Source organism: Aotus nancymaae, unplaced genomic scaffold (genome assembly GCF_030222135.1).
Source record: "Aotus nancymaae isolate 86718 unplaced genomic scaffold, 86718_ANA_hifiasm-v0.15.2.pri h1tg000004l, whole genome shotgun sequence".
Lineage (NCBI taxonomy): Eukaryota > Metazoa > Chordata > Mammalia > Primates > Aotidae > Aotus > Aotus nancymaae.
The window spans coordinates 68750265-68894443 of record NW_026988415.1 but is presented as its reverse complement, the minus strand read 5'-3'; the positions used below and the strand labels follow the sequence as shown (position 1 = coordinate 68894443).

Genomic DNA, 144179 nt, shown 5'->3' with positions numbered 1-144179 from the left:
ATGGGGTATTGCCATGTTGCTCAGGCTGGCCCATTGCTTGTTTTTGTCAGCTTTGTCAAAGATCAAATAGTTGCAGCTATGTAGCCTCATTTCTGGGTTCTCTGTTCTGTCCCATTAGTCTATGTGTCTGTTTTTGTACCAGTACCATGCTGCTTTGCTTACTGTAGCCCTGTATTATAGCTTAAATTTACGTAGCATGATGCCTCCACCTTAGTTCTTTTTGCTTAGGATTACCTTGGCTATTTGGGCTCTTTTTTGGTTCCATATGAAATTTTTCTCTTTTTTTTTTTTTTTTTTTTGAGATGGAGTTTCACTCTTTTCACCCAGGCTATAGTGCAATGGTGCGATCTCAGTTCATTGCAACCTCCACCTCCCGGGTTCAAGCGATTCTCCTGCCTCAGCCTCCCAAGTTGCTGGAATTAAAGGTGCCTGCCACCACATCCAACTAATTTTTGTATTTTAGTAGAGATGGGGTTTCACCATGTTGGCCAGGCTGGTCTCCAACTCCTGACCTCAGGTGATCCACCCACCTCAGCCTTGCAAAGTGCTAGGGTTACAAGTGTGAGCCACTGTGCTTAGCCCATATGAACTTAAAAATAATTTTTCTAGTACTGCGATGAATGTCATTGGTAGTTTAATAGGAATAGCATTGAATCTATAAATTACTTTGGGCAGTATGGCCATTTTAGTGATATTGATTCTTCCTATCCATGAACAAGGAATGTTTTTCCATTTGTTTATATCATCTGTGATTTCTTTGAGCAGTGTTCTGTCATTCTCCTTGTAGAGATGTTTTACCTCCCTGATTAGCTGTATTCCTAGGTATTTTATTCTTTTTGTGGCAATTGTGAATGGGACTGCATTCCTGACTTGGCTCTTGGCTTGATTGTTGTTGGTATATAGGAGTGATGGTGATTTTTGTACATTGATTTTGTATCCTAAGACTTTGCTGAAGTTGTTAATCAGTGTAAGAAGCTTTGGGGCCAAGACTATGGGATTTTTCTAGATATAGAATCATGTTATCTGCAAACAGGGATAGTTTGACTTCATCTCTTCCTATTTGGGCACCCTTTATTTCTTTCTCTGGCCTGATTGCCCTGGCCAGGACTTCTAATACTATGTTGAATAGGAGTGGTGAGAGAGAGCATCCTTATCTTGTGCAAGTTTTCAAGGGGAATGCTTCCAGCTTTTGTCCTTTCACTGTGATCTTGGCTGTTGGTCTGTCACAGATGACTCTTATTTTGAGGTATGTTACTTCAATACCTAGTTTGTTCAGAGTTATTAACATGAAGCAATGCTGAATTTTATCAAAAGCTTTTTCTGTTCTGTATCTATTGGATCGATTGAAATAATCATGTGGTTTTTGTCTTTAGTTCTATTTATGCAGTGAATCACATTGATTGAGATAGAGTCTCACTTTGTCACCCAGGCTGGAGTGCAATGGCGTGATCTCACTCACTGCAACCTTTGCCTCCCAGGTTCAAGCAATTCTCATGCCTCAGCCTCCTGAGTAGCTGGAATTACAGATGCCTGCCACCATACTTGGCTAATTTTTTGTATTTTCAGTAGAGATGGGGTTTCACCATGTTGGCCAGGCTGGTCTCGAACTCCTGATTTCAGGTGATCTGCCCACTTTGGCCTCCCAAAGAATGTTGTCTGCCTCGATGAATGTTCCATGTGAGCTTGAGAAGAATATGTATCCTGCTGTTGTTGGATGAAGTAGTCTATAGATGTCAATTAGATCTATTTGATGGTGCTCTTGGTTCAACTATGTCCTTATTGATTTTTGGCCTACTGGATCAGTCTATTACTGATAGAGGGATGTTAAAGTATATAACTATAATAGTAGATTCATCTATTTCACCTTGCAATTCCATCAGTTTTTGCCTCAAATATTTTGACACTCTATTGTTAGGCACATACACATAAATACTGTTATTTCTTCTTGGAGAATTGACCCCTTTATCATTCTGTAATGCCTCTCATTATTCCTGATAATGACCCTTCCTTTGAAATTGGCTGTGTCTGAAATTAATATAGATATTCCAGATTTCTTTTTGCTAATTTTAGCATGACATATATTTCTCTATCCCTTTACTTTTAATTTGCCTGTCTTTATGTTTGAAGTAGATTTCTTGTAGACAACATATAGTTGTGTATTGTTTTTCTTTGTCCACTCTAAGTCTCATTGTTGTGATGATATTTGTTTATGTATTTATTTATTTAAGACATGGGGTCTTGTTATGTTGCCCAAGCTACAGTGCATTGGCTGTTTACAGGTGTAATTCCAGTACTGATCAGCATAGTTTTGACCTCCTCCATTTCCAACCTGGGTTGGTTTATCCCTCCTTAGGCCATCTGGTGGTTCCCTACTCCTGGGAGGTCACCATATTGATAGCAAACTTAGTACAGAAACTTAATCACTGAGCATACTATAACTCAGAACTCCTGGACTTAAGGGATCCTCCTGCCTTAGCCTCCCATGTAGCTGAGACTATAGGCACTTGCTACTATACCTAGCTGTTGCAATGATTAAAGTGACTGTTACTATAGCTGGATTAATATTTATGATATTTGTTACTATTTTTAGTTTGTTACCCTTGTTCTTTGTTTCTATTTTTGTCTTCCAGTCTTTTTCTGCCTTTGTTTTAATTGAGCATTTTATATTATTAAATTTTTGCTCCTTTCTTAGCATATCAATTATATTTCTTTTAAAAAAAATTTTAATGGTTACCCTAGAGTTTACAATATACATATCTACATCCTTTATAGTTGTCCCATAGTCCTTAGGTATTCTGTTCTGTGTTGTTTTTCATTATTTTTTTCTCTTTGTTTTTCAGTTTGGGAAATTGCTATTACCATATCCTCAAGCTTACTGACTCCTCAGTCATGTCCAGTCTACTACTGAGCCCATCAAATGCATTATTCACTTCAAATGCATTATTCAAATGCATTATTCAAAAAATATTACAGTATTTTTTGTTCTAGCATTCCTTTTTTATTCTTTCCTAGATTTTAATCTCTGGTTACATTACTCATCTGTATTTGCATGTTTACTTTTTCCATTAGACCCCTTAGCATATTAATCATAGTTATTTAAAATTTTCATATCTGAGTCTGGTTCTGATACTTGCTCTGTATCTAAACTATGGGGATTTTTGCCTTTTAATATGACATAATTTTTTATTGAAAGCTGGAGATGATGTACTCTGTAAAAATAATTGTATGTAAATAGCCCTTGAGTGATGTGGTGGTAAGATGTGGGGAGAGGTGTATCATTCTATGTACCTATGATTAGATCTCAAGTCTTTTAGTGAAATTCTCCTTCTGGACTATGACCTTCCCGAATGCTTCTTAGGTTTTTTCTCCCCTCTACAGGTCAGAAAGGCCAAAGGGTTATGGTGTTAGGTATTTCTTTCTTCCCAGGCCAGTCAGTCTCTTAAAAAATTTTAGTAGGTTGTATTCTGGTAAAATATTTTCTCTTGAAGGCAGGACTTGTTATGAAGAACGGAATACTCTGAGTATATTTCAAAATGGCTATTTTTATCCTTCCCCTGTAGGAATCAGAAGGGGCTTTTTCTTCAGTTTTAACTGAGACTCTGGTAAGGCTCCTTGAGGTAAGACTAGTGAAAGTGTAGGGTCCCCCTAAGCTGAGGTCTCAATGTGGACAAGTTTGAGAATTAAAAATTCTCCCTGAATTTTCTCATCGAACCTCCAGCAATTCACCAACTAAAGTTTGACTTTTCCTACCCATGGGTGCTGGTTCACATGAAGGTTTCAGTGTGAGGGTTTCTGCTCCAGAAAATTGTAATCTTCTGTATCTGCCACTCTTTCCAATTTGGGGGTGGCATTTTGCCCCATAACCTCAATTCTCTGAGGAACCTAAGAAGAATTGTTGGTTTTTAGCTTCTTCTACTTTTTAATACTTATTAAGACAAGAGTGACAACATCTAAGCTCTTTACAGGCTAGGCTGGAAACTGGAAATCATTTTTTTTCTTGCCTCGGCCTCCCGAGTAGCTGGGATTACAGGTGTGTGCCACTATGCCTGGCTAATTTTTTTGTATTTTTACTAGAGAAGGGGTTTCTCCATGTTGGCCAAGCCGATCTCAAACTCCTGGCCTCAAGTGATCTGCCTGCTTTGGCTTCCCAAAGTGCTGGGATTACAAGAGTGAGCCACCACACCCAGCCTTTTGTTCATTTTTAAAGTATAGTTTTGCTGGATATAGAATTCCTGTTTGATTTTTTTTTTCTTTCAGCACTTTAAATATGTTATGTAATTGCCTTCTGGCCTCTGTGATCTCTGACGAAAAACTGGCTTATGGAAAATCCCTTTTATGTGTTGACTCACTTTGTTTTGTTTGTGTGTTTTCAAGATTCCGTCTTGGCCTTTGGCTTTTGACAATTTTATTATGTCTGTGTGGATTTTTTTGAGTTTATCCTTCTTGGACTTCTTGAGCTTCTTGGATGTGTTGACTCATGTCTTTCCTCAAATTTGGGAAGATCGTGGTCATTATTTCTTCAGATATTTCTCTACCCCTTTCTTGCTCTCTTCTCTTCCTGGGACTCTCTTCTTGGGGTATATATGTTAGTACGGTTAATGGTATCTGACATGTCCCTAAGCTCTTTACAGGCTAGACTGGAAACTGGAAGTCATTTTTTTCTTTCTTCTTCTTTTTTTTTCTTGAGACAAGGTCTCACTCTGTGGCCTAGACCGAAGTTCAGTGGCACAATCTCAGCTCACTGCAACCTCCACCTGCGAGGATCAAACAATTCTCATATCTCAGCCTCCCAAGTAGCTAGGATTACAGGTTTTTTTCTTTCTTCATTCTTTTTTTTCTACTCTCCAGATTAGATAATCTCAATTGACCTAACAAGTTAATTGATTTTTCAGCCTGTTCAAATCTCATATTGAACCTCTCCAGTGAATCTTTCATTATAGTGATTGTATTTTTTTTTTTTTTTTGAGACAGAGTCTCACTCTGACACCCAGGCTACAGCGTATTGGTGCAATCACAGCTCACTGCAACCTCCACCCCAAGTGATTTTCATGTCTCAGTCTTCCAAGTAGCTGGGATCACAGGCGTGTGCCACCACACCCAGCAAATTTTTGTATTTTTAGGAGAGATGGAGTTTCCTGATGTTGGCCAGGCTTGTCTCGAACTCCTGGCCTCAAGAAATCCACCCACCTCCGCCTCCCAAAGTGCTGGGATTACAAGCATTAGCCACTGTGCTCAGCCTGTTTTTGTTTTTTTTTTGAGATAGGGTCTCACCTTGTTACCCAGGCTGGAGTGCAGTGGCATGATCATGGCTCACTGCAGCTTCAACCTACCAGGTTCAGGTAATTCTCCAACCTCAGCCTCCTGGGTAGCTGGGACTACAGGTATGTGCCACCATGCCTGGGTAATTTTTTGTAATTTTTGTAGAGAAAGGGTTTTGCCATGTTGCCCAGGCTGCTCTCGAACTCCTGGGCTCAAGCAATCTGCCTGCCTCAGCCTCCCAAAGTGCTGGAATTATAGGTGTGAGCCACCATGCCTGGCCAATTTGTATTTTTTTAGATTCAAAATTTCTATTTGGTTTCTTTTTATAATTTCTCTCTCTTTTCGTCAATGGTCTCTATTTGTTGAGAAATCATTCTCCTGATTTCCTTCAGTTCTTTGTCTATGGTTTCCTTGATCTCTTTGAGCATATTAAGAATGTAGGTCTAAAGTCTTAGAGTATTTAAAAATAAAAAACACAAAATCATATGGCTATATCCATTCCCACACTTATATTTCAAACATAGTACTGCCACTTACATGTAAAATACTATATTATAATCAAATTGCATCAGTCACATACATGTATATCCCATAAACTTCAACTACACTAGGGTATAAGATGATGACTAAAGAAAGAAAATATCATTACAAAGTGGCATTTGCTTAGGGAGACTGAGGCCATAAAAATGGGACTGTGCTAAAGTTTCTACCATGACATTATGCATGATCAAAAGGAAAAGCTACCTTGCATTTTGTGAGGCATTGGTGAGTGAGGTTCTCTGTCTTCAAGATCCAGTGGAACATACTAATTTCAGCATTGAGTGTGTAGATTTCCAGCATTTTTAGTATTATAGAAGTTGAACTGTGTAATAGGTTGGATTTGGGTTAATTTCTATTTTATTTGTTTTATAAACTTAAAATATGTCAAAGTTCATGCAATCCTATAAAATTTTGTATATACATGCAACAGAAGGAAGAAATGTTACTCTTTTAGATTTTACCTTCAGGGTTTTAAAAAATATAAATGAAATAGGTTATTATGGTTAAAGTAAAAAAAAAATAAAGTCTTTGTCTAGTGAGTCCAATGCCTATGCTTCTTCATGGACATTTTCTATTAATTTCTCTTTTGTTTCTTTGCATGCTTCATCATTTTCTGTTGAAAACTGGACATTTGGGGTATTATGAAGTGACAACTCTGGAAACTAAATTCTTATCCCTCCCCAAAGTTTGTCTCTGTTAGCTATTGTGGGCTGTTATTATATGCTTATTTAGTGACTTTCCCAAACTACTTTAGTATTTTTTGTTGTTTGTGACCACTGAGGTCTTTGTTCTATTAGTCTAGTGTTCGCCTGGTGTTTTGACAGAGTTCCCTTAAATGCCTAGAGCAAGAAATGAAAAAAACAAGAAAGAAAGAAAAATAATCCTATTCAACAAATGGTTCTGGGATAATTGCCAAGCCACATGTAGAAGAATGAAACTGGATCCTCATCTCTCACCTTATACACAAATCAACTCAAGGTGGATCAAAGACTTAAATCTAAGACCTAAAACCATAAAAATTCTAGAAGATAACATCGGAAAAACTCTTCTAGACATTGGCTTAGGCATAGAATTCATGACCAAGGACCCAATAGTAAATGTAACAAAAACAAAGATAAATAAATAGGACCTAATTAAACTAAAAAGCTTCTGCACAGCAAAAAAACTAATCAGCAGAGTAAACAGATAACCCATAGAGTAGGAGAAAATATTCACAAACTGCATCCAGCTAAGAATTAACATCTAGAATCTACAAGGAACTCAAATCAGCAAGAAAAAAATGAATAGCCCCATCAAAAAATGGGCAAAGGACATGAATAGACAATTCTCAAAAGAAGATATGGAAATGGCCAGCAAACATATGAAAAATGCTCAACATCTCTATCAGAGAAATGCAAATTAAAACCACAATGTGATACCACCTTACTCCTGCAAGAATGGCCGTAATTTAAAAATTTTTTTTTAAAAAACGGATATTGGTGTGGATGTGGTGAAAAGGGAACCCTTTAGCAATGCTGGTGGGAATGTAAACTAGTACAACCACTAAGGAAAACAGTATAGAGATTCCTTAAAGAACTAAAAGCAGAACTACCATTAGATCCAGCAAACCCTTACTGGGTATCCACCCAGAGGAAAATAAGTCATTATATGGAAAAGACACTTGCACACACATGTTTATAGCAGCACAATTTGCAGTTGCAAAAATATGAAACCAACCTAAATGCCTATCAATCATCAAGTTGATAAAGATATATATACACCATGGAATTCTACTCAGCTATAAAAAGAAATGAAATAATGGCATTTGCAGCAACATGAATGGAGTTGGAGACCATTTTAAGTGAAGTAACTCAGGAACGGAAAACCAAATATTGTATGTTCTCCCTAAACTATGAGGATGCAAAGGCATAAGAATGATATAATGGACCGGGCATGGTGGCTCACGCCTGTAATCCCAGCACTTTGGGAGGTCAAGGTGGGTGGATCATGAGATCAGGAGATCAAGACCATTGGCTAACACAGTGAAACCCCATCTCTATTAAAAATACAAAAAATTAGCTGGGTTTGGTGGCACATGCCTGTAATCCTAACTACTTGGAAGGCTGAGGCAGGAGAATCACTTGAACCTGGGAGGTAGAGGCTGCAGTGAGCTGAGATCACGCCACTGCACTCTAGCCTGGGCAACAGAGTCAGACTCTGCCCCCACCCCCCAAAGAAGATGATATAATGGACTTTGGGGACTTGGGGAATGGTGGAAGAGGGGTGAGGGATAAAAGACTACACACATTGTGCACAGTGTACACTGCTTAGGTGATGGTTAACCAAAATCTCAGAAATCACCACTAAAGAACTTCTCCATGTAACCAAAAACTACCTATTGCCCCAAAACTATTGAAATAAAAAATTTAAGAAAATAAAAACAAGAAAGCAAAGAGTACTATCCCAATGTCCGCAAATTGGCCCTAACTCTGCCTCAGCTTTCCCTTCCTACATATGTGGAGCCTAAAAGCCTGCCTGAGGTGAAAGCTTAGATTCTTCTCAGGCCTTTTCAAGCATGTGTCCTCCCCTGGGAATGCATGTGGCTTTATGGATTCCCTGGTATACATAGGAGCTTTTTAAAATCCTTCTTCCCATACATATCTCCTGTCCCAATCTCTTCTTTCCCAGGCTTCTAGGCCTGTCTATCATTTGTCCCAAGTGTTATCCCTCACCCCAGGCTGCTGCAGCAAATACCTGTGCCTTTAAATACTTTCAGTAACAGCCTCCTGGAAGCCACTGGAGCCCTACAAACACTCTGAGTCAGATGAAACAAAGGAAAACCTGTCCGCCAGTTTTTGAGGGAGCCTTTAGGCAAGTGGAGGCCCATACCACAATTCTTTGAGAGTAAGGTTCATATTGCTCCCTTGGGCACTAGCAACTTGCACCAAGAGTGCCATCTACTGTCCTCACAGCCACTGCTGATCTGGGGTATGGGGGATGATAAGTGGGTGATTTGAAATGCCACAACACTCTCTTACCAAAAAACAACATCTTTCTTCACCAAGTGTTCCCCTTGTTTTAAGTTTTTGACTAGATTCCAGCATCCTCCAAAAGCTGAGTCTGACAGTTTTTCTAGCTCATTAGTTTCTTTTTAGGAGGAATGTAGACCTGGAGTTTCCAACTTTATTATTTTTGGTGGCTGATGTACCCTAATCATGAAAACACTTTGCTAGCCAAAACAAAGAGTTATAAGTGCTACATGCAGCCTGAAACAGCTTCAGAATTTCCAGACAGGCAGTTTTTAAGAGTGGCGGCGGGTACTGGTTGGAAGAAGGGACTAAGGAACAGTTTTTCAAGATGTGTTTGCAAAAGCGCATTACATAAATCTGAGAAAACACCAAATGTCAATATCATGGATATGTGAGTACTAATGTAAATTAAGAGGAGGTGTTAAAACCTTCTCAGGCCCCTCTTGGAGCTGTTGAACTAGCAAGTGGTTCTTTGTTTGGAAAGCTGCTTCTGAGACTACAGGTTAGGATGGGCAATGAACCTGGTGAGCCACCAATAGTCCCTTCTTGAGAGGACTTGGGAGTTAAGCAAGCTGATCTGAATTTGGGGTTATGCCCAGGATTTATTGAGCCTTTTTCTATCATTCTGCTTTTGAGTTGAAGAGGGAATATAGCCTGGTCAGGTATATAATATAGCCTGGCCAGAACTATAAAGGGTTTTTAGGTTCATCCTCTTCTCTCCCCACCCACAAACTCCCAGTCTCTGAGGCTGTTTGAGAAAAACCATGCTCTGGAACTGACTGCCCTAAATGGATACCAATCTAGACCCAAAGGGACACGCTATCCACAGCCCTTGATGTCTTTGGCCACTAGGGGGCAACTAGATTCTGGAGACCATTACCCCTACACACACCCTTAAGACTAACTTTGAATGGCAGCTTCCTAATTTCTCCCCATAACTTTGCCTGGAGCCTGAAGTAGATTGCAGGAAAGTGGGCAGCTTTCCAAATCACTTGCATTAGAGTCATCAAGTTACCCCTCAGGCCAGAAGAACACCCAACACTTCCTGTGGTGATTTAGAGTCAGAATGTCAGCAGTGGGTGGACCTTCAGGATTACTTGGGCCAAGGTTTTGGGGTTTCTGTTTCAGGGGATTTTTTTATGTGTGTGACGAGGCTCGCTGTATCACGCAGGCTGGAGTGCAGTGGCACAATCTCGGTTCACTGCAGCCTCGACCTCCTGGGCTCATGCAATCCTCCTGCCTCGGCATCCCAAAGTGCTGGGGTTTATAGGCCTGAGCCACCACTCCTGGCTGCGAATGTTTTTTTAGCCACAGATTTCTTTCTTCAAATTAAAAGTGCATGGTGGCCCCCCGCTTGTAATCCCAGCTACTTGGGAGGCTGAGATGGGAGGATTGCTTGAACCGCTGAGATTGCACCACTGCACTCCAGCCTGGATGACAGAGTGAGACTGTCTCAAAAAAAAAAGAAAAAAAAAGTGCAACTCGTGGCATTGGGAGGCCCTGGGCTTAACCCTGCTCTGAAGGGATGCTTCAGAATTCTAGAACAGTGTTGCCTAACTTTCAGTTCTACCCAGAGCTCCCATATGATTTTTATATTTATATCGCCCAGCCAGCGTGTTATAGGGGTCAAGGGAAAACTTCCCCTTTGCCCTCTGAAGGCTCGCTGAAAAATCAACTCAGAAAAGGTAGGTTAATAGGAGGAAAGGCATATGATTTACTAATGCGTAAAAACAGAGCATCACAGAGTGATTGCCCAACTCCTGATTGGGGTGCAGAAGCTAATATACCATCTTGAGGTTGCAGAAAGAATGGGACCCAGAGAATGGCCAAAACAGGTAATGGTGGTAGATCAGTTTATAATGGCAGAACAGGTTATAGGAAGGAGACCACTTTTGCCTGTCTAGCAAAAGTGGTCTCATTATGTAGATGAAACCTCACATGTTGCAACCTTCAGAGAGAATAGATGGCAAATGTTTCTTTCAGATCTTTAAGGTGTCAGACTCTCATGTTTCCTAGATATGGACAAGGGAAGGCCTGGCTGCATCAATGCAGATTCTCTACAAGTGCAAATCTCCCCAGCAAAAGACAGCATTGCAGTGCTACTTCTGTTTGGTGGCCCCCTGATAGCCATCTCAAAATGTGTCAAATAAATATATTTTGGGGTAAAATATTTTTATTTCCTTCAGTGCTCAAATTTAATATGTTTCTTTAAATTGACTCACTTTTTCTTAAATTCAGCCTCATTCAATGTAACGGCACAGACTTAATGTTTTAGGTATATTTTTTCTAATTCATATTAAAAATATATCCACAGCTATTGTAATTTAAAATGTGCTTCTGGCAACCTAAAGTTGTCTCATGTCCTTGTGTCACACTTTGAGAAATGATATTCTATGGTACCAAAGAGCACAGCTGGAAAAGTACTCAATCTAGTTCACTTTATTTTCAGGTGAAGACACCAAGAGACCCAGAAAAAGTAAGGGACTCACTCAAGGTCACTCAGTCAATTACAGTGGCAGTGCTGGGACTTAAATCCAAGTCTACTGACTCCTAGCGCTTTAATCTTTTCACTGTATTAAATTGCAAGGGACTTAGGAAGCTCCTTCACCACCCAGACTACTATGGGAAGGAAGGAAAGAAGAAAGGAAGGGAGGGGAGGGAGAAAAGAACTATTTGCTTAGTGAATTGGGGCTGGTACAGAAGCTGTAGCTTAGGAGGGCCAAGGTAAGATATGGAGTAGAATCATCTCCCATGTCTCTTTGGGCCAAAGTACTTATAAGGGCCTATCTTTCAAAGCCTGGGCTCATTTGCTCATACACTCAACATGAACTTATTAGAGCACCCATCATGTGCCTGGTCACACAGAAAGGAGCTCACAATACAGTGGGTAAAACAGCTCAGCAAATAGCTGATTAGTTTGTAGTGGAAGAGGGAAGGAGAGTATGCACAAGCCCTGCCCTACACAAGCTAAGCAGCCCTAGTCCAAAGGCTCGATTTTCTCTTCTGTCAAGCGTGGGGACTGATAGGTGTTAAATACCCTTCAGAGTCTGGGGTTGGCAACCCACTGCCAGCCAAAGGCCATGGCCATGAAGTCCTTTGTTTTATTATTATTTTTTTAACCACTGACAATTGTCACCAATGCCCCCATCCTTTCCCCTGGTCCATCATCTCATATGCAAACATAGAACCAACCCACCCTCCAAAGGGGAATAGACAAATTGAATATGGCCAGAAACTTAACCCCAACAGTACTGAGCTCTGTGCTGTGGTTCCTCCCAACCTCCTCTTCTGTCCAGAGTTGTTTATGAAGCACTTCAAATAGAAAGTGTTAGAAATAGGTCTGTAACCACTTAGTGTTGATTGTTTTTTTTTTTTTTTTTGAGACAGTCTCACTCTGTTACCCAGGCTGGAGAGCAGTGGTGCGATCTTGGCTCATTGCAACCTCCACCTCCCGAGTTCAAGCGATTCTCTTGCCTCAGCCTCCCAAATAGCTGGGATTACAGGGGTGCACCACCATGCCTGGCTTATTTTTGTATTTTTAGTAGAGACAGGGTTTCACCATGTTGGCCAGTTTGGTCTCAAACTCTTGACTTCAAGTGATCTGCCTGCCTTGGCATCTCAAAGTGCTGGGATTATAGGCCCAGCTAGTATTGTCTGATTCTGGTAGCTCTATTTGACTTCCCCTAGTTGAGTGAGAAACAGGAGACCCATTCCCAACCCCTTCATACATATGCTTCCCCAGATATATGGACACAGCAATTTTGTTGTTGGTTGGTTGCTTCTAGTAGGGCCCTGAGGGCTATTTTTACCATCACCTCTGACCCACACCCACAAAACAAAAATCCAGAAACCACCAAAATTAAACCTTCTAATGCAGAGAAGGTGGAAATATTGTTTCTTTTCCAAGTACCCGCTGGATTTGACCCCTCCTAGCCTGGGAAGTGTTCATGCTGAGGGAGTTTTACTGATTGAGATAACAGGTTTGTCATTGCTCTCATGGCAAAACTGGTACTCATGAGGCAATGAGCGGGGGAAGAGGCAGACTAGCCACAGCCAGCACAAGATTAATCTTCAACTGTCCCTACCTCTCCCTTTAACATCCTTCTACCAGTTTGTACTTTTCTCCCTTGTTCCTTCCCACTCCATCCCCATCCATGGGGCCCTCAAGTATCTTCTACCCTAGCCAACCTGAAAAATTCATTTGTGGTAGAAAATGTTCTGGATGGAGATAACAAAACCTGGGTTCAAGTATTAGCTTTTCCACCTACTAGCGAAGTAATGTGGAACAAAATAATCTCACTTCTCTGAGCCTCAATTTCCCCTCTGCAAAATAGGCATGGTAATCTCTGACCTGCTCACCTCAGAAAATTGCTATACGGATCAAAAGGATACTGGATATGAAGTTGCTTTCTGAAGAGCCAATCACAATGCACATGTGAAAGATGGAATGAGTCACCCCTATTTGAAGAGTGGTATTTTGAAAGAGAATAACTTGAGGAAGAAGCCACTAATGCAGCACTTTAAACACAGGGTAAGAATGATAGATGGTGGAGGCTTGGGCCACTTTGTCAACTTTCTTATTCACTTGATAAACTAATTGTTAAACATCTACTATGTGTTAGGCACTCTTATAGATACTGGGGATAACAATCCCTGCCCCCATGGAGCTGACATTCTAAGAGCATGGCAGGGACCTAAGAAAAACAGTCTCTGTCCCTCCAGCCTAGAAAAGACTCTAATGTCTGGTTCAGAGCCTCAGGGCTATGGAAGAGCTTTCAGTGATTTGATTTATTCCTTTCTGCACGAATCTGTTTTAGCATTAATTTGACAATATCAACCATTTGCTGAGGCCCTCTGCGGATCCAAACTAATGTATGGCATGTATTCAACAACAAGCATTTCATTCAACAAATGTTTATTGAGAACCTACTATGTGCTTATCACTCTGTAAATGTGGGGATAATGAATGGAAAAGGTATATAGAATTAAACAAGCTCGAGTTTCAGCCCTTAAAGAGCTCCCATCCTAGAAAGAAATAATTACAAGGAGATTGGTCCCATGACACAAAGCTGGGGTTGTTTTAACAAATATTCTGGGTGAAAATAGATGCCTAGTAAGTGAAACATTATAATTTAGTGAAAAGTGCTTATGTGAGCTCTGGGGAGACACTTACGTGGCCTAGGATATGGAGAAAGTTTCAATGACAAGGTGACATTTGTGTGAGACCTCGGAAGTGACTAGATTTTTAGTTAGTAAAAAGGGAGATGAATCACCTACCAGAATGGTAAAAAAGTAAAGTATGACAATTCCAAGAGGATAACTAAATGTTTGATAAATATATGAAAAGGTACTCAACTTTTTAATCACGGAAATGGAATTAAAACCACACTGTCATTTGCTACCAGGATAGATAAAATGAAAAGCACAATACCAAGTATTACTGAGGATGTGGAGCAACTACTAATGGGGATGCATATTGAACTAATCACTTTAGAAAACTGTCAACATGTACTAAAATGCAGATAGACATGCCTTATGACTTAGTTGTTCTCCTAAATATACATGCAACAGAAACGCATACATATATACAACAAAAGATGTGTTTATAGCTGCACCATAGTCAAACACTGGAAACAACCCAAAGGTCCACATCCATGTAGTATATTCCTTCAATGAAAATATGCAGCAATCAAAATGTATGAACTATTGCTAGACACAACATGGATGACTCTCATAAACTTAATATTGAGGGAAAGAAGCCAGACACAAAAGATTACACAATGTATGATTCCATTTATATAAAGCATAAAAATTGATACAACTAATCTATGCTATTAGTATAGGGATGGTGGCTACTGTTGCAACAGAAGAGGTTGTAACTGTAAGTAGGCAGGAATGTGGCTTCTAGGATGCTGATAATGCTACATTTCTTGAAGTGTTTGCAGGGATATAGGGATTGATTAAATGGAAGTGTCCCATTTGTGAAAATTGAGCTTACATATCCATTTTTCTACATGAAAGAGCTAGCAACGAAAAGGTAAGAAACCAAAACAATCAAATGGGGACATGTAAGTCTTTTCAGCAAATGGTACAAGAATAACAGGCTATCCATATGAACAAAATGAATCTCAACTCTTACCTTAAATCATATAGGAAAATTAATTTGAGATGGATCATAAGCCCAAATATAAAAGCCCAGACATAAAATCTGAAGTCATAAAGCTTTGAGAGGAAAACATAGGAGCATATGACTTGGGACTAGGCAGATAGCTTTTTTAAAAAATTTATTTTATGTTTAATACAGACAGAGTCTTGCTATGTTGCACGGGCTGGTCTCAAACTCCTGGGCTCAGGTGATTTATCTTTTTATCTTCCTTCCTTCCTTCCTTCCTTCCTTCCTTCCTTCCTCCTTCCTTCCTTCCTTTCTTCTTTCCTCCCTCCCTCCCTCCCTCCCTCCCTCCCTTCTTTCCTTCCTTCCTTCCTTCCTTCCTGAGTTTTGCTCTTGTTGCCCAGGTTGGAGTGCAATGGCACGATCTTGGCTCACTGCAACCTCCACCTCCCAGGTTCAAGCAATTCTCCTGCCTCAGCCTCCCAAGTAGCTGGGATTATAGGCATGCGCTACCCCTCCCAGCTAAGTTTGTGTTTTTAGTAGAGATGGGGTTTCTCCATGTTGGTCAGGCTGGTCTTGAACTCCTGACCTCAGGTGATCCACCCACCTCAGCCTCCCAAAGTGCTGGGATTACAGGCGTGAGCCACCGTGCCCAGCCAGCAGTTTCTTATACAGTTAAGCATACACTTTAACCTATGACCTAACAGTTCCAGTTTTGGGTATTTACCCAAAAGAAATGAAAAGACTTGTATATAAATGTTCTTAGGAGCTTTATTTGTAAGAGGCCCAAACTAGAAACAACCCAAACGTCCATCAAGTGGTGAAAAGATAAACAGATAAACAAATACAATAGAATTGTATTCAGTACAACAAAGATGAATCTCAAAAACATTATGCTGTGAAGGACCCCAGACTCAAAATGCTACCTACCTACTGTGTGATTCCATTTATACGGCACACACACAACTAATCAACGGTGGTTCTCTCTGTAGGATGAGGTGGGGTGAATTTGACTGAGAAAGGCCATGAGGGAAGTTTCTGAGGATGATGGTAATGTTTAATATCTTGACAGGGGTTTGGGTTATACAGCAAATGTCAAAATTCAGCAAATATTCCCTTAAGATTTTATGTTTCAGGCTGAGTGCAGGGGCTCACGCCTGTAATCCCAGCACTTTGGGAGGCCGAGGCAGGCAGATCACCTGAGGTCGGGAGTTCGAGACCAGCCTGGCCAACATGGCGAAACCCCATCTCTACTGAAAATACAAAAATTAGCCCGGTGTGGTGGCAGGCACCTGTAATCCCAGCTACTCAGGAGGCTGAGGCAGAAGAATTGCTTGAACCGGGGAGGTTGAGGTTGCAGTGAGCCAAGATCGCGCCACTGCACTCCAGCCTGGGCGACAGAGCAAAACTCTGCCTCAAAAAAAAAAAAACTGTATCTTATTATATGTAAATTTTAGCTCAAAAGAAAACAGCTGCAAAAAATGAAACTCTAGTTAATAATATGCATACATAAGTATTGGGGGAGGGATGTGTGCTGATATCTTTAACTTTGAAATGTATAAAAAATAAGTGGCTGGATCAATGGCAAAGTTGGATAGATGGACAGATATGTGATAAAGCAAATACAGGAATTTTTCTTTTTGAGACGAAGTCTTGCTCTGTTGCCTAGGCTGGAGTGCAATGACACAATCTCGGCTCACTGCAGCCTCCACCTCTTGGTTGAAGCAATTCTCCTGCCTCAGCCACCTGAGTAGCTGGGATTACAGGCATGCGCCACCATGCCCAGCTAATTTTTGTATTTTTAGTAGAGGAAGGGTTTCGCCATGTTGGCCAGGCAGATCTCAAACACCTGACCTCAGGTGATCTGCTTACCTCGGCCTCCCACAGTGCTGGGATTATAGGTGTGAGCCCCCCAGCCCAGCCAGGAAATTGTTAATGGTAGAAACCAGTGGTGAGTATATGAGTTATCACTGTAAAATTCTTTTAATTTGTTGCGGGGGCAGAGGGAGCAGTTAAGAAAATGAAGACCAAGAGCACTTGGAGACAGTGATGTGGGAGAGAACTCTGTGAGACTTGGGCTTAGATCTCATTGTGGGAGGTAGTCTAGGAACCAATTGGAGAGTTTAACAGTGTCAGGATAGTTAGGGGCCCAAGATAGCACACTCAAGAATTTGGACTTTACCCTTTCAGCAGTAAAGAATCATTTCATATTTTTAAGCTGTGTATGACATAATAGCAGGTAGTATGGCATGGAGGAATGTAGGTGGGTGAGTTGGTTAATATTTCTAGGTTTCAACAAAATGCACTCTTCTTCCTTTGTTCACCTCTTCCATCCAAAAAGAGGCCCTGGAAAAACTAAGTTTAATTAGGCACAGAAGGAACTTTGTAGCACAGAAGGAACTTTGTAAATATATACTGAAGGAGAAAAATAAACTGCCTCCTCCTTGTCCTTCCCCTCCATCTAACTCTCTTGCCCCTGCCCCTTGCACCCTTGCCCCTGATCCATTTGAATGATTTTTCTTGCCCTTTAACTGGCTTTCCTCATCTGCAGGATCAGCAAGTTGAACTTGAAACATGGCCCTTGGGACAGAGCATACTAGTTACTCTACTCCAACTCAGCTACTGATACCTGATTCTAGGTTTAAGGCCCAGCAATGTTTTATTCTTCTAGCTGTTGCTCTCTAGAAACTTACTGTGCAAGAGTCTTGGGGTTCCTAAGGCCCTAGGTCTGTGACTGTTTTAGAGCCAGAGAAGTCACCCTTAAACGGGTGGGCCAGGCAATGTCTGAGAATGCAGGCACACAAAATACATATACTACTAACATATACTACTAGCCTTTCCTTGGCTATCCTGAGCCTCACCGTGCCCCACCCCCAGGTGTCCCCTCATCTTTCCCTCCTATGGCCTCTAGCAGTTAGTGTCTACCAATGACCTGGTACCAGGGGATTTATCTTTCTGGATGTATATAATGACTGATTTTTTTATTTAGACTGTGACTTCTTAGAGGGCCAAATGAGAGGGAACTAAGCAAAAGGGTACTGTAAGGCTAGGACACTTCCCAAATTGAATTTAAAAACATCCTGCTAAATGCAATACCCCAAAGCCTTTACTAAAAGAAACCTCTCCAGATGATGAGGAACTCCAGATTTTATTATGTCTCTGGCACTTCACTTTCCCCAGGAAGTTTCTCACTGGTTATTCTCCTTTAAAAGCCTGGTCCAGGCATGGGCATAGAACCTCATGCTCCTTAGAACAGATAAGACTAAGCTGGAAAGCTCATCAAGACATTAGTAAAGAGAAGGCAATAACAGAAGGAAAATGAACACCAATAGCATTACAGAGCTAGATAATCTGGCTTCAAAAATAAGGCCTGCTGGATTGGAAGACTCAACATTGTTAAAATGTCAGTTGTCCCAAATTTAATCTACAGATTCAACATAATCCCTCTCCTCCCGAAATCCCAGTAAGTTCATTCTAAAATTTATATCAAAAGACAAAGGAACTAGAATAACCAAACAATTATTTTAAAAAGTTAACAAAGTCTGAGGAGTCACATTATGGAATCTTAACACTAACTATAAAGCTACAGTATTCAAGACGGTGTGGTATTGGTAGAGGGATAGACATATATATCAGTGGAACAGAATACAGAGCCCATAAATAGATACATACAAATATAATTAATGATATTTGAGAAAAATGTAAAGGCAGTTTGATAGATAAAGAACAGGCTCTATAATAAATGGTGCTGGACAATTGGATGTCCATAAGCAAAAAAAAAGAAAAAAATGAAAATTGAATCTCAACCTAAACCTTCACACCTTATCCAAGAAGTAACTCAAAATTGTTCGTAGAATGAAATATAAAATAGAAAACTTCTAGAAACTTTGTTTTCTATAGGGCAAAATCTGCACGATCTTTGGTTTGGTGATGAGTATTTAGATATTTTATCAAACAGCATAATCCATAAGGGAAAAAATGATGTTAGGCTTTATATGAATTAAAAACCTTTGCTCTGCAAAAGACAATGTAAGAGAATGCAAAGACCAGTCATTGCCTGGGGAAACTACTTGTATATCAAATATCTAATAAAGGATATATATCTGGAATATATAGAGAACACTTGAAATTCAATAATATGAAAACAAACAATCCAGATTAAAAAGCAGGCAAAAGATCTGAACAGACTTCACCAAAAAAGATATATGGATGGAAAATAAGCACATGAAAGATGGTCAACACAATTCACCGTAGGGAAATGTAATTAAATTGAATTACAACCACAATAAGATACTACTACATACCTGTTAGAATGACATCCCCCACCAGAGTGGTTACATTTGTTACATTCAGACCTACATTGGCACACCATTATGACCCAAAGCCCATAGTTTACTCTTGGTGTTGTACGTTCTATGAGTCTTGACAAATACATAACATGTACCCACCATTGTAGTATCATACAGAATAGTTTCACTGTCCTAAAAGTCCTCTATTCTGCCTATTAATCCCTCCATTCTCCTAATCCCTGGCAGCCAGTAGTCTTTTTACTGTCTTCATAGTTTTGCCTTTTCCAGGATGTCATACAGTTAAAATCATACAGTATGTAATCTTTTTAGATTGGCTTCTTTCACTTAGTCATATGCATTTAAATTTACTATTGACTCTTCAAAAGTGTCAAGGTGACAAAAGACAAGGAAAGACCAATAAACTGTCAGGCAACTAAGAAGATATGATAATAAAATACAATGTGGCATTCTGGATTGGATCCTGGAATGGAAAGAAGACATTACTGGAAAAACTGGAGAAATTTGAATAAAGTCTCTAGCATAATTAATGGTATGTATTTTACCAATGTTAACTTCTTACTTTTGATAAATGTATCATGGTTATGTAAAATGTTGACACAGAGGAAGTTGGGTGAAGGACGTATGGGAACTCTCATACTATCTTTGAAACTCTCTGTAAATATAAAATCATGGCAAAATAAAAAGATAAAAATGGTTTTGATTATAAAAAAAAGTAAGGCCTGCTATGTGGGGCTAGCAAGTCCTTGTGTATAATAGTTTTCCAATACATATTTGTTAAATAAATAAATACTATCCACAGTGGAAATCACACATTTCCTGCCCTCAGGGAGCTTAAGTTCTAGTGGGGAGACATGTCAAATAGGTCATTTTAATATAATTTTATGAGTGCTGTAATAGACAAGTATAATGATTAAAATCACAGACTCTGAAGACAGACTGCTATAGTGTGAATCATAGGTCCTTGGCCAAATTATTTAACTTTTTTCCAAGTCAATTCCCTCATTTATAAAATGATATCCCTAGCTCATATTTATGTCTGTATGTTATATCACCTTCCACAACGATTTCAGGTAATTACAAGGAAAAGCATAGATCATTTAGAAGTCACATTAAGTAAGTCCCTTTCTCTCTTTAGGCTTCAGTTTTTCCATCTGTAAAAGGAGGAGTTTGCACTTTGTAGAAGGTCCCTTCCAGCTCTGATGCACTACTTTAGATTTTGGAATTGGACCAATGCCAAAGAACATACCAGGTTTCCTTTTCTCTTTTCAATGAAACAATCTTCAAACTATTTTGTTGCTAACATTTATTGGGGACCTACTATATGATGCGTGCAGTACTAGGTGCTTTCCATACTTTATTTCTAATCCTCACAACAAACTTAAAAGATAGGCCTAATCTCTATCGTTTACCAATGAAGAAACCAGGGCTTTGTTACATCAAGTAGCTATGTCTATTTATTTATCTATATATTGAGCACCTTCTCTGTATACGACATCATGTTAAATGCTAAGGATACAAAAACAAATAATGCTGACTCTATGCCCAAGGTCAGTCTATCAGAAGAGATTGAGATGTAATAAGTGCAAAGCCCATCTTAATACTGCATCATAACTATGTACCCAAGACACCTCTGTTCCAGTCCTACTAGGGTTCCACTTTTCAGAATGCGGAAATTCTTAGCACAGTATTTAGCACATAGTTGGCTTTCAATAAATGTCTCAAGTGAATTTTTAAATGAATTAATAAAAGGCTAAAATAAAACTCATTAAATTTTTCCCTTGTATAGGCTCAAGAAGCCAATACATTTCACACTTTCTCTCACTTCAAACTTTGCTGTTCTATACTACCCTCAGAGGGTTAAGTATTTTCTATCTCTTTCCTTTCCATAATGCTCCTGCTGCTTCCGTCATCTTTCCCCCTCTATGCCGGCTCTAATAATAGACAAACTATTAAGCTGACTGCTTCCTTGGCATTCAAGAAGCAGGCTCCATGCACATAGCCAATTGATTTGTTTTTAATGCACCTATTATTATGAATAGCCTTCTGGCTCAAGCTGAAAATCAGGCTTTGTCCAGTATCCTTTACCCTCCATGCTTCCACTTTGGCCATCTAAAGGTGTCGACATTCAAATCCATTTCCCAGTAATGTGGGTTCCTATCAGTACTGTTCCTGATTATGGGTAACAAAATCAAACTCTTCTCCGTCTTTGGACTTCTTTTGCCACTATCAGAGCACCCTGGCTCCTTCTCACAATCCATCCCACTTGGCTCTTCAATCCAAGGTGATGCTGTGTATCAGAACTCTTAAGTTACCCTCATAAATAAAGAAAAGGTATAAAGGATAGAAAGATTATGTACTCACCTTCTTGAGAATGTTCTCAATACATAATCCAGTCCCAAGTAGTTAGAATAATTTAGGCACAGGGCAAGGAGTGATGTGAATTATCTAGTAAATTCCATTCCAGCCGGAAAATCCTGTTGGAGAGTAGAAGAGGCCCAGAGCAAAGGTGTGCCTTTTGCCCAAAACAGAGAACTTCAGGGATAGAAAAGACTTTCAGAGGTCATTTGGTCCATGGATCCCAAGCACTAATCTGCATACCCATGACAGTCTATGACATCTTCATCAGTGTGCTGATACACATGAGAAAAATTGTTATCACCTTACATATCTTGAGAAAGCCTTTTCTGAGTAAAAGGCTGTTCTTTCCACACTTGATATGATAGTGAAGAAACATATCCTTATGTAACAAAAAGTTGGGATTATGTTGGTCTCCAAAGTTTCCGGAGAAACTTTAGAAAAATTTTACTGGTCTTTCAGATTGAAATTTTGGGGAAGTATTGTTTTGGTCTCGTGGTTTTTAAACCTGGTAGTTCATTCATATTACTAGAAGCCTTGTCCACACTATGTATTCCTGGGTTTCACCTCAAGATATTCAGATTCAGGAAGGGTGGAGTGGGACCTAGAAGTCAGTGCTTGTAGAAAAGTCTCTAGGGGATTCTTATGTGCAACCAGGTTAGGGAACCATTGCTCTGCTTCACCCCCTAAAGTGAATAATCAAAGCCATAAGTAATTGGAATGATTCCATTGTACACTCATTTCTGTTAGAGACAGAAGGAAAGCACATTCTCTAACTTGCAATATGAACCAGAGACATCTGCTAGGGTTTTTCCGAGGTCCACAATCAAACAAGTAAAATAGTGTAAAGGGTTACAGGAGCCACACCTTACTTACTTGTTGTGAGCATGAGCCAAGCTGATGAATCTACACATAGTAGTAGTATTTTCTAAAGATTTGTTGCTATTGATGATGTTCATTGATCAAGTATGATTTAGAGATTTATAGAGGAAATTTCATGCATCTTAAGACAGTAGCCCTATTTCTACAACTTTACTCTCAACCTTGTCTCATCTTTTATATACTTCTATCTCAAAATGTCTTCACCCAATTTAGTAGAGTCACACTGAATAGTTTCTACTACAATGTAAGCTCCATGAGGAAAAGGCCCATTGGATGTCCCCAGTCCCTAATATAGTGAATGGTACATAATAGTTGATTGATAACTATTTGGGAAGTGAATGGTCGAGTGGTATGAGAAAGGCAAGTGACATGCTTCCTCAGTTCAAGACTAACTCTGCCATTTGTTTTGTTTAACCTACTCTGGAGAGTCAAGAAAGGTATAGAATCTCAAATGGAAGATAGTTAAGAGAATGGTTGATAAAGGCTGAGAGACCAGCAGGTGGCCGTAAGTCATAGAATGGTGGCTAACCAGTGTGTTTGTAGCATGGCATGAAAGGGAGAAAAGGGTGGGAAGAAAATGACAGAGTAATGCTAGAGTGGTTGAATATGAGCCCCTCAGAAACAGGCACCAGGTCTTTTATGTTTATGTTTGGTATACAGTACAGAGCCTAGTACATAGAGGTTTTTAGTAAATGATGAATGAACGAATGAATGAACAAATGAAGCTGGTCCCAAACCACAAAGGACTTTTCATGCCTTGCTGAGGAATTTAAACTTGACAGTCAAATGGAGAATCATTGAAGATTTGTAAAGTATCGGAGTATCGTGATTAAAATCGTATTTTGGAGCTATAATTGACAGGGTTGTTTGGGGGCCAGGAGGGAAGACACAGGAAGCCACAGGAACTTCAGACCTGATTCAGCTCCTAATTCCCAATCTCCATTAACACTACTATCATCCTTTCCCTTACTCAGGTAGGAAATGTCAGCTTCTTCCCTTTCCTCCATTACCCAAATCTGTTCTATCAACTCTACCATAACAATGATTTTTTTTTTTTTTTGAGATGGAGTCTCATTCTGTCTCCCAGGCTGGAGTGCAGTGGCATGATCTCAGCTCACTGAAACTTCTGCCATCCGGGTTCAAGCAATTCTCCTGCCTCAGCCTCCCAAGTAGCTGGGATTACAGGCCCCTGCTACTGTGCCTGGCTAATTTTTGTAGTTTTTAGTAGCGACAGGGTTTCACCATGTTGGCCAGGCTGGTCTTGAACCCCTGACCTTGTGATCCACCGGCCTTGACCTCCCAAAGTGCTGGTATTATAGGAGTGAGCCACCACGCCCGGCCTACCATAACAATGATTGACATAGATATCCCTTTGTCTCCATCCCCATAGTCAGTGCCCTATTTCAGATGATCAACTTTTTTTTTCTTTCTTTCTTTGAGATGGAGTCTCACTCTGTGTAGTGGCTTGATCTTGGCTCACTGCAACCTCTCCCTCTCGGGTTTAAGCCATTCTCCTGCCTCAGCCTCCACCATACCTGGCTAATTTTTATATTTTTAGTAGGGATGGGGTTTCACCATATTGGCCAGGCTGGTCTTGAGCTCCTGAACTTAAGTGATCTGCCCACCTCGGCCTCCCAAAATGTTGAGATTACAGGCATGAGCAACCACGCCCAGCACAGATCATCAACATTTTTTTACTTAGTATGTCTGTTTGTTTCCCTACATCTTATCTTTCCATGCCATCATCTAAATTAGCAGTCACCAACCGTTTTGTCATCAGGGACTGATTTCGTGGAAGATAATTTTTTACATGGGACAGGGGTTGAGGGGGATGGTTTCAGGATGAAACTGTTCCACCTCAGATCATCAAGCATTACTTAGATTTTCATAAGCAATGTGCAACCTAGATCCTTTGCATGCACAATTCACAATAGGGTTTGCGTTCCTATAAGAATCTAATGCTGCAGTGGATCTGACAGGACGCAGTCCTCAGGTGGTAATACTCGCTCACCTGCTGCTCACCTCCTGCTGTGTGGCCTGGTTCCTAACAGGCCACGGACCTGGTATTGGTCTGTAGCCCGGGGGTTGGGGACCCCGATCTAAACTGTCACCACAGTGTTCTTTCTAAGATGCAGTTCTGATGTTACTCTCCTACTCAAAAATCTTCAGTGTTATATTGTATTATATATCTTGTATTGTATATAAATCTTGCATTATATATCCAAAATAAAGCCTTTACCTCTCAGCATGGCATTTAATAACTCTGTAAAGTAGTTTGCAGATAAATTGAGGCTCAGAAAGGGAAAACAAATTTCTTAGGATCATACAGGCAGGCATGCAGTGGTAGAACCAAGGTTAAAACCCTGGTCTCCTGATGCCAATGATTTAGCCACTATAAAGTATCTTCTAAAGAGGAGAGCAATGGTAGGTACAGCATATGTTGCTAGAAATGGTGAAATGACAGTTACATAATTCTGTCTTCTGGGTGGGGCACATACTTTCAAACTCACACAAATGAGCAAAGATCTCTGTTCTACCTTTTACTAGCTGTAGACTTAAATAGCTTAACCTCTTGGAGCCTCTGTTTCCTCATTTATAAAATAGGGACAAACAATCCCAATTTTTTTTTTTTTTTTTGAGATGGCGTCTCACTCTGTCACCTAGGCTTGAGTGCAATGGCACAATCTTGGCTCATTGCAACCTCTGCTTCAGGGGTTCAAGTGATTCTCCTGCCTCAGCCTCCTGAGTAGCTGGGATTACAGGTGCATGCCACCATGCCCAGCTAATTTTTGTAATTTTAGTAGAGATGGGGTTTCACCATGTTGGTCAGGCTGGTCTTGAGCTCCTGACCTTGTGATCCGCCTACCTTGGCCTCCCAAAGTGCTAGGATTACAGGCATCAGCCACCACGCCCAGCCAATATCATCCCAATCCTATAGTAATGTTATGAAGATTATATAAGATCTCATATATAAAGGGCCTAGCACAGTGCTAGATTCACAGGAGATTCTCAGTGAGGATCATCACCGACCCGTACTCCCATTCCAGTGAGCTAAAACCAGTTTAAACAATGAGGGAAGTAGAATTCAAGACAGTAGGAATCTAGATGGGTGCAAGATTTCAGGGTCTATTCCTAGTTCTGGGGTTGGAAATAACTATTTTTAGGGTCTCAATCAGGTTCCCTTCAAGTGGATTCCAAACTATTGCTCTCCTGGGACAACAGTTGGTCGTATGTATGGTGAGAACCCTGACTAAAAAGCAAACCTTAAGCCCCAGTGCCCATAGTGTCCATGACTTGTCACTCCTCATAGCTTAAGCATTATGGATTTTTATTAAAATGCAAATGTTTCCTAGGAGAGGAAGATGGCATACATACAAACTTTTTGGCCTGATTAGCCTTCATTTCCCTCTTTCTGTGAGTAGAGTCTATCTATGGCTCTGTGCTTTGAGCTCAAGGCATGCTCTGATGTAGGGACCACCCTCCCCAACCCTTGGCCTTTTAAAATCCTACTCAACATTCCAGGTCTTGCCAGCATGGTGGCTCCCAACACTTTGGGAGGCCGAGGAGGGTGGATCACTTGAGGTCAGGAGTTTGAGACCAGTCTAGCCAACGTGGTGAAACCCTATCTCTACTAAAAATACAAACATTAGGCTGGGTGTGGTGGCTCACGCCTGTAATCCCAGCACTTTGGAAGGCCGCGGGGGTGGGGGTGGATCACCTGAGGTCGGGAGTTCGACACCAGCCTGATCAATATGGAGAAACCCTGTCTCTACTAAAAATACAAAAATTAGCTGGGCATGGTGGCGCATGCCTGTAATCCTAGCTACTCCGAAGCCTGAGGCAGGAGAATTGCTTGAACCCGGGGGCAGAGGTTGTGGTGAGCCAAGATAGTGCCATTGCACTCCAGCCTGGGCAACAAGAGCAAAACTCCGTCTCAAAAAAAAAAAAAAAAATTAGAGGGCGTGGTGGTGCACGACTGTAATCCCAGCTACTCAGGAGGCTGAGGCAGGAGAATCGCTTGAACCCAGGAGAGGTTGCAGTAAGCCGAGATGGCACCACTGCACTCAGGCCTGGGCAACAGAGTGAGACTCTGTCTCAAAAAGAAAAAAAAATTCCAGGCCCATCTTGAATACCACCTTCTCCAGAAACCCACTGTGATAGTTTAGCCAGATCTTGCCTTCCCTCCTCTGTCTCCACCCAGGGAGCCTCAAATCCTAGGCTCCTTTGATGAAACACAGGGAACATGAGGCTTCGTTATATGGAGACCTGCTTTGAACTCTAGCTCGTCCTTGACTTGGCCTACGATCTTACGCTAATAAATGCCTTGACCTCGTTGAGCCTCAGTTTTCGTGCAAAAAAAGCAGGCAATAATAAACCTTAGGGCAATAAGCGACGTGCTCTATTGGAGCAATGCCTGCTGACTGGCGAGGCCCTGTCATTTGCGAATTTGGCTGATTCCTCTCAAATTGCACCGCAAGCCCCTCAGGACGTCTGCATCCTTCCACCCAGCTCCGCCAGCCCTGAGGTGCTTAATGACTGTGTTTGCAGGCATCTAGCGCAGCCACGCAGCCCGGAGCTGCATCTACTCTGGCCATGCAGTCTTTTACTTATCAGGGGGGTTAATGAGATGCAGGTTAGAAAGGTCTTGGCACTCGTTCGCCCGCTCGTGGAAGCCGAGTAGCTTGGAAACGACATCACGACTTCACGATTAGTACATTAGACGCGCAGACCCTTAGCGGAGGCACAGCTTCCCGGTATCGCCAAGCGGGCCCTGAGGGCCGAGGCTGGGCACCCCTGAGCACCCCTGCTGAGAGCTCGGCCTCCCGAAAGACAGATTGCCCCACCTTTCCTTCTCCTTGACCCGGAGCGCTTCCTGGGGAACAAAGTCTCCCTTAACCTCAGCGGGGCTGGGGCCCCCAGTCTGGGACATACATGTCTGGACTCCCATGTCCGCATGCCCGAGGTGGGCGGAAGGGGGCGGTGGGTGCTGGGAAGGCATCAGTCCGATTGCAGCTCCGCTGAGTCTCGAGCACCTGAAAAGCCGCGGCCGAGACCGGAGAGATCAGCCCAGCCGAGATAGCGGGGCGGGGCAGCCCAAGCCCAAACTGGCGGCTGGACCCGGCTCCAACTCGTCCCTCTCCAGTCCGGGACAGAGAGCCGGGAGGAGCTTGAACTGAGCTCGGGCTCCCGACTGGGCCTGGGCCCGGCTCCCACTGGTGTCACTGCACCTCCCTCCCTTCCTGGCCCGGCCCCCTGGCCCAGACTCGGCCCTGGCCCGGCCCAGACCCGGCCCTCTGCGGCTCCTCTGGGCTCCAGGTTGGCGCAAACAAAGCCCTGATTGACTGCCCGGAGGGGCGGGCCTCGCTGCCTGGCCGCCTCCTCCCCTCCCCGGCCGCCAGGGATTTGCCGGGAAGGGCGGGGGCGGAGGAGACTCCCGGGGGTGCCCAGGACCGAGGGGGGCCAAGTCCTCGGGCTCGAGAAGACTGTGTCCACCCGCTGTCCGAGGCCCAGGCTGTCCCCTCAGGTCGTCCTCCTCAAGTTCAAGGGGGGACATGTGAGCTCCTAAGGGCAGGGTGGGGTTCCTCGCGGGCCAGATCTCGTCCTAGGGTCCCGGGAGCCACCTCAGTTGCAGGCTGCTTGTGAGGAAGGAGGGAATGGGAGCAGAGAACAGGAGGGCTCTTTCCGAGGCTCGGAGTTGATCAATGTCGGTTCTAGAGCCTGCGGGGAAGAGAGGGCGGGAGAACAGGATAGTTTGTGCTCTCTTTTTTCCATTGTAACTTTCCCTCTAACGGGCATCCGGACAAGAACAGGGTTCAGTAGTTTGGAAAGGGAGTTGGGGGAGGCAGTGACGGCTGGAGTAGGTAGGCGAGTAAAAGGAGGAGGAAGGGCTGGGGAGAAGAGCGAGGCTGTAGCGGCTGCCAGTTGAGGGAGGAAGAGGTGGGGGTGTGGAGGAGGGGGAGGAGAGAGAGATGACATGGGGAGAGGAGGAGGGGGGGTAGACGTGGGCGGAGGAGGAGAGGGCTCGAGGGACCGTCTGTCGCGGGACGGGCTGGCCAGCTGGGACGCGGAGCCTGGAGGAGGAGGCAGCGGCAGCAGCAGCAGCTGCAGCAGCAGAAACAAGTACCAGTCACACAGCGGCTCCTCCGGCCCAAGCAGCCACAGTCCCCGGGCCGCGATGGCGCTGCAAAGCCGGGCGGGTGAGGAAGCAAAGGGGCCCTGGCAGGAGGCAGACCAGGAACGGCAGGAGCCGGTGGGTAGCCCAGAGCCGGAGCCTGAGCCGGAGCCTGAGCCCGTGCCGGTGCCCCCGCCCGATCCCCAGCCGGAGCCCCAGCCCTTACCCGACCCCGCACCCCTGCCGGAGCTGGAGTTTGAGTCCGAGCGGGTGCACGAACCCGAGCCCACGCCTGCAGTAGAGACCCGCGGCACCGCGCGCGGTTTCCAGCCTCCCGAAGGTGGCTTCGGCTGGGTGGTGGTGTTCGCTGCCACCTGGTGCAACGGCTCCATCTTCGGCATCCATAACTCTGTCGGGATCCTCTACTCCATGCTGCTAGAGGAGGAAAAAGAAAAAAATCGCCAAGTGGAGTTCCAAGCAGGTGAGTGGCCCCTCACGCCTCACCTGGCATTTTGGGCAAGGGTGTCCGCTCCCGCTGCCACCGACCCCATACCTCCCCGTTCGAGGCTCCCCTCCAACGGGCGGCTCCGACTCCTCCCCTTGCTCCTTGCCCCCTTTTCATGGCTCTGCTAGGGTGCGGGTTGCGGGGCTCTGGGCAGCCTTGACTGGGGAGACTAGGTGCAAGGCGTCCTGGGGGTAAGAACTGGGACATTCATTGATCTTCGGCAAGCAGTGGACGTTTTTGCCCTTCGACAAATCCAGATACACCTTTCGGGTTTAAGGTATTTTGCCCGTGTGTGCTGGGGAAAAATATTTGCAGGACTTTTTTTTTTTTTTTTTTGGAGGTGGGGAAAGTCCTGAGGAGAGGAGAGGAGAGAGTTGAGAGGCGGGGCGGGCTCTGAGAGAAGCACGGTACCGGGAATCCCCGCAGCAGCCCCGGTTCCTTAGGGGGAGCGAAGGTGTTTTCTGTCAAAAACATTTTAGGAATACTGGCGACTATCAGTGAAGAGTCAAACACATTGCAGGCGTTTGTGTCTGCAGGAGAGAAAGGGAGGGAGGGAGTTGAGTCGGGGTTTGAGAGCCTCTCTGGCTGCCGCCGTTACGGCCCAGCCGGGCCGGGCAGTCCTCCGCCGCCCCGCGGGAGGGAACGGATCTCCGTGCCCTGTGAGCCAAGCCCCAAAGCGGGCAGGGAGGCGGTCTCCGCAGTCTCCTGCCAGAGAGGCATGAGGCGGTTGGCAGGCTGGGCCCTGCTGCTCACTCCGCACCGCCCCCAACCTCAGCCCTGCCTTCCCCGGCACCCCGCGCGTCTCCGCAACTGGTGGGGTGCCTCGTTTGGCCTACAGCCTGAATGCCGGCCCCGCCACTCTCGCTTTCGCTTGGGGTTTAATTGATCTCAGACAGGGTTGGGGGGCATAGCCGTCGCTCTCCATGCCAGTGGTCGAAAGACCCCAGGCGTGTGCGCTCTTTGCATTGAGGTCGCCTGTGAGCTGGGAGAAGTCAGAGAAACCATCTCGCTTTTCCAGCAAAGCCACTGGCGAAATCCCTCAGCAGTTCTGGTGAGGGGACTCTGACGAAGACGGGGAAAAGAGGGGGCGGGATTGGGATGCGCCCTCTCTGGCAAGGCTTGCTCCCTCTCGTGGCTCCTCAGATCAGCTCCACTCTTGCCACCAGCCCCAAGTTCACAACTCAGAATATGTGGCTTTTTGTAGTGTTGCCCTGGGACTGAGGGGTTCCATCCTCTCACCAACCCCGACATATTTCTGCTGCCATTTGAGAGGACCTGGGAATTATTAAGTGAACATAGAAACCTTGAATTCTATGTTCACCTGTGGATTTCCTGGGCCCTCTCCCACCCGTTTCAACCGAGGACTTGTGGTTTTAGTTTGCAGCTTTGCTGGGCTTCCCTGGCAGAACGGGCTTTGGGGGATCTTGGTGCCTCAGACCTTGTGATGCATTGGCACAGCAGCAATGTGCAGGCCCCATTGAAGATAGTTCAAGTGTGCGTCAGTGGCTGTCAAAGGAAGTCTCTCGACTACCCAGGCCCACTGTGATGCTGGAGTGGAGGGGTCCCAGGACTGTGCAGAGCAATTTCTAGGGGGAAGGTGGCTGCCACACTCACCCCTGGGACCACCTTTTTCCCTGCTTTGATGCGGTTCAGGGGCTTTTGGGAAGGCAGGCAGTGTAGGGCCTCATGCTGTTGCCTAGGTTACCTCCAAGGGCACCTGCTAAGCATTGCCCTGTGGTTGAAGGCAGGCTGTTGGCCTTCAGGATCAGTGAGTGGCAAAGTCTGAGTGAAACTTGATGAGAAACAGTAGAGGCTAGGCTGAAGCTAGGCCCTGGCATTTATGTGGTGTGAGGAGGCCTAGAGCTGTGATCTTAAGAGTGTATAATAAAACTTGGAAAAACCACTATTTTACCAGGAAGAGGCTCACTGCTGGGGAACAGACTTCAAAGTAGGTGATCATAGTGGACTCAGGGGGAGGGCTGGCTGGGACTTTCCGGTCAAGACCTCACAGTGCAGCTAGAGGGTGGGGGGTGGCGGTGGGGGTGCAGTGGGCTATGCAGAGGTGTGGCTAGTGTATACTCTGACACAGACCAGGTCCACTGAGGGGCTGAGGTCACTAGTTTAAATTATAGTGAGTATAGGTCAGGAAGAAACAGAAAGGAATTTGGTATGTCCCTAGGGTCTCAGAATACTTTGGCTTGGGTTCTTGCTGTGGTGTATCTTGAACTCAGTGATGTTATTTTTGGTACTAGAGGCTCTCAGGGACACCTCAGTTTTTATTTTGGAAAAGTCAGTAACACCCTAACACATTCTGGAGCTCCTAGAAAATCTCATCCTCAGTACTACCTTTCTTAAGCCCTTCAGCTTTCCCAAGCAACCATTCAGATCCTAAGATTCTGAATGTGTCTTTGCCTGCAGACAATTTTTGCCATTTACTCAAAATTTCCCAGCCACCTGTGCCACAGCCCTGGTGTCTCAAAAGGATAGAAGAAGCTAATAGAAGTCTGCTATCATTTTTATCAGCCAGTATTTGTCCAATAGCCATTCTGGGAGACACAGAACATACACCCTCACACTCAAGGAATTGGGCGCATTGTCCAATTTTATTAATGTCTGACATGACTTCCATCTCTAAAAGTCTATGAATTTAGTCTTTAGAGGAACCTCGCAACCCAAATTCTCTTTGACTAGGCCTAATATCTTCACAGACCTAAAGCTGTGTTGATTGGCTTCATGGGTGGAAGGTTCTGCAGATGATTGGGACTGTTGTGAGGAAGCCCTGAAGAAAGGTAGTTTTTTATACTTTATTTTAAGAGATGGGATCTTGCCCTGTTGCCCAGACTGGAGTACAGTTGCAGTCATATTTCACTACACCCTCAAACTCCTGGGTCCAAGCGATCCTCCCACCTCAGCCTCTCAAGTAGCCAGAACTACAGGCATGTGCCACTACACCCAGCTACTTTTATTTGTCACTTTTTTTAAAAAACTGACTCTTGCTATGTTGCCCAGGCTGGTCTCAAACTCCTGGTCTCCAGCAATCCTAGTGCCTCAGCCTCCCAAGTAGCTGAGAAGAAAGGTAGTTTTGATGTTTGAGGGACAGCTCCACATCAGAGTAACTCTGGGTATGGAAAAAGCCACAGGAGTTAGAAGGGAAATGGGATTCAGGCCTGGCTAGAGCATGCAATGTTCAGTTTTTGTGGACCCTTTGATGTATACAGTTCTGTGGTGTCACCAGCTGTATATCTTGTCCCCTCTCTTCACCTGTTTTGAAGGAAAGCCAACTTTCCCTCTGTCCTGGACTTGGGTGGCTTGGCAGGCAAAAGGTTCCTGAGAGGGAGGCAAGTGATTGAAGTCCGGTTTAGTGAAAAAGGAAAAAGATCATGAGGGACATGAGCCTGTATTTCTCGCCAAGATTATGGGAAATTTGGGAGTTCCCCAACCCAGAGCAAACAGCAGACAGGCAATTCTGTGGTAAGTAGAGGCTCAGCATAGCTTCCTGCGGTGGTAGGGGAGCCTTCTGGAAAAAAAAAGGGGAAAGAGAAGCAAGATGGCATTGGTCGTAGGCCCTAGCTCACTACTGGGACCCTAAGTGAATTGGAGCTGTAATAGGGTTAGGGTTGGGAGTTCAGAGGACAAGGCAGAACAAGCCAGAGTTGTTAACATTGGCTCTATACTTAAGTGTTTTTAAAAGTACTCCAGAGTAAAACTTGACTGCCAGTCCAGCACTGAGCCATAAAATATGAAAGGCATTTTTTATTGGGCAATTTATAAGCATGGCCCTTGTAAGCTTCCAAGCGGGGGTCAAAGGCTGAGGCTCTCATCACCGGAGAAAGGGACAATGGTCAGGAAAGTTCAGTACTAGGCACAAGATAGTTCAGGTCGATGGTCCACTCTGATGGAAACAGAATTTTCTAGGTATGAGGAAGAATGATACACTCTGCCTTTGGGTGAACCAAGAGTCCCAAGGATGGATGGGGCCAGGCAGGGTAGGCTGTCTTTCTTCTTCCCACCTTAGGGGTTATCATTGCTTAGTTCAGTGCCTCACTGGACTATAACACTAAATTTCTGACTTTGGGAGCAAAGTATATTTTGAGCAAATCTGCCAATCTCTTGACTTCAGCTGAAGGCTCTTGACTACTGTCCAGCAGAGCTAAATCAGGTTGGCTTAGCGCCTGCTGTGGCACTTCAAGCCACAGAGCCATTGGCCAGGCATCTCTTAGGTCATTCCCCTGCCTCCTTCTCAACCAAACTGGATCTTGAACTATAACCATGCCTCCAAATGCCCCAACCTCTTATTCTCATACCGAAAGGGATGAGAATAAGAAGTTGGGGCATTTGTAGGCCAAGAGGAAGAATGGTTGTTTGAGCTGGGGTAGCTGGTTGACGCTGGATGCCTCGCTTACTGTCTAGTGGCCTCAAATGCTCATTCTAAGTCTAAAAAGCAAGACCTAGGGCCAAATCTGGACACTACAAAGCTGGCAGTCTCAGTGATACCAGCTAGGCAGTAGCTAGGAGTTAGACAACATGTGCTCCTAACTTGTTTTGTGACTTTGAACAGGCACTTCACCTCTCTATATCTCAGTTCATCTATCTATAAAATGAGAGGGTTTAACTAAATGAACTTTCTAGCCCTACCATTCTATCCTTCTAGAATTATGTGGTATCTTATTCTTTACTATTAATATGTCATACATTTTGACTCATTTCAGCAAATAAAAGTTTGTTAAGCTGCCTTAATGGCAGTGAGAATGGGTTGGAGAAGATTGGGAAAGCTAGGAAAAGCCATATGGACATGATTTGCCCACGTCATTTGTATTTAAAGACTATGGGGCTGCCCATGGTATAGATTTGTTTAAAAACGACCCACTCCTTTTTACTCAGTATTTAAGGGCAACCTTTCATGTGGAGCTGCTTCTTCCAGAGTGTCCTGGTTGGTATAGAGCTGGGTCTCCAAGATAACGCCCTTGATTTGACCTGATGCAGGCAAGCAGGGTGGGTCTGGATGCTGCTTTTTGCTAGCATTTGAACCTGCTCCTCAAAAGTATTAAACTATAAACATTTCCTCAAGCCTCAGTTTGGACCCCTCTTCTGAAATTTAATTTCCCACAGCACACTCTTATTTCTCAGAAATGCATACTCATTGTGACCTTGGTTTGCTGTTACTTCCAGCTAGTAAAGAAACCGATTCTTAAATGAGGTTCCCTTCAGAGGTCTTCAAATAGAGCATTTTGATAGCTGGCTCAGGGCTGCTGCCTGGATCCTGTTGTGGTGGGGTTGGAGAGCGTTGCTACTGTGATCCTGGAGAAGGCCCCATTAGATTTCCACAATCCCTGGTCAACTTCAGCATCAGGGCTTAGTTGAGAGTGGGCCTACAGAAGTAGCAGACACAGAGCTCTCTTTCCTTTTCCTTGGATGTCATCGGCAGTATTGCTTCCAGCCCATGACGAGTAAAGAAGCAGCTGGACGGTCAACATTTGTAGAAGTACATAAAGGATGCCATCTCAACCTTTTGAGCAGACCAGTTTCCCAGGAAGATGCACTGCTTTTCCTACCAGCCTCATTTTATGGTTTTGTTGCATTTTGAAAAGAAAAAAACTATTTATTCTTTTCAGATTGTGTGAGCGATGCAGTGGGATCTCCTGTCTTGAAAAAACTTGTCTCACCTAAGATTGAATGAATGAACCCTCGAGGAAAGGCTTTGTTCTACACACATACGCACGCGTGCATGCGCACACACACAGACACACACACACACCCATGCCCTACACCCTAAGTCATAGCTATGAATATTCCATCTGAAAGAAGTCATTTCCCATCTGTTTATGGAATTAGAATTAGGCATACCAGAGGCTTCTGTAAAAATTATGCTGTACTAGTGCAAAGGAACCAGACTAAGAAACTTGCTAGGTGAGGGTAATGGAAAGAGTACAACCAGCCTGAGTTGTACCTCCTGAGCTGGACCCACTTGCAACTCCCCAACAGTCGGGCTGAGAAACTTTATTGCAAGTTTCTTTCTGCCTTAATCCTCCTGTATCTCTCCTAGTATTCAGAGATTACTGGGAAGAGGGTTTAGGAGACCCTGGCTCTCTCTGGCTTTAGGGATGACAGAATACTAAGCCTAGGGAGATTTCATCAACTGCCTGAAGTTGGGTGCTATGGTAGATAATGTGAAATCATTGACACCTCCTTGTAGGTTGGAAATGTGGCCTGTTTGGGTGGCTTGAGGAAACGCAGCCTCTTCACCCTGAGAGTCTCACCCTCTTTTATCCTCTACTTCGCTCTGGTTTGTAGCATTGGTGGGAGAAGAAGGGATGAAATTGTCTGTCCCAATCACATATTTTCTCAGCTTCTCCTATTTTCACAGTGCATTTTTATCATGTTTGCTGTATGTGCCACCCCCTTTTTTCCCAGTATTGTTCTCTCTTTTCTTTTTCTTCCTATTGCTCAGTTAGAGGAACAATTGGGGTTTGGAATGTTGTATAGTCCCAACTCCTGCCAGAGTCACAGGCCCACTCTTGCATACCCTACAGAGGCCTCCCTTCCCCTTTTCCCCTTTCTTTCCTCTCTTAGTTTCCACTTTCTGGGTGAAGGGTGACTTTTGATGGAGCACTCAAGAGTGTGGAAGCCATCACCTCTAGATTTTTGCATTAAGATAGCTGCTATGACACCCTTTTTTGTCACTTCCACACCTCTTTCCACGGCCCTAGTACCCCAGCTCAGGAGATAGTATTGTAGAAAGTCTCACTCAATAATATTCAACAAATGTCCTGGTCACTGGTTTTCCTTTCTTTTCAAATCCTGACTGTCATTGTCCCCCACCTCTTGAGCCAGCTGAACTTCCAGAGATTTTATATTGGTTTTTGGTAGCTTCAGCATTTCTGATTCATTCTATTTTGAGCCCCCGACATTTATTTTCTTGCCAAAACTCCTGCACAATTGGTTGTAGAGGGATCAGAGAAGGGAGAAGACAGACATTTAAGTCTGAACTAGAGTCAAAAGTGCCTGTAAGGAAGATTGCTCCAGCCCAGGAGGTTGAGGCTACAACGAGCCATGATCACACCAATGCACTCCATCCTGGGTGACAGAGCAAGACCGTCTCAAAAACAAAAAGAGAGAAAAAGAAAAATATAAGCTGGGCCCAGTGGCTCAAGCCTGTATTCCCAGCATTTTGGGAGGCTGAGGCAGGAGGATCACTTGACCCCAGGAGTTTGAGACGAACCTGGGCAACATCGGGAGATCCCATCTCTACAAAAAAAATTTTTTTAAATTAGCACTTGGCAAGAGCTCACAAACCTCCCTACAAGTCAAGGACTGAGTTTTTTTTAGTAGGAGCTACTAGGGCTTGGGGGAGATGGTGGGGTGGAGTTAGGGTGTTATTTCCTCCTGAGGGTCACTCACAGAGAGACCTGTTCTCCTGCAGGTAATGAAGAATAAGGAAAGGGATATTTAGAGTCAGGGCCAGAGGACATACAGCATAGAAGGAGCCTTGCTCCTTTGTATTCAGCTCCGGAGTGGGCCAGTTTCCTTGTGTTCTAAACAGGATAGCCCCAGAGAACAGAGGCCACAGGATTGTGACATTCACAAAGAAGGATTGCAAAAGCAGTTTTGATTAAGCATCTCAATGGCCACTAAGGGAGCTTTCATCTTTCATTAAGACCAGCTGGTAGGCAAATCAGAACAAAAATGTTTTGCTTTTTTGTTGTAAACAACAAAATAAAACCCTAAACCCTTCTTTAAGACTAAGATTTCAAATATGCTAGGACTCACCATATTGATTTTCAGTAATTTAAATGCCTTCTGAGATGGAAGGCATTTTAGAGATCACTTAATCTTACTCCCTCTGTTTCCCATCTTAAAGGTGGAAAACTGAGATCTGGAAAGATGTGACTTTAATTAGCATTGTGGGCAGATGCTTGTAGTGGAGGTTGATTTGTCACAGGACTCAGGAATGGGTATAAGAGGTGGGCTGCTGTCACACAAGGTGTTCCCCAACTCAATCACTGCCATTCTTCTCCTGTTTCTCTCTTCCTTAACTTTTCAAAGTCAATCCCCAGGCACTACTTTGTGGAAAGAGATGGAGACAAAATTCAAAAGATATGATGGTGAAAAGTCTGTTTCCCACTCCTGTCTCCTAGCCACCCTGTTTCCCTCCCTAAAGGCCACCAGTGTTATCTGGTGTGTCCTTTCAGAAATTTTCTGTATATGTACAAGCAGTTCTGTGTGTGTGTACGTGTGTGTGAGTGTGTGTGTGTGTGTATACCCTCCCCTTAACACTTTTAACTTTTATTATAGATTAAGAAGCACACAGGCCAGGTGCCCTGGCTCACACCTGTAATCCCAGCACTTTGAAACACCAAAGTGGGTGGATCACTTGAGGTCAGGAGTTCAAGACCAGCCTGGCCAACATGGTGAAATCCTGTCTCTACTAAAAATACAAAAACTAGCTGGGCATGGTGGTGTGCACCTGTAATCCCAGCTACTCGGGAAGCTGAGGCAGGAGAATTGCTTGAACCCAGGAGGCAGAGGTTACAGTGAGCCGAGATTGTGCCTTTGCACTCCAGCCTGGGCGACAGAGCAAGACTCTGTCTCAAAAAAAAAAAAAAACAAGTACATGTGCAAATTTGTTACATGGGTAAATTACGTGACGCTGAGGCTTCGGGTCCTAATGATCCTATCACCCAGGCCATAAGCATAGTACCCAACAAGTGGTTCTTCAGCCCATGCACCCCACCCTCCCTCCCCTGTGTAGTGATCCCCAGTGTTCATAAAGATTGTTCCCATCTTTATGATCATGTGTATTAAATATTTAGCTCCCACTTATAAGTAAGAACATTTGGTATGCCCTACTTTTGAAGTAGGTAGGTTACCATCTTCACCTACTTACTACAGATAATGTGGTTACCATCCACATTATCCTCCACCTTGCCTTTCATACTTCAAACTATATCTTGGTACATTAAGTTCATAAAGTCTTCATTCTTTTTTAATGACTGCATCATATTCCATTATATGGGCATATCATAATTTAATCAACACCTTACATTCAGACTGTTACTAATCTTTGACTATGGGGCTTTAGTGTCAAACAGTGCTAGATTCAGGTTACTTTCCACATGACTTGCCTTGACAATGTTTTTAAACTTCTTGGAGTCTGAGTTTTCTCATACATAAAATAAGTATAATAATACCATCTGTCATTGCTGGTGTGGAGATTAAATGAGATAAGGCATGTAAAACATCTAGCATACAGCCTGGCACATTCTACTTGTTCACTGTCAGTGCTCTCCCTGCTCACAAGCCCTCCCTATACCTTCTACCTCCAATTCAATTAATATGCATTCAATTCAAGTCAATAGATCTTTGTTATATGTTAGGCTGGGCCTTGGATGCACCAGAGAAGGAAAAGGGTCCCTCAAGAAGTGTATGATTCCTTTGAGAAGACGTAACATACCAAACAACTACAGTTGTGCTAAGTAATTTAAAAAAACACTGTATATATTACATTGAATGCAATTTTCATGTGGTAATGTAGAAAAAGAGAGATGATGGTGAGGGCAGGAGGAATCAAGGCCCTGGTAGAGTTGGAATTTGAAATAGCATTTAGCTAAGTAGAGAATTGGGCAGTGGCAGAGAGAATTGGACAGTTTGGTTGTTGCTTGGATTCCGGGTCTTTGCCCTCTGGCAGCCTAGTGAGTCACTGTTCCCCATTAGACTTTACCCAGCAGGTGGGGTGGAGGGGCAGGAGGAGAGGAATATACTGAGGATGTTTGCAGAGAAGGACACAGGAAGGGGGAATGTTGGGCATTGGGCCACAGAATGAGGTGCCTACAGATGGTTTGTGGCACAACCCACTCAGCCCACACCACCTGCTCTTCCATGTCAACCACCCAAGCCCTTTTTTAAGAGGTCCAAGGAAAAGAAGAGCATAAGGAGTAGCAGTTCTCAGCCCCTCACTCTGTGTCCCAAACAGGTCCTCAGATCCTGTAAGCCCCAGGAGAGGGAAGAATATTGAATGATAATAATCCCCTCTGTGTGTGACATATTGTAGTTTACATCTTAGTTTACACTGACACTTGCAACAGAGGCACTTATGAAATAAAATACCCAGTTGAATCTCATCATGTGCCAACATCTTTGGTCGAGTGCTATGTTGAGAGTTTCTGGAAAATGAAAAGTCAATGTGGTTTGTATTAGTTAGGGAAAAGTTCACTGCAGAGAAGGACTGTGTAGATATTCATATTACCACTTTACAGTTGCAGAAAATAGACAGCACACTGAGGGCAAGTGAGTGCCCTGAGGTAATGCATTTTTAATATTTAGCAGATTGCGCCCAGATGTTTGAGGCTTCAGTGAGCTCTGATGGTGCCACTGCACCCTAGCCTGGACAACAGAGCAAGATCCCATCTCTAATATATATAGTTAGTGGATCTGGGACTACAACTCAGGTCTTCCAATTCCCTATTCTATGGGGAAAGAAATGTAATCTGGAATAAAATTTTTCCTAAACTTAGTAGCAAATTAAAGTTTAAGTGTATGGGTAAGAAGCAGTATAGTATGATGAAACAAAGAACTGAGAGTCTAAAAGTTTAGGGGCATGGAAATGAGGCTCATGAAAGGAAGGATCTGGACATAATGCCTGCTGGCTGGGATCAAGAAAGAGCACTGGACTAAGAGTCAGGAGACCTGGGTTCTGGTTCTGGCTCTGTTACTGGCTGTCTTTCTGACCCTGCCAAGTCCCTTCCCTTCCCCTTTCTGGATCTCAAATTTCTCTATTTATGCAATGAGAAAGTTGAACTTCCCAGAGACTTAGTGGCACTTAGAACCAATGGTATCTGTAAACCAAGGAGGCTTTGGGAACTTCCTGACAAAGGGCTGAGGGTGATGGAGAGTGGTGAGGTTGTGAGTGGAAGAGAACAACTTCTCTGATGAAAATGGAAAACAGATGCTCTCAAATTTGAGCAAAGGTAAGTTTTGGAAAGGGTATCTATCTCATAGTCTCCATCCTATATCCTTGGAGAATTCTATCCAAGAAAGGGGAAAAAGGAAGTGTGTGTGTATGTATGTGTGTGTGTGCGCGCACGCATGTGCATGCAAGTGAGCAAGCATCTCAATGCGAAGCTGAGATTTGGTGGGACAGATTGTGATATCCTGAGTCAATATCTCTGGAAATCTCTCTTTAATAATATCCACTTTAAGACCACTTTCCTAAGACATCGGTTTTACTTTTAGAAAGGGGTTTGTGTCTTATGGGTGAGATACTATTGAGAGTCCTCATATCATGGAGCCCACTTGAGTGAGCCACACTGTCTGGATTAATCCTGGTTCCACCATTCACTAGCTATATGTTGTGGTAAAGCACTTAAACTCTCTGTGACTCTATTTTCTCATTTGTAAAAGGAAGATAGCAAGAGTACTTACCACGTAGGGCTGTTAAATGAGTTGATATCTATATCTATATCAACATCTATATCTATATATGTATCTCTAGCTAGCTAGCTTAGAACAGTGTCTGGCATATGCAAAGTACTATGTAAATGTTTCCTATTCTTGTTATCTACCAAGTAGGCTACAGCTCATGCATCTATAGAGCTGGATCTCAGAGAGCAAATATTACCCCAAAGTGAGCCCAAAGGAGCTCAGTATTACCCAGTCGGAACTTTAGGGGGTTATAGCTTCTAACCCCTTAGGTACCTTCTGGGCTATTCTGACGTTGGCCACACCTTGGATCAGATTAAGACCTTTAGAGGTTCTAAATACTGTTTTACTGATGGTCAAATTCTGAAATAATTAAATCTACATTTTCCACATTTGGGGGTGGTCCTGCTTCACTGGTGCCCTAAGCTTATGCTCATCCATCTATTGGGTAATCCTGCACTGGCCATGTCAGCCTGTATGTTTCTCCTTATGCTCTGGAAGGAACCAATGACTATGAGGGGTCTACGTGTTCACAAAGAACAGTTTTGAACCCAAGCAGCTCCATCCACAGCAGGGTGCCATGTGTCCCAGCTTCTGAGAACTTAACCTGCCAAGCCTCGTGACCTCCTTGCTGGTTGGGACCTCCCATCCTGTTACTTGGAAGAATGGTTTATCTTCTGGGGCCGGGGAAGAGAAGGACAAATGCCTGGAAGTCCAAATAAGGCCCCCTGCAGGAAGCTCTAAACATTAGCAAGTTAAAGTTCTAGTGACAAGTTCAGATGACTGAACATGGTCATGATACGGAACAGGAATGTGTGAGGCTCTTTTGCTTCTACATGATGAGGATATCAAGCCCCTCCCCTGAACCCTGACTTATTCAAGGACTTCAGATCAGTGTTCCTGGAAAACTTGGAGTTACTATCAGGATCTTCATTACGCTATGCAGCTTGACCAGGTTGTAACCATCCAAATGGTGAACAGCACAGTTGTATGTTCCAAGAGCCAGTGTTTTTAGCCTTACTCTAGATATTTTGCCTATGGACGAACTAGCCAAAAGCAAAGTTTCCTTAGATCCACTGGCTAGACAGCTGCAGGGACCTGGTGGCCTGAATAAGAGAGGTCAGCAGGACTCCAGACAGGTTTATTTGCTGCCTTGCCCAGGGATGTCACCACTCACATTCCAGCGTGCCTTCCTCACATATATCTCAAACATGGAAGGCTCAGGTGAAACCGGTCAGACCAGATGTTGGGAGCCTGCAGCTTTTAGGAAGAGAAGATAGATAGATCGACAGGCAGCCAGAGGAGAGAATAGAGAGGGAAAAAACTATTGTTCCAGCTCCTAATCCCAGGACCCCCACCCCCATCAAACACCTATAGGCTCCAGTGTAACACTTGCTCAAGAAGGCAATGGTTCATCTGTGTCCCATGAGTGGACCTGGTTATTATCTCCAGGTAAGACCACCAACCTAAAGGCTACTTTTCAGGCCATGGCTCAACAGAGACTAACACTTGCCTTGAGGCTTTCTTTTTAAAAATGGAATCTGTTTTAGCACTAACGGAAAAGATGGCCTTGGAGTGCGAAGTCATAAAGAAGACCCCAAAGTTCAACTCTCCTTTGCCTCACTTTTCCACATGCTGTGTGGTATAAGGTAAGGCACAGGATCTGATAGCTAACAGACGAGTGTTAGAGTCCTGGATTTGCCATTTACCTGATCTGCAATCTTGACCAAGTCTGAGCCTCAGCGTCATAAACCCTACCTCAGTCTTATGATGAGATTCAAATGAAAAGATGGACGTGAAAGCCCTCTGAAAAGAGTTTTGAGCCTTTCATATGAATTATTATCATGGTCACCACATACATAAGTTTATCTGTAGACTTGCACATATGCTCATGCATGTATAGCTGGATTAATATACCACCCATGATGCACACATGTATAAGCAACCTCTTACATGTACAAAACTCTACACATACATCTGACCTTAAGCCTGAACTCATGACATAGACAATTAAAAGTGCATACACATACATGTTTATCTACATGGATATCCTTTCTCCTTCTCTCACACACATATCCCCGCACAGGCAAATGTACATGTATCTATGTATGTGTGTGCATGCATATGTGTGTATATCTATAGCCTCATAGCTGTACAGGTGAGTGTACCATACCCTTTAGCTTCTTCTTAGACAATCCAGTTTTCTGGGGGTCTGACAAAGGCCCTGTTTGTAAATTCCTCCACTTGATACTGAAATGTCCCTTTTGTCCTTGCTGAGGCTTCTTCTCTGCCTCCATCTTGTTTGCAGACTAGCACAGCTGCTGCAAAAATTCAAGCTGTGGTATGTGATATACACATGTCTGGAGAACATGGATCCTTGTCCAGTTGCTCTTTGAATAGCACTACGACTCTAGGCTGCACAGCATATTTATAGCCATGTTTGCAAAGAACTGACAACATTTTCAGACTTTTTTCAAAACGTAGTTAATTTAGCCACAAAAATAGTCACTGGCCAACATGCCCCAAAGCTAAAAGAAATTAGGCAGCATGCCTAATGAAAATTAGTCACAGAGCCTAAATGAAGTTTAAGTTGAATCAATCTCTCTCTCTCTCTCTGGCTTACTTGCTCTTGCTCTCACTCACTCACTCACTCACTCTCACTCTTTTTCTTTTCTTTTTTCTTTTTCTTTTCTTTTCTTCCCTTTTTTTTGAGACAGGGCCTCACTCTGTCACCCAGGCTGAAGTGCAGTAGTATAATCATGGCTCAGTGCAGCCTTGATCACCTGGGCTCAGGTGATCCTTCCACCTCAGCCTCTTGTGTAGCTGGGACTACAGATGTGAACCACCATGCCCAGCTTTTTTTTTTTTTTTTTTTTTTTTTTTTGTAGAGATGAGGTCTTGCTGGTCTCAAACTCCTAGACTCAAGCGATCCTCCTGCCTCAGCCTCCCAAAGTGTTGGAATTACAAGTGTCACCCACCACACCCAGCCTCATTCTTGTGCTTTCTCTCTCTCTCTTTTCCCGTCTTGCCCTCTCTTTGCCACTGCTTTTTATTCTAAGGATCTCTAAGCCTAGGGTGTGTGTGGTGGGAGAGTGGGGGTGATACCATGAACTATTTTGCTTCAAAGAGGTCCTGGGGTCATTAGAGCCTAATGTTTTGGGGAGACCGGGAGGAAGAAGAGGAAAAGAAGAGAGAAAAGTTAGAGTATTGAGGATTATAAGCAAGAGGAACATAGCTGGGGAATTAAATGGGGTGAGACAAAAAGGAGAAGAGTTATGCCCACTTTGAGGCCAACTAGAATTTTGGTGACTGGATAACTTCTCAAACCGAATGGCAGAGTCCTTCAGCCTCCCCTTAGTCACTAGAATGTGGGCTAGAAAATTGTTTTGCTTACTTGCAAGATTGGAACAAAAAAGAATTCCTGGTGATAGAGCTGAAGAGGTAAAGCATGGTTAGAGAGCAAGATGGTCTTTCAGGAAGAGAGAGGCCTGGGCTTCATGTAATGGGCTTATCCTAGGTGGCCCAGCCATGACCAGGATGAGGAGAGTTTTAGACAGGGAGTAGGATTATCATATCATTTATTGTCCAAATGGGACAATTTTGAGGGTGAAAGGGGACACTATTAATATTTTTGCTGGAACCACAGGCATAAACTAGGATTGTCCCAGGAAAACCAAGATGTGCTTTCATTCTAAATTAAGAACACATTGCTCCAGCTTGCTGGGAAAGGGCAAACTATAAGGGCTCCTCACAAGATGTCTTGAAAAAAAAGGTGTGTATGTGTTTTGTTTTGTGTGTGTGTCTGTGTGTGTGTGTTGGTTTGGGCAGTAGACAGTAGGGCAAGGAGATTATTCAGCCTTTTCAGCTTTGGGACTGGAGATTGTTTACTCTGAATATGAATTCCTTATTTTTTTGCTGCTGTACATAAATGTGTAATGGAGCTCTTAGCCAAGTGTGTTTATTTCCTGGTCAAGAGGGAAGGGAATGGAAGGGAAGGGAAGGGAAGGGGTGGGGAAGAGAGGGTGGGGAAGAGAAGGGAGGGAAGGGAAGGGAAGGGGTGGGGAGGGGAGGGGGAGGAGAGGAGGAGGGGAAGAAGGGGAAGGGAAGTCAATTGTGTGTGGTTTTGTGTATTGTGTATGTGTGTTTGTGTCAACGCTATGAAAGTATGTATGTGTGTGAATGGCATTATAAGTATATCCAACTGTGTGTAACTATGGGCATGCATGTGGATGTGGGTGTGTGTGGATGTGGTAAGGATAAATGAGTGTGTGTGTGTGCGTGTGCGCGTGTGCGTAAGCGCATGCATGAGCATGGATAGGGTAGAGTCAGGTCTGACCCCTGGTTCACTGAGTTGTGAGCTCTTTAACTTTCAAAGAGCAATCACATAGACCACCACTTCTCTTTACATGTGAGAAAAAGGCATGTATAACGAGACCCACACACTTTTTTTTTTTGAGATGGAGTCTCACTCTGTCACCCAGGTTGGAGTGTAATGGTGTGATCTCAGCTCACTGCAACCTCTGCCTCCCAGGTCCAAGCGATTCTCCTGCCTCAGCCTCCCTAGTAGCTGGGATTACAGGCATCTGCCACCACACCCACCTGGCTAATTTTTGTATTTTTAGTAGAGATGGGGTTTCACCATGTTGGCCAGGCTGGTCTTGAACTCCTGACCTCAGGTAATCCACCTGCCTCGGCCTCCCAAATTGCTGGGATTACAGACATGAGCCACCGTGCCCTGCTGAGACCTACACACTTTTACAATTTGCTTGGCAGTGATTGAGAGTATACTAGTGGCAGTCACAATAATCCTGGGGAACCAGCTGCTAATCCATGCATTGGAATAAAAGCCCAGTATTTATTTAAGGTTTCTGCAAACAATGGGTGCTTGGCAAGGTGGGGTGAAGGAGCTGCCTAAGAGTAAGCTTGAGGTGTCTATAGGCCTAGAATTGAGCAGAAGGAAAAGATTTGACAAATGACTGATCCCCAGGCCTGTCTTCCTGAAGGACCATGTTAAGCAGTGGAAACTTTTCAGGGCTTTGAATATGTTCAACTCCCCACCTCACCAACACCACAACCTAGAGATGTGGTTGGCCTTGGAGACAAACCTTGATCTCTAGTAGAGATCCACTAGAAGCCTTCACAGGATGCAGGCCAGACATAAGCTGAGAGTGTCCCAAGACTGGGCAATAAGAGACAGGAAAGCCTCCACCTCACCCCCAGTCTCTGACCTTCCTGTACCTGCCTTCATCACTTCAGGTTCTGGGGCAGGAAAAATGGCTAGAGATGCCCCAGGAGTGTCAGGGCTGGCTGTTGAAATGGGAATTTGTGCCCCCAGGAGAAGGGTGGGTGGCTACCTCATTAGCGTTGGCCAAGGATTTGGTCATGCAAGTTAGGATAGCCCAGTGCTAATGAAGCTAAAACCCAAAACCACTGTTCATTTCTCATCTGAACAAATTCATCTTGCCTGAACCTCTGTTTAGGCTGTACTAATTTGTCTGACTAGTCACACAAAGGATGAGACAAAAGTGTGGGGTGCTGCAGCATAGCTCTGAGAAAACAGTCCAAGTCTCATGTCCTAGTGATAGACCAGTTCAGATTCAGCCAATATTTACTGAGCATTTACTATATACCTAGCATGATGTTAGACTTTTACATGTATTAATTATTTCATTGAATCCTTACAATAGCCCTGTTAAGTAGGATTAGTCCCGTTAAGACACTCCAAGAGGTGAAGTGGCTTGCTCAAAGTAAAACAGCTAGCAGTGGGGAGGTGAGAATTCAGCCTCAACTCTGCTGGACTAAAAGAAATTATTGAGTGCCTACTGCATGCTAGACATTATGCTAAAATTTTTCTGTGGATTATCTCACTTAGGCCTCAAAATAGATTTATGAGGGGATAGTCCTTTTTTTTTTTCACACATTAAGAGTATTGAGGAACAGAAATGTTAAGTGACTCATCCAAGGTCGAGTGCTAGTATTCCGAGTAAGTCCAGTATTCAAATACAGAACTGTGATTCTCAAGCCTAGGGTCATCTCTTCCCTGCTCTTCTGTGGATATCTGATTCGATATCTAGATGATTCCCAAGGCCCCTTCCAGCTTTGACATTCCAGAGGTCAGCAACTCTCAGGTAATCCTTCCCCATGAACTCAAGCGGCCTTGGGTTTCTTGGCTGTATTCTGTCATTCTCTCCTCCCTATTAGGGTCTCTTCATGTGTGGTGCAGAAGAAGAGTGGGCAAATGGCCCCCAGTCAGCTCAGGCTGAGTTGGCCTGGGGCTCTGACTCAGCTGCCTCACTCCTGGCCCCAGGTCCCAGGTGAGGTACTTTCTGTAACAGCATCCAGAAGGTGCTCTGGGCTCTAGGCCTGGGCCATGTAACTCACTCCCTCCTGTGAAAAACAGGAAATATCTCCTTAAATTGGCAAATAAGAAATTCCTGCAAAAGGGGCCCAGGGAATACACCTCCATTCCTTGTGTGATTGTGCCCATGTTTGTGTGAATTCTTCTCTGAGTGCATGATGCAGCCAGGAGGAGTTGCAAACAGAGGCCAACCTTGATTCTGCATTGTCCACAGCCCTCCTGGATGGACTGAGATGAATATTTCCTTCTCTGGCCATCCCATCATACTTTTTCCTCTTGAAAGCTGCTGATGGATTTTCTATCCTTTTCCGGATCTTGAGCAGAAGGGGAAGGTAGTTTGGCTCACAGAGTAATATTGGCCAGAGTCTGGTACCAGGTGTGTGTGTGTACATGTGTGTCTGGGGGCAGGGGCAGGAGGAGGTGGTGGTATTAGGCTGGCCACAGCAAAGCACTGCTCAAGGTCTGGAATAAACTAAGTTGCTTGTGGAGGCAACATCTAAGGGAGAGGAGTATCCCTGGGAGAGCCCTGAGAAGCACTTAAAAAATTAATATGGGGGAGGGGCTGCGGTTCAGATACCAAAGGTACTCCTTCTGCATCTTCCCCCATCCTCATGCTGTCTGTATTCCCCCTCCATACTGCCTCCCTCTTCAATCCTGGCTGTCCTGGCACCATATCCTGCTCCTGACTCCTCCACCCTTGTTATTTGTTACAGGGGAAGAAGCATGCCACAAGGAATCAGAAAACTTGGGTTCTACCACTATCTGCAAATTTTACCACTATCTCCCTCTCTAACTTTGGGAAAGGTGCTTTACTGCCCTGAACCTCAGTTCTCTCACTTGTAAAGACCAGCCTGTTTTTTAAAGTTTGACACAGGGTTAAATGGGAAACAAATATGGAAAAAACATCTAGGAGATTTCTGTGGCTTGTTTTGAAGATCAAATGAGAGAATGACCTGGAAATACTTGGTGAGCCCTAAAGTACTGTTCAAAAAGGAGGAGTTGTTATTGTTAATATTCCCTGCTGCCTGACTGCCCTTCTATATACACAATAATGCAAATTTACCCAGCCTGGCTAATGTCCTGTCCGCCTCCACTGTTTGCTTTAAAGACGAGATGATCATCTGCTTCTATAATGTCTACGTCTATGGCACAGAATCACAGGATTCTTATTGGGTCCTCTTTCCTCTTCCATGGACAAACTTAGGTGGGCTTTTCTGCACAGAAAATCCTGCTCATCTCACCCACAGGAGCAGTGACAGCCTCAAATCAATGCAAACCAGTAGGAGAGATCTATTTGGAAAGATGCAGCTTGTCTCAGGATATTATTATTAGCCCATTATTGCAGATAAGGAAACTGAAGCACAGAGAAGTGAAGTGAAGGGCACATAGATAATAAGTGGCAAGTTCTAAGTTGTGTGTGTGTGTGGGCGTGCACATGTGTGTATGCACTGAGGTGGGTAGGAAGTTTTTATGGAAGCATATGAGAGGCAAGGAATGTGGATTCACTATTAAATAACCATCAGTCTCCATGAATCAAATAAAACCAGGCAGCAAGCCTAATCAAAATTAGGCAATGGACCAAAAAGATACTGACTGTGCACTGCCTTTCGGCCTCCTTCTCTATTTGGCTGGTGTTCCTGCAAGAAGATTCATTTCATTTCACTATATATAGCACATTTTGCTAAATGCTATGATAGGAATGGGTCAAGGGGAGATAGAGAACGATGTCTCATGTCTGTATGTCTTATGTCTGTATGAACAGACATACATATACTCATGCCATACTTGAATCAAGGTAGACCATGACAGATCTACCTTGATTATAAACCGCTATATCTCTCCTTATAAACCATTATACTCAATTGTTAGCTCTTACTGTTAGAGCTAATAATTGAGTATAGTACTTTATAAGGAGAGATATAGTGATGAGTAACAGCTAGCAATTGAGTAAGAGCTAGCAATTGAGTATAATGCTTTATAAGGAGAGATATAGTGATTCTAGCACCTAACACAATGCACTATACATAGTAAGTGCTTGATGAATGTGTATTGAAATGAAATGAGAGACAGGAGTGGGAGAACATGGGCATGTTTGGGGAAAAGCATTGTGGGCAAGAAGGGCCAAGTGGTTCATACTTCTCACTCCAGGCATGCTGGGCAAAGCCAGAATCCACTGCTGACTTCTCAGGCCTTATTTGCAAGGCTGCTTTAAAGGTGCTTTGTGTTTGGATTTGTTTTCTGACATCATTGTTCTTAGCAACCAAGGTCAGATTTTTAGCTTTCCCTTTGACTGCTAACCATGCCCCTCTGCCCAAGAAATCCCACAGGAAGTCTCCAAACTTCACTTTGCTCCTAGATACTTGGCAAATGACTCTCCCACTTCCTTGCCCTGTCTACAGACTCTGACTTTAGTTGTGGGGGCCAAGAATTTTTTGCCCCCCTTCCCCTGGGACCAATCAGGTTTCTGAACTCCAGGGTAGAGTCACACTCTCATTGATCCTCTGTCCAAGTCTAGAATTCCCAAAGCGTGGTCTGCCTCATCTGTACTCCAGGTGCAACTGGACAGGATAAATTTCTCACACATTGGTCCTATCCTTCTTGGGAAGCCTGGCCTCCCCACTCCCACTTTCCAGAACCAACCTAAGTCAATTATCTGCTTTAGGGCCCGGTGCAGTTGCTCACACGTGTAATCCTAGGACTTTGGGAGGCTCAGGCTTGAGCCCAGGAGTTTGAGACCAGCCTGGGCAACATGGCGAAACTCCATCTCTGCAAAAAATACAAAAATTAGCCAGGCATGGTGACACACGCCTGTAGTCCCACCTACTAAGGAGGCTGAGGTGGGAAGATCTCTTGAGCCTGGGAGATCGAGGCTGCAGTGAGTAATGATGGTACCACTGCACTCTAGCCTGGGTGACAGAGTAAGACCCTGTTTCAAACAAAAAACAACCAAACAAGTAAACCAAAATTCTCTGCTTTATTCTCCTTCATGAGAAAAGCTGTGAAGGTGAACAGATTCCTCTCTTGCTAGCCCACTGCCATCTTTGGATAAGTCAGGCAGATAGAATCCTGAGTTCCAGTAGATTCTGCCACATAATTATCCAGGGATCAATAATTTTTTCTTTTTTTGAGATGGAGTCTCTCTCTGTCACCCAGGCTGGAGTGCAGTGGCATGATCACAGATCACTGCAACCTCTGCCTCCCTGGTTCAAGCAATTCTCCTGCCTCAGCCTCTTGAGTAGCTGGGATTACAGGCATGTACCACCACAGCCAGCTAATTTTTTTGTATTTTTAGTAGAGACGGGCCACCATTTGTTATGTATAAAATTTTTCTTTTGGTGCTGCAAAGAAAAATTAATACTGGGACAAAAGATCTCTCAGCAAAGCAATTCTTTTTATTTTCTGCACAAAGGTACTCCCACTAGCAATCTTGCCATGGGAGTACAACAAACAAAGGAAAGCAGACGTATTTATTTCTTACACATTTGGGGTTGTCCTTACTGCTGTGTCTGATCTCCGTTGGCTGAAGCTAGACCTCACAATTTAAACTACAACCCGATTGGCTAATATCTTGAAGCTTTTTAAACAGGTAAAAGCAATGGAGAGCAAAAAAAAAAAAAAAAAAGGAAGTCCAAATAAGGAAGGGGCATAGGCTGTGAGCTGGGACATGCCTGTGACCACGTTTAGCAGAATGTACTATGTGCCTGTAAGCATGTCTAACAGCTACATAGTATAGGGCTTCTAGCAAAAAGGCAAGAAGGTTTTTGAAGAAAGTGTTTAAAACAAACTATTATTTCTAACACTTATGAATTTTTCTTAAACAAGAAAGGAAACTTTGAAGAGGAACTTTTCTACTATCCACACAGGGTTTCACCATATTGGCCAGGCTGGTCTCGAACTCTTGACCTTGTGGTCTGCCTGCCTCAGCCTTCCAGAGTGCTGGATTACAGGCATGAGCCACAGCACCCAGCCCCAGGGATCAATAATTTAAGCTTACCTACCTCTTATGCAAAGACAGAGTACTGATGAGGTAAACTTGCAGCAGAAGAAAATTAAGCCAAAAGAAAGAACCTCTCAACTTAGGATTCTAAGGCACTGTGACAGATACAGTTCTCCCTAAGCCTTTGAGTTCAGCCTCCTGCCTCCAGTCATACCAGAGAGATGAAGGTCTCTATTTTCTTATTGTGGGAAGTTCACATTTTGGCCTAAGGCCTGGGTGAAGATGAGGATGACAGAATGACAGAGTTACTTGTTTGCAACAGAGAATGCATTCCTCCCCACCCTGTCCTGCCCCAACATGTAATTGAATATCTTTCCTTTTGCCACCCCTCAATAGGCTTTTGCCCTTCTCTTTCTAAATAAGGTTATTAAGTTATTGACTTATTCAAATAAACGATTGTCCAATATTCAAGAGATATTAAGTACTTTTTTTGGGTCTGAACACATGGTCAATTTCAATCTTTGTGAGTTTTCACAGAGGTCCACTAACTCTCTGTGTGAAAAAAGTACCCAGAGCTAAGTCATATGAAGGGAGTCACATGATAAAAAGTTTTCTGGGGGCCAGGTGTAGTGGCTCACGCTTGTAATCTCAATACTTTGGGAGGCTGAGGTGGGGAGGTGGGAGGATCACTTGAGTCCAGGAGTTCAAGACTAGCCTGGGCAACACAGTGAGACCCTGTCTTTACAAAAAAAAATTAAAAAGCAGTCAGGTGTGGTGGTTTGCACACTGTAGTCCTAGCTACTCGGGAGGCTAAGATGGGAGGATCACTTCAGCCCAGGAATTCAAGGCTGTAGTGAGTTATGAATGCACCACTGCACTCCAGCCTGGGCAACAGAGTGAGAACCTGTTTATATATATATATATATATATATATATATATATATTTTTTTTTTTTTTTTTAAAGGCCAAGCACAGTGGCTCATGCCTGCAATCCTAGCACTTTGGGAAGCTAGGTGGGTGGATCTCTTGAGGCCAAAAGTTCAAGAACAGCCTAACCAACATGACAAAACCCCATCTCTACTAAAAATACAAAAATTAGCCAGGTGTGACGGTGCATGCCTGTAATTCCAGCTACTCAGGAGGCTGAGGTGGGAGAATCACTTGAACCTGGGAGGCAGAGGTCGCAGTGAGCTGAGATCGTGTTACTGCACTCCAGCCTGGGTGACAAAGCGAGATTCTGTCTCAAAAAAAAAAAAGAAAAAAGCTTTTGGACAGTGACAGTGACATTGATATGATAAAGTACTTGGTTCAAACCTGCCGTACAGAAGGTCAGGGTTAGAAAGTTCTCAGCAGTCATCCACCCCAACGGTTCCCAACCCTAGCTGACTATCAAAATCATCTAAGGAGTATGTTGAACATAAGCTCCCCTGGGGCTCATGAAACCTACTGAATCAGAATTTCTGAGGTAGGACTCCAAAGTCAGTATTTTAAACAATCTCATCAGGTGATTCTGACAATAGGACAGGTTTGGGAACTATTTGTCTGGTTGAATCCTTTCGATATTTGTTGTTGTTTGTTTTTTTGATGAGGAGGGGCAGGAGCCTACAGCAAAATGGCCAGATGGGAAAGTAAGGGCAGAGCACGTCTGCCCTGCTTCTCATCATCTCCGCTTTGCATAGAACACCTATATTACATTCTCTCATCCTTTCTGATCAATTGCTTGTCCTTCCATATCTCTAGAACTGTGAGTACTTTGATGGCAGGACCATGTCAGATTCATCTCTCTGGACTACAAGTCCTTGAGCTTGATTCTTAAAACCAGGCTCCAACTTTCTAGGCAGGTATACATTCTTAGACCCTATGCCTCTGTTTCCAGGGATCAGGGTTGGGGCAGGAGTCATAGTGTCCCTCTTCCTTCAAAAAGCAAGGCAGGCTACAAAGTTTGAAGTGTGCGTGCTGACAAAGATCTGTCCAGAGTTGTGTGGGAGCTGGGAGGCCAGTTCTTGTGCCGAGGGAGCTGGACTGTTTAGTGGCAGCAGGTTACCTGAAGCTTGGGCTGGGGCTGAGTGTTGATCTCAGGAGAATTTTGGCATCATTCCCATTACTATCGCTGGCAGCAGCCTTATGTGCAAGGATAATGACATGCTTTAAAAAATGCCTCAAATGTCAGTTACCCAGCATTGAGACAGCCCCTGGGAGTTGTTCCTTCATGCCCACATCTTTAGCTGTGCTTATCAGTCTCATAGCACTGTGTTTCACCCTGCCTAAGTGTGCAGGTCTGTCTGGAGCCTTGGTCTTCTGTTCTTGGAGCCAGGATCAGAAGTAGAATAAAAAGATGGCTGTGGGAGGCAAGGCAGGACTAACTGTTTGGTAGCTTGTATTTTTGTGCGTTAAGATGAGCTCGTGCCAAACTGGGGAGGGAAGTATGAAAGCCATTAGAACTGGGTTGTAGCCTTACCACTGCCATGTTCATTTGCTGTGTGACTGTGGACTAGGCTCTTACTCCTCTAAGCCTCCTTTTCCTCACCTGTGCAATGAGTAGATTGGACTCACAGCCTTTCTGTTCTAATTGAGTGACGCTAATTTAAGAGCCGAGCTGGAGGGTCAGGGGTTGAGTACCTAATAAGTGATGCTCATTCCCTGCCCTCATTCATTGCATATCTTGAGTTCACTCTTGGAAAAGATAGTTATTAGCCCCAAAGGCTCAAGATATAACCTCCAAAGCAATTTGCATAATATATTTGCACCCTGCTATGCTGGCTTTGTGCTGACAATGTCTCAACATAGCCTGGCTCCACTGCACTCTGGATATGTCAACTTCTCAAAGGCAGCCAGATGCAATTGAAGACTGCTTTTCCCACTGGATGTGGATGCCTATGTAACTAACTCTGCTTTTCAAGATCTCCTTCCTGGTCCTCTCTTGTTCAGCTCTGCAACATCTGTGGGGCTTCTCAGTGCATTGGCTCCTTCAGCCACACACTCCTCTAACTAGGGGTGATTTGCTGGCACTGGTGCAGGTTGTAGTTTCTCTAACTGGAAAGGCCTTGATTCATCCTGGTTGTAAGGAACTGTTTTAAGTTTGGCAGCTGTTTTACTCTGGGAATTTCTCCTCTGTCTAACCCTTCTCCCCTCAACAACCTTCCTTCCCTTCTTCCCTCCCGCTTCCCTCAAAATCCCCTAGGGATAATGGGATGATTTTTGTCTTGAAACAGGGCAGTATAGACTACCAGGAAGGTCCATCCTTCCTCCACTACTAGTGACAGCAACAAGGCTAGCTTGGGGAATTTTAACATCGCTTCAAGCCATGACTAATAAATAGATAATTTAAACAAAACTCATGCAGTTGCTATGCTAGCAAGCATCAAGAGAAGTCCTTTAGTCACCTCCTTCCAACCGAATTGCTTTCCCTAAGCTCTTTCTATTGAGAAATTATGGACCCTTCACCCCCATTATGTGCCCCAGGGCCTAGCACAGGGGCTGGCTGACACATAATAGATGCTCAATAAATATTTGTTAATGAATAATGTCTGAACAGATGAAGACTAAACATACATAAAAGCTAAAGTAAATAATGCTAGCTGAGTCAGGAGACCTGGATCAGCCATTAATCTGTGTCGTATCCTTGAGCATGTCACTTCCTCTCTTTGGGTCTAAGTCTCTTCCTCCATAGAATTTTGCACTGAACTCAGTGATCCCTTTGGGGTCTTCCATTTCTGGCAGTTCATAATTCTGTGATCTGTACTCTTGTACCAAATACCACTTGCTGCCACAACCCCCACCCCGCCCTGGCCCACCCAAAGAAGTAAAATAAACTTCCATCTAGTCATCAGATAGTATTGGGATCATGCTGATAGGGAAAAGAATGTAACCTGGGGCTTTAGACCAAGCCACTTTCAGAGAAGCCACTGCTTCCCATTATGCCAGTGGGGATTGCTGATTGGGTCTCACTCCTTTGACTTAAAGGCACAACATTGAAGGTCCTCCTCTCCTTGCCTCCTCTGCCCTATCTCTAATGTCCCATGAGAAGTATGTTGAGCAAACAATTTCCCCTGGGCTTTGGTAGTGGTTGGAGTTAGTAGGCTCTTGGAGATCTGTGAGTCTTGGTCATTGCAGAACCAAGTTCTTGTCCACTGTTATAAGCACATAGGTCTTGATTTTAAAAGTCTAATGCAGCCCACCCTGCCTGGGATTAAAGGGAACTAGGCAGAATACCAGAAAAGGTAGAATTTCTTGTAGTTGGCCTTTTTCTTCTTGTCCCTCTGAATTCGGTTTCCATGGGGCTTTGTGGGTAAAGCACATGAACTTTAAATACTTCTTAAAAAAATTTAAAATGACATTTAAGAGACCTGCAGTCTTGGAAGTCTATTATTCTCTGATTCAAAACATGTAACTAGTAGGCTGGGCACGGTGGCTCACGCCTGTAATCCCAGCACTTTGGGAGGCCAAGGCGGGCGGATCATGAGGTCAGGAGTTTGAAACCAGCCTGGCCAACATGGTGAAACCCTGTTCTACTAAAAATACAAAAGTTAGCTTGGCGTGGTGGTGCCTGCCACCATGTAGTCCCAGCTACTCGGGAGGTTGAGGCAGGATAATTGCTCCAACCCAGGAGGCAGAGGTTGTGGTGAGCTGAGATCATACCACTGCACTCCAACCTGGGCAACAGAGTGAGACTCCGTCTCAAAAAAAAAAAAAAAATGTAACCAGTAGAAAGGTGGTTTGTTTTGTGTGTGTTGTTTTACTGTGATGAGTCAGGCTGAAGCTGGGGTTGGGCAGTGACTATGTGAGTATGTGGTGAATTTCAGAGAGGAAGTGCTGTTTGAGGAAAGGCAAAGCATATTTATCAGACAAAGAATGTATGCAGACTAAAACGTGTGTTCCATAATTTGAGAAGCTGGTCACTCATACCTCCCTCCCTCTTTGACACATACAGTTACGCTTCATGATCAAACATCAGATTTAAGCTAAATAATTTTTGAGGTTTATTACAGTTCTGATGTTTTTTCCTCTGTGTGAGATTATTCAGACTTGCAAGTGCACTTTTCCAGTGAATTCCCCATGGTTACTTTCAATGTTTTATTCCAGGCAAGGAAGAGATGACTGTGAAGTGGCTAAACCTCAGTAGGCTTCGCCATAAATAAATATGGAAAATTGATAGTTAATGATGGGCCATGAACTATGAGGTAGGGAGAAACCTTTGAATCCTCAGAGCCCAGTAGCTCAAAAGTAGATCAAGAAGGAAGTGTGCACATGAGGGAAAATTGCTTATAGTGATGTGCCTATCTGCATTGAAATGTCATCCCCTGGGGGTCTCCCCATCTGTCATGGGAAAAATGTCTTATAGGAGAATGTGACAGTAAATGTGTCACACTGATCAAATGCTTTGGCATGCTTGAGCTTTCCTGGAGTTATAAATAGGAGGGAATGAGCCTGGATTTAAATACGTCATGTTGTCAGAAAGAGAAGGGATGTGCTACCATTAGTAAGGGGCTTAGAGGTTCATGTAGTTAAGCAAAGAGCCAAAGGAGGCACTCTATTTTGAGAAGGGAAAAGTTCAATGACCCTGTCCACTGTCAGAGCACAATATGAGCTAAGTAACTAGCAGTAGGTTGGTCTTTGACCCCTTTGGATCATAGTGAAATGATGATAATAGAGTTGGCAAGCCCTCAAGGTGCCCTCCAAACTGGACATGCATTAACGCTAGGTTAGCCAGTTTCCACCATCCTTCCAACTGCCAGTGTACTCTCCTCCCTGGAGGATTACCAGCACACTCTCAGCAGGGTGGATTTGAGAAGTGGCCTGGAGGATGGCAGGCCTTCCCTCTCATCCTGCTGGGAATAGTCTCGTTCATTCCCATTGTAGGAAAGAGAAGCAGAGAGATGCCCACAGCTCAGGTACCATGTTGAATCTGAGAGTAAGCAATGAGCAACACACAAGGGTGAAGGCCTAGAGCATATGGGGACCTCAAAGTTTATCTAGTAAAATGTTTTTCAAAATGTCCATTATAACCCATGAAATTAATTTAGAGGGTCACAATAAGCATTTTAAAAATAATATGCATTAGAAAATTTCAGAGTTTGTCATGCAGAATAGGGATAATTCATTTTGTGAAATTTGCTTGAGGCATATATAAAGATTATATATAGTTTTAAATATATATCGGTTATATATGTGTACATTTTACATCGTGACACATATGTGACATATACATATACATTATTGCATATATAACTATACACAGATATATATACACAGGTCTTCCTTCACTAATGGTCACTGACATAATTTCAAGTGTCCTCAGTCTACAGTTCACTCTCCTCTGGACACAGTCAAGTTGATTCTAAAGTATGGGACCTCAGAATCTCAGCAGCCCTTCAAGATATAGTCTGCTCAAAGCAGAGGAAAACATGCCTATCTCCTCATTCGTTCTGACCAAGTACATTTTGAATTCAGTTCAAGATTTCCAATAAGGTAGAATTTCACAACTTGATACTTATTGAACTTACAGTTGCCCAAAACCCCTAGGTATCTCTCACACATGTCACTGCTAAGCCCTAGCTCCCTTATCCTACTGCTGTGCAGATTGCTTTTTTTTTTTTTTTTTTTGAGACAGGGTCTTGTTCTGTCACCCAGGCTCGAGTGCAGTGGTGCAATCTCGGTTCGCTGCAACCTCTGCATCCTAGGTTCAAGGAATTCTCCTGCCTCACCCTCCCAAGTAGCTGGGATTACAGGTGCCACACCTGGCCTAATTTGTGTATTTTTGGTAGAGATGGGGTTTCACCATGTTGGCCAGGCTGGTCTCGAATTCCTGACCTCAAGTGATCCACCAACCCTAGCCTCCCAATATTCTGGGATTACAGGTGTGAGCCACCACGCCTGGCCACAGGTTGCTTTTTAATCCTAGTACAGAAATTGTCATTTATCTCTGTTAGAGTTTGCATTTCACATTGACTCACTTTTTTAAAATCCATTTATACATCCCATCCATGACCACCTCTATGCATATTTAAATCTGGTTTCATTGGCTCAAAGAGAGCTGCATTTAAACCCCATGTAGCTCTCTCTCAGCAGGTCATATTTATTTTTTTCAGATTATTCCTTTTAAAAAACTGTTATTTTTTTCTATTTATTTATTTAGAAATAGGGTCTCACTATGTTTCCCAGCTTGGAGTACAGTGGCTATTCATAGGCACAATCCCACTATTGATAAGCATAGGAGTTTTGACCTGCTCCATTTCTGACCTGGGCAGGTTCACCTTACCTTAGGCAACCCAGTGGTTCCCTGCTCCTGGGAGTTCACCATAACGATGCCAAACTTAGTGCAGACACCCAATCAGCATCAAGTGATCTTCTCATGCCTACCAAGTAACTGGGACCATAGCCATGTGCCACTGTGCCTGGCTTTTAACTATTTTTTTATTGATACATCGTAAGTGTACATATTTATGGGGTACATGTGATATTTTGATATATGCATAAAATGTGTAATGATCAAATCAGGATAATTAGGTATCCATCACCTCAAACATTTTACATTTCTTCCTGTTGGGCACAGGAAGAAATGATAAATTTATTTAAATTTATTAAATGTATTTAGATTTATTGCTCATCTATTATTTGTCTGACTACCACGATGCCCCCATTCTAACCAAGCCAGTGTCCTCACTGTTTTCTTCCCTGTACCCAAGACATAATTCTGCCCCTGGGCTTTTGACTACACTAAGCCTTCACTTATGATATTCTCTTTGCCATAATCTGTCTTTCGTGGCCCAACTTAAGTCATTATATCCTCCATGATTCTTTATTTAGTAGCTCTAGATCATATAGATCTAGCCTCTGAATTTGTAAATTTCAACTGCATTTCTTGTGTATTGCTTTACACTTAATTTTGTATACATATATATATATTCTTATAAAAAATATATAAATGTCTTATATGCATTGTAGGTGCATGACTGAGTCACACAAATGGGCACTCTAAAGCCAGAATGCCTGGGTTCAAATTCAGATGTACAGTTCCATAATTTACTAGTTGTGTGTCCTTGTGCAAATTAATCTCTGTATGTCTCAGTTTCTTCAAAATCAGGATAACAATAGTATGCGTTGCATAGGTCTGCTTGGCGTTTAAGTGAATTGATATATCTGAAGTACTTGAAACAGTGCCTGACACACATAAACACTCAATAAATATTAACTATACTTATGATTATATACTATATGCTTTCATGTATTTTGTCTCAGCGGAAGTTAGAGCAGGGATTGTCATCCCTGTTTTATGGATGAGTAACTAAAGTTTGAGAGGTTAAGTGACTTGTTTAAGATTACACAAGTGAGCTATCTTAGGGTTATTAGGGAATTAACTATAAAGTAGAAAATACTAAAGGCCATAAAAGAGGGAAGCCAAAGACCCCTAGGAATTTAGAAGTTCTTCTGGTTGGGGAGGGTGGGGAAGGCTTTCTGATATTGATGAAGTAATGAAGAAGGGGCAGGATAGGGTCAGCCTTGTTAAGTGTCCATCCAGCCATTTTAGGCAGAGAGGGCCCAAGTGGAGTAAGGGGTAGTGGAGGAGGTGGGGTGTGGTTCCTCCTGCATTTCGCTTCTGGTATAGAGGACATGATCAGAGGCAGGAGTAGAAAAAAGCTGAAGAGGAGACATCTGGGCATGGCAGCCATGTGGGGAGCAGTAAATGGTAGTTCTGTGGTATGTGCAGGAAAATAGTGTGTGAAAGACAGGGGAGAGCCTGTAGTGGCAAGACAAGGCTTTGGACCTGTGTTCCAAAATATCTATTCACAAAACCATGAATATTTGGCTACTGCTCTGGGCCCTTAAAATCTTTGATTGATTAGCTTTGGCAACTTTATCAGATGAACCAGCTGACCTCTTTGAATGGCACCCACTGTTCACTCAGTTGTGTTAGGCTGTGGGGAACTGAAGAGAAGAAAGAAGCAAGGTATCTTTCCCAAGGAAGTCCCAGTCTAGGTAATTGACTATAGTTGATTATGTATGAGTTATGGTTGTTGCATGGTGAAATTGTTATTTCACGGATTGGGTTCTGTAATTCATAAGTAGGGCTATTGGGGAGAGACAAGAAGTAGATAAAGAAACTGCCAGATGGCAGGAAGGCATTGGCTGGGGAAAAGAAGGTGCAGAGAAGGGAGGTTAAGAGTTAGATTGGAGGTAAGAGAAGACATTTTGCTTCCTTCCCAAATGGGCAGCTAGCCATCCTTAGAGTCCAGTGTGTGAGCCAAGATTCTCGGCCAAGCCCAAGCTTGGAAAATGGTGAATTGAAATAGGAGTTACCATGTACCTTTCTACTTTAGCTCCCTGGGTTTTCATCTGCCCAGGGGAGATAAAAAGAATGAATAAGAGAGCAGTTGAGGTGATTTCAACTCCTTGGCATGCTGCTGCAGACACACTTGAGCTGTCATTATTATGGGATGGGAAAACTGGATGTCAAATTAAGATCATTATCACTGTACTACAACAACAACAACTACTACCACTACTACTACTACTACTAATAATAAACACATGTGATGCTGCCAGCATTCTAAAGAGCCTACCTTTGGGCACTGCCCCTGCGTCATGGGCTCAAAATTGAGTAGAACCTGAAGACTGTTTCCAAGACTTTCAATCTGTGATCTGCCTAGGCAATTCCTTAGGACCAGCCCTTCCCAGTGAGCTGGGTTAGAAGTGCTCTTTCACACCCCCTTGTAAACCAAGCCTTGTCTGTGCAAAGCCACCGGGTCCCTTCTGCCTGGTAAATTTCTAGAATGTCCAAGTATTTGGAAGGACCCTTAGAAGTCATCAAGTCTGACTCCGTTATTATACTGATAGAGACATGAGGGTTCAGAGAGAAACAGGGACTTGACTAGGGTCACACAGTAATGCAGTGGCAGAAATGGCCCTAATCTAGGTCTCCTAGCTGATAGGCCAGTGTGCACTTTCCACAGTATCCATCTCTCTCTACTTCCTACCCCTCTATCTCCACCAATTTCAGTCACTTGAATTGTTACTGGTAGTTCTCAGCCCCAGTAGCCCATCAAAATCCTCTGGGAGCTTAAAAAAATGCTGATGTCCTGGCCCTACCCCAGACCAACTGAATTATTGTCTCTGAGGGATGGAGTTATATTTGTAAAAGCTTCCTAGGTGATTCTAATGTACAGTCAAGATCAAGGATCACTGCTCAGGAGAAAATGAGCCTCATGTCTATGAGGAGACATGAGGGACAGACTCCCAATGAAGCAGACTTCCCAGGCTCCATTGACTCTGGGCCACTGCACCTCGTAGGTCCCCAAACCCTGGTATGTGGAGGATGTAGGAGTCTGAAAGTATGAATTTCAGGGTCACCAATGCTGCCTTTGAGCCCCATTGACCTTCTTGTCATTGCTTTTCCCCACATGCTAGCTCACAAGTATTTTATTTCCAGCCTTTTTACTTTTTCTTTACCCACCACAAAAGCCTCTGAGGAGACTGCCTACCTCCAGTAAGAATCCCATAAACAATTTGCCCCAGCTTCTGACTTTTCTGGGAGACACACACCCAAGGAATGCCTCTTCTTCGGCTCCCCCTCAAGGGGCTTGTAGTGAGTATCTAGAACCACCCACCAGCCCCTACTCCATCTGCTTGCCATTCCCATGCAGAGCTTGCTTAGGAAGCACCAGACTTTGAGGGACATCCAGCACAAAGCAGAGAGAAGGGAGGCACTGGGCACTGGGACCACTAATGCTGCTCAGCATTTTGCCTCTTGTCTTGTTGGCTGTGGGCCCATAGTTATGTATAAACTTGACTTACCCAGGGATGAGTAAGTATAGATGTGTATCTTTTTCCACACCACCAAGTGGTCTTTCTTTTCTCAGAAAATAAGTTTTGCTGAAATATTCCACAAAACTAAACATTAGTGATACTAAGGAAACAGAACATCCTCTTCAACACATTACATAAACCTGTCCTCAAATAATCAGGCTAGAAGGCATTATCAATAACGTTTGGCAATATATAGCCACTTTTCTTTTTAAAGTGGCCTCCCCCCACTTTAGCTTTACTGCAGCATAATTGACAATTAAAATAGTATATATTTAAGTAACACAATGTGATGATTTTGTATACATATATAGTGTGAAATTTACCACAACTGAGTTAATTAACACATCCATCACCTCACATGTTACTATTGTTTTGGTGTGGTGTGAACAGGTAAGATTTACACTTTTTTTTTTTTTTTGAGACGGAGTTTCACTCTTGTTGCCCAGGCTGGAGTGCAATGGCACGATCTTCGCTCACCACAACCTCCACCTCTCAGGTTCAAGCTATTCTCCTGCCTCAGTCTCCCAAGTAGCTGGGATTACAGGCATGTGCCACCACGCCCGGCTGATTTTGTATTTTTTGTAGAGACAGGGTTTCTCCACATTGGTCAGGCTGGTCTCAAACTCCCGACCTCAGGTAATCCACCCGTCTCAGCTTCCAATGTGCTGGGATTACAGGTGTGAGCCACTGTGCCTGACAAGATTTATACTTTTAACAAATTTCAGGTACACAATACAGTACTATTAACTACAGTGACCATGCTGTACATTCGATCTCCAGAACTTGTTTTATAACTGAAATTTTGTACCCTTTCTCCAATATTTCCCCATTCCCCACAACGACCAGCCTTCAGTAACCACCATTCTAAACTCTGCTTCTATGAGTTCAACTTTTTTAGAGTTCACACATAAGTGAGATAATACAGTATTTGTGGTCTTTTGATGCCCTCCTTTGGTAAGATTTCTAATCTTCCCTCTACCTCCTTCCGTCTATGACTCAGTATTCAGGAATTTGCTTGTTAAGTCTCCTGGATTGGTGTTCTGTGGGCTTTAAAATGTAAAATCAAAGCTAGAGCAATAAAGAAATCCCTTTGGGCCAGTGTTGTGAAAGAATAACTTATTCTGTTCAGTGTAGTGGGTGGTGGATGGACAGGAGTACCCAGAAAGCCCAGCTGGATCCCCTTAAGCCAGTTATAGACCTCTGCTCTGGCCTCTACCTGTAACTGAGCCATGACCCTGATCTTGATCACAGTGTTAATTAGCAGGATGTGGTGGCCTTCAGCTATTATATATATATACACACACACACAGACACACGCACACACGTGCGCGCGTGCGTGCGCGCACACACACAGACACACACATATATATATATCTCAAGAGTGTCCCCTGCCTCCTATCAAGGCTAAAAGCTGAGAGGTATCCTGGGAAGAAGAGGCTGAGGCCAGTGGCCCCCACCAGCAGCTGGAGTTGAGTTGAAGTCATGGCTGTCAGCAGACAGAAGTGCCGACTAGTGGTGGGCTCCAGTGGAAACATCTTACAAAAAGAGGCTGTACCCCTGCCAGCCCCTGGAGTTTTGGAAGAGAAAGCACTCACTGAAGGATAGAGTTTGAGTTCTCCCTCCCCACTGGGGTTCTTGTTCATTGCGAATTCTGGGGTTCTGCCACTTAGAACTGTGTGACTGTGGGCAAGTGGCTTAGATACATTCTGTTTTCTCAATCATCAAGCAGGTACACTTAATACCTATCAGTACAGTTGTGTGTAGTAATGCAGGTTAAGTATACAAAGGAGAGGTGCTCAAGAAAATGTTAGTTTCCTAACCTTTCCCTATCCTAGTCCCAATAGTCACACCCACTATTGAATGAAAGCACTTCCATCTGACACTCTCTAACTCCTACCCCATCCCGTTGGCCATTCTCCAGACTCAGGTGATTAGGAAGATAGAAAAGATAAGGAATGTCTGGAGCACATAAGGGTCCATACATTCAGGGTACCTGCAAGGGTTTCTGTAGTATAATGACTTCGGTCAACAACCAGCATGGGTGGCATGAGCATATTAGCCCATAACAGAACAAGTACTGGGATGTCACGGCCATGGAAGGAAAGAGCCAAGACTCAAGGTGGTTTGACTTCAATGCTTCAAGCAAAGGCTTGCTGGTCCCTGTCCTCTTTTGTTCTCCTTTTTAAAGACTAAAGGTCCCTGTGGGTATGGGGAAGGCAGCTGCATCTGGGAAAAGAAGTAATACAGTAGAAGCTAAAGATGGAGTTCTGTGTCACCCACAAGAATGTTCCTGGAAGACCTCCAACCATAGGGAGCATAATTGACCAAGGGTCTTGGCTGCTGCATTCTGAAATTGTCCCAGCATTTGTGCTGAGGTCACACCTGCTACATGGCCAAGATACTAAGGTGGGCCTGTTCTTGGGAGACACAGAACTTCTCTGACTGCCAACTGACCTTGGTTTCGTTAATCCATGATGGGGTTGCCAAATCTTAGAGTACAGGGCAGACTAGTAAGCTTCCATCCAACCTTTCCTCATCATCTCTTTCACTCAGAGTGAGACTTACATTGCAGTCTCATGTCTTTCCTAGCCTTCTCAGACTTCCTCCCATCTGCTCTAATCTCTCTTAATAAATCCCTGCATATGTAATCCCATTTTATTGTCTACTTCTCTGAGGTCCCCGACTAACACAAATTCTGACCAACATGAAATCAAATGTATTGGCCTAGAGTCTGGCCTGTACCCAAGGTCTAGCCTTGGGCCACCTTTAGAAAACATTCAGCAGGTTTCTAAACATTGGAAAGTCTTCAGGAGTAATACAAATTTATTGTCCTGCTTTATTCTGAATCAATATCTCAGACAAATAAGTTTATTTATTTAATGTTCCAACTCAGTGTCTTACCTGCCTTCTTATGGAAGATCTTTCTTTAATCCAACTTTAGTATTGTCCAAGAGGCACTGATTTTCTCCTGTTCTCTATTTTAGACTGAGAGTCAGAGAAATCTAGCTCCAGGTTTGCCACTGACAAACAGTGTGATATTGTACAAGTCCCTGTACTCTCTGTAACCTTCCCTTTTTGAACCTCAGCTCTTATTTTTTGTGACTACCACTTTTTCTGTTTCCTCAGTTCCATTCCTCAGAACTTGTAGTGTTAAAGTTCTCCTAACGGACATTGGTGTGTTAGAAAAGGAGAGAAAGAGAGAGAGAGAGTGTGTGTATGTGTGTGTATGTCTGTCCGTCTGTGAAAAAGAGGGAAAGAGGGAGAGGGAGGGGAAGAGAGGAAGAATTGGAGAGAAGGAGAGAAGCAAAGGGAGAGAGAGGGTGAAAGAAAGACATCTCTGTGCAGCTTATTTCCAGCTCTGCTTGGCGGTTCCCTCACACGCAGTGCTAGGCAACACACATGGTGACCTACTTTTGCAAGAAGCCTCTTTTTTTGGAGTTACAGTCTTCTTTACCTTCCTCCTTTGCCTGGGATGGGTCTGCCACTAAACAGCAGATACAGATGTAGGGAACAGAGGATCAGTGGCTCCGGTATCATTACCAAATTTAAAAAATTGTAAGGATGAAAGGCATTCCAGCTCTTAGCTTTGTGTTACCAGAAACCCACTCCAGAGATCTGAAACTTAATCACTTACAACTCCTCCTAGGAGGAATTCTGGCTTAATCCCATCTCCAGCCCCATCTAGAGAGGCCAGGATGCTTTGTCCCAAGCCCCTGAATCCCTTAAATCTAACCCTGTCCCCTGCTGTGGCCACCACTCTCTCCTATTTTATTGGAGTGTCTCCTCCTGAGCCTTTCAGCCCAGTCCAGGCTAGCTCCTTAATAGCTGCTCCTCCCAGTGAACTCCATCATCCTGCCTCCTCTTCCTTCTAGTGGCAGAAACCCCATCTCTGTTGGCCCAGTGTCTTTGAGGAGGGTCATGAGACGCCCCTCAGAGTTTGGGTAGAGCCCTTGCCGGCATCCAGAGAACAACAGCAACTAAGGCCCTTTGTGCCTTCTAGATCCCAAGCTCCTTGGGGCTTGAGGTTCTCTTCATTAGCAGTGGATCTGAAGTATTTGTTTCTCGAGTAGCCTCCTGATTGCTAGTGTTTCACCCAGAGCTTGTGGTTATGGTTTGGTGTTCTTATCCAGCATCTCATAACTTTTGTACTGAGCCTTCTATAGATCTTTGGATAATGGGCTTCTCCTTAGAAGGTAAGGGGAAGGTTCGCAGGCCTGGGAGACCATGACCAAAGGGAAACAGGACTGAACAGCACAGAGAAATAGTACTTATGACTAGTGTAGCAGAAATTCATTAGGGGGCTCAAGACTTCTGTGAAAAAACTGAAGCAAAAATCCCATCAAAATAAAAGCCCTTCAGAAACACTCCCCACAGACAACGAGGGGATCTGGCGTGAGAAGCCCAAAACACTTGGGCCACCAACTTCTGCTTCTTTCTTGTGAGAACACATGCAGGTCTCTTCATTTCTTTGTGGCTCAACTTACCCACTTATAAAATGAGGAGCCTGGACTCTATCATCTTTTAGGATAGTGAAAAAGTAGCTAGCCTGGTTAAGAAGAGATAGTCACAACTCTAGAGATTTTTCAGATTTCCCCAGGGACTACTGAGAGGGAGAAGATGGATGGGGACAAAATAAATGAGAAAAAAATGTATCAGTGGAATTTCCAGTAGGCTGACAAGTACCTCCATCACATTAGAGCATTCCTACTTTTATATTATTTATGCAATGCACTTCAGTGTAAAACTGCAATTGGAATGGAAAGGGGATTCCATGGATTTAGAAAGGTTTTAAATCTCTTTTTTTTTTTTTGAGATCGAGTCTCGCTCTGTAGCGCAGGCTGCAGTGCAGCAGTACTATCTCAGCTCACTGCAACCTCCGCCTCCCAGGTTCCGGTTCAAGCAATTCTCCTGCCTCAGCCTCCTAAGTAGCTGGGATTACAGGCACAAGCCACCACGCCCAGCTAATTTTTGTATTTTTTAGTAGAGACGGAGTTTCACCATGTTGGCCAGTCTGGTCTTGTACTACTGACCTCGTGATCCACCCGCCTCGGCCTCCCAAAGTGCTGGGATTACAGGCGTGAGCCACTGCACCTGGCCAAAAGGTTTTAACTTTCTAACTTCTAGCTGCAAATGAGTCTGAAAAAATAAGAATGTAGTTTTTATAGCTTTTGTAATGATGGCAGAAATAGAGAAGAGAGTTGAAAATGAATATTGAATTAGTTCAACAGCATCTAGAATTAATATTTTTTGCTCTAAATCTGATTATGTTTTGGAGCTTATTAGGGTATAACTGATGCACAATAAGTTGCACATATTTAAAGTGCATTATTTGGTATATTTTGACAAATGTGTACATTCATGAAATCATTGCAGTAATCTAGATAATGAGCATGTCCATCATCCTCAAAAGTTTCTTCATGCCCTTTTTTAGTTCATCTCTCCCTCCACTACCATCCCCCAGCAACCACTGATCCGTTTTCTGTAACTATAGATTAACTAGCATTTTTAGAATTATATGTATGTGGAATTATATAGTATTTACCTTTTTGTCTATAGACTCTTTCACTTAGCATAATTATTTTGAGACTCAGAATTAGGTATGTATCAATATTTCATTCCTTTGTATTGTTAAGTACTATTACATTGTGTTGATATACCACAGTTTGTCTTCTCCAATTACCTGTTGATGGACAGTTGGGTTGTTTACAGTTTAGGGCTGTTATAAATAAAGCTGTTCTGAACATTTATGTACAAGTTGTTTACAGGTATTTTTAAAGTTTAACTAATGACTTCCATTTTCAAAATGTTTCCAGCAGAAACTGACTTGGGAAATGTTGCATTTGTGTGTCTCTTTGTACTCAAGCTATTTTTTGGCAGTTTTTGTTGTTGTTGATGTTTTATATCCTTTGATGTTATTACACAATGTTGATCCTACAGTTGCACCTCCCCAAGCATTGTGAATAGGTTTCTGAAAGCCTGTGTAGGAAGACTTGCAGGTGAAAAACTTAAGACTTATATAAAAAGTTTTCTTGTGGGGGACTGAGAGGCAAAAGCCTTTGTAAATATTTTATATTTACTAAAACAAACCACTAAATATAATACCAAATAAAGATGGTATTAATTTCCTTTTAAACCTACTGGCCTAGACAAAGGCTAGACTCTTCACCCAGCTAGGGAAGACTGGAAATCCATGAGTGGACAAGAGAGACAACCATAAAATATTCAGTTTCAGACCTAGGCTGGGTGTAGTGGCTCATGCCTGTAATTCCAGCACTTTGGGAGGCTGAGGTGGGAGGATCACTTGAGGCCAGGAGTTTGAGACCAGCCTGGGAAACATAGCAAGATCCCATCTCTACAAACAAAACAAAACAAAACAACAGACCTATTGCTCCTCCATAGAGCCAAGGAGCATGGCAACACAGAGGACTCCCATCTCCAGTGCTGGGCTGGCCTATGGCTAGCAAACAGCTGTCATTTCAGGAAAGGGGTTCAGAGAGAAATTGCATGGTGTGACAAACTGTGTTAATGAAACAGCATATGAGATCCATCTCATGTCTTCCTTCTGGGCCTCCCCAAGGAAATAGCCATACTTGTATTTCCGTCTTATTTTATTTTATATTTCCTTAATAAAATTTTAAAAGGCTTCACGGGGCTATTTGGAAACCAAGGATGACTCTTCAGGCCATGAGGAGAATGTGGCTTAAGATTTTGCCACAGTATGGAAAGGAGAAGACTGGAATGGGGAACCAAACACAAAAGCTTTGTTCTGGGCTCTGGAGTTCCTGCAAATGTCCTTGACAACGAACTACTGCAGAGAAAGGCAGGGGCAGAACCCCTCAGAGAGCATTGGCTCATCAGCTGCTACAACCTGATGAGTCAATCATGTTCTTGCTGCTCTTGTCCACTCTTCAGACTCTTCTCCTGGGCCTGAAGGCCAGCTTGAACAATATTTTGCCCTTCTAGGCTGCCCGAGGAGCTGGGGGTGGTGCTCAGTCCATTTTGTGGGTTGGAGACAGTGTTTGTGCACCAGGGCAGTCCCCACTGGAAGGCAGGAAAGAGCTGGAGAGGGTTGGAGAGAGGCCCAGTAAGAAGCATGCTGCTTTTCTTCCACAACCAACACCTATATTGGGGTGACAGTTCCAGGGAAATGGGATGCATTGTTCTCTGCTTGCTGCTAGCCTCTGGGCGATGAACAAAGTAGTAAATTGGCCCTGTGAGGGAGGGGACAGAAGGGGGAGGTGGTGGAGGATATGGGGACCAGGAGCCCCTGTGGCTGACTGATCTGCTTACAAACATCAGAACTTCCCCTCTGTGACCCTCCCAGCCCCCAGGGAATGAGAACTGTTTTGCTCTCCTAGATCAGAAAGAACAAGATGTCCTTATCCGGTGGGAGAGGGCTGGTCAATACCACCTCCAAGGAGAGAAGAGAAGGGAACCAAGAGAACTGCAAGCCCAGCAGGAAGCATCATTCTTGGGGAAAGCCTAGAAAGAAGCGGGCAGGCTCCATCCCAGGCCCCCAGGGTTTCAGGAGTCCGGATGGGCGGTGGATTCAGACTCCATACTCTCCCACCAGTGCTTCAAAGCCCTGGTGCTTGTGGCTGGTGTGAATTTTTTACTTTTATTGTCTTTATGAGCTTTTTCTAGACCTGGCTTCTGAAAGACTATGAAAGCCAAACAGCTGCTCAGGCTACAGCATTCTCCGCCCCCTTTCCTGACTCCCTACTTGTCATTCCTCTGACCTTTCTTGAGCAACTACTTTACTTTGGGAGAATAGCCATCCCTCAGTATACATGGGAGATTAGTTCCAGGACCCCTTGCAGATAGCAAAATCCACAGATGTTCATGCCTCATGTACTTTATAAAAAAATGGTGTAGTATTTGCATATAACCTATATACATCCTCTCATAAACTTTAGATAATTCTAGATTACTTATGATTACTAATGTAATGTAAATGCTATGCAAATAGTTGTTATAGTATATTATTTAAGGAGTAATGACAAGAAAAAAGTCTGTACATGTTTAGCACAGACATAGTCATCCATTTTTTTTCAAACATTTTCTATCGGCTGTTGGTTGAAGCCACTGATGCACAACCCACTGATAAGGAGGCAAAATAGATTTTTGTCTGGGCTCTGCTGCAAACCCATGGTTCTTCCAGGGCTTTCAGTCTCTGTGACTTTCCTCACCACAAAGTTGCTGTTTTGTGTCTGGTAAAAACAACATTGCACTTCCCTGAATTAATTCACCAACCTTGGTCCAAAAGCCCATGGCTTTGTCACAATACTCAATACTTAGTGATGTGGCCCTAGAGAGGTTTTAGACTTTCAGTCAAGGTTATGATATTTTTGATCTGGTTCTGCCAACCCAGATCATTTTATGGCCACAGAACCAATGGAGCTAGACACTTTCCTGGCAAAATTAGTAAGTTTTGTTCAATTCAGTAAACCTTTCTTGAGCACGTACTTTATTGTAGGAGAATAGGCAGGCCTGGAGTAGAGTAGAGGAAAAAGAGTTCTTGCTGTTGGTTAAGAGACCTGGACTCCAGGTCAGACAAGATCACTCATTGTGTGACAACAGAAAAGTTACTTCTCCTCCTCGGGTCTTAATTTCCTCATGACTAAAATGAAATGTTTGGGTTCTATCAGCAGTTCCCCAGTTTTCCACCCTTCAAAATATTTATCCTCCTGTGACATGTGTTTTGAAAGACGTGTTTACCAATAAATATATTGATTACATGATAATTCATTTCCTCACCTTACTGGCCAAAGGCATAACTGCCAATCAGAACTTCTGATTAGTAAAAGATAATGACAGTTATAGCCACAAAGAAACTTTTGCAATTAAGTGAGCTTGTGCCACATGCCACCTTATCCTGGGTCAACCTAGAATTTCTTGGAGGCTTTTGGTTTCACTCAAAGACCTCTCTTCTTCCCTCCACTCCCACTTTACTACGTACTATTCCTCTTAGCTAGAAGTTGCTGAAGTAGATGATCATTAAGCTCCCATTAACCCTGTGGGTGCCCCCAAGGAATCCCTGTTCTCTTTCCTGATTCACCTCACTTGCTGCCTCCAAACCTGACTTCCCAGTTTTTGTAGCACTGCTATATCAGCTTCCAAGCCATGGCCATTTTGTGGACGTTGTAGGCCTTCTTCTCTGGGTCATTTCTCTCCAGTAGTAGAGCCTCTGTGAAGTATGGACAGGAACCCAGCCACCCTTTAAAGACAAGCGAAGGGCTGGGCACAGTGGTTCACACCTGTAATCCCAGCAGTTTGGGAGGCCAAGGCAGGCCAATCAAGAGGTCTGGAGATTTAGACCATCCTGGCTAATATGGTGAAACCCCATCTCTACTAACAATACCAAAAATTAACCGGGCATGGTGGAATGTGCCTGTAGTCCCAGCTACTCAGGAGGCTGAGGCAGGAGAATCACTTGAACCTGGGAGGTGGAGGTTGCAGTGAATGGACATCACACCACTACACTCCAGCCTGGGCCACAGAGTGAGCCTCCATCTGAAAAACAAACAAACAAATAAACAAAAAAAAAACAGGTCAAAGGGACCAGAGCAATGATACTGTAGTTTAGTCAAGCCTCAGCTCCAGTGCCCTTTTGGTCTTAGAGCCATTGTTTAGTGGACTGTTTAGGTTGTTAATAAAAGACATGCTTCCTATGGGTTCCTATTTTACCCAAACCGTTATACTCTCCTAGGCAATATGCTCTCCTGAGATTTGGGGACACAGAAAACATTGGAAAATATGAAGTATATTTTGGATTCAAAAGTGGAAACTCCCAGGGTCAGATGCCAGGTTAAGGTGAGCATGTTTGACTTGGGGACAGCCCCCATCCTTCCTAGACTGAACTATGTCACCATATACCCAAATAGCTCTCAGCCAAAGATAGAGGTATAAGGCCTTTTAAGGGCCTATCCCTCTCCTCCATCTTCCTGCCTTTTTCTTTTGTTTTGTTTTTTTTTTCTTTTCTTTTCTTTTCTTTTCTTTTCTTTTCAGGTGGAGTCTCACTCTGTTGCTCAGGCTGCAGTGCAGTGGTGTGATCTCAGCTCACTGCAACCTCAGCCTCCTGGGTTCAAGCGATTCTCCTGTCTCAGCCTCCCAAGTAGCTGGGACTACAGGCATGTGCTACTACGCCTGGCTAATTTTTTGTGTTTTTAGTAAAGACGGGGTTTCACCGTGTTAGCCAGGATGGTCTCAATCTCCTGACCTCATGATCCATTTGCCTTAGCCTCCCAAAGTGCTGGGATTATAGGCGTAAGCCACCACACCCGGCCCTTCCTGCCTTTTTCTACCTTTCTGCACTTTCTCTGCCCATACAGGCTCAGCTCCATCTAGAGAAAGCTAAGCTGAAAAGTGGTAAGAGGCCTTAGACATAATCTTTCCAGAATCCTTCATGATATAGACAAAGAAGGCAAGACCCAGAAGAGTAAGAAACTTGACCTAGGCTACACAGCAGATTAGTGGTAGAGCTGGAAGTTCGGGTCTAAGGCTAAGGGGGGCTTCTAAAACAAAGAGAATACCCCAAATTAATATGTGCATTGGGGTGGATTTGGGGATATGCGAAAAACAGGTCAAGACCCATAACCTAGACTTTGTGGCCACATCTAGGATTGGTTTGAAGGTTACCTTGTAAGCTCCTAGCACTCCCAACCAAAGTATGCCTTAGAAACAGAAATGGCACCTCTGGGTAATTTTTTGGAGCTTGAAGGCTATGCACATTTAATTTTCCAAAAATAAAATCCTAGTATAGGTAAGGCTTTGTAGGAACAAAGCCCTGAGGGAGGCAGCTCAGAAAAGACAATTAAGAAAATCCCCAGGGAGAGCCTTTGTAGACTACATAGTACACAAAATTCTACATGTTTACAAAAGGTATTCTTGCCTCCTTCTATATATTCTACAGACTGCTTGTTGTCAGGCGTGCTCCATGACATGGAAATCTGACTTTGTCAGTCCCTATCCCAGAAACCACTCACGAATCCCCATAGTCCTGGTGAGATTAGATCCAAACTCCTGGGCATGCCACTCAAGTTCCTGGGCAATTTTCCCAGGATCATCTTTTCCCACCCAACTCTTACCTGAACTACCCACACAAACCTTCATTCACACCATATCATTCACATTTCAAGCCTCCAAACCATTGTTCATGCTGTTCCATCAGCTTAAGATACCTTTCTCTACTTTTTGATTATTAGATTATCCTTCAGGGCTCAACTCAAAGATCACGTTCTATTCTGTTAAACTTAAAAAAATAGCTTTATTGAGGCAAAATTTATTTGCCACACAATTAACCCAACTAAAGTATACAATTCAATGGTTTTTAGTAAATTCACAGAATTGTATAACCATTACCACGATCAATTTTAGAACATTGTCATCACCCAGAAAGAAACATGTGCCCTTTAGGCATCTCTACCACCACAATCTCCCCATCACCCTCTCCCAGACCTTGGCAAATACTAATCCACTTTCTGTTTCTATAAAGTACATGTTCTAGATATTTCATATAAGTGGAATATATCATGTTTTGACTGGTTTTTTTCACTTAGCATAATGTTTTCAAGGTTATTCTATATCGTAGCATGTATTAGCAACAAATTTCTTTCAATGGCTGAATAATACCCATTGTATGGAATACTGAACCACATTTTGTTTATGCACTTACAAATTCATGGGCATTTCAGTTGTTTCTACTTTTTCGCTATTATGACTAATGCTGCTATGGGTACAAGTTTTTTAATTAGATGTATGTTTTTATTTGTCTTGGTTATATACCTAGCAGCAGAATTGTTGGATTATATGGTACCTCAATTTTTTTAATTTTTAATTTAATTTTTATGGATGCATAATAGTTCCACTATTTATGGGGTACATGTGATATTTTGATATAAGCATACAATCTATAATGATAAAATCAGGGTAACTGGGATATTCATCACCTTAAACATTTATCATTTCTTTGTGTTAAGAACATTCTAATTCCACTCTTCTAGTTATTTTGAAACAGACAATATATTTTTTTAAACTATAGGCACTCTATCGTGCTACCAAATACTAGATCTTATTCCTTCTATCTAACTATATTTTTGTAACCATTAGCCAACCCCTCTTTACCCCCTACTCCCCATTACCCTTCCTAGCCTCTGGTAACCATCATTCTACTCTCTACCCTTCATGAGATCAATCAACCTTTTTAGCGCCTATATGTGAATGAGAACATGCAACATTTGTCTTTCTGTGCCTGGCTTATTACACTTAATATAATGACTTCTAGTTCTACTCATGTTTTGGCAAGTGACACGATTTCATTCTTTTTATGGCTGAATAATATTTCATTGTGTATATGTTATCACATTTTCTTTATCCATTCACCTGTTGATGGGCACTTAGGTCGGTTCCATGTCTTAGCTAATTATGTATAGTGCTGCAACAAACATGGGAGTGCACATATCTCTTGGATACACTGATTTTTCTTCTTTTGGATACATACCCAGCAGTGGAAATGCTGGATCATATGGTGGTAACTTTATGTTTAATATTTTAAGGAAATGCCAAAATGTTTTCCTAAACAGCTAACGCATTTTACATTCCTACAAGCAACACATGAAGATTTCATTTTCTGTACATCCTCCCCATCACTTATTTTTTGTATTTTTTATAGCTATTCTAGTGGTTGTGAAATGGTATGTCATTTTGATTTGCAGTTCCTCGGTGACTAAAGAGATTAGGTATCTTTTCATGTGTTCATTGGCCATTTGTTATCTTCTTTAAAGAAATGTCTATTCAGGCTGGGCACAGTGGCTCATGCCTGTAATCCCAGCACTTGGGAGGCTGAGGTGGGCAGATCATGAGCTCTGGAGTTTGAGACCGGCCTAACCAACATGGCGAAACCCCGTCTCTACTAAAAATATAAAAATTAGCCGGCTGTGGTGGCACATGCCTGTAATCCCAGCTACTCAGGAGGCTGAAGCAGAAAAATTGCTTGAACCCGGGAGGCGGAGGTTGCAGTGAGCCGAGATTATGCCACTGCACTCCAGCCTGGGTGACAGAGCGAGATTCTGTCTCAAAAAAAAAAAAAAAAGGAAATGTCTATTCAAAGCCTTGGCCTGTTTTTTGTTTTTAAAGATGATTCTAGGGCAGTTTTAGGTTTGTAGCAAAGTTGAGCAGAAGGCACAGACATTTCCCATATACCCCCTGCCACCCCCAGCATGCACAGCACCCCCTCCACTATTGACTCCTTCACCACAATAGTATTTTTTTATAAACCTATGTTGACATATCATTATTACCCAAAGTTCATAATTTACATTAGGTTCACTCTTGGTGTACATTCTATAAGTTTTGTCAAATGTATAATAATATGTGTCTACCATTAAAGTATCATACGGAATAATTCTACTACTCTAAAAATACCCTGTGCTTTACCTATTCATCTCACCATCCCCCTGGCAACCACTGATCCTTTTACTGTCGCCATAGTTTTGCTTTTTCCAGAATATAATCTGTTTGAAATCATACAGTATGGAGCTTTTTCAGATTCGCTTCTTTCACTTAATAATATGCACTTAAGATTCCTCCATGTGTTTTCATGGCCTGATAGCCAATTTCTTTTTAGTGCTGAACAAATACTCCACTGTCTAGATGTTCCAAAGTTTATCCATTCACCTACTGAAGGACATGTTGGTTGCTTCCAAGTTTTGGCAATTATGAATAAAACTGCTTTAAACAATAATGTGCAGGTCTTTTTGTGGATATAGGTTTTTGACTCATACTTTTTTACTTGGATAAGTACCAAGGAGCACAATTGCTGGATTGTATTGTAAAAGCATGTTTAGTTTTGTAAGAAACTGCCAGACTTTCCTCCAAAGTGAGTATACTATTTTGCATTCCCACCAGCACTGAATGAGAGTTCCTGTTGCTTCACATCATCACTAGCATTTGGTGTTGTCAGTGATTTGGATTTTGGTTATTCTAATAGATATGTAGTGGTATCTCATTTCCATCTGCAATTACCTAATGACATAAGGTATTAAACATCTTTTCATATGCATATTCACCATCCATATATATTTTCTGGTGAGGTGTTCATTTAGATTTGCCTTTAAAAATATCAAGTTATTTATTTTCTTTTTGTTGAATTTTAAAAGTTCTTTGTATATATTTTTAACAATTCTTTATCAGATATGTCATTTGCAAGTATTTTCTCCCAATATTCTCATTCACTTGACAGTCCTTCACAGAGCAGAAATTCTTAATTTTAATGAAGTCCAGTTTACAAATTATATCTTTTATGGGTTGTGCCTTTGTTGTTATATATAAAAAATTATCACCCAAAGTCATTGAAATTTTCTTTTATATTATCTTCTAAGAGTTTTAGAGTTTTGCATTTTACATTTAGGTCTATGAATAATTTTGTGTGAATTTTTGTGAAGGGTGTAAGTCTATGTTACTGTTATTTTAGGATTAGGAATGAATGACAATTATTATAATCCTGTGACCTCATTTCTCTGATTGCTCTAAGAACAGTGGTTTATTTTTCAGTTTGTTTAGCTTTTTATTTGTTGTTAGGACAGAGTGGTAACTTCCAAGCTCCTTACATGCCAGACTAGAAAACCTTTGCCCATTTGAAAACATTATTTGTCTTTTTATTGTTGAATTATTTTAAGTATATATTCTGGATACTCAACCCTTATCAGATAAATGATTGGAAAATATTTTCTCTCATTCTGTTTTTTGTCTTTTCACTTTCGTGCTGGTGTCCTTTGAAGCACAAAAGTTTTTCACTGTTCTATTGTGGTGAGATATACACAACATAAAATTTATAATTTTAACCATTTTAAGTGTACATTTCAGTGGCACTAACTACATTTACATTCTTGTGCAATGATCACCACCATCCATCTCCAGTACTTTTTCATCTTCCCAAACTGAAACTCTGTATCTATGAAACAATTACTCTCCATTTTCTCTTCTTCTTAGTCCTTGGCAACCACCATTCTACTTTCTGTCCTTGTGGATTTGATGACTCTAGGTACATCATTTGAAATGATACAGTATTTATTTGTCTTTTTGGCTTATTTCACTTAGCATAATATCTTCCAGGTTCATCCATTTTGTAGCATGTGTCAGAATTTCCTTCCTTTTTAAGGCTGAATAATATTTGATTGTAGCCTGGGCATGATGGCTCATGCCTGTAATCCCAGCACTTTGGGAGGCTGAGGTGGGAGGATCACTTGAGGTCAGGAGTTCGAAACCAGCCTGGCCAACATGGTGAAAACTTGTCTCTACTAAAAACACAAAAATTAGCCGGGCATGGTGGTATGTGCCTGTGATCCCAGATACTTAGGAGGCTGAGGCAGGAGAATTGATCGAACCCGGGAGGTGGAAGTTGCAGTGAGCAGAGATTGTGCCATTGGACTCCAGCCTGGGTGACAAGAGCAAGACTCCATCTCACAAAAAATAAATTTTTCATTGTATACACACATACACACACACACATTTTGTTATCCATCATCTGTCAATGGACATTTGGGTTGTTCTCACTTTTTGGCTATTGTGAATAATGCTGCTCTGAATTTTAGTGGACAAATATCTGTTTGAGTCCCTGATTTCAATTATTTTGGGTATATACCCAGAAATATGTTTTTAATTTTTTTGAACTCCAGTTTAGCTAGCGTTTTTTGTTGCTTGTGCTTTTTAAATCATTTCTAAGAAACTATTGCCTATTCTATTTACTTCTACACTTTCTTCTAAGACTTCTATATTTTAATTCTTATATGTAGGTATGTACCTCATTTTAAGCTAATTTCTGTATATGGTATCATGTAGGAATTCAACTTCATTCTTTTGCATGTGAATATCTAGTTGACCCATCACCATTTGCTGAAAAGACTATTTGATCTATATTGAATTATCTTGACACCTTTGATAATAATTCACAGTAAACATAAAGGGGTTTATGAATGGACTCTCAATTTTGTTTCATTAATCTATATGTTCATTCATTTTTTTTTTTTTTAGACGGGGTCTCTCTCTGACACCAGGCTGGAGTGCAGTGGTGCAGTCTCAGCTCACTGCAACCTCCACCTCCCAGTTCAAGTAATTCTTCCACCTCAACCTCCCGAGTAGCTGGGACTACAAGCTTGCACCACCACGCCCAGCTAATTTTTTGTATTTTCAGTAGAGACGGGGTTTCAACATGTTGGCCAGGATGATCTCGATCTCTTGACCTTGTGATCCGCCCACCTCAGCCACCCAAAGTGCTGGGATTACAGGTGTGAGCCACCGTGCCCAGCTATATGTTCATTCTTATACAAGTACCACATGGTTTTTATTACTGTACCTTTGTAGTAGATTTGAAATTAGGAAGTGTGAATCTTCCAACTTTGTTGTTCATTTTTCTTCTTCTTTTTTAAAAAAAGACATTTATTCAGCATCATAATCAGACTATTACATTTAGCAATCAACAGCATGGGTGCAAAAAAAACTGCATCAGAACACTTTGTTGGAATGCTTTACACTTTCCACAGAACAGCAACTAAAATAACCTGTTATACAATTAGTCACAAATACAGTCCTCAGGTTTTTTGCCCATACACATGAGTATTTGTCTAAAACATGTCTTCTTTGTAGCAGCTAGGCCTTGCCACCACTGTGCTTGGCTGAGTTCACAAATCTGTTGTAACCTGTAGCTTCCCTATCACTTCTCTGGCTCTCCTCTCCTGCTAAGCTTTGTTTCCTAATTAAAATCTTTTTAATAGCTACTGCTATTAAATAGCTACTGCCATAGCTACTGCTGCTACTGGAACCACCATAGCCACCTTGGTTTCATGGTTTGGCAAAGTATTGACCTCCACTACCATAGGGGCCAGAGCTTCTGCCTCCAAGGTTTCCCCCCTTCATGGGTCCAAAATTTGAAGACTGATTGTTGTAATTGCCAAAATCATTGTAGCTTCCACCACCTCCAAAATTGCTTCCATCATTACCAAATCCATTATACCCATTCCCACTGCCACTGTAACGACCACCACTATGGCTGCCACCAAAGCCACCATGACCACTGAAGTTTCCTCCACGGCCAAAGTTGTCATTGCCACTGAAACCACCTCCATGACCATGACCAAAGTTTCCAGAACCACTTCAACCTCTTTGGCTGGATGAAGCACTAGCCATCTCTTGCTTTGATAGGGCTTTCCTAACTTCACAGTTGTTGCCATTCACAATATGGTATTTCTGAATGACAGTCATTTATGCACAGAGTCATGATCGTCTTTCTGAATGACAGTCATTTATGCACGGAGTCATGATCGTCAAAGGTTACAAAGGCAAAACTCCTTTTCTTGCCACTGCCTCGATTAGTCATGATTTCAATCACTTCAATTTTTCCATACTGTTCAAAATAATCTCTTAGGTGATGTTCTTCAGTGTCTTCTTTAATGCCACCAACAGATATCTTTTTCAAAGTTAAGTGGGCACCTGGTCTTTGAGAATCTTCTCTTGAAACAGCTCTCTTTGGTTCCACAACTCTTCCAGCCATCTTGTATGACCTTGCATTCATGGCTGCATACACCTCTTCCACAGTGGCATATGTGAAAAATCCAAAGCCCCTGGAGCGCTTGGTATTTGGATAACTCATTACCATGCAGTCCATGAGCATTCCCCATTGCTCAAAATCGCTCAACCATTTTGAGCCATTTTCAGGTTGTTTCAAAGCTCAACCCTGCAATGAAGAGCTTCCTCAGCTGCTTGGGCTTTTTAGGAGACTCTGACTTAGACATGACAGCAGGGAGAAGAGAGACTTTAACGATGCTTCCTTAGTGGCATCCATGGGCCAGCAGAAAGCTGTTGTTCATTTTCAATACAATTTTTGCTATTCTAGTTCTCTTGCATTTTCATACAAATTTTAGGATCAGTTTGTCAATTTCTGCAAAGAAAATGCAGCCAGAATTTTTACAGGGATAATGTTGAATCTGTTACAAAGATTGCCATCTTAATAATATTAAGTCTCTGATCCATGAAAATGGAATGTGTTTCCACTTATTTAGATCTTATTTGATTTCCTCCAACAATATTTTGTAGTTTTCAGAGTGTTAAGTTTTATGCTTCTTTTGTTAAATTTATTCCTAAGTAGCATATACTTTTTGATGCTTTTTGTAAATGAAATTGTTTTAATTTTATTTGAAGATTGTTTATTGCTAGTACATAGAAATATAATTCATCTTTGTATATTGATTTTGTATCTTGCAACGTTGCTAAACTATTAGCCCTAGTAGGTTTTTTTTGTAGATTCCTTAGTATTTTCTATATAAAAGATTATGTCATCTGCAAATAGAGGTAGTTTTATTTTTTCCTTTTCCAATCTAGATGTCTTTTATTTCTTTTTCTTGTCTAATTGTCCTGGCTGAAACCTAGAGTCCGACGCTGAATAATAGATAAGATGACAGCAGACATTCTTGTCTTGTTGCTGATCTTAGCAGGAAAGCAATCTTTCAGCAATCAGTATGATATTAGCCTTGGAATTTTCATAGATGACGTTTATCATGTTGAAAAACTTCCCTTCTATTCTAAGTTTGTTGAATGTTTTTATTGTGAAATAATGTTATGTTTTGTCAAATGCTTTCTCTACATCTCTTGAAATGATCATGTGATCTTCTTTGTCTTTTATTCTATTGAAATAGTGTATTACATTGGTTGATTATCAAATGTTAAGTCAACTTTACATTCCTGGGATAAACCCCATTTGGTCATGATTTATTATTTTTTGTATATGTAACTGGAGTTAATTGGCTGATTTTGTTGATGATTTTAATTTTGCATCAATTTTCTTAAAATATATTGGTCTGTAGTATTCTCTTTTTGTGATATCTTTGATTGACTTCACAGAATGAGTTGGGGAATATTCCCTCCTGTTCTAGAAGAGTTTGTGAAGAATTGGTATTAATTATTTTTTAAATATTCAGTAAAATTCATCTGTGAAGACATTTGAGTTGGAGGTTTATTTCAGGGCAGCAGAGTATTTTAATTACTAGTCTATCTTTTTACTTGTTATAGTTATATTCAGATTTTCTGTTTCTTGCATAGATTTTGGTAGTTTATGTCTTTATAGAAGTTTTTCCATTTCATTTAAGTAATTTAATTTAGTAGCATACAATTGTTCATGGTATTTCTTTATGTTCCTTTTATTTCTGTAAGGTCAGTACTGTTGTCTTCTCTTTATTCTTAATTTTACTAATTTTCATATTCTCTTTATTTTTCTCAGTAAGTCTAGTTAAAGTTTTGTCAATTCTCTAGATCTTTTGAAAATACCAACTTACGATTTCGTTTGATTTTCTCCATTGTTTTTATTCTATTTTATTTGTTCCTGTTAAGTTTTTATTATTGCCTTTCTTCTGCTTGCTTTGGGTTTAGTATGCTCCTCTTTTTCTAGTTTCTTTAGTTGGAAAATTAGGTTATATATTTGAGAGCTTTTTAATTTTTTTATTGAGATAAAATTCACAGACCATAATATTCATCTTTTAAAAGTGTACAATTCAATGTTTTAAATATATTTTCAATGTCTTGCAACCATTACCACAATTTAATTCCACAACATTTCAAAACCCCCAAAATAAATCCTGTAACTAATAGCAGTTTCTCCCTTAGTCCCCCAGTCCCTAGCTCCTAATTACCAATAATCTACTTTCTGCATCTATGAATTTTCCTATTCCGGATATTTCATATAAAAGATTTTTGTTTAACAGGTTTTTCCTTTAATCATTTTGAATATGTCATCTCGCTATGCCTGCTAGCTTCTATTCTTTCTTGTAGAAGTCAGCCATAAATCTTATTGGAATTCTTCTTGCACATGATGACTAATTTGCTCTTGCTGTTTTTTCCTGTGTTTTTGCCTTCTGACATTTTGGTGTGGTGCGTCTGAAGTGTCTCTCCTTGTGTTTATCCTATTTGTTATTTGTGGAGCTTCTTAGAGGTGTAGATAATATTTTTCTTCAAATTCTGGAGGTTTTCCTTACTTTTGAATATTTTCTTCTGTTTATTTCTCTCTTCTCTTTTGGAATCCCATTGCATGTATATTGGTGTGCTTAATAATGTCCCACATTTCTCTAAGGCTCTGTTCATTTTTCATCATTCTGTGTCCTCAATCTTCTTCAATTTGCACAATATGTATTGACCTATCTTCAAGTTTTCTAATTTTGTTTCCTGTCACCTGAGGTCTACTGTTGATCCCTTCTATGAAATTTTTTGTTTCAGTTATTGTATTTTTCAACACTGGACTTTGTTAATTTCTATCTCTTTATTAATTTTCTATTTGATGAAAATAATTTCTCAAATTCTTTTAGGTTTTTTTGTTTGTTTGTTTGTTTGTTTGTTGTTGTTTGAGACAGGGTTTCTTTGTTTCACCCAGGGTAGAATATAGTGGTACAGTCTTGGCTCACTGCAGCCTTGACCTTGACCTCCTGGGCTCAACTGATCCTCCCATCTCAGCCTCCCAAGTAGCTAGGACCACAGCTATGTGCCACCACACACAGCTAATTTTAGCTAATTTTGTTTATTTTTTGTAGAAATGGGCACTGTGTTGCTCAGGCTGGTCTTGAACTCCTTGGCCTCTGGAAGTGCTGGGATTACAGGCATGAGCCACCCTGATCGACTCTTTTAGTTCTTTAAGCATAGCTTCACTTAGGTCTTTGAACAGATTTATAGTGGCTGCTTTGTCCTCTAAGTTCAACATCTGACCTAGTTCAATGAAGTCCATTTCCCTGCAGCATGCAGCCTCTGTGTTGCTCCTCAGAGGTCACAGTCTTGGGCACGTGCACAGTATGTACCACCGGTGATATTGTGATTTTATCTGGGCTCTGTGTCTCTTTACCTAAGATCCTCTTTTAGCTTCTGGATCATCTACCTCTAGTAATACCACAACCAGCTATTAGCCCCAGCTTCTTAATTCCACTAGTGTTTTTAAACAATGCTCTGGGATATAAATTATTCCATATTAAAATTGGGTCTTTTCAAGTCTTCAAGGCTTGTCCAGACCCTAAAAGTGTTCTTCTTAGTTTTTTCCCTGGTTCTCTCTGTTAAACTTCTATGTGGGGAACCATTCTGCAGCTGCTACTAGACTCATACAGTTTCCGATGCCCTCTTGATTGCTTACCACCAAGATTGTCATTGTTCCTGACAACACCAGAGGCAAAAACTTCTTCACTCTCTTTTCCAAATAAAGGTAGACTCCTTAGGGAGAGCTAAGGAGCTCTCCATTCTTAAGGGTCATCTCACCTCATGGACAGATGCTCTGCTCTACTACACTAGACGTTAGAGGTAGGGAGAGCAGCTTTCCAGAATGACATCCCTCCTTTATGAGCAGGGTGCTAGGAAGGAATGGTAGCTGTGGCTTTTCTCAACTTGTTTTTCCTAGCATTAAATATGCACCCTGTGAGTGAGCTGGGAAAGAGTGATCAGAGACACAGTATTGTTGGTCCACCATGCTCGAGATAGAGATTCCATTCTACCAATGGGAGCTGACTGGGGGAAGGGCTTTCTAGTCCTCGTGGCCTCACCAAGGTGGAATAAAACTTCTGCAACATGGAGCCTAGAATTAATGGATGAGAGATTACAGCAGCCTATCCTCCTAGGGTCAAACTGTTGCCCTGTACTAGGAGCTGGAGGAAGAGAGAGCTCCATGTTATTGACTATACCCAACTAGAATAGAACTTCCATCATGCTAAACTGGGGGGTAGGGATACATTGACAAAAAGAGTCAAACTCTGTAAAATATTTGAAGATATTTATTCTGAGCCAAATAGGAGTGACCACGGCCTGTGACACAGCCCTCAGAAGGTCTAGAGAACATGTGCCCAAGATGGTCAGAGTGCTGTTAGGTTTTATTCATTTTAGAGGGGCATGAGACATCAATCAAATACATTAAAGGTATACATTGGTTTGGTTCAGAAAGGTGAAACAACTTGAAGTGGGAGCTTCCAGGCCACAGGTAAATTTTTTAATTTCCTGGTTGACAATTGGTTGAGTTTAAGAACCTGGGATCAATAGAAAGTAAATGTTTAGGTTATGATAAAGGATTGTGGAGAACAAAGTTTTATTGTGCAGAGGAAGCTTTTAGCTAGCAGGCTTCAGAGAGAATAGGTTGTAAAATGTTTCTTATCAGACTTAAAATCCGTGTTGATGTTAATACCAAAGAGGTATAATAAGGCATATTCGACCCCCATTTTCCATCATGTCCTGAAACAGTCTTTCAGGTTAAATTTTTAAAGAGCCCTGGCTGAGGAGGGAAGTCCATTCAGATGGTTGGAGAGCCTTAGAATTTTATTTTTGGTTTACATGTTCCCCCTTTTGGCCAATATTTGCCAGAGGGAACATTAAAGGCCAACAAATCTTTATTTTGTCCCATAGCATTGTCAGGGTGGCATGGCTGCCTGCACCAGGTCCATCCTGTCTCTTGGGCTCCTTATGGCCCAGGGTCTTAAGAGTCAAAAGACTTATAGCTGATTGATTGCTCTAGGCCAGAAAGGAATGGATGTGGACAGGCATTTATTACCTCTTAAAATTATTATTTTAAGTAAAAAGCCAACAAACAAAAACAAAAAGGCAAAGTTGCAAAACTGACTTATTTTTAACTTCTAGCTGTTGAGCTACAGTAAGCTTGGTTTTACTTACAGACTTTCAGCAATTAGCTAAAGAAAACACAAGCATTGCTCTAGAAAAATTTATATATATATATATATTTGCAACTTATAACTTATAACTGGGAGTATTTTACCCAGAAAGCCTTGTCATGAAGTATCGTAATCCTGTCAGTAAATATTTTTCTTTAATTCTATAGGACGCAGAAAATTCTGTATGATTGGGGTGGATGCAAAAGTGACACATAATAGTTTAGAAGGCTTGTTTTACCAGCTGTTTAGGCATCTTTGTATCCCCTTTTGATTTGGAGGGTCTGATCTTGACCTAATTTTATCCCTCAAAACTGGCCCTTACAATCTCATGTGCCCACCTCTTCCATGACAGTTCCTGGGCCTAGAGGGAGGGTGCTTGTATAGTGTTAGCAGCTGGGCATTTGCAGTGAATAACAGATCTGGGACCAGTGGGATGCCCAATGAGGGAGAGGCATCTCTAGTCTTTAGAATACAATAATTTTGGTTTACTTGGAAATAAAACAAGGAGAGATAAATAACATTTATAGTTTGACAATTAAAAGAGTATTTGTGTGTCAGAACAGAAAAAAGAACCTATTCCATTAGGGCACCAACTAAAAATATGAAGAAAAATTATAATCTGGTACTCCTTAGGATTATTGTAGCCAAGTAATAATTTATGATTCTCTGCACTTAAAAAAAATGTTAGGGTTGAAATCTAGTACCAAGTTTTACACTTTCCTTTGAAACAATTGTTCTAGCCCCCACCACTCTTTTTTTGTCTATTGAAGATAAATTATAGTAAGACCAATTTGTGTGCAAAGTAAGTTTTAGGCTTATTGTACTTGGCCTGATTATTTACATAAAATGTAGCAAGAATTGATTGTCAATATAGGTTTTAGGTTGGCTTTACTGGAACTTTACCCAAAAATATACCATTTTAGTTAAAGTCTTGGTAAAATAACAGGTGTCTCTAATTGTTCTGTTTTAAAAGAGTCTTACTGAATGTATGCAAATAAGTATATTGTTATAAAATCACAATCTGAACTTTGGGGAATTTAGAAAGGTAAATATGCTTATAAAAACATACTTCATCCAGATAGCTCAAAAGAAAAAAATTTTTTGACTCTTCTTTAACCAGAGCAGCGGCTTTCAAACAAAATGTTTGTTTATCTTGGAAATGCCATTCACAAGCCAAACAGTTCATGAGAGCTGTCTATCAGGAACTGTAGAATCTAGCAGCTCCTCAAAGAGTTAGAATTAGTCCTAGGAAAGAGGCTCCTTTCTTATCATTAACACCTCCTTATATTCCCAGGTAGCAAGATTCTATGTAAACCATTTTTATTTTATTATGGAACTCTTTGGGGCAACAATATCTCCATTAACATAGGGATAGCTTCAGTTAACATTCAGATTAAGGCAGTAAATGCCCCTCAAATGGAAATTCTCTAGTTCAGTCTTTGTGGTTGGGAAGTACTCATAGTGTTTTGTCATTACCCCCAGTAAATGCTCTACAAAGGGCTTTAAAGTGGAGGATTTGTCCGGATTAGCACTCCAGCTTCTACCCTATACTTTGGGGACTTAGGCAATTTTACTAGTTCCCATTTAGTGTGTCCAATTACCATTTCTCAAAAGAGTAGATTTACATGCTGTCAGTTTATAGTAGAAAACGGGAAACATCTCCCAGTCAGATGCAGTACCCATCTTCATAAGACATTTAGGTAAAGAGGTTGCAACTATCTTACATAAAGCTTGTTTAAACATCTTAAATTTTATAATTCTATTAACCTGTAGGTTTTTATGTTCTGGTCCCAGGAACTTTTTTTTTCCCCTCAGATCATTTTACCTTTTTTGGTGAAAAAGGATTTAAGTTCCCAGCAGAGAGTTGCATTTGTAAGACCCATTGAGAGGGCTGGGTGCAGTGGCTCACGCCTGTAATACCAGCACTTTGGGAGGCCGAAGCAGGCAGATCATGAGGTCAGGAGTTCAAGACCAGCCTGGCCAGCATGGTGAAACCCAGTCTCTACTAAAAATACAAAAAATTAGCCAGGCATAGTGGTGTGCACCTGTAGTCCTAGCTATTTGGGAGACTGAGGCAGGAGAATCACTTAAACTTAGGAGGTGGAGATTGCAGTGAGCCAAGATCCAGCCACTGCACTCCAGCCTGGGCAACAGAGTGAGACTCCATCTCAAAAAAAAAAAAAAAAAAAAAGACCCATTGAGGGACAGCAAATTCTATAAGGCTTCTCAAATAGTCCTATGATTCTGTGGGAGGGGCACCCATGTAATAAGGGGTCTCTTACCAAATTTACCATGACCTGGGTAATAGGCATATTCAGTGGGAGGATATCCCAGTCATTATAAAGCTAGTTCCACATGGCTCCCATAAGAAGCATATTAACTGCTTCATTTGGGTGCTCTACTTGGCGTTTTATAGGGAGAGTTGGGTAGTCCCCTTTACAGGGCAAACAGACCTTATAGTGGCATTTATCTGGCTGACTAGGCTGCTCATTGTCTCAGAAATAACCCCTTGTGCATTTGGATCACATATACTTATCAGTGATTGCTCAATCGTGAGATGTGGGTCCTGCATTAACCCAAACAAGCCCTTAATTTCTACAGAATTTAAAATTAAGGATTTTGTTCTTAAAGTAGTTATTTTTACAATCCACTATAGTAAATATTTTTTTCAGGAAGTAGATGGTACCAATTTACAAAATGGAATAATCCCTTTACATTATACCCTCTGTTTTTAACAGTTACTTGGTTTTGCCCTTCCTCTGCATTGACTTTTTGGTAGCCACAGGTCTCAGAGTTAACTTTTGTTGCCCTGGCATAATTGTTGGGGTTTTTTTTCTGTTTAGTTTTATCTATATAATTTTCTCTTCATTTTAAAGCAATTCTTAAATAGTTTAACTGGAAAAAAACACAATTTTTTAAGAAAAGTCAACATCTTTGTGACTTATAAACTTCACCAGAAACATATTTTATGCTTTTACTATTTTAACTCTTAGTAACCCAAATTCCCAGTGAAAATTCTCAGTTATCTTTGAACATAACATGACTTTAAGATTTTAAGTTACTGGAGAGAGTGGAGATTAAATTTATCGAATTAATTTTACCAAAGATTACCAAAGTCATGTGAATTAAAAGGTATTGGAACTAGCTTCTACTAGTCTAATAAGCACTCACTTTCAAAAAAATTACTTGATTAGAGCTCTTCCATGTAGCTTGGTAGTGAAATCTCACTTCCATATAACAAATATAAAGATGGAAATATAACAGGCACACAGAATAAAAAGGCAGGTCCAAAATATATTCTTTTACTTTAGGTACTTAATAAAAGTTACAGGAGCCAACAAAAGGTAAAGGAGAGAGCTATTATCCAAGACCTTTTTAAAGAGAAAGAGTTGAATCTTTGAGATGTTTAGCTGAAGAATTTTAAATAGATAGATTATAGAACTTAAAAACTAAAAACTTTTTGTATTAAGTCAATAATTAAAATCTTGTTTTAACCAATTATTTAGTTTTGTATTAGTGTATATAGTTTTAATAGCAAAAACTCACCTCTAGAAAGACTATTATAATTTCTTCTTAATCATAGCCAACTAAATTATACAACCCTTTTTCAAAAAGAAAATCCTTTTTACTAACATTATTATGACTTACACAGACCATTCACAACATGTTTGGACTTTTTGTTTTGTCCTAAATATCTCTCTTTCCTTTTTTTTTTTTTAAACCAAATTTCTTTACTTGAAGGAATGGTACAAAGAACTTCAGTGGATGTTTTGGTATAACTTATAGAAAAGGTAAAGGAAATCCCAACATGCATGTACTGACTTGGTGACCAGAGAAGTCACCCCAGGGCTATGGGGAAATTAGCCTAAGGCTTAGCTTTCATTATCGCTGTCTCTCAGGGTGTGCTTGTCAAAGAGATATCCTGCTAAGCCCAATCAGCGTGCTCTCATCTTGCACAAGTTGGTCACGTGGTCACCCAATTCTTTGATGGATTTCACCTGCTCATTCAGGTAATGTGTCTCAATGAAGTCACATAAATGGAGGTCATTTTTGTCAGTGGCCAGTTTGTGCAGTTCCAGTAGTGATTGATTCACATTCTTTTCCAAATGTAATGCACACTCCATCATATTCAACCTGCTCTTCCAGTCATCATGATCTGGTTTCTTGATATCCTGAAGGAAGATTTGGCCACCTCGTTGGTTCTGCACCTTCATCAGTTTCTCAGCTTGTTCCCTCTCCTCATGAGACTGGTGAAGAAAGTATTTGGCAAAGTTCTTCAAATCCATGTCATCGCAGTCAAAGTAGTAAGACATGGACAGGTAGACTTAGGAGGCGTAGAGCTCCAGGTTAATCTGGCAGTTGATGGCAGCCTCTGAGTCCTGGTGGTAGTTCTGGTGCACCTGCAAGGAGGACACTGTCATCACGGCGGTGGCTAAGGAGAGGCAGCAGCAGCGGTGACTAAGGAGAGGCAGCAGCAGCGGTGACTAAATGGCACTGGAGTGGTGGCGGGGGACTTGGGGCGGTCCAAGGGCGCAGTGTGGAGGTGACAGAGGGCTGGCTATGGATGGCTGGCTGGGGTGGGGGATGAGCGCCAGTTTCCATCCAAGCACTGTTGAAGCAGGAAACTGCAGCGACTCTCAGCAAAGAATGTCTCTATCTCTCTTTCTTGAACAACCCAGTCATTTTATTTTAGGACAAAAATTTACCATACAAGATTCTTTCTTATACAAAATTACTTTCATTTTTACCTTCTTTACCAAAAAATACCTCTTTGTATCTTTAACTTTCTTTCCATCTCTTATTTTCTGGTTCCTTTTACCTTGTTTTATACATAATCCTTAAATAAGCTTAGAATTAGATGAAGATATTTACCTTTTAATAAGAATACTTTTAAAAGTTTTACTATACTTTTTAAATTGGAAATTATCCAGATACTTAATATTTATTAATAACCTTAGATCCTAAATTATGACGAGTTTGTTTACAAGCATTTATTCCATTATATTTACCTGATTAACTTATTTAATAGTTTACCTAGATTATTTACAAAAACTGTGACAGTCATTCTTTAAGTTACTTCCCTGTTAACCATTTTGGTAGCTGTGAATTTCAGGTGTTTCCTTAAGTAAGAACGTTAAGGTTAAATATAAGGGTGTTTCTTACCAATAACTCAGGATTTAGCTGTTTTCATTAAACCAACAATATTCCATCTTATCAAAAACTATACAAGCAAAGATCATTCTGTCTTGGGCTGGGTTTTACAGTTTTAGAAACCCTTATTACTAATCTTATAGTACTGCAGGAATAAGCATGAAACAACTTGATCAATAAACATAAGCAAAAATGCTAATAATTCTTAAGACATTTCTAATATTATTTTACCAATAATTTTAAAGCTGGCTTTTTTATTAAAGATTTTACTTAAGTGATGTGAACTTTAAAAAGCATTTGAGGCTGAGTGCTGTGGCTCACACCCGTAATTGCAGCACGTTGTGAGGCCAAGGCAGGTGGATCACCTGAGATCAGGAGTTCGAGACCAGCATGACCAACATGGAAAAACTTCATCTCTACTAAAAATACAAAAAATTAGCTGGGTGTGGTGGTACATGCCTGTAATCCCAGCTACTTGAGAGGCTGAGGCAGGAGAATCGCTTGAACCCAGGAGGCGGAGGTTGCAGTGAGCTGAGATTGTGCCATTGCACTCCAGCCTGGGCAACAAGAGCAAAACTCCATCTCAAAAAAAAAAAAAGCATTGACTAGTCTTTTTTTGATAAAATATTTTATTTACGCACTTTTGTTTTTCTTTAAGCCAATTAATTAGAGCTCTTTTATATACTTTTAGTAGTGAAACATTGTGTACACAACACATAAATACATCGATGTATTAGGCATGCCAGTAGAAGTACATCTTGTAGATTCATAAGACCTCTTTGTTTCCTAACTTAGACTTTTTTTTTTTTTTTTTTTTTTTTTGAGACGGAGTTTCGTTCTTGTTACCCAGGCTGGAGTGCAATGGCGCGATCTCGGCTCACCGCAACCTCCGCCTCCTGGGTTCAGGCAATTCTCCTGCCTCAGCCTCCTTAGTAGCTGGGATTACAGGCACGCACCACCATGCCCAGCTATTTTTTTGTATTTTTAATAGAGACGGGGTTTCACCATGTTGACTAGGATGGTCTCGATCTCTTGACCTCATGATCCACCCGCCTCGGCCTCCCAAAGTGCTGGGATTACAGGCGTGAGCCACCGCGCCCGGCTTACTTAGACTTTTAAGTTCTTGATAACTTGGCTATTTAGCTGACAACCTAGGGAGTTGTCAGCTAAATAGCCCTAAATTTGCATACTTTTAATATGCAACAACTCTTAGGTGAAAAATAAGATAGCAAAGTTTACATCTCAAGGTACCAAGAGAGGAAGTCTGGTGTAATAGAGGGAAATTAAAACAAATTTAATTTGCCAATTAAACGTAAAATAGAAGTCTATTATAAAGGTCTTTTAAAGTATATATACATACACATACACACATACAAAGATCCTAAGGCTTTTAGTTCAGAACTTTAGCCATGAGATGATAAATACAAATTCACTGGCATGCAAAAAAAAAAAAAAAAAAATACCTGTAATCCCAGCACTTTGGGAGGCCGAGGCGGGTGGATCACGAGGTCAAGAGATCGAGACCATCCCGGTCAACATGGTGAAACCCCGTCTCTACTAAAAATACAAAAAATTAGCTGGGCATGGTGGCGCATGCCTGTAATCCCAGCTACTCAGGAGGCTGAGGCAGGAGAATTGCCAGAACCCAGGAGGCGGAGGTTGCGGTGAGCCGAGATCGCGCCATTGCACTCCAGCCTGGCTAACAAGAGTGAAACTCCGTCTCAAAAAAAAAAAAAAAAAAAATAGTTAGATCCAGGTAGTGTTTGTTATCTCAGTAGGAAAGTGACAGCAGATTTAAAGCAGGCATAAAAGAAAATAGAGAAAAAGAGAACTCAGGAACTTTGCAGTTTGCAGGTCGACCTTAGGACTCTTTTTCCTTAATGTAAATGTGCACAATGACCATACTATTTCCATTTTACATAAACTCTAGCAAGTAAAGGTGCCATAAAACCAATGGAGTGCCCCAAAGGGGGTCATTCTCCTTGTTTTCTCCTCATTCTTAGATTGTTTCCCACACTTTTTTTTTTGAAAGGAGGAACTGAGCTGTGGCCTGGGGCTTTTGTGGAGTGGGTTGAAATTGTGCTGCTTACAGGCAGTACTTCACAGTGTGTCACCACCGAATCCTTGTGCCCTCTTACTTACCTCAGTTTTCCTCTCTGGAGGATTAAGCCCCTCTAGGAGGGCTCAAATTGTGGAGTCACCAGCTCCTATATATGTTTCCTGGATGAGCCTTTTTTTTTTTTTTTTTGACACAGACTCTCGCTTTGTCACCCAGGCTGGCAACCTCCACCTCCCGGGTTCAAGCAATTCTCCTGCCTCAACCTCCTGAGTAGCTGGGACTACAGGCACACACCACCATTCCTGGCTAATTTTTGTACTTTTAGTAGAGATGGAGTTTCACCACATTGGCCAGGCTGGTCTCAAACTCCTGACCTTCTGATCCACCCACCTGAGCTTCCCAAAGTGCTGGAATTTCACAGGTGTGAGCCACTGTGACTGGCTGGATGAGCCTTTTTTAAAACTAATTTTGTTGGGGGTTCCCTGTAGGGCCACTGCACATCATGGGGGGTTAACCCCCACAGACATTTCCATGAAGCCCCCGGTCACCTAGGGGCACCTTTTGGCTGGGAGAAGCAAATGCGCTTTCTCTTCAGAGATTAAAAAAACACAGTCTCTCATTTACCTATAAAAACAGCAGTATAGTTCCTCACGCAAATATGCACAGACAAACCAAAGTGAGATTAATTTTGGGAGAAAATGCAATGGAGAAGATTCTTTAGAATGCACCTCTGAACTAGAAGTAGGATCCTTAAACAACTTCCTAGGAGAAAAATAAAATAGCTCAGAATAAATCAAGGACCATTAACCAAAGGGAAGGCCAAGGCTCAGGAGGACTTACCAGTTCCACGGAAGGAGAAGCTCGAAGTCAGGGAGGCTTCAATGGGCCTCTTCTGGTACCTTAGCTCTGAGTTTGGGCAAACTTCTTCTGGGTCCTGAGTCCGCTCTGAGGTCCCACGTTGGATGCCAAATTATTGTCAATGAAAAGAGTCAAACTCTGCAAAATATTTGAAGAGACTTATTCTGAGCCAAATATATGTGACCATGGCCTGTGATGCAGCCCTCAAAAGGTCCTGAGAACATGTGACCAAGATGGTCTGGGTGCAGTTTGGTTTTATACATTTTAGAGGGCCATGAAACATCAATCAAATAACATTTAAGACATACATTGATTTGGTTCAGAAAGGTGAAACAACTTGAAGTTGGGGCTTCCAGGCTATAGGTAAATTTTAAAATTTCCTGGTTGACAATTGGTTGAGTTTGCTTAAGGACTTGGGATCAATAGAAAGGAAATGTTTGGGCTAAGATAAAGGATTGTGGAGACCAAAGTTTTATTGTGCAGAGGAAGCTTTTAGCTAGCAGGGTTCAGAGAGAATACATTGTAAATGTTTCTTATCAGACTTAAAGTCTGTGTTGATGTTAATACCGGAGAGGTATAATGAGGCATGTTCAACTCCCACTTCCCATTATGGCCTGAAACAGTCTCTCAGATTAAATTCTAATAGAGCCCTGGCTGAGGAGGAAGTCCATTCAGATGGTTGGGGACTCTTAGAATTTTATTTTTAGTTTATAAATGGGAGCAGGTTATGGCTCAAATACTAGAGACTCTTGCTATTCTTACCAAGATTTATTAGAGTTTCTTGAATGGATGTTCCTTCATTTGCTGTAGGCATTTAGGACAATTTCCAGAGACTTTGAATAGTTGATTTTTAAATGAATTTCACCAGTTGCAGTTTTTCCTTTTGGGTGCACCGGGCTCCTCATACTCCCATTCTGGAACTGGAACCATCTCTGTTAAGTTTGTAAACACCTCCACACACAGATTTCTTCAATCTGTCTAACAACAAAACACTGCCCTGGGATAGGAAGACCCCACCTAAGCAGTACAGTAGGAGAAGCCTGGAATTTAAGGCACAAATTGGGACTAGACACTCTTGGCAAATTTGTCTATCCTAGCGACTTGCCATTTAAAATGACTAAACACAAGGTGGGACATAGGGGATCAGAAGGGAGCAAGTGAGGCCATACCTTCCCCCATACTCCCTACCCTGAGTCTCTCTCCTAAGAGATGAATAGAGGTGGTGGGAGGGAGACTCATAGTAGAGAGAGGATACAGCTCTCTATAGCAAAGCAGATTAGAGTAGCTCCATTGGCCCCCTAGGGAAAGAGCCACAGGGAGGCGACTTGGGTTTCACAAGAAAAAGTACCTTCTTAGGGTAAAGTCCATAAAGGGCTGCCTCAGCAAGAAGTGAGCTCCCTGTCATCACTGAGGTTATTATGGAAGTAAAGGGTGGAGGGTCACATGTCCAGGACCCTGTATCATTCATCTACAGTTAGAATCCCATGACCCTTGGGTACCTATTGACCCTAAAATGCATTGATTCTCTGTGTTTGGAGAAGGAACTCTGCCCAGATTTGTCTGGCCAAATCAGGTGATTCCTAGGATTTTTGACATAATAAGAGTTCAGAAAAACCCCAGGGACCACAGGCCTTTCCTGGGGTTTTGCAAAGGAGCAGCATTAGCATTCATTACTCATTCATTACTGCTCTAATCAGCATCTTAATTGCCAGTCTTACTCTCAGTCTTTATACTTAGTACCTGGTGCATATTCATCCTCCACCCACAACAGGTCCAGCTAAGCTTGGGGGCAAACATGAGATTCCCCAGACCATCTGCATTCCGCCTTCTCTGCCTCCCCCTTTTAGAGAGCTCAGGAAATTGGTTTTAATCCACCAAGCTCCCGTTGCTTAGTAACAGAAGCACCTGCTCCTAGCAACCGGGAACCACAAAGATGCTGCAGAAAGAGGGGGCTGTCTGGGCCCTGCTCTTGCTCAGCTACTGACAGCTGGCCTCCCCAATGTTTCCCTCACCCAGCACGGACAATCTGTCTCAGATGCCTGTTCTTGAAAAGCTGATCTCTGGGGCAGCTGCTGACCTCACCCCTCAACATGCCTGCCTGGAGCCCCTCTGAATCCCACCTCCCAGGCCAGCAGGAGTCAGCTCATGATCATAACAGGGTGGCCCTGGGAAGTGCTCTCACTGGAGAGGGACAGAGGTCACCAGCTGTGTTGGTTTCTTCAGTCTGGCCTGGTGGGTGAGAGTAGGGTGTCCCACACAGTCGCCTACAGCCCTGGGTGAGAGCAATTCCTGCCTGAGTTGGAGGTGGGGGAGCGTGTTGTAATCCAGCCCATTTGAGCCTGAAGACAGGCAAGGAACCATATGAGATAATTCCCTCCTAGAGATCAGGAAACTGCGAGTCAGGACAGGCTCGGGCCTACCCAGCCTTTCGGTGACAGCCGGGTCTAAAGCAGTGCCAGAACGTGGGGCTCCCGAGTAGAGTCAGCACCCATGAGAGTGTCAGGCCACTGTGCAGCGCCAGAGACTTCTGCTTCCCCTCCTCAAAGGACAGCAAGGACACGTTTCTCCACCACCTAAGAAGACCCCTGCCCCCTTGCCTTCCGGGATGGCTCCAGCTTAGGGTGATCACCAATGCAGATGTTTCCATTTGACGAACTGCTTTCCTAGAACTGTTGACATAACAATAAGAGTTCAGAAGTGCCCAGGTGAGGTCTGTCCAGAGCTCTAACTCTGTGTTCCCACACTAATTGGCATCTTCCTTAGTCACAGATCTCCCTGGCCTTCACAGGAGGTGCAGGTGGGTGCATTCCCTCTCCGTCTCTCTGGAGCCTCAAGCTCTGAAAATGGGGCCGTCCCCCCGGAGTAAATCATGGAAAGTGGGTGTGCTGAGGACCCTGCTCCGAATCCCGTCCCCCCTGCCCCTGGGCCAGACTCTGAGGCAAGAACAAGCCTTCAGGCTGTGAGCTTCTTTCTTGGCTTCTCCCCTCCCTTTCCCCCTTCTCCCTCACAAGAAAAGGGCTTCTGGTTTCTGCTTTCCATTGCCTGGCAACCGAACCAGCTGCCACAGGCTGAGTGGAGCAGCACAGATGCTGCTCGATGAGGGGCTGAAATGAGGGGGTGCAGTTGCTGTCTCCAGTCGTAATCCCCCATCAGCAATGCTGCTGGTGCTCACAAATTGGATACAAGGCTTTTTTTCACATTTGCCAGCGTGATGTCTATTTGAAAAGTCTTTCAAAGGCGGACAGATATGCCACAGTTGGGTAAACTGCTCCATCCTTTGCTATTTCATACTTAAAATGTGTTGTTATGGATAATTTCAAGCCTATACACAAATGGAAGGGCATAGTGAGCCCTCCTGTACACAGCATCCAGCTTCAGCGATTGTCAGCACCTGGCCAGACACACATCATTGGATCCATAAGTATTTCAGTACGGACCTCTGAAACATAAGAACCCTTTTAGCATAACTACGGTGTCATTATAATACCTAAAGTAATTAGTAATCATGCCATAATATCATCAAATGCCCAGGGAATGTCTAAACTTTGAATGTCTCATGTCTCATCAATGTTATGGAGGGTTTATGTTATTGTGGTTTTTTTCCTCTTTATTGTAGTCAGGATCTAAATAAAGTTCGCTCATTAATCTATGAGTTCCTCCTCCTGAATATCCTGAAATGACAAGGAACTAGGATTGTCCTGGAAAGCACTACCTGCAGGCTCTTCCTGAGACCCCCGTGAGCTCCGCTTTGAATAACAGAAGCTATTGCTAGTTCCCAGATTTTGAGATGAGACTGAGATTCAAGGCAGTGAAATGAAGAGCTCAATGTCCCCCAGCTACTGAGGGACTGGATCAGGTTGTTAACTCATAGCAGGAGTCCAAGCGCCTGTGTGTGCCCTGATGACCACACTCTGACACCCCTACCTGCCCCACCTCCAGAAAGATGAGGGAAGCCTTTATGAAGGGGGCAGAAAAGGCCTCCACCACTCCTGCCCGCACCCTCGTGCTAGTCCAGGTCCTACCCAGGATCTGTCAAGACCAGTGCAATCCCATCTTCTGTGACCTCCCCTGCCCATTTCTCTCTTTCCTGGTGACTGCCCTTGGGTACATGTGCCTCAGTCTCCCCCTCGCCCAGCAGAAACCTTGATTCCTAAATATCTGTGCCCCACAACCAAGGTGAGCCTCATCCCGAGCCTTTCGGAAGCAACTCCCCAAAGGGGTGCTGACTGCCTGAGTGAGGGGCCCTGTGTGTGTGCATGTGTGGCAGGGGAGGGTACGTTGCAAGTACAGGGCAGTCTTTGGAGAGACATCCCGGACCCCAGCCGGGGAGCCAGCCACCAGACACTCCAGAGTGGTGGTGTCCCTCTTGTCCTCAGAAGGGGCAAGGGAGTGTCCAGGCAACATCCTGGGCCTGAGCATCCTGAGGACAGGGGCTTTGGCCTCACCTCTCTCTCCCATAGGGCTTTTGCCCTCTGGGGGCCACCGGAAGTTCTCATCTGTACAGCAAAGATACTCGAGACAATCAGCCGGGCTGTTCTGTGGTTGAAGGAGGCCTCTCAGCTTGGAGTAATGGAAATCGCTCTGGCCAGAGCATTCTAGCATCACATCTTGGTCTCTGCTCTTACATCATGCAGCTCAGTGACCCTGGGCGGGGACCTTCTTTTGTGGGTCTCAGTTTCCTTATCTATACAAAGAAGGGGCTGGACCAGCTGCTCTCTAGAGGCCCGTTGGCTTTCAGGTTTCTATAATCTCCAGGAAAAGGAGACCCATACATTCCTTGGTAAATGGTTTCTGGTCTTAATTACCTTTACTGTCAGGAAAGTCTTCCTGCCTGTTTCCTTCTGTCTCTGAGCCTCGTTTCCTCTGGCCGAGACCCTTGTCTAGATAAGTATGTTTATTGTCCCAGAAGCGCCTGGGCAGGCAACAGGCATTTTCATCACCACAACTCAAGTCATGATGGTGGGAGAGTGGGTTATGGACCCCGCCAAGTCCCTGTTCCCGATCCCCAAGGTGTTCAGGAGGTGGCAGTGTTCAGGCCACACACAGATGAGAGATCGTGGAACCGACTGGCTCCTTGCTCTTCAACGACCCCAACTTCCCTATCTTCCAGATAAGGAAGCAGAAACTTTCCCCAGGAAACACAGAGCTGGGGCAGGGAACAGCTGGGGACCCCTCAGGAGGGATCTTTCCTGAGCAGGGGTGGGGATGATGAAGAGGAGAGCCAGTCACCTAAGGAGCAGAGTTGGGGCATGAACTAAAGCCAGTTTATTAAACAGAACCTCAGGGAGCTCCTGGATCCTCCTGGGGAAGACAGGAAGTACACAGAAACACACACACACGTGCACACACCCCACAGGAGAAGAGATTACAAGCATATCTGATTACCAGGTGCCTGAGATGGGACTCTGACTTGTCCACCCCACCCAGGGGCCACGAGTCTCCCAGCAGCTTTATGTATTCAACAAATAGTGACTGAGTTACTGGGCATCAAACAGTAAACCTTGTTGCAAGGACAGAGGACTATCTGTATCTTAGGTTCTTGCCTTGGTGTACTAGAAGAATCGGATCACACCAGGGCTTGGAGGATGAGGGCAAGATTTTATTGAATGGAGGTGGCCCTCAGCAGATGGGGGAAGTTAAAAGGGTATGGAGTGGGATGGTTTTCCCCTGGAGTTGGGCCACTCAGTGGCCTGGGCTTTCCTCTGAGTGTCCCAGCCAAACTCTGAGTCATTCTGCTGGTCAGGGCCTGTAGCTTGCTGGTGCCTGTTGGTGTGTTCCTCTTGATGTCCAGCCACCCGTGTGTACCTCCACTGATGTGCTCATTTCTATGTCCAGCTGCCTGTGTATCCTTCTGCCAATCTGCTCCTCTTGACGTCCAGCAGTTTGTGTGCGTGCTTGCTAGGATTTGGGGGTTCTTATAGGCACAGTATTGGGGGCGTGGCAGGCCAGTGGAGGTCTTGGGAAATGCTGCGTTTCAGCAGGAAAACAAAAATGCCGGTCCTCACTTAAGTCCATAGGCACAGGTCTGGGGGTAGAGCCCTAGCCAGAGACCAAGCCCTTATCCCCTTGTATCATTTAAAGGGACCACACTCTTCCCTTCCCAGCACTTCCCTTCTGTATCACTGGTGTGCCCATTTCTGGAGAAGTCAGTTCTGATTACTTGGAGAAGGTAGCCTTAGAGAACAATTGGTCTCCTCTCTTCAGGACAGACAAGGAAGGTCGAGGATATGGATGACGTTCAGGCACTTTTTGTCATCTCAACGAGAATTTGGTAACTTCTGGGGCTTGGAGGAGAGCTGCAGCTCCCCTTCTTTAGACTAAGGGTTCTCAAAGTTTTTTGTTTTTTGTTCTCAAAGTTTTGGAGTTGTTACTCCAAAGCTCATGGGTAAAGCTTCAGTGTTTTTTCCAAGCAGAAATTGCATATTGAAACTGGGTGCCCTTTCTCTTGCTGGCTGTGGGGATGTAAAGTGTGGGCTGAAGGGCCTCAGTTAATGGCACAATTTCAATCAATTGTTCTGTAAAATGTTTTCTTCTCTTCCCTGCTGATGCAGAGGGCTCAAATGTTTCCTTCTTCAAAGCAGTGTCTGTGATTTAGCTTCCATTGACCTTGATAATGAACATAAAGGTCCCTGAGCAAGGCTGCCCCTTTTGTACAACCTTGCTGCTCTTCTCCTATATATGGGGGTAGGGGGCTGACACAGGAAGGAAGGGGGAAACAAATGAGAAAATGTCCTGTGGATTCTATATGTAATGTGTTCAGTGACATGCAGAGACATTTAAGTGGAATTTTTGAAACCACCTTTGCAAAATGATGACAGTAAGATACATTTGACATAGTTGAGTCCATCTTGCTTCTAACCTCCAAGCAGTCCTTGATCACTCCTGGGCATAGGCCAAGCTAACCTTGAGAGGAATTTAGTTTATGATTTAACCTTAAAGCAAGGATGATAATAGCCTTTGCCAAAACTAAGCAGCCTTTGTAAAACTAATGAAAGGTCACAAGGTTAGGATTATGAAGAGACTGAATTCTGCTAAGATGTAGGGTACAGTTAAATAATAACCAGCCATTGTTCTGGAGGTCACAAGATTTGTAACTTCTCCAGTTACTCTGGTGGATAACGTCACTATTGTAGAACCTAAGATTGGTCTTCTGAGATATTTTTCAGACTTCCGCATTCTGACAACCAACTGACTCCACCCAGAGGCGGACCCCAGACTCATGACGCAACTGATCCTGTGTGCCCCTCTCAACCAGAGGCAGTCTCAACACATGACCATAGTTTTCCACGCCTCTATGATTGCATCCCAAGTCAGTCAGCAGCATGCATTCCCTAGTCCCGTGTCCACCAACTGTCCTTGAAAACCTCTAACCTCTGAGCCTTTGGGGAGACTGATTTGAGTAATAACTCTGTCTTCTTCATGGCTGACCTTGTGTTAATAAAGCTTCTTTCTCTACTGCAATAGCATGGTCTCAGTGAATCGGTTTTGTCTGTGCAGTGGGCAGGAAGAACCCATTGGTTGAGTACACTTTTAAGGAAATACTAAGGAAATGTCTTATTTTAGCTGCCTGGTCAATCCCATTGTTCGGAGTTCTGGGTCTTCCTGTTTTCAAGGCTGGTTTGTAAATCCTAAGCTATTAAGGAGCTGCATGTTTTCTCAAAAAAGCAGATGGGCCCTCTGGTTCCCATCGTGACCCCCTCTCCCACTGACTCTTAATCCACCTGGGGGTTTTTACTTTTGGCTGCTGGCCCAGGTGAGGGATCAGTGCCCATGGAAAACAGTGAGTTTCTAGTCCTTTGGGGCTCAGGGTTTCACCTCTCTTCTCTCTTGGAGGCTGAACCCTACCCCAGTCAGCCTTTGGATGAGGGAGAAGGCACAGGCATGGTGGCATTGGCAACAAATGTCTTTTGAATCAAATTTTAGTCAGGCTCTTCTAGGTTCTCTTCTTGACTATATCTAGACCTTGGCCTCATCCTTGCCAGACATGCATAGCTCCAATTTGCAGTAATCAGGCAAAGTCAGTTTAAAGAGAATTCCCTCATTCTTAATATCTGATTACTCTAGTCTGCTCTCAGAAAGAATCATGTTTGGTCAATCTAGCAAGAATCCTCCCTACCCTTGATGTCTCTTATCAATTGTACCCCCTGGTTGCACCCACCACTACTCTTCTCCTTTAATAAGCATTCCCAGCCCCTCAGAATTCAGTATTCAGCTCCTCATCAATATTCAGAATTGGGCCCAGTTTCATACTGATGTTTTCCTCTCTTGCAATAGTTTCATTTTTCTCTCCTTCTTTCCTTCCTTCCTTCCTTCCTTTCCTTCTTTTCTTTCCTTCCTTCCTTCCTTCCTTCCTTCCTTCCTTCCTTCCTTCCTTCCTTCCTTCTTTCTTTCTTTCTTTCTTTCTTTCTTTCTTTCTTTCTTTCTTTCTTTCTTTCTTTCTTTCTTTCTTTCTTTCTTTCTTTCTTTCTTTCTTTCTTTCTTTCTTTCTCTCTCTCTCTCTCTCTCTCTTCCTCCCTTCCTTCCTTCCTTCCTTCCTTCCTTCCTTCCCTCCCTCCCTCCCTCCCTCCCTTTCTTTTTTTTTAAGAGTTTTACTCTGTCACCCAGGCTGGAGTTCAGTGGCCTGATCTCAGCTCACTGCAACCTCCACCTCCCGGGTTCAAGCAATTATTCTGCCTCAGCCACCTAAGTAGCTGGGATTGCAAGCATGCACCACCACACCTGGCTAATTTTTGTACTTTTAGTAGGGATGGGGTTTTGCCAAGTTGGCCGGGCTGGTCTCAACCTCTGGTCCTCAAATGATCTGCCCACCTTGGCCTCCCAAAATGCTGGGATTACAGGTGTGAGCCACCACACCCCATCATCTCTTGCAATAGTTTCTGAATAAAATCTTTTTTTACTGGTGTTATCCAAAAAACCACCAGGATGGCTAAATAGTAGAAAGGAGAACTTTGTTAGCAATATTAGTCTGCAAGCTGGGAAGAGAAAGTCTCCAGCATAGAGAGAGACCAAAGGCACTCTCTCTTCAAAGCAGGGAAGGACAGACTGGGTCTTATACCTCACAGGGCTAGTATCTCACATATTCAGTTGGTTTTGGGGGAAAGCTATACATATTTATGAGGGGAGCCAAGCACATGCAAGTTGACTAAACATGTATGTAACATACATCCCATGTTCACTTTGTGGTGAGGTTTTAGCATTAAAATGAAGTAGAATTTGGCTTTTTATGTCAAAATTTAAATTATAGGACATAAGACAGTTTGTGAACATTCTCTATAAACTGCCTAAAACTGATGTAAGATCTGCCCCACCCCCATCAGACTTTGGATGAGGGAGAAAAGCCAGGTATGGTGACATCCAGTCCTTTATTTCTCAGAGCTGGTAATTGAGGTCCAGGGAACACAGGGTACTTGACTCTGTTCCAGGAACTAGAAAGCTGGAAACTCCTGTATTAGTCTGTTGTTAGTGATTTAAAACAGTGCTTATTGCAGGGCTTATATTCTGGAATAGAATGTACATTTTAAAAGATTTTTAAGTTATTGGGGTACAGATGGTATTTGGTTACATGAGTAAGTTCTTTAGTGGTGATTTGTGAGATTTTGGTGAACCCATCACATGAGCAGTATACACTGCACCATATTTGTAGTCTTTTATTCCTTGCCCCTCTCCCACTCTTCCCCCAAAGTCCCCAAAGTCCACTGTATCATTCTTATGTCTTTGCATGCTTATAGTTTAGCTCCCACATATCAGTGAGAACATACAATGTTTGGTTTTCCAGAATGTACAATTTTTGATGAATCTCTCAGAGGCAATATCAAACTCACTGTAATTCTGAGCTTCCTCCTTGCATGCTATTTACTTTGTTTCACAGTTGGACAAACTGAGTTCTAGGTAACAAAGGTCATTTGCACAAAGTTCTATGGCAATCAATTGCAGAACTCAAAGTAAGGTTTGGGGGTGTGCTGGAGCCCATGAAGTGCTGCACACAAAGACACACTGTTGCATAATGGGCATTCCACACATTTGGGCTAGCTAAAGGAGGGGTGTATGTGTGGGGGACATAAGACCCCTTCATTAGCAGCCTGAGGGGAGTGGCTGTCCTCATCTCCCTGCCCCAGGACTATATTTAATTCCTACATGTCAGGTCTCTTACATTAGCTCACTGAATCCTCACAAAACAATCATTTAGTTAGTACTTTAATAAGGTCCATTTTTTGGATGAGGAAACTGAGGACTAGAGACATGAAATAAGTTGCTCAAGGTCGAATAGAAAGTAAAGACCTGGAGCAGTGGCTCATGCCTGTAGTCCCAGCACCTTGGGAGGCCAAGGTGGGCAGATGGCTTGAGCCCAGGAGTTCAAGACCAGCCTGGGCAACATGGCAGAAACTCCATCTCTACAAAAAATACAAAAATTAGCAGAGTGTAGTGCTGCACCCGTAGACCCAGCTGCTCAGGAGGCTGAGGTCAGAGGATCACTTGAGCTTGGAAGGTTGAGGCTGCAGTGAGCCATAATCATGCCACTGTACTCCAGCCCAGGTGACAGAGCAAGACTGTCTCAAACAAGCAAACAAACAAACAAACAAAAGACACAAATAGCAAGTGCATACACCTTGTTCTTAAATCTATGTCTGTCTGACTCAGAGCCTGCACATTTACATTATACAAACATTATAGAAAGATTAATCCAGCCCATCCCTGACGCTTTAGTAGCCAGGAAAAAAAATTAAAGAAGGCAACCAGCCTTCCCTGGATTGATTAACTTGTCATCTTCCCCAGGCAGACCATCCGAGGTTTCCTTCCTAATGTTAAACTATAGTGTAGGGAGAGTTGCTTCTAGTAACAGAGTGATCACCTGTCCCATTTGGGTGCTTGCTGGAAGCAGCTGCCAAACTGGCTACCTCTTTAGCTCAAAAGTGGCCTTAAAGTTATAAGCAGGGCCCTATCCAGTTTCAGTCTCAAAAGTAGGAAGAGGCTCACCATTTTGGTACTTGTTTGTTGTTTTGCCTCTACAAAGGCACTGATGCTTCCTGAAAGCTGAGCTTAAGAAAATTGTTCGTTTGATTCCTGCTGCTTCTTCTCTGGTGGTTGGGCAGATCAATGGAGCAGCCACATGTTTCCAAGGAGGGTATGGAGATTTGGTAACCTAATAAGAAGCAGCTGGTGAGCTCTAGACATCATTGCCCTATTCTAATTTCATACTGACTCCTGGTCCATGTGTTCAGGATTCCTTTTCCTAACCCCACAGGGCCCTGGTAACCATAAGGGCTCCACGCACCATTTAAAGGTTGCAAGGCGGAGATGCTAAAATGATAGAGAGCCAGACAGGAAAGTAGATAGGGCGATGGAAGTGACCTGAGGCCTCCTCCCTACCCTGCTGTAAACCAAGTCTGTAGGCCTCATGTCTTCATCTGTAAACAGTAGAAAGATCATTGATCAGCTTTTGCTGAATGCCTCTCCATGCCTAGTAATATGAGGCAGGAAGCCTGGGAGCGGGACTGTAGAGACCTTGAGGTAGATCTAGGCTGGGAGGCAATGCCCTGGAGTTCAGGAGGGCCAAGTCCATACAGCCATTGCCTAATGTAGTACTAAAAAAGCACCCCTGGAGGCAGGTGAGTTTGGCTGGGAGTTAAGTTGGGATTTACTTAATGTCTAAAGAGAGAGAGAGGTCAAAGTAAGTGGTTCAGTGGGCAGAGGGAGAAAAGCAGGTCTGCAGGAGAAGGATCTCAGGGACTTTCCCATGGAGTCCCAGGGGCGAGAGACTGAGAAGGATGAAGGCAATAGAAGAGAAGATATGACGAGAACAGTTTGATCAGGGGGCTGTCAGGTATCACGGTGCAGTAGAAGGAGCACAGGATTAGGACTCCAAAAATGGGGATTTTAGCCTGGCTTAGCAATTGACTTACTGTATAGCCTTGGGTAGTTTATGTCCTCTCTAAACTTCAGTGTTCTCATCTGTGATATTGATTAATTGATTGAGACAGGGTCTCACTTTCTCACCCAGGTTGGATTGTGGTGGTACAGTCTCAGCTCACTGCAGCCTTGATTTCCTGCTCAAGTGATCCTCTGACCTCAGTCTCCCAAGTAACTGGGACTACAGGCCCGTGCCACTATGCCTGGCTAATATTTACTTTATTTTATTTTTTTGTAGAGAGGAGTTTTGCCATGTTGCCCAGGCTGGTCTTGAACTCCTGAGCTCAAGCCATCTGCCTGTCTCGGCCTCCCAAAGTGCTAGGATTACAGGCATGAGCAACTGTGCCCAGCCTCATCTGGGATTTTTTTTGTTTTGTTTTTTCAAAGCTGTATTGAGGAATAATTTACATACAGTAAACCACATATATTTCAAGTGTATAATTTGATGCATTTTTACATGTGTACATACACAGGAAACCATGGATGATGAAGAAAAGGGAACACTTATACACTGTTGGTGGAAATGTAAATCAGTTCAGCCACTGTGGAAAGCAATTTGCAGATTTCTCAAAGAATGTAAGACAGAACTATCATTCAATCCACCAATCCCACCAATCCCGCTAGAGTATATATTCAAAGGAAAAGAGATCATTATACAAATACCTGCACTTGTATGTTTATTGCAGCAATATTCACAATAGAAAAGTCATGGAATCAACCTAGGTGTCCATCAGTAGATGATTGGTTAAAGAAAATGTGGCATCTATATACCACAGAATACTACTCAGGCATGAAAAAGAATGAAATCATGTCTGTTGCAGCAACATGGATGGAGCTGATGGAACTGGAGGCCATTATCTTAAGTGAAATAAGTTAGAACAGAAAGTCAAATACCAAATGACAGGATTTCATTCTTTTTGATGGTCAAATGGTATTCCATTGTGCATATATACCACATTTTCTTTATCCATTTATCTGTTGATGGACACTTAGGTTGATTCCATTTCTTGGCTGTTGTGAATACTACTGCAATAAATGTGGTAGTATAGATAATTCTTTGACATACTGATTTTCTTTCCTTTGAATAAATATCTAGCAGTGGGATTGCTGGGTCATATGGTAGTTCTGTTTTTAGTTTTTTGAAAAACCCACACTGTTTTCCAGAATGGCTATCCTAATTTACATTCCTACCAACAGCGTAATTTTGTAGTAAGTCTTGAAATGAGGTAACATAAGAATTCTAACTTTATTCCTTGTCAAACTTATTTTCTCAATTCTATGTTCTTCTCCTTTACACTTAAATTTGAGAATCAACTTGCCAAATTCTACCGAAACAACCTTGCTGGGATTTTAATTAGGGTGGCATTGTATCTACTGTTTGGAGAGAATTGACATCTGACCCAGGAACAAGATATATCCCTCCATTTATTTAGGTCTTCTTTAATTTCTCTTGGCAACATTTTATAATTTTAATATAGAGGTCTGATATATTTTTAATCAAATTTATCCATGAGTATTATAAATTTTTTATGACATTGCAAATGGTATTTTTATTTCAATGTTTATCCATTGCTAGTATATATAAATACAATTTGTTTTTGTATATTGACTGTACACTATGAGATCTTGCTTAGCTTATTTATTAGTTCTAGTAGATTTTTTTGTAGAGTCCTTTCATTTTTTTAGGTAGATGATAATGTTGTCTGTAAATAAAGACAGTTTTACTTCTTCATTTCCAATCTGTGTGTCTTCTGTTTCTTCTTACTGTCTTGTTTGTTTTTAACTTTTATTTTAGGTTTGGGGTTACATGTGAAGATATGTTACATAGGGTAAACACGTATCACGGGGGTTTGTTGTACATATTGTTTCATCACCCAGGTATTAAGCCCAGTACCCAGTAGTTATATTTTCTGCTATTCTCCCTCTTCCCACTCTCCCACGTTTTCTTACTGTCTTATTGCACTAGCTAGAATCTTCAATGGAATGTTAAGTAGAAGTAGTGAGAGCAGACATCCTTGTCATATCCCTTTTGTTTGTTTGTTTGTTTGAGACAGGGTCTCACTCTGTTGCCCAGGCTGGAGTGCAGTGGTGCGATCACAGTCATTGCAGCCTCCACCTTCCCAGGTTCAGGTGATCCTCTTGACTCAGCTGCTTGAGTAGCTGGGACTCCAGGTACGCGCCACTGTGCCTAGATAATTTTTTGTTTTTTTTTGTAGAGAGTGGGTCTCACTATGTTGCCCAGGCTGGTCTTGAACTCCTGGACTCAAGTGGTCCACCTGCCTCAGCCTCCCAAAGTTCTGGGATGAGAGGTGTCAGCCACTGCACCTGGCACCCTATTCCTAACTGTAGTGTGGAAGCATTCAGTCTTTCACAATGATAGTGTTAGCTATAGGTATCTAATGGTTGCCCTCTATCAGGTTGTGAAAGTTCCCTTGTATTTCTGGCTTGCTAAGAGATTTTTTAGAATTTTGAAAGGATATTTAATTGAGATGATTATATATACATTTTTAATTTTAAGTCTGGTATAATTGCATACTGCATTGATCGATATTTGAATGTTGAACTAACCTTACATTTCCAGGAGAAATCACACTTGATCCTGATATTTTGTCCTTTTTTTTTTTTTTTTTTTAGATGGAGTCTCATTCTGTTGCCCAGGCTGGAATGCAGTGGCACCATCTCTGCTCACTGCAGCCTCCGCCTCCTGGGTTCAAGCAATTCTCCTGCCTCAGCCTCCCTATGCCTGGCTAATTTTTTGTATTTTTTTTAGTAGAGATGGGGTTTCACCATGTTGGCCAGGCTGGTCTCGAACTCCTGACCTCAAGTGATCCACACACCTCGGCCTCCCAAAGTGCTGGGATTACAGGCATGAGCCACTGCGCCCAGCCTATCCTTTTTATGTATTGTAGAATTCAATTCGCTAAAATGTTAAGAGTTTGAAACTGTGTTCGTGATGGACCTTAATCTGTTGTTTTCTTATCTTGTGATGTTTTTTATCTGGTTTTGGTGTCAGGGTAATACTGGCCTTATAGGGCTGGGCGCAGTGGCTCATGCCTGTAATCCCAGCACTTTGGGAGGCTCAGGTGGGAGGAATTCACAAATGAAGCCATCTTGGTCAGCCACTCTATGATTCATAAGGGCCCTTTCATTTTTAACATCTTGCAGTTCTAATAAGAACACTGTCATCAATGTTTTTATTTTAGATATTTTTGTCTCTCCTCTGTCTCCTTATTTCTTTTCTGTCTTTGCTTTTGGCCTATTTCCTATACTGTCTATTAGGTGAATGCCTGACAATCTGAGTCTGTAGGTGCTGGGCCAGCCTTCTCAGAAAAAGATGAGGAAACTGTTTCAAGTCATAGTTTCTCCCAGCACTGGTGGGTTTTAGTAAAAAAGCCACCTGTAATCTGCCTTAGCTACTAAAGTATATAACTGACCATTGTCCACAACCAGTGGGTGTCAAATCAGTGACCACAGGCCATTAAGTAGAGCCCAGTTACCCTTGAAGGACTGCTACAGGAGTTAAAATCTCTCATTTTCAGACCTGCCATGAGTACTCTTAAGTGTGGGTCTCTCTATTTCACCCTCTCTCAGTTTGACTTTCTGTAAAATTAGTAACTGAACCCCTAAATCTTCTAACTCCAAAAGTGAAAGTAAATAAACAATAGCTTCAGAGGGAAGGAGGCCAGATAACCTCATATGGAGGTAATGAGACAACTTATATGTTCAGTGATTATTTGGCTTTAAAACCTTTGAAACTTGGGCTGGGCGTGGTGGCTCAATCTCAGAGCTTTGGGAGGCTAAGGAGGGAGGATGGCTTCACACAAGGAGTTTGAGACCAGTCTAGGCAACATAACAAGATACCGTCTCTTCAAAAAAAAAAAAAAAAAAAAATTGCCGGGTGTGGTGGTGCATGCTGGTAGTACCAGCTACTCAGGAGACTGAGGTGGGAGGATCACTTGATCATGGGAGCTTGAGGCTGCAGTGAGCCATGATCATGCCACTGACTCCAGCCTGGGTGACAGCAAGATCCTGTCTCTAAAAAGAAAACAAAGTTTTGAAATTCAAAAGTAGGTAGCCCAGGAAAATCAGCATGTCTTGAGACAAAATGTGGAAATATAAAAATGAGATTTGTTTAGATATGGAATGCTTGGAAAATAATGTTTTCTAGTATTGCTGTGCCACCCCAGAAAAAACACCATTGCATTTTAATGAAAAAAAAAAAAAATATATATATATATATATATACTGGGAGGACCCAATGCCAGGACAAATATGAAAGTACTTTTGGACTTTTAAAATAAAGATTTGCTAGAAATACGAAGTAGAGTTCCAGACACAATGGATGGATGGTGAGTAGCCACCAAAGCAAATGGGCTTAGAGTGTCTGAGTGCTGGAAGAAAGAGCTTTTCAACACACTGTTTGTCAGAAAATGGAAAAAGTTTGGAAGAAGCTTCCCTAAGCAAGAGTGTTTCATCTATTCACTGGACAGATGACTATGTAGCACTTAACTCTGGACCCTGGCCAAGGCTAGGGAAATAATTAATAAATGAAGCTCAGCTGGAGGTCACTCTTCTGGTAAGCCACAAAGATAATGGAGGTCAGGGCTCCTGTTATCTCAGTCCCCAAAGAAGACCAGAGTGTTGCATTTCTCCCCTACAGAGCTCCCCAGCTGACCCCTAAAGTGCATTCTCCTACATCCTCCTTTTAAATATGTTTCACCAATTCTTTCAGTCATCTGACTAATGTGTGCTCACTACCTGGCTGGATGTACCAGCATAAGTCATCACAGTCCTGAGCTGCCAGCTACCTATCCCATACTGTCCCCATGCCATACTAATACCAACTATCCCATTTATCCAAACTAGATGTAGACACATCACCATGTTCTGGGAACTCTGAAGAGGTGTGGGGATGGGGCAGGAGTGGAATATTTCTGGCAACACAGACTCTAATTCATGGTGCCATTCTCTCCATTTAGCATGGAGTATAGCAGTTGTATAGCTTAGCCTTAGAAACTGGCCTCTTAATCCTATTTGCTATTCTTTCACTGTACTGTGCATCTTGTCAGGAAGTAGGGGCTCTTGAACAGAGCCATCTCTGCTCCTGTGTCACCCTCGTTACCTCTCTTTCTATCTACCCTTGACCTAGCTTTGGCCATTATTTAGCTTTGCACCATCATTTTCTCATTTGAGCTTTTGTTAGTTCCCTACAATAACAGGAATTTATGAAAGCCTGTAATGTATTTGGAGAGTTTGTCTCTTGGAGTACCCTCACTCTCTCTGTTTCAATCCAGACGGAGAGCTCAGAGAGCTTCACTTTTAGCAGCCAAGGAGTGAGGAATCTGGTCTCACATTTGAATTATTTTCTGAGCAGTCTCCTATACTTCAAAGACATTAACCTGAGTGCCTGGGTAAGGATCCAAGGCACTAATTGGGTATTTGAGTGAAAAAACTTTGTAGATGAGGAAACTTGAGGGCCAACAAAGCCAGGATGGTGCTGGAAACACCACAGTTGTGGCCTTGTACTGCCCAGTCCGAACAGAAATCCAGTTAGATATGGGTACTTAAAGGAGGAAAGTAGTGTTGCCTGCTGAATATAGACATATATTCACTTAAATACAGGCCTTTTGGGGCCAACTCTCACTCCATGATACCATAGGAGAGGGGTGGGTCTTGTAACCACTGAGAGGGGAAGTTTAAGGTTGAAAATAACTCTGGGAACCACTGATGAAAAGTGTGAAAGGTATAATAACTATACCATCAAATTATATGAGTTATAATAGTTCATTCTCAAAATCCAGGGATCTGTTGAACAGAAAATTTATTATTCAGGAATTACACACTTGCTCAGCACTTATGTACTGTGGGTTGAAAATAATGTTCTCTGCCTGATAGAACGTTATAGGGTTCCACCTCTGATTTCTCCAAGTCTGTTTAGAAAGATGACTCTGTACATTGCCTGTTGAAATCTACCTAACTCTCCCACATCTCAGTTGCTTCACTGAAATCTCTTTGTCTTCCCCATATAAGAGCAGGGGTAATTATTATGGGGAACAATAGAAACTCCTAACTTTGAGTCCAAAAATTGTTAGAATTCTAGAAAACCTCTACCTACTCTTTGTATTTTCCAAAATGGGAAACTGAATATAACAAAGGTAAAGGATAACCAATAACACCCATCTATTATCAATATGGTTATAATTGTCATCATAATTGCTATTATAATTATTAGTTCTTCCTTTTTAATATAGTCATTGCTTAATTATTTTTCTTATTAATTTTTTTTGAAAACCTATCCCACTAACACTCCCTAAGTCACTTCTCTTATATAATTCTTTTATTTTTTATTTTTTTGAGACGGAGTCTTGCTCTGTCCCCCAGGCTGGAGTGCAGTGGTGTGGTCTCGGCTCACTGCAACCTCCGCCTCCTGGGTTCAAGCAATTTTCCTGACTCAGCCTCTTGAGTAGGTGGGATTACAGGCATGCGTCACACACTCAGCTATTTTTTTTTTTTTGTATTTTTAGTAGAGATGGGGCGTCACCATATTGGCCAGGCTGGTCTTGAACTCCTGACCTTGTGATCTGCCTACGTCAGCCTCTCAAAGTGCTGGGTTCACAGGCGTGAGCCACTGCACCCAGCCACTTCTCTTATGTAATTCTTCAGTCACAATCTAGCTATTAGATTACCTTTCTCTCCCTTTATAGAAAATTTTCTTTCACTTGGAGTTTCTGACTTCTCTGAAACTCTTTAAATATAAAATTTTATTCTGGTCTTGAACCATGAGATTCATAAATTTTATTGCCCTGCTTTAAAAAAAAATGTGTTCCCTACTCTATTGTGAGCTCCTTGAAGTCAAGTACCACATGTCACTCATTTAACTTCTTCAATGCCTATGGGATAGACCTGTGTCTGGGCCAGAGAGAATGTTAAATAACTGTTGAACAAATTAATATAACGTATGGATTACTTCATTTTAAAAAATATATATTTAGCATTAAAAACTATATCAAGGCACTTTTCTCTATAGTTCTATGAAGTACAGCTAAAAATGCTGGACATTATATCTAAAACAAATGTAACAAGATTGAAAAGTGGAGAGAAAAAGGCAGATGGGCTAGGAAACTTGGAACCTAAGAAAAAACATAACAGAAAAACCTGAGTTTTCTCTTTGCTTCACATATCTTAGACCTGGAGCCGAAGAAGCCAGCAACCAAGAAATGCCAATGGAAGCAAACAAACAAACAAACAAAAAAGCTTGATTTGTCTAGCCAAAAGACGGGAAAAGGGGCAGCCTAGCAAAACAAAAACCCTTTAAACAATAACCCCTCTACTCCAGCCAAACACCATGGGGAAAAAATGTGCCCCACTTGACCTTTGCCAACAAAGGCCTACTGGGGGAGCCAAGACTTCTACACTCACTCAGCTATAACAAGGTGCTCCAACCTGCTCCCCTCCCATGCTGAGGTGGTGTCAGAGAAAACTTAGTAGGGGGCCAGGAATTTCTTCCCCTCAGCATAACAAGACCTACCCTTCCCCCATCGTGTCAGTAGAGACCACAGAGGGAGCCTGGACTTTTACCCTTGCCAGACTATAACCTCCAACCACCTCTCCCACTCCTGGCAAGGTGCCAAGGTGGTGTCAGTAAAAGCCAAGTAGGAAACTGGGACTTTTATCATCACTCACTGAGGTAAGACCACATGGGAAACAGTAACAAGGAACCCCTACTCCTCCCATCCAGGGAGGTATCAAAAGAAGCCTAGTAGGGATCTTGAATATCCACCCCTGCTCAGCAGTAACAAAGTACTCTTCCTTCCCAGAGTGTCAATAGAAGCTAAGCAGGGAACCTGGACTTCCACCCCCATCTAGTAGTAATGAAGTGGTCTCTCAAAGGCACAGTATCAGAAGAGGCCTGCTAAAACACAAGATTTAAATAAGATCCAGAGTCTCATATCTAAAATGTCCAGAATACAAAAGAAAATCATGAATCACACCAAGGACCAGGGAAATCTGGACTTCAACAAGAAAAGATCATCAACTGACACCAACATGAAGATGACACAGAAATTAAAATTATTTGGCAAGGATTTTAAAGCAGCCATCAAAAAAATGCTTTAACAAACCATTAAAATCATACTTGGAACAAATGAAAAAAAAACTAAGTTTCAGCAGATAAATAGAAGATATAATGACTAAATAAACAGAAATTTTTGGAGCTGAAAAATGTAATAACCAAAATAAAATAAGCCCACTGGGTGGGCCCCACAGCAGACTAGAGAAGACAGAAGAAGGAATCAGTAAACTTGAAGGCAGAACAATAATAATTATCCAAGCTGAATAACAGAGAGAAAATAGGTTGAAAAAAATGAAAAGAGTCTCAGAGGCCTGTGAGGCTATAACAAAATATTTAACATTTCTGTTATCAGAGGAGTCCCAGAAGAGGAAGAAAGCAGGGCTGAAAAGGTACGTGAAGAAATAATTGCTGAAAACTTCCCAAATCTGGTAAAAACATAAATCTGTAGATTTAAGAAACTGAGCAAATCCCAAAGAGAATGAACTCAAAGAACTCTATGCCAAGACACATCATAGTCAACTGACTCTTGTATGGTGGATACCAGTCTATTGTCAGATTTTGTGTGTGGCAAAATTTTTTCATCTATCGCTTGCCTTTTCATTTTCATAACTGTTTTTGAAAAGCAGATGTTTTAAATTTTGATTAAGTCTAATATATCAAATCTTTTCTTTTATGGATCATGCTTTTTGTGAATATCTTCAAAATCTTTGCCTAACCAAAAGCCTGGAAGATTTTTCTCCCATATGTTCTTCTAGAAGTTGTATAGTTTTAAGTTTTACATTAAGTCTATGATCCATTTTGCATTAATTTTTAAACATAGTGTGAGTATTGATATCTACAAAGTTCTTTATGCATATAATTATATCTGATCATCGTTTTAAGAAATGTTTGAGGCAGGCACAAGCAGAAATTTTAATCTCCATTTCACAGATGAGAAAACTGAGGATTAGAGAAGTGCTGTGTGACTTCTCAAGATCTCACAGCTGATAGGAGATGAAATGGCAAGGTAAGAGGTAAAATTGTGATAAAAAGTTGAGGTCTCCTGCTGTCCCAGGCTAGTACTTTTGAAGCCAGGCAGAGAGGGCTCAGGGTAGGGTGCCAACAAAGTAAAGATTCCCAATGGGGAGCTGAGCAACCTACTTGGCACTGAGGTAGGAGACACACCCAGTGGACTAGCCCCAGACTGTACTCCTTCTGCCCACTTGGGGCTTCACAATTGGAGAGAGCCAGAAGCTGACCCAGTGCCTAGCTCAGGTGTCACTCAATGAGTGCTCTTTGATGATGATTATGATGAAGAGTTGGAAGTGTTCAAATGACAGCTCTGAAAGTAATTTCAGGGTTAGAAATTAAAGCTAAGAGGAAAAGTTAAGGGAACTAAGATTATTTAGCCGAGAAAAGAGAGGCTCAAGATGAAACTTGATAACAGCCTTCAGACCAAAAAAAAAAAAAAAAAAAAAAAAAAGCTTGTTTTCCTTCTGAGGGCTGAGAAAAAGGAAAGAGACTGGAAGAATCTAAGTAAAAGGGCAAGTTTCTTCCTCCTTAGTGAGGATTGTCATAGACACTTAAGAGCCTTTAAAAATAGGATAAGGCCGGGCACGGTGGCTCATGCCTGTAATCTCAGCACTTTGGGAGGCCAAGGCGGGCAGATCACCTGAGGTCGGGAGTTCGAGACCAGCCTGGCCAACATGGTGAAACCCCATCTCTACTAAAAATACAAAAAATTAGCTGGGTGTGGTGGCAGGTGCCCGTAATCCCACCTACTCGGGAGGCTGAGGCAAGAGAATCACTTGAACTCAGGAGGCGGAGGTTGCAGTGAGACGATATTGTGCCACTGCACTCCAGCCTAGGCGACAGTGCAAGACTCTGTCTCAAACAAACAAACAAACAACAACAGGATAATATCTTCTTGAGTTTGAAGTCAGGAATTTGCCAAACATGGGCTCTGATGATGGATTTCAGCATGAGGGTTACATGACTCTCTTGCACAGTGTCCTTAGAAATATTTAGGTGGCCCATGAACCTGCCTTGTATCCTAGTACAATTTCAAGAGGCTTTTGTCTGTGGCCTTCTCTGCTCCTTAGTCTTATCATCTTCACAGCGTTATTCTAATGCTGGAGACAAGCCTGATCTTAGCTCCTGAAAGCTTAACCCCAATGTTTTTTGCCCCTGAAGCCAAGTGGCCCAGAACCTAAGGCTATAGATCTGGCTTAGTATCCCTGTAAAGGCCTGAAATATTGAGTAGTCCAAATCTTATCCCAGTAATAGAATCCACTGTTTTATATCTAGCCTCTTCTGCAAAACTCTCTGATCATCAGGGACTAGCAAGCTGGCAATGCAGACCAATGCAATGCCCCCTATGAAAGGCCAGAGAAGAAGAGCTGAGATATCAGCAGTAGCACCAGGCACTACACTAAGCTAAAGTGTCTTTGTGCTTCTTTTCTCTGCAGCATGGGTAGGAGCACTTGCGATGGGTATGATCTTCTTCTGTTCTCCTATTGTGAGTATATTCACCGACCGTTTGGGCTGCCGAATCACAGCAACCGCAGGGGCAGCCGTTGCTTTCATCGGCCTCCATACCAGCTCCTTCACCAGGTAAGGCTAGGAGTTGGTGGTCATTTCCCCAAGGCTGGGGGTTGGGTTTTTTCTGGGCATTAGCTAGGGTTACTTTTCTCACTGCAGAATGTCCTGTGGCCATGGCCATTTAGGGCCCTCAAAGATCCTGCACCCTGGATTCAGAATTCAGTGGGACTCATCTAGGTGGGCTCCCCAGGACACATTGGTAGGGAATATCCCAGAAAGGACCCAAGAGTTCCAAACTGGTAGGAGTAGTCTGAGCCTGATAGTTCATAGAGCTGGGCCCAAGTCCAGTTTTGGCCACTGAATGGCAATAGAACAATTGATGAGTACCATTGCTCTCAATGCAGCTCAATTTCTATATCTGTAACATGAGGGAATTTGACCATATGGTCTTTTTAGGTCTCCTTCAGCTCTGCTATTCGATTCCCCTTCAGTGTACTACACATCTCACGACCTCGCTTTCTATCCCAAGAATGAGCTTCTCAAGTGAGCCCATGTGAATGCCTAGCATTCCAGGATTCTCGAAGGAAGCTAATGCTGAAAAAGAAGTCAACTGAGCCCAAGGATGTTTAGCATTTCTGACTTTTTTTCAGATAGCTCAGGCTGCTGACATATGGATGATTTGCGACAGATAACAATTCACGTCTTAGGCATCAGAAGAATGTTTAGCAGTATCCCTCAATGAGATACAAACCCAGAATCCAGCTCCCCAGCTAGTGCTAGGTTAAACTGAAACCCTAGTCACACTTGTTCCACTGGCAGAACTTGGCAGTGTCAGGTGAGGAGCAGGCTCTAGGTTCATTTTCTGCTTTCTTTTCTGCCAGTCCTGCAGAAGCATGTGTGTAGGGTAAGGGAGAATAAAGACCCTATATCACAGCCTGAGGAATAGGAATTCCTAAAGAACTCTGTTGACTTTCTGCCAAAGACACTTTGGAAGTTATGGTACCTCCTACTTCCAATCTGCTTGAGCTGATGTAGCGGAATGCCAGCCTGGAAACATGGAAATGAGAAATGGCCACAGTGACATGTCTGGGATGAGGTCAGAGCTAACTTGTCAGAGACTAGCTTTTTGAGCTTAGCTACCCTGAAAAGAGCCATGACTCTCTAGGCCTAAGGTTCCACTCACAGTAGAGAATGATAATTGTGTTTTGCCTTAACTGGGCCCTGTGAGGTAAGCCAGCCTTCTTTATAACTTGAGCATTTCCAGCTGCCTAGCCCACCCTCCAGCAGAGCTTGGATTTGGCCTGCAATCATTTCTTGGCTTCATCCCATCCAACTGCGGCAGAGGAGGGAAAATCCATGTCCTGCCTGGAACCTGTTCAGCACTCCCAGGGTAGCATCTCCAAACCTTTTCAGACGTCCTCTGGTGGTCAGCCTCATTTGCCCCCAGTAAGCTTAGGCCTGGCTCCTTGTGGGGAGGAGCTAGGCTTCAGAAGCAGCTCCAGTCTCAGCACTACACAGCAAACGTCTGTTTTTTAAGACCCAGCAGAGCAAAGTGTAAACAAATTAGCAACACATGGATCCCATTTCCCTTCCAATCCACATGGGCTCAATTACAGGAGGGAAAGGAGCTCAGATGTGGTGTTTTCTTCTGACACACTTCTGTAGGCACATCGGAGTAGGCGTTCTGCTCTCTAGCCCCAACCTTCTTCCCTACCCTCTTTGTTCTTTTTGTAAGAGCATCTTCAGAGCTGAGAAACTTTCTGGATGGCTTCACATCCAGTGGAAAAATGGTTCTGCTCATGGCTACAGCTCCAAATCATCCTTCCTATTGTCTCAATCAGGGTTCTCAGTTTCTCTGAATGACATGGAATGGGGCAGAATGCAGGCAGGGCTGGTAGGGATTTGGAAAACCCAAACAGTGGGCCTCCAGTCCTGGGACCCAGCCAGAATTAGATCTACCAGACAGCACCCTAAACCAAATCCCATGTTTTGCCCCCACTGGCCCTTTCCCTGAAGGTCTAACACAAGGTCCCTTGGATAAGGCCCCCAAGCCAGGCCAATCCTATAGGGTACCTAGAATCTAATGGGCACAGGCCCAAAGGAATCTGACAGAAGAGGAGCAGTTGGCTTAGCTATGTGTTCCAAGTGGAGACAATTCTTTTGAAACCAAATCCTTGCTCATGTCCAGTGAATACCAGCAGATGGAAAGCAATAGTGATGATAGCTATCTTAGAATCATGAGCGCTAGCACCACATCTTCTCTGCAGCTTAGGCCCAGTCCTTTAGTATAAGGACTGGGCCTATCTCCAGAGAAGAACTGCCTGACCAAGAAAAGTATTAGGTAATTTAGTGACCAGATAAGAACCATTGAAAAATATATTGCAAAATATTTTGTATATCAAAAAGAAAACACAATTCTTCACTAGGTTATGCCAATATTATCTGGGGGCATATGGCTGGCCAAGCTGACCTTCCTGTTGCCTTTCTCCTTCTGACCCTTTACATGTTACAGAGGCTTATGGCCACAGCAGGGCCTATGAGTTTTAAGCCAGGACCTACCTTACTTGGCCAGGACCACAACTTCTTTGAGGCTCCACTTCCTGTCAAGGAGCCAGGCTACTCTAGGGAACAGATCTATACCATGTCCAGGAACAGAGGCAGGAATCTGAAAGTTAAAGAGACTCCTTACCTAATGATCCCCATGGAGATCATCCAGGGCCCAGTGTAAAAGGTCTTGGGATATGTGGACCTTGGGCAGGGTTGGGGATGGTGTATGTCTCAGGAGATCATCAGCCATTCTCTGAATATTAATGGCTTTAGCATGGAGAAAGATACTGAAGAGTCCCATGGAAGGTTTCAACCTTCCAGGATTTTGACTTCTTGCAAACTTTTGTTGCTACCTGGGATAAAGTTTTGGCCACCACCAATAGTAAGGTGAGACTATTCTCTCTAAGGCACTGACTCCCTGTAGCCCCTCATCCAGCTTTTACATGGGCTAGTTCTGGCTTTCCTTCAAACTGCCCTTTTTGATGGGGTGCTGTAAGTCATGCTAGAGTTACACAGACCTGAATTCAAGTCCAAGTTTTACTGATTCCCAGTTATGTTACCTTGGGCAAATTGTTTTACCTCTCTGAGCCTCTGCTTCCCCATCTGAATCACAGGGATCAGAAGACCCCCTTCTTTGTCTGCTTTGAGGGTCAGTGGAAAGTGGGGCTGTGGGTTAAGGGTGGAGGAATGGAAGTCTCAGGAAGCTGATGCGGGAGGGTAGGTAGACTGCTGGTCAGGCTGCTGAGGACAGCTCTCGGTGTCTCTCCCACAGCTCCCTAAGCCTGCGTTACTTCACCTACGGGATTCTCTTTGGTTGTGGCTGTTCCTTCGCCTTTCAGCCATCCCTCGTCATCCTGGGCCACTACTTTCAACGCCGCCTGGGTCTGGCCAATGGTGTGGTGTCTGCTGGGAGTAGCATTTTCTCCATGTCCTTCCCCTTCCTCATCAAAATGCTGGGGGATAAGATCAAGCTGGCCCAAACCTTCCAGGTGCTGAGTACCTTCATGTTTGTTCTTATGCTGCTTTCACTCACCTACCGGCCCCTCCTGCCCAGCTCCCAGGACACCCCAAGCAAGAGAGGTGTCCATACCCTGCACCAGCGCTTTCTGGCTCAGCTCAGGAAGTACTTCAACATGCGAGTGTTCCGCCAACGCACTTACCGCGTCTGGGCCTTCGGGATTGCTGCTGCTGCCCTTGGCTACTTTGTTCCCTATGTACACCTGGTGAGGAATACCAGGGTGGGCCCACCCTACCTGGCCCCAAGAAGCTACCCTCAACCTGTCTAGATTCCAGAGGGTGGGGGTGGAAGACATGGAAAGGGCAGAGCTGGGACCTTTGGGAAAAGAAACAAAATGTTGGTTGGAGAGATCCAGAGAGGGAAAAAGAGAGAGGTTGAGGGAAGACCTTAGTGGAAAATGGGAGCAATCCCACAGGGGGAAGCCCATGGACCATGGCTTCTCCCACAGTAAACATTTAGATAGATTTTGAGGAGATACGCATTGCCAGGATGCAGGAGACTGGCCCAGGTGACCCAAGACAGGATTTTCTAAGACTGTGTTCTGTGGAATGCTGGTCCTTGTGGTCAAATTATTTTGTTTAGGAAATAACATATACTGGATCTCTCTGGCTTCATAATGTGTAGTAATCTCTTAAAGAGACCAAAAAATTTTGTAGAAAAGAAACCCATTCAGTTTTGTTTAACTCACCATCCACCAAACTTATGCAGCTACAGAACTGTTGCTTGTAGTCCAGCTGTTATCCTCCACAGGCTTCATGTTTCCTAAAACATACTTTGGAAGAATTGCCTGGAAGTTGGTGGATTCTTCTTCCCTGGTAATTTGATGTTGCCCCAGGCTATCAGTTTGGGGTAAGGGAATGGGGGAGACTGTAGAGAAACCCTTTTCTCAATCATTTAGGCTATTTTCTGTCCTGCTGGGGCTTAGAAGGGGCATGGAGATACCCACCCTCCTCGACTGTTGCTCAGAAGTCCAGAATCCACAGAGCCAAGGGATAAGCAGTCAGAGAGCTTGTCACAGAGATAGGGCTACAGGAGAGGGGGCTTCTATCCTGCTCCAGGAAAGTAAGCAGTAGAGGATTCTGGATATGCCAGCAGTTAACCAGTCAGCTCCTCTTTCTTCTCCTGTTTCTGGGGGTCCTGGTGCTATGCTTTTCAGATGAAGTATGTGGAAGAGGAGTTCTCGGAAATCAAGGAGACCTGGGTGCTCTTGGTGTGTATTGGGGCTACCTCAGGCCTTGGGCGTCTTGTGTCAGGCCACATCAGTGACTCCATCCCTGGACTTAAGAAGATCTACTTGCAGGTGAGTGTGACCACCTGTCCACTGAGGGGAGAAACAGCCTGCCACAAATGCAAGGTTATCCCCAGTCTTTGGGATAGAATGGTAGCTTGTTTTGTAGCATAGGAAAGTCAATCAAATTATCTGAGCCTCCATTTCACCTGCTTTTAAACAAAGAAAATCATCCTTGTTCTGTCTCTTTGACCAAGATTGAATGAGGATTCTGTGAGAGCAGTGTATGTGGAACCTCTTAGAACACGTGTAAAGGAAGATTTTATTAATAATGGCTCTCCATCTGAAAGGAGAAAACTGCAGACTGATCTTATTGCTACCCTGTACTCCTTTGGAGAGTCTTGGGCATCTGTAGCATTCTGTGGCCCAGTGTCTCTCTCCTTTAGGCCCAGGTCTATGACCTCTTATACTTCCAGAGCTACTTGACACCAACCACTGGTTCTCAAATGTCATCCTATCAATGGACACAAAAGCAGTGCCAGAAAAGGCCAGACCTCACTTTCTTTCTCTAGGCCTCACTTTCCTCATTTGTACAATAGGAGTAATTTTTGCCTTTCCTTTCTCATCTCACTGGTGAGGATCAAAAGAAATATAGATGTGACCAGGCTTTGGGAAGTAAAAAATGTTATAGCCATGTAAAGTTTTAATCCTGACAGTGACACAGATTTCCTCATATTGTGGACAGTAGCCACATGGATGCTCCTGTGTGAACTTTACTTTCTGTGTGAACTAAGCTCTGGTTTGGTCTGAATACAGGCCACTGTTCAGGCTGTCAGTCTTTGTCTACCTGGCAGCAGTATTGCCTTTCTTACCTGACTTATGATTTTTGATCCTGCAAGTGGGTTTATAAAGAGGTACCCAAGTGCAGAACTCTGTGAAGGGGCAAAGACAGCCCCAGAAAACAAGTAGTCACAAATAATCCCTCAGGAAGGTGATTGAGTTCTGACTCATTTATCTCCTGGGAAAGCCCTAAAAGCATTTGCAAGGGGCCCTGGCTACACTCACAGTGGGGATCTCTCTGTCTCTGATAGCTCCCAAGTGCTTTCCTAAATACCCTCAAATACCTTGGATCAAAATATGATTAACTTTTCCTTAACTTTTTTGGTGTTAACTGCAAGAGCTGGTGAATCTGCTTTGACAGAGGTAGGGTTGCCTTTAAGGTCCATCCAGTCCAACCTCATTACCTTGTTGGAGAAACAGGGAAAGGCTCACACAGACAGAAGTAGCAGAGCTGAACTCCTATGCAACACACTTGTCATATTCTACCTTGCCCTAAGTGATGGCAGAGCCAAGTCTCAGAGATGCTAAGAGACTTGGCCAAGGTCAAACCAAGAGACAGATAATCTTGTGATTGATATAAACCAGTTGAGATTTTGAATTCCTGTGCAAATATCAGCAAGTGTTTTATCTGGGTGGCTATTTGCATAGGCGTATGTGTGGCTTTCCCAGCCTCACCTACATGCCACCCCGTGAGTCTTCCCTGCCAGTATTAGCAGCTCCAAGATGCCAAAGAGTTCTGGAAGTCAGGGTAATCTGGCATTGGGCCAGGGCTTTATCTTGAGGAGAGGCAGCAGCCTCTGCCTAGTCATATAACTCATGTGATTCTTACCACATTACCTAGGAGAAAGGTAGAGCCTGAGCAGCTTTTGCTTTCTGTTATACAGTGGGAGTTCCAAGGGACAGGGAGGCATTAGCCAGTTAGAGTCCAAGATAGGCTTAGGACCCAGTGCCTCTGCTGACCACCCACCTACTGCTCTGGCCCCTTTTCCTTACTCTTACTTCATCGAGTTTTACCGCTAAAAATAATATAATCTTAGAACATTATAGCTAAAATGTATCTTCATCAACTAGTAGTTCAACTTCCTCATTTTACAAATTGAGTGTCTTGGGCCAAGAGCACAATAATGGATGAACTTCTTTCTTTTGAATTTGTCAAGATACTCCATCACAGGAATTTGCCTCCCTTTCTCCCTGCATGTAATGCAGGAGTACAGACCCGGGGGAGGAAAGGAGTGTACACATCTTCAGGTTCTGAAGAGCTATCCACTAGACTCTGTGGCTCCTACTGTTGGTAAAGACTGGCACATGTCTCTGGCATCAAGCCCCTGGACCGTCTGTTGGAAAGGAAACAGTGACAGGCTGCAGGACAGCCTTACTTTGTGCCAATTCTTGAGGTCTGTCTCTCATGTCCAAGAGGGATTTTACATTTCTGAACCTTGGCAAAGCCTCATGGAGGATGTTTAACAGAAAACTAGGTACAATAAGTAATACTTAGACATGATTAAAAACAGTTAATAGGGTTCTTTGTGTTATATAATGGTATTAACTTTTAATTTCAATAATGGGCTTTGTTGATAGGTGCATCCAGTTTTATTTTATAGTTGTGTGTGAATCTCCTAGAGGAAAAGCTCAGGTACCAGGGTTCTTATTTCTAGCTTCTGCCTTGCTACCTCAAAACTGCCTGGGCAAAGTTCAAAGGTCTCCCAACAAAAACATGTCCTCAGATGGCATTATCTTCTCCAAAAATCAACTAATCAACCTAACAAACCCACTGACAGCAACAACATAGAAAATCTTTAGGGCACCAAATAGCCTTGACCCCTACTCCTTCTGTGTTCCTGGGTAAGTTGGCTTGCCTGTGTGAACTATTGGAAAATCCTTGGGCCTATTAAGGACTTGATAAAGAGATCAGGTCTTAGCCCTGACCCTGGGACGACCTGGCTCTGCCCTGGCTCTACTAGCTGCAGGGGGTTGACAGCAGCGGGATGGGGGCAGGCTTCCTTTGTCTGCCTGCAGCCCAGGTCTTCAGTCTAGCTCGCCAACACAGGTTGCAAATGAAGACCAGCTGTGTTTGCAGTGGCCCTTTTCTCTGTGGAGAAGGAAAAAAAACAACCTCTGGAAAGGCAGTTTCTTCATTTTGGAGTCATTTTGCTCGGCCCAAAGAAAGCCCAGTGGCTAGTCACTGTTCCTGGGCTGGCTTCATTCTCCCTAAACACACACCTTTCCAGTGGCTTGGTTCCCCTGAAAGCCTCCTTTGTTGCCTTCTCAGGGTGTCCAGTCAAGCCCAGAGGCCCCCAGAGCCATGTGTCTGAGATGTCTGAGATGGGCAGTGCAGCCCATGTCCTAAAGCATAGGAACCTGGGTGAACGTCCCAATGGTTTTCTTTTCTTTTTTTTTTTTAATTAAATCCCAATGGTTTTCTTTATGCCAAGGTATTTTATAAAATCAGCCCCCACAAAAATGGGCACTGGCTCCTTCCCCATTTCAAGAAGCTGTACCTTCTACTTACAATCCCATCTGATCATCATGCAAGTCATCCTCATGTCCTCCCTTCCCTTTTTCCTAACTTTAGTTGGATCTGAGAATACCAGTATGGCCTGATGCCAGACCCTGATCCATGGGGAAGTCAAATACAGGCTCAGAAAGAAGAAATAGCAATTCCTTTTATCTTAGGGTCTAGTACAAAGACAAACTTCTTGAGGCCAGGGGCAAAGTCTCCCCTGACTTTTTGTTTATCCCAACAGAATCACAGTTAAACAGGGGCTTTCCTGGACTTTGAATCCCTCAGTGCAAGAGTTAGAATGGGCCTAACCAGTTGGTGGGGTGTGGTGGCTCACGCCTGTAATCCCAGCACTTTGGGAGGCTGAGGTGGGCGGATCATGAGGTCAAGAGATTGAGACTATCCTGGCCAACATGGTGAAAACCCGTCTCTACTAAATATACAAAACAGCTGGGTATGGTGGCGCACGCCTGTATTCCCAGCTACTCGGGAAGTTGAGGCAGAAGAATCGCTTGAACCCAGGGGGCGGAGGTTGCAGTGAGCTGAGATTGTGCCTCTGCACTCCAGCCTGGGTGACACAGTGAGACTCCGTTAAAAAAACAGGAAGGAAGGAAGGAAGGGAGGGAGGGAGGGAGGGAGGGAGGGAGGGAGGGAGGGAGGGAGGGAGGGAGGGAGGGAGGGAGGGAGGGAGGGAGGGAGGGAAGGAAGGAAGGAAGGAAGGAAGGAAGGAAGGAAGGAAGGAAGGAAATAATAGAGAAAGGGCCTAACCATTCAGTCCAACTGTTCTGTTGACACCTTCCCCCTCCTAGCACCCCATTTTATAAATGGTAGAAATGAAGACTTGAGAAAGGAGATGTGATTTGCTATGTGGTCTTGGCTGGCCAGCACAATATGACCTTAGGCCCTTGTTTCTCCAGGTCCTTTCCTTCCTGCTCCTGGGCCTGATGTCCATGATGATTCCCCTGTGCCGGGACTTCGGGGGCCTTATCGTCGTCTGTCTTTTCCTGGGCCTTTGTGATGGCTTCTTCATCACCATCATGGCCCCCATTGCATTTGAGCTGGTGGGCCCAATGCAGGCCTCACAGGCCATTGGCTACCTCCTGGGCATGATGGCCCTGCCAATGATTGCTGGGCCCCCCATTGCAGGTGAGGCTGATACTCCAGGGAGGGCATCAATCAGGGAGTCCTGTTTTCCCTGGGTACTGGTTCTCCTGAGCACCTCTTCTCGAGGCCCCTTTTCCTCTATTTAAGAAACTTTGTCAGAATGCACAAAACCCCTTATCACTATTCGTGGAAGAGATTAAACACAATACACATGCATGGATCCATTCTGAGGGATGGATTTTCCATGGCTGTATATCTGTTTCAATAGAGTTTTATTTCAGACAGGATGGATCCTTCCAGAAGGGTGGAGAGAAAAATGAGTTTCGCTTTCCAACGATTCCACTGATCCAGTATCCTCTCGCTCTCCCCACGGGCATGTGATTATTTGCAAGGTAGTTGGGTAGGAAGAGAAGAGAAAGCAGGCCTTAGTTTTATTAACACCTAGGGACATCCTCCTCCTCCTCCTCTGTTGACTTCTGAACTAAGACTATAAAAGAGATTTGATTAAAGTAACATCCCAGAATTAAGTCAGTGAGGCTCACCTTCAGCAGGAAAAGTGTTGACTTGCCATCTTGCAGCACTGCTAGTTTGTCCCTCCATTTTCCCAGAAGGGCACTGTTGGTATCCCAAGAAACAGGGAACAGAAAACCAATGACAAGAGAGAACTCCATTTCCTTTCTATAGGATCTATTACAAACAATGATTCATGCATTTGCTTCTTCTAGGCTGGTCAAATGGGTTAAACAAATATTCTTTGAACACAAATTATGTGCAAGGTGCTATGAGGGCACTGTGTGACAGTGGCAACAGCTTTCACTCAAGCTCCCAGGCAACAGCTATACTACCCATTGGGGGAGGTGGGCCTCTACTCACTCCCTGATCCAAACAGTGCCCCAGAATCCACATCTCTTTCCATTTTGCTTAACTCTTGAGTAAGCAAAAGGCCAAGGGCCTTTTTGCCTTTCCTGAATACTATTTCTGGGCTCTGAGGTACTATGAGGTACCACACATTAGCTTCTGGAAGTGAGTAGGGAAGGCCTTACATCCCATGCCAAACATATCCTTGGTCTGGCAGCTTGGAGAAACCCAGAGGGGACAACCATATATGTAACTGGAAGGAACACATATAGCCTCTTGCTAGGACAAATGGAACTTCAGAGAAGGGTCACTGAAGAGAAAAGGAAAATAAGAACTCATCTAAAATGTACCACAGGAACCATTTGTGGGGGAAGTAGGGAGCTGGGGAGTATCACTGTGGACCAAGACGATACTTGGCCATCTTTTGTGGAGTTCTTTTAAACTAGATTTACTCCTAACTCTGTAACTAGGTGTGACTAGAGCTTAGATTGATGAAAGCCATAAACGGAGAAACTCTAAGAGAAGCTTCATTAGCTTCTTTCATAATGAGCATTCACTCAAGGGCCTGCAGCCCCAATGCCTCAGGGAGGAGTCACCTGCCCTTGAAGTTGAGGGAGCTCCTGAGTCAAGGCAATACAGGCCAAGATTATCTGGATAGGCACTGTGATGGCCCCTAGAAGAGGCTGAGAGCACCTTTGGACAGCAGGACAAAGCTGAGCTTGACTTGTTTCTCTTGACTGTTTCAGGCCTCCTCCACAACTGTTTTGAGGACTACCATGTGGCCTTCTACTTTGCCGGTGTGCCCCCCATCATCGGAGCTGTAATCCTCTTCTTTGTCCCTCTGATGCATCAAAGGATGTTCAAGAAAGAGCAGAGAGATTCCAGCAAGGATAAGATGTTGGCCCCTGACCCAGACCCCAATGGGGAGCTACTGCCAGGCTCCCCCAGCCCTGAGGAACCAATCTAATGCCTTTCTTGCCATTGTGTGCTCTTTCCCAGCTCTTCCCCTTCATCCCACCCTGCTCAGCATTTACATTTTTGCCACCAGCACACTTGTTCCCAGACCTGTGCACACAGCATTTCAGCCACCTTGACAATCCCCTTGGAGCCAAAGCTCCAGGTGTTCCAAACTCATTAACTAAATTCTCCCCAGAATGCCTTTAAATTTGCCAGTGCCCTTCTCCTCCCAGGATCGGGAAAAGCTTGGGATCACCCCCTGGCCTTTGGAATCTCTCCATATACTTTCTAAGCCCTGGGGGAGGAGGAGGATGGGACCTCCTGGCCCCAGCTTATTAGTCACCCACTATAATCAACTGCCAAAGGTGCTACTGTGTCCCCAGGAGCCTAATAGGGTAGGCCCAAGTCTCTGTTTGTTGAGGAGGTCATTGCCATCCATATTTGGGAGCCACTGGGTGGAGGGGCAGGGAGGCAAAATTAGACAAGTAGCCTTGGTTAGCCTTAGAGTTTCTGATGGCTATGACTTCCCAAGAACTGGATATAGGCAATGCCCTTATCATATGGTTGGTTAACAGTCTGTTCCCCTCTTCCCTTCTTTTTTTCCTCTACTGACTTCTCTCCATTCTCTTTCCCCTCTATTTCTTTGTATGACTGTCATTAGACACATAGGTGCTTGGAGAAAAGGGGGACCCAGAACTTGGGCAAATCAGCCTCAGCTTGGCCCAGTCCACCCCTAATGTTAGCATCCGTCCCACTCATCTCAGGCTGAGCCACATCTCACTTTTTGGCTCAAGCTATATAATCCTAGACTGGAAGAGTAGAATATCACATAGGGAAGAAACCTTAAATACCAGTGTTCCATGTTCCAGTCACTGATTTTTACAGATTTTACAGTTCAAGGCATTAACCTTGAGGCCCTCCCAGCTCATTCTTGTATCTACATGGCAAAATGTGAAGAAACTCCTTTCATCTCAGCAGGCAGAGGACTGATGACACGAGCTGTCATGGTAGGAGGAGGGGCAGTAGTTATTGACATGGTGGACCAGCTCCATCTCTCAGTTTTCATGACAGGTCTATATTTCCACCTAGGCCAGGCCAGGAAAGGGACTATTTAAGGAAAAAATAAAAATAAAAAACAATTCCCAGCCTGGATTCCAAAAAGGTACAGGCAGCAGTTACACATGGGGTTGGACAATGTGTTTCCCATGCTGGGCATCCTAGGCCACTTTGCTTAAAGGGCCTTAAAGGTGCCATGAAAGGTAGACTCTGAACCACTTTGATCACTCTTAAGTAGGTGATTGATGCTTCCTTATGCCCAGGCTCTGGTAACAATCTTACTGAAGAACATTCCCAGTGCCCCTGGCTAGGGGCAGAAGGCACTGCCAGGCTGTGTTCAGTTAGCACAGCTCACCTCATTAGGAGCTCAGCCTCTCTCCTCACTCTGCCTCTTTGTGTCCATTTTTCCCCTCTCTGAGCCTTTGTCTATTGTGTTCCTGTCACCCACCCTTTCATCATCTTATTGCCAGGCATTCCTGGCTGTCACTTGGAGCCAACAGTAACTTGCCACCCTAAGCCAGGGTCATCCTAGGGCCAGTAGGATGAGGCTGTCCTGAGGGGCTCCAAAGAAGACAATAGTTCCCACCCATGATTTTCTGTTACAAACAGGCAGCTGGGGCATGGTTGGCCTCTGATGATTTCATTCAAGGCCGAAGTCCTAAGCCCCCTCCGCTGGTCCCAGTCCAGCTCTTATCAGCTCCCCAAAGGAAAACCCACTGGTTCTTGGCTCTGTGGGTAGGAAGGGGCCCTAGAAAGGGCCTAGTTACTATCCTGTCAGTTCTAACAGTAGTGGAACAGGAGAAGCTGGGCCCTAGGAGCCCTATAACTCCCAGGAGAGACCACTAAAATTACTGAAGCAACAATGCCCCTACTTCCATTCCTCCGTGCCTCACTCTCACTGAGTGACCAGAGGGTGACTTTGCAGGACCTCTTTTGTTGCTCAAGGTGTGGATAGATCTTAAGAATCAGGTGGTCACCTACTTCTCTCCGGATGAAGGAAAGACATTCACAGGTCCCAAATCTGCCCATTCAGATGTCACATAACACGGTGGGGTAACAATTTACTTCTTCCACACATGTGTATGTGCACATGTGAGCTTGTGTGCTTTTGGAGAGAATGTTGATTGGCATGAAAAGCAGCACAGTATTAATATTTAGAGTAGGATGCAGCCTCTTATGCACCACAGTTAAATCTAGAACAAACAAAATTTCAGAGCTCAAGACATGGGACATTTAAATCCTCAAGGAGTTTGGAACAAAATAAACATCTAAAAATTTGGTTTGGGTATGTATGTTGCCTACAAGGGAGAAATAGTCTTAACCTGATTAATAGCAGGAAGTTTCACTTCAGAGTTGAAGTCTCATTTCGGATCAGATTTCTGCCAGGTTCTATGCTCTCTGTGAGAGAAGAAATTAGGAAAAGAGCTATATAGGGGTTTGGAGTTGGTCAACTGTTTGAGATTGGATTTTTAAACAAGCTCTGAAATAGAAAAGTGGTTACTTTACAAAATGAGAATATGGTTACTTGCTGAGTTCAAATGGAGGCCCCACCGAGGCCACAACCTTGCTACAAATGTGCCATATTGAAAACCGGCAATTAACAATAATCCAATTCAGCTCTCCTTCCCTCTCCCTTATGTTATTTATGGGGAACCTAAAGGGACTTACATGGCTGGGTGACACAGCCTGGCAGTGACAGAGTCTGGAATTGATGATGACAGAGGAGACAGACCTATAAGAATGACAAAGCTGGGAGTAACCTTAGAGTCTCCCTTGTTCATACTCTGCATTGAATTTAAGTGGGGAGACTGAGGCCTAGAGGTAGCAAGAGACTGCAGCAGGTTCATACAGTTCATCAGTGACAGAGCAAGACGAGACTTCAACTCATGTCATTGACTTCCAGTACAGTTTAAACCCCTGGTTTTACAGATAAGGAAACTGGCCCTAGGAGGGATAAATGAATGACTTGCCCACTTCATTCAACAACTGTGTACCAAACCCACTTCCATAAGGATGTCAGCAGGACCAGCTCTGAGCAAAAATGAAAGCTTAGCAAAGTCTAACTTTTAGCATACCCCATCTCTTCATGATTACTTTCACCTGAAATTGACACATACTTTGGTATTCGGTCTCCCAGTTACTCCAGACCTTCATGCAATCTTGGCTTGAAGACCTGGTTTTACCTACTGTCCCTCTACCCCTAGCAACCCAAAAGGTACAAAAAAGTCCATTTCCAAATGGCCACACACAGGGCAGGGCAAGGGCAAAGAGAAGGGACTGGTTTCCATTGGAAGAAGTTGGTTTACCACCCAGCTCTTGTCTATTGTTGCTTCTCCTCAGACTCAGTGCAGACACCCTCAGGCTGGCTTCCTCATCTCCTCTCACTGAGGCTAATTACTGTGTCCCACTGCAGGGCCCCAGGCTCTCCCACCTAAAGTGTGTCCCCTCCCCCAGCCCCTTCCCCAGCAGCCCCAAGGGCCCAGTCTGTGATCATTCAGGATTATTAGATTTCAAAGCTGTGGAATCCCATAATTTTTATGAGCATATGCTCTCCTCCAGGGACTTTTCATGTCTGAAAAGGCAGCCAGCAGCTCCCTGCCACTTCTCCACAGTAGCAGTGCAGGCCAGCTGACAAGGATTACAAATCCCTAGTGTCTCATAGCTGGCGCCTAGATAGGGTGGGTGACGGGTAGAATAAGAGCCCTTGAAGCAAGTTCAGAAATTCTAATAAACTGAAATGCAGCAGAGACTGCAGAGGCACAAGGAAAGGGATTGGATACCCAACTCCTGTAGGGGTTCAGGAGACTGTGCTTCAAAGTCCCTTTGATTCCTGCCTTTCAGCTCTCTCTAGCGGTCACCAGGCGCAAAGTTCCATGCCTGGTTTCCAAGTTATTTAAGCAGTATTTTCTAGAGACCTGCTGTGTGTCAGACACTCTGCTAGAATCCGGGGACTTCAGGAATGAAAGGAACATAAGTAGAAAAAACAAAGAGAAGAACACAAAGAGTTTCTACTATCTAACTTCCAAGATACCCTTTTCTTCTCTGGGCGCCAGTGCCCGGACAGCACCGACCTTAGCGCCAAAATTCGGTCCTCTGTGAGGCAGAGCAGGAGCCACCCGCCCCCAGTGAACCGGAGGCGGCAGGAATCCCACCCCTAACCCCCCTTCCTCTCCCCACGACTATCCTCCCGGGGGCCGAGAGTCTCCCGGAAGAACTACCCGCGCCTCGGCGTTGGTTTCCTGCTGCTGGGCCCCAGCCGAATAAAATTAGTCGATTGCTCAGCTAACTAGTGTCAGGGTCCGCGTCCAGCTGAGGGGGAGGGGAGAGCAGCACCGAGCCGGGCCGCATTCCCGCCCGGGCCTGTCAGACCAGCGGACAGACAGCACCTGTCGTGGGCCTCCTCGTTCCCTCGCTCCCGCCAGAGCCTGTGTCCCCGCCGCGGAGACCGGGGACTAGAGACCGGCGGGACGCCACTTCCTGGAGGCATCTTCTCGCAACTCTCGCTCCCGCAGAGACCGCGCCGAGCCCACCTGCTAAACGTTAATACACTGCAACGCCAGGGGAGGGGAAAAGAAGGTTGCACTTCTACCCTTCTTTCCCACCACACACCCTCCCTCCACTGACCTCGCAACGACTGGGCCCTGGCGTCCGGGACTGGGGGTGCTAATCGACACTATTTCCCGCCAGGTCCCCATGCCCACTCCACACTCCGGGACTGCCTGGGGATGGAGATGGCCCTCGTCGCTCCTGGTCCTGCCGCCGGCCTCGGGCCACTTTGGGCGGGGAAGCGGAGAGTGGGGGGGTGGGGGGTGGGGTTGGCTCCTCCCCCTCCCCCAGTCTCAGTCCATTTCCCCATTAGGGAGGGGTAATAACCCGGGAGCCGCGCCACGGAAACGCATCTGTCCCAGCTACTCAGACGGGAATCCGCCCGCCCAGGACAACCGCCCTTCCCGCCTAGGGGAAGGGGGCGGGAAGGCAGGCGGGAACACCTAGCCTCGGGCCCTGCCAAACTGCCGGCGAGCCGGAAGGACAGACAGCAGCTGCCGCTTGTCCGAGCTCAGCTCCTCCTCGATCCCCCGCCCTCTCTCTCCCTGCTCCCGCCACCGACACCAGGGGCCGCAGCGGCAGCGACGCCCCACCCCCAGCGCTCGGTCCGGAGGCCTCGAGGTGAACCGGGCTGGGCCGGTTCGAGGACCCCTTACAAGCAGCGGCCCCCTACTCTCTCCCGACCCGCCCGGTCCCTAGCGCCCCAAGGGCGGGATGAGGCCGCTGCTAGCGAAAGACCTGCATGAGACAGACTCGAGGCCGGCCAGAATGCAGAGGCTGAGGGCGGGTTCGGCCTCCAGGAAGCCCTCCCTCCCGGGGCAGCAGCCATCCTCCTCCGCCGTCTTCTGCAACCTCCAACCCTGGTCCGGCCCAGTGGGGCTGCTTTCTGCCAAAGACTTGGCCCACCCTTCAAGCGCCCCTTCCCCGCCAGTCTCCATAAAAACTCTTCCAGAACTCCGGGGGTCAACCATGCTAGTAGGAGCTCCCAGCTCAGGCCTGCTCCCCCATCTCACACTTCCCAGTCGCACAAGGGAGCAAGCGGGATTTCCTAGGCTTGAGAACCCTCCTCCAAGCCTGGACAGAGCCAGCCTCCTCGAGAGTGGTGAGAAGGGCCAGATTGACTCGAAGAGCCGCCCGCCTCACTTTGCTCCTCTCCTATACTCCTCTACCTTAGTCTCCACCAACCTGTTTCTTTCTGCGCTTGCCTAGTGGCTGGTGAAGGAGAGGATGGACAACCACCTTCACTCCTCCCCCCAACTTTTACATACACCCTCTGTCCCCTAAGGTGGAGTGTCCTAAAAGTGGGGGCAGCCTCACAGATCTGTCTGCCTTAGGCCTTGCAAACGCAGAGTTTCCTCCTGTCAGTCTGGGGTCTTCCAGCTTCCTGCCTCATTTGCCACCTCCTCCCACACTCCTTTCATTCTTCCCCGCAGCATATCTGGACATAGACCACCCTCCACTCCCGGAAAAAAAAAACAAAAAACTTCAGAAATCCCCTCCGAACACCTGTGCGTGGACAAATTACAGTTCACAGGTGTTCCTATGTCCCTCATCAAAAATGACCTTCTCCCCAACCATGGGAGGCAACTGCTCTCACGCTGGGTTACAGTTGGGGAATTGAGGCCCGGGGGGCGGGGGACTGAATGTGGATTTTGAATGCTTCTGCAAGTCCCTTTCCACCCTACTTCACAGAAAGTAGGGAGGTGAGCACATCTCTCTTTTTCCCTGCTTTCCGCTTCTGCTGTCAGCATCTGCAATTTCCATGCTCACTCTATCACCCGATGAAGGCACTATTTGGGAGTGGCACTACAGCCCCAAGATGGAGGCATGGAAAGCAGCAGAAGCTGAGCCACAGTCCTTGTGCACCCCCTGGCCTGCCCCATGGAGAGCACATGGAAGAGGAAGTAGACGTCTCAGATCTGCCTTTATGTGGGAGTGTGGGTGATTGTCTTCTGTGTTCCTCTCCCCCTTAACATGGAGGAAAAACTCCAAAATGAGCTTGCTTGTGCTCCACTTCCTCAATCCTTCTCTCATAATTCAATAAAATTATCATCACTGAGGGCTAATTTCCAGGGCTTTGCTTTATGCCCACAGACCACCAAAGGAAGGATTCTTTGACCTGGTTATTTGCGGATGGGAGGTGAGGAGCAGCTCCTGGGAGGCTCTGCTTTCATTAGAAAGGATTTCCCTGTCTATGAGGTCAACACAGCTAGTCCAGGCCTCCCTGTCTTCCAGACCTCCAGCACTGCATCAAGCTACAGACGGGAAATGGCAAAAGCAGCAAATATTATGTAAAAGGGTAAGGGAGCTCCCAAGATACCCCTGGGAAAGGAAAAGACAAGAACATGTCTAAACCCCTGCCCACACACCTCAGTGAGGTGGAGTTGTTCTGTATATGCCTCCCAACTGTGGCCTTTATCCTCCACCTCAACTTGCCTGGCCCCAGTTGGGAGACTCCTCATATCCACAGGGGAGCTTGGTGTTTTCTAGCAGCCCCCACCCCTTGGTACCACATTTTCGGTGTTCTCTAACTTTCCACGTCCTAATAAGTTCTAGCCTAAGCCTTTCCTTCAGGGTGAATAGCTTCAAGCATCCAAGCCTGGTCCCTCCAAGATGAAGACTCACCTGTCAACCACAAATGACTGGGCCTGGAAATCAGGGGGAGCTGCTTCAGGGAAAGTCAAGTTCCATGCAAAGCTAGTTCCTTTCAGTAGTCAGTAAATAGTTGTTACTGATGAACTCGAGAAACACTTTTAATATGTTGACAAAGCACAGGAGCTTCAAACCAACATACCTTATTTACCTTTTACTATCCAACTGATTTCTTCACAGTTTTTGGATTATATCCATATATGTTTGTTTCTTATATATTTTCTTCTACAAACCATAAGAGGCTGCTAAATGTTTGAAAAACAATATAGCCTTTAGCCCAATAAAATGAACTGGAAGAATTCCCAATATCATTTCTTTAGTTTGGAGTTTTGTTGTTGTTCCTATTCTGTTCAGCAAATAGAAACATAATGTTGAGTCTGAAACTTCCAAAGCTGGGAGGCCCAGCAAAAACAAAAACCAGAGAAAGAAAGATGGAGATGAGGTCAGAGAAACAGGAACACAGGCATGACCACACACCAGCAATGCATCAACTTTTGATCAAGGTCCTTTATGCAGCCTAAAGGTGGCAAAGGCACATTATAGAAAGCCTTGGCTGGGCACGGTGGCTCATGTCTGTAATCCCAGGACTTTGGTAGACCAAGGTGGGCGGATCACTTGAGGTCAGGAGTTCGAAACCAGCTTAGCCAACATGGTGAAACTCTGTCTTTACTAAAAATACACAAATTAGCTGGGCATGATGGCACGCGCCTGTAATCCCAGCTACTCAGGAGGCTGAGGCAGGAGAATCACTTGAACCCAGGATGTGGAGATTGCAGTGAGTCAAGATTGTGCCACTGCACTCCAGCCTGGGTGACAGAGCAAGACTCCATCTCAAAAAGAAAAAAGAAAAAAAAAAGAAAAGGCTTGGTCTGCTCACTACTCTATTGCCTGCATAGTAAGAAGCTCAACTGATGGTTGCCAGGGATTCCTTTCTGGAACTACCTGCTCATTACATTTTCCTGGAAGCATGACCTACACGACCTTGGTGATGTCATTGCTGCGTCCCATGTAGTAAGTCTAATTTACTAGACACTCCCAATGAGGGATCAGTAGAAGGAGTTTATGTTTTGTTTGTGGGATGAAGCAATCTCACCTAATCACCCTAAGTTCTTGGTGTGGTGAGCTCCACGGAGAATTTACCATTTCAGGGAGTTTTGTTAGGTGAGCCTTTACCCATGTTTCATCCTTGTGTGCCTTAAGTGACCACTGTTCCACAGATTACTGACATTTCACCATGCACTTGAGGTGACAGCATTATTCTCAGCCTCACTGTCAACTTACCCCTCCTTTCTGCTAAAGCTGGGAGCACACCCAAGTTTCCCTAGGGCCCAGCTCTCCCTTCACTTTCGGATATAGCCTTCTCAAAAACTTCAAATTCTGAGAAGGAGGCAGTGATAAAACAGAGAAACTTGAAGGAGAATAAAGCTATCTGTGCCTAACTGATCAACAGCTCTGCAGTTTCCTTTTTTAAATATTGGAAGTAAATGCTTAAACAATTGGTTATTTTGGCTCCACATATTTTATTGTACCTTTAAAGAAGGATGTGTGCTTGAAATTGGGTAGGTGTGGCCTGGGTGATCTAGCAGTATAGAGGTTGTGGGTGGAAGAGCTTAAGAACATACTTGTTTCTCTTATTCTATGCCCTAGGGCTGTAATTTTTCCTTCTGATTAGCTTTCTAGGCAGTGCTGAGTTGAATGCAGAATGAATTTACATAGTGGGTTGCTCTGACTAGAGTGGTTTAATACAGAAATGAGCAGGGACTATGGATGTGGGGGTGGAAGGAGATGTGAATTTAATTTTGCATATGAATCTCCATCTTTTGTGCAATAGAGCTGTACTTATGTCGGGATCATTGTCTTGACAAGGCTGGAATGAATGTAAAATGATCTAAGAAAGAGAATACTATAAACATGGGGTTAATTTAGGTACAAAGAAGGAATATACTCAGTGTTTTAGCAGCTGGAAAAGGTTGAGAGAGAGGGACTAAGGTTCCAGGAAACACTCAATTGCAACCTCATCATTTCCACCAAGAACCTCAATTGCATATGCTCTATTCTACTGACCTTCCCATTCACCTCAGGTCTCATATTTCACAATCAAGGTATTAAATACTTTTCTCCTTCTTGGCTATATCACACTTATTTCTCGTAATTCCCAGATTATATAAGGGAAAAAAAGCCAAGGATTTTGGAGAAGACTGCTATGTGAATTCAAATGCCCAGTGGCCCCAAACACCTGTGAAGTCCAGCCCAGCCCAGTCAATGTCAGGTGGAAAAGAACCTTATGACCCCCTCAGGCCCTTTTCTCTTTCTCATAGGGGAGTAAACTGTATGTTTAGAACAACAGAGGCTGATGGGTCTAGGACTGAGAGGACTGCCACAGGCTGGGAGACTGCTAAGCCTTTGGTCATAGCTACAGACCAGGGAAGAGACAAAACTGAGAGACAGGCTGCTAGGCCCTGACATTAATGCCATGGTCACTCTCTCTAATAGTATAAGCACTTGTTGGAAATTTCAGATGGTAAAAATCAGGAGTATTTCCCTCAGACTCTCCTGACCCTTCATACCCCTGCAAGACGTGACTGCCATGAATACTCCAGCACATGCTCCCTGCAGAGACAGATATTTAGATATGTAACTATAGACACATAGAAACATGTTTTTCTTTTCATCTTCCTTATATGTAGTTATAGTCTACTCTATACCTAAGGAAAGACCCGTAGTAGGTTCCTCCCATCTTAGGTACATTCATAGTATCTCTGCAAAGTCTGCCCCAAACAGACGCTTTCTGCCCCAAACAGAGGCCTCTGCTCTGTGTGACCTCTGCTTAGCTGTGGCCAGACATAGCCCAGGCTGCTCTGCTCATCCCTGCGCAGTCTGAACGTGAAGGCAGCATGTACTCTATCAACTCTAGGAAGTTCCTGATAGGACGCAGTCTCACCACTCCACAGAGAATATTCAAGTCGGTCACCTTACCAGTCATTGAAAAGGACATAGAAGACTCACTTCATCTCTCATAAACCCAATTTATGCTGATCTCTTATAAGGAAAGCAGGAATCATTTTGACCTAGAAGACTGGATTCCCAGAAACTCTAACCCTTAGCCCAGAAAAGACCAGCAGATTGGTGAGTTTGCTCTTCTCTCCCTCTAGTTGGCCTGAGAGTGGCCAGGAGATGAAGTTTACTAGCCTGGTTAACCAGGCACATTATACCTGGGAACTAGTCCTCCTGCTGTCTCCTGAAAGACTGTGGAAAACCAGAGCTTTTCTGGGGTTGCTCATATCCACAGGACTCTACTGGAAGCGATCTTCTAAGGGAAGTGGCTTGAAAAATTCAAGTCCTACAACCTGCTGCAAAGGCTCAGCAAACCATCTTGGGCATCTGACATGGAGTGACACACAGTTGCCCCCCAGGATTCAATTCCCAAAAATGGATCTTATAATTCTCAGATTGTGAAAGTAAGAGAAACAGTTGGACAGTCTTTTTTTTTTTTTTTTTTTTTGAGAGACAGAGTTTCATTCTTGTTGCCCAGGCTGAAGTGCAATGGCGTGATCTCGGCTCACTGCAACTTCCACCTCTCTGGTTCAAGTAATTCTCCTGCCTCAGCCTCCAGAGTAGCTGTGTTTACAGGTGTGTGCCACCACGCCTGGCTAATTTTTTGTATTTAGTAGAGACGGGGTTTCACCATGTTCGTCAGGCTGGTCTTGAACTCCTGACCTCAGGTGATCCGCCCACCTCGGCCTCCCAAAATGCTGACAGTACAGGCATGAGCCACCATGCCTGGCCTAATTTTGTATTTTTAGGAAAGACAGGGTTTCTCCATATTGGTCAGGCTGGTCTCAAACTCCCAACCTCAGGTGATCCCCCTGCCTCAGCCTCCCAAAATGCTGGGATTACAGGTGTGAGCCACCATGCCTGGCTGCAGTTGGATAGTCTTAAGCAAAAAAGTGACAGGATGTGATAACATATGCTCTAGATGTGAAGGCACTTGGGGGCTGCAGAACTCCCACCCCCACCACCAACACTAATCAATAATGAAGAGCCAGGGCTCTTACTCCAGTGAGCTTTATTGCCATATAGAATAAATAGCTATCTTTTTCTGATTATAATTAGTACATGTAAATTATTTTCAAAATTCAAACTACTCAGGAATGTATGTGGATAAAAATAGAGAAGATTTGAAATTTTTCTACCTTGAGGTGACTGCAATTAATTTTCTGCTGACTGTGGTAGGCAGAATTTTGGCCCTCATGATCTTCACTCACTGGGATTACTCCCACAGATATGTTCCATTATATGGCAAAAAAGACTTTGCAGATGTAATTAAAGTTACTAACCTATTGATCTTAAGATAGGGCAATTATTCTGGATTATACAGATGGACCTGATGTGATCACATGGGCCCTTAAAAGCAGAGAGTAGGGGGTCCGGGCATGGTGGCTCATGCCTGTAATCCCAGTACTTTGGGAGGCTGAGGCAGGTGGATCACGAGGTCAAGAGATCGAGACCATCCTGGTTAACATGGTGAAACCCAGTCTCTACTAAAAATACAAAAATTAGCTGGGCATGGTGGTGTGTGCCTGTAGTCCTAGCTACTTGGGAGGCTGAGGCAGGAGAATTGCTTGAACCTGGGAGGCAGAGGTTGCAGTGAGCCGAGATCATGCCACTGCACTCCAGCTTGGTGACAGAGCAAGACTCCTAAAGACTCTAAAAAAAAAAAAAAAAAAGCAGAGAATAGGAACAGAAAAGAAAGTCAGATTTAGGCCGAGTGTGGTCGCTCATGCCTAGTAATCCCAGCACTTTAGGAGGTTGAGGTAGGAGCATCACTTGAGCCCAGGAGATCAGCCTGGGCAACAAAGTGAGACCCCCATCTCTAAAGGAATAGAAAGATGTGAAGTGTAAGGACTTGACATGTCATCGCTGGTTTGAAGATGTGGGTGCCATGTGAAAAGAAATGTGTGCAAAGTTTGAGGTTCTTAGGAGAAAGGGCCTAGCTGAAAGCTGGTGAGAAATGGAAACCTCAGTCCTACAATAACAACAAATTAAATTCTGCCAACAACCTGAGTAAGCTTGGAAGTGGATTTTTCCCTAGAGTCTGCAGAAAGGAATCCATCCCGGCCTACATTTTGATCTCATCCTCATGAGATCCTAAGCAGAGAACCCAGTTAAGCCATGCTATTCATGGACTTCTGACCCACGAAACTATGAGATAATGAGTTTTTTTTTTTATTTTTTATTATTATTTTTTTAAGACAGGGTTTCACCATGTTGGTCAGGCTGGTCTTGAACTCCCGACCTCAGGTGATCTGCCCGCCTTGGCCTCCAAAGTGCTTGGATTACAGGCGTGAGCCACCAAGCCTGGCCTGACATAATGAGTTTTAAGACACTACATGCTTATATGTTATGGCAGCAATACAGCGACAGAAATACAGTGACAGTCCTTTAATACATCTCTTCTTCCATGCATATACACACTAACATAAATACATACTAAATTTTTGTATAATTAGCTTGTACATTGGCTTTCTGTGAACCAGAAAAGCAATTTGCCTTTCTTCTTTTCTTCTTCCTACACGATCCCCTTTATCCCCTTTAACCGATTATTAGTAATTTCAGGTTATAATTTTCTACCTTTCTTTTTGGCAGTATATACCCTTATACCTCTGTGATATGGTGATACAGTAAGGAATATATGTTTTGTCTCTTGTCCCCATTGCTGGCACAGAGCTCCTAAAATTCTTCTAATTCCCTGAGCAATAGGAGTGTTAGGAACATTTTTGTTCAAAGACTATTTTGTTCTTTGACCCTGGCTTCTGACACAGAGCTCCTAATTCTTGGAATTTTCTGAGTAATAAGAATGTCTTTTGTTTTGATGAGGCAACTTTTGGTGGGCTCCTGCATGGGGACTGGTCACCAGAAAGACCAAGCTGTGAAAAAAGCTTGGAACTTTCAGCTCTACCTCCTATCCTCTGGGAAGGGGAGAAGGGCTGGAAATTGAGGTAATAATAGATCATACCTATGTGATGAAGCTTCCATACCAGTCCCTAAACTATGGCATTAGAAAAGCTTTCTAGGTTGGCATTCAGAAAACTTCAGGTTGGCATTCAGAAAACTTCAGGCCTATGTGATGAAGCTTTTATAAAAGTCCCTAAACTACGGCGTTCAGAAAGCTCCTAGGTTCACAAAATTTCTGAAGTGCTCAGAAAGCCTCTAGGCATCTACATGCCAGGAGTGTGGCACGTTGCAAATTCACAAGGACAGAAGCTCCTACACTCAGGACCCTTCCAGACTTCACCCTATATAATTCTTCATTGGCTGTTCATCTGTGTCCTGTTTTATATCCTTTGTTATATAATAAACCAGTAAATGTAAGCAAATGTTTCTATGAATTCTGTGAGCTCTTCTAGCAAATTATCCAACCTAAGCAGGGGGTCATAGGAAACCCAATTTAAAGCCGATCAGTCAGAAGTACAAGTGACAACCTGGGACTTGCAATTGGCATCTAAAGTAGGGAGGATTCTTGTGAGACTGTGCCCTTAACTTGTGGGGTCTATGCGGAATATGGAATGGGATGGGATGAGATGGGATGGGATGAAATGGATCCAGCTGTTGTCTGCAGAGAATCAGAAAATTTGTCAATGTAGGAAAACTCTCACAGTTGGTGGCCAGAAGTGTTATGTGTTGAGTGTGTGTAGTATACAAAGAAAAAAAATGTTTGTTTTTATCTATTATACAAACCCCAACACTCAGCAAATCAATTCACCTGTTGCAGGTATTCAATGTTTGATGAATAAATAATGCAAGGGGTATTATGTTTAGTGTATTAGGCTTTTATTTTCTCTATATTCTTGGATAATTAAGGAAATCCATGACATATCCATCAATTTTGTAGAACAACAAACTACAAGAAAAGAGAAAAGCTATCTTTATACATTTTTCCTTTATTTATTTGGGATAAAACTATTTATTGGTGATTTTTTTGCAAATTTCCAAGAAGCAGCCTATTTTAATACCAAATAATCTATTCCAGATAATACTATAAGACAGAGGTTTCTAAAAATACCCTAATCCTAACCTTAGCCCTAAACCTAGCCCTAGTCCTAACCCTATTCTTAACCCTAAGCCTAATCCCAACCTCAATCCCACCTCTAATCCTAATACTAAACCCTAAACCAGGCTCTCATCACAACCCTGACTCCAGCTCCACCAGTAACAAGCCATGACAGGCTATTTCCAGCTGTGACTGATCTTGACCATTCGTGACTGACTTTGACTGGTCTTGATCATCCATGACTGGCAGACTGGCTGTGACCAGCTTTGACTGACCTTCACTGGTCTTGAGTAGCCCTGACCAGCTGTGACTGGCTTGGACCTACTGTGACCATCCTTGACCAGCCATGACTAGTTTTGGCTTGTCTTAACCAGCTGTGGCTAGATTTGATCAGTCTTCACTGGCTTTGATGCCCTAGACCAGTTTTATTTTATTTTATTTTATTTATTTTTTTTTTTTATTGCATTTTAGGTTTTGGGGTACATGTGAAAAACATGCAAGGTTGTTGCATAGGTGCATACGTGGCAGTATGATTTGCTGCCTCCCTCCCCTTCACCTATATCTGGCATTTCTCCCTATGCTATCCCTCCCCAACTCCCCACCCCCCCGTTATCCCCCCTCCCCCCCAAGAGACCCCCGTGTATAGTGCTCCCCTCCCTGTGCCTGGACCAGTTTTAACCAGCTATGGCCTTAACCAGTTTTGACTGGCTTAGACCAGCCATGACCCACTTTGGCTAGTCTTTGCCAGTTGTGACCACTGTGAATGGTTTTTACCAGCCTGAATAGGTTTTAACTAGCCATGGCTTGTCTTGATCAGCCATGACTGGCTGTGACCAGCTTTGATTACAATTGACTGGTTTTGATCAGCTTAGACCAGTTGTGACCATCTTTGACCAGTCATGACAGACCTTAACCAATTTTGACTGGTTACACTGGCCATGACCAGCTTTGACTGGCCATGACTAGCTTTCATCATCCATAACTGGTTTTGACTAGAATTGACCAGTTTTTACCAGCCATGACTGATCTTGACCACCCAGGACCAGACACGACTGGCTTTGACTGGTCACGACTGGCTTTGGCCAGAATTGACTGGTTTTTATCAGCTTAGACCAGCTGTGTCCAGCTTTGACCTGTATTTACTGGCTGTAACTGGCTTTGACTGGCCTGGACCAGTTTTAACCAGCCATGACTAGTCTTAACCAACCATAATTGATTGGCCTTGGCTACCTGTGGCCAGCTTTGATTGCCTATGACTGGCCTTGATCAACTGTGACTGCCTTTGGCCTATCTTGACCAGCCATGACCAGCTTTGGCCAGCCATGACTGGCTTTGACCAACCATGCTGGATTTGGCCTGTCTTGGCCAACCATGACCAGCTTTGACTGGCCTTGACTAGCCACAGTCAGACTTAACCAGGTGTGACTGACAATAACCAGTTGTGACTAGCTTTCACAGACCTCAACTGGTCTTAACTGGCCATGGCCAGCCTTGACTGAAGTTGACTGGCTTTTACCAGATTAGACCAGCCATAATCAGCTTTGGCTATGTTTGACTGATCTTGACCACTTTTGACTGACCTTGACCAGTCTTGAAGGGTCTTGGCTGGCTTAGACTGACCTTGATGAATCTTCACTGTTTTTTTTTTTTTTTTTAACCAGATTTGACCAAAATGACTGGCCTTGACTGGCAGTATCTGGTCAGGACCCTGCTGCTTCCTGTCCAACCAAGCTCCTGGGACTCAGGGGCTGTACAACACCATGGGGGTAGGTGGAGGAGGGCAGAGTGGTGAGCATGCACCCAGGAGAGCTCACTGGTGGGGTTACACCAGAAGGGCCTTGGAGATTACTTCCTCTTGCAGATGGAGAAATAGGCCCTGCGGGTGTAGACTCAACTATCAGAGCAGGTAGCAGTGGAGAGGAGCAAAGATACCTGTATGACAGGAGTCAGCTGGGGTGAGTGCAAATTTGTACACTTTTCTCCTCCCTGAGACTTTCAGTTCCACAGAGCAGCCTCTGAAATACATGTACATACTTGGTGATATACAATCCAGACAATAGATAAGAGTTGAAGAACCAGAGAAGAGAAGACCAGGTGGAAATGTAGTAAAGAGGCAAGGTGTTAGCCTGGGAATATGCTAGTTAACTCACAAGGTAATGGTGAGAGAAGGGAAGGAAAGAGTGAAACAATCCTAACCCTAGCTATAGCTAAAGCCAAAACTCTAACACTAGCCTTTTTTTTTTTTTTTTTTTTTCTGAGGCAAGGTCTCACTTGTCACCAAGGCAGGAGTACAGTGTTGTGATGTTGGCTTACTACAGCCTCCACCTCCCAGGTTCAAGTGATCTTCCTGCCTCACCCCCAAGTAGCTGAGACTACAGGCGCACACCACCATGCCCGGCTAATTTTTATTTTATTTATTTAATTTATTTATTTATTTTGAGACAGAGTCTCACTCTGTTACCCAGGCTGGAGTGCAGTGGCACGATCTCAGCTCACTGCAACCTCCGCCTCCTGGGTTCAAGCAATTCTCATGCCTAAGCCTCCCAAGTTGCTGGGGTTACAGGTGTGCATGACCACACCCGGCTAATTTTTGTATTTTTAGTAGAGACAGGGTTTCACCATGTTGGCAAGGCTAGTCTCTAACTCCTGGCCTCAAGAGTCTCAAACGCCTTGGCCTTCCAAAGTGCTGGGATTATAGGTGTGACCCACTGCACCCGGCCCTGGCTAATTTTTTGTATTTAGGTTGGTGTAAAAGTAATTGAGGATTTTGCCATTAAAAGTAATATTTTTTGGTAGAGACGGGGTTTTGCCATGTTGCCCAGGCTGGTCTTGAACTCCTGGGCTCAAGCAATCCACCCGCCTCAGCCTCCCAAAGTGCTAGGATTACAGGCCTGAACCACTGCACCTGGACTTTAGCCTTAACCCCCTAACCCCTAAACCCTGACTCTTGCCCTAGCCCCAGCCTCAACCCTAAGCCTAACCCTAACTCTAAACCTCAAACCCTATTTATCCCTTAATCCCTAAAATCTAAACCCTAACCCTCTAATCCTAAACACCCTAAACACTATACCCAACCCCAACCCCGGATCAAACCAAACATATCAAACAAAGGCATGACATCACAAGGACAGAAAACTACAGAACAATATCCCTTCTAACCACACTTGTAGTAAACCTTAACAAAATAATAGTAATATGACACCAGAGTCATCCCTCAGTATCCGTGGGCAATTGGTTCCAGGAACCCTACCAATACCAAAATCAACACACGCTCAAGTCCTGCAGTGAGGCCTGGGGAATCCATGGATACGAAAAGTTGGTACTCTGTATATGTGGGTTTCATATCCCACAAATACTATGTTTTTAATCCTTGTTTGGTTATGGATGTGGAATCTGCTAATATGGAGAGCCAAATGTATTTCTCAAGCCCTGTGGCTAGTGGGAAACCAATGCCAAAGTTAAATCGGAAGAGTGACATGATGAGATTTATGTTTGTGAATGAGTATTTTGCCATTATCAAGTTGAGTTCACCAATGGTAGGCAGGTGAATCTGTGCTCCTCCCAGTGGACTACGCTGAGGAGACCATAGCATCAGGCCAGGGTGTTCCTGCCAGGAATGCAGGGTCTGCGTCTGCTCAGGAGGAAACACTGGGTAAACCTAGCTTGGAGTCATCTCTGCTCTTTAGATCTACCAAGGTTATGAAACTGAGGGGCAGTCTCAGAAACAGTTCCAGAAAAAGAAAACTGGACCTGAATGGAAAAGGATATTTTTCCTCCCAGTTGGGGCAGGTGGTGAAGTGAAATGGGTCTGCAGATTGGAATGTCAGGTAGAAATCATGTACTTCCTGATTTGGGGATTATGTGATGGTTACCTAGGAGAGTGTCCCTGCTTTGAGTAAAATATACTGGAGTATTTTGTGTGAAGTTGCAAATATGGTACAGCAATAACCACTGAAAAATCTGAGAGAAAGGATAACAAGTACTTTGTACTGC

General features: G+C 43.5%; 1 protein-coding gene and 2 pseudogenes across 1 annotated transcript; 1 reads left to right on the top strand and 2 right to left on the bottom strand.

Annotated features, from left to right (window-relative positions):
- The first annotated feature begins 27931 nt into the window (after positions 1 to 27931).
- On the top strand, positions 27932 to 128216 carry SLC16A2 (solute carrier family 16 member 2). Its single transcript, XM_064363002.1, has 6 exons — positions 27932 to 29056; positions 114757 to 114901; positions 118149 to 118599; positions 119551 to 119694; positions 123880 to 124108; positions 125671 to 128216. The coding sequence occupies exons 1-6, from the start codon at positions 28438 to 28440 to the stop codon at positions 125889 to 125891; spliced, it is 1809 nt and encodes a 602-aa protein (XP_064219072.1). The 5' UTR covers positions 27932 to 28437; the 3' UTR covers positions 125892 to 128216.
- Positions 68470 to 79237, bottom strand: LOC105732921 (heterogeneous nuclear ribonucleoprotein A1-like; annotated as a pseudogene).
- On the bottom strand, positions 88136 to 88684 carry LOC105732905 (ferritin heavy chain-like; annotated as a pseudogene).
- Positions 128217 to 144179: the final 15963 nt, after the last annotated feature.

Bases quoted from the DNA above. Each gene is read 5' to 3' on its own strand.
- SLC16A2 (XM_064363002.1), top strand. From the start codon at position 28,438: ATGGGGAGAGGAGGAGGGGGGGTAGACGTGGGCGGAGGAGGAGAGGGC. The intron at 119,695-123,879 runs GTGAGTGTGACC...TTGTTTCTCCAG, and splicing joins TTAAGAAGATCTACTTGCAG to GTCCTTTCCTTCCTGCTCCT. The intron at 124,109-125,670 runs GTGAGGCTGATA...TGACTGTTTCAG, and splicing joins TGCTGGGCCCCCCATTGCAG to GCCTCCTCCACAACTGTTTT.